The 127697-nt window shown below is 39.7% G+C and overlaps 2 protein-coding genes across 2 annotated transcripts; one reads left to right on the forward strand and one right to left on the reverse strand.

Moving 5' to 3' along the window:
- Positions 1 to 1991: 1991 nt before the first annotated feature.
- Positions 1992 to 97487, reverse strand: EIF3H (eukaryotic translation initiation factor 3 subunit H). The gene is made up of 8 exons (XM_069854568.1): positions 97335 to 97487; positions 70503 to 70659; positions 18935 to 19102; positions 17333 to 17432; positions 15790 to 15939; positions 7385 to 7505; positions 4693 to 4825; positions 1992 to 2257 (listed from the first exon to the last, which is right to left on the reverse strand). Exons 1-8 carry the CDS (start codon positions 97452 to 97454, stop codon positions 2160 to 2162), a joined length of 1047 nt encoding a protein of 348 aa, XP_069710669.1. The 5' UTR covers positions 97455 to 97487; the 3' UTR covers positions 1992 to 2159.
- A 15461-nt stretch (positions 97488 to 112948) lies between these two features.
- On the forward strand, positions 112949 to 118585 carry UTP23 (UTP23 small subunit processome component). Its single transcript, XM_069854569.1, has 3 exons — positions 112949 to 113172; positions 116526 to 116700; positions 117582 to 118585. The coding sequence occupies exons 1-3, from the start codon at positions 112985 to 112987 to the stop codon at positions 117966 to 117968; spliced, it is 750 nt and encodes a 249-aa protein (XP_069710670.1). The 5' UTR covers positions 112949 to 112984; the 3' UTR covers positions 117969 to 118585.
- Positions 118586 to 127697: the final 9112 nt, after the last annotated feature.

Below are 127697 nucleotides of genomic sequence, written 5' to 3' on the forward strand. Positions count from 1 at the left end.
GGTCTTGCTTGCCTCTGCAATGACAATAATCTTGCTGACAGAAAAGAAGTTCTAACTACTTTAGAGGCAATTTTTATAGACACCAACGTCACTACATTTTTATTAGTGTACAGAAAAGCCTTTCACAGCCAAGGAAGGAGAAAAAAAGAGGTAGTGCTATGATAGTTAGAAATGTAAAGGACATCTCTTGTGGTGAATGAGCTGCCAACTCAATAACATTAGGAAGAGAACATGTAAAAGTGAAGTTCCAGCAATGCAGCGATAGTGGGAAAGCTCATGCCAAGCCCAGCATGGAGACACAGACCCATCCCTTTCAATTCCTCATGTCCACAGCTGTTGATTCTCATTTATGGGCCAACAGCTTTAATTGACTCCACCTCCCTTGCTCACGGAGGCTTCCTCTAATTACTTCCACCAGGACAGAAACCAAAGTGTGATTTGTATTAGAATAGTCAAATCATCTCCAAAGACTACTTATGCCTCACCTACTTCTGTATCTCATTCCCCTGTCTGACTCAGATCCAAGCCTTTAGAAGTCAGAAATCTCTACTGAAGTTTTTCACATTTCTTCATGGACGTTAACTTACATTCAGCACATCTAGCTATATAAAATTCTCCGATCCTGTTATCCTCCAGCACAGCAGAATATTACTGTTCTCTTTCTCACACTCACATCCTCAAAAAACTAGTTCAAAACACAGTTTGTTTTTAACCTATTCCAAGTACTTATTTTGCTAACACCTCCTTTGCAGATCTTCTAGCATGTATGTTACTGCTGCTTCCTTCTTCTATACACAGTCACTGTAGAGTCAGTATTCTATTCCCACTTATCCAGAAGATCTTTTTTCTCTCTCAAATATCTCATCTTAGTGTAATTATCTGTTCCTGCTTCTGTTTCCTGGTGGTTATTTTGGTCCTTCAGAAAGCTAGAAAATTAACACGGTTTCATATTATTTGCCTAGGAAATAAAACTCAAACCTTTGGCACTGTAGTGGGCTACTTAATTGATCTTTGATTTCAGAGAAGTTCACTGTACGAAAGCTAATACAAGGGTGCCTGAAGTTTCCAAGACAAAACATCAGCCTGGTAATTTGCCAGATATGCAAGGGCTGAACAAAACCTGCAACCATATTTACATCAATAGTTTACCATAGTTTACCCTGGAAAAAATAAGTTCTTGGTCTAACTCCCAGTTTCCATACACTTCCAAGTGTCCAAAACGTTCACCTTAGAGGCTGAAATATTCCACGCTAGGTCCATACTGAGAGGATGTTATTTATTTTAAAACACCAAACCACACTCCTTCAGCCATTTTAGGCTCTCAGAACTCATTGCACAACAACATGCAAGGAAACTCAAGGGAAAAAAAGAAATTAATGACAATAACATGTGAATTGCCACGTATTACACCTATAAATTAACATTCTTGTTAAAAAGATAAATTTAGCCCGAGTTCAGGAATAAAGGCACATCCAGATGGCAAAGTTAACGCAGAGTAGGTATGGGGTCCATTTACACCACACTAGCTACTCCAGGCTAGCTACTTCTACAGTTTGTCATGAAGACTTCAGCAGCATCACTGGATTTCAGTCCAGCTGGTAGCGGTAACAGAAAATGGGAACACAGCTTAGCATGACACTGTGGGCACCAGTCTCCACATAAGACTGATTTGGTATATTCCGAATGTGAAGCCTACAAAATATTTGTGATATGGAAGGCCCGTCCCAAACAGATTAAGATAAAAATGAGCAACTGCTCTAAGTGAATAGCACATTATGGTTATAAGTTCTCAAACAAAACTGGGAAATTTCAACTTTCTTCTGTGAAGTCAGCTAAACTGAACGCTTACAATAATTTGTTTTTAATAAAGTTAAATAAAATCTGTATTATTTGCTATGACTAAACATGAATAACTGCCAAACATTCAGAAAGCCTGAGTGACCACAGAAAGTTCCAGTCCAATTGGGCCAACAAATAAGGAAATACTAAAATATCATTAAAATTTGCCTTTATTTTTCTTACAGGAGAATGCTACACAAACCAAGATAACTCTGTTTTACAAGACTTTTTTCCCAATATACTAAATTTTCAAAAGGATAATGAACAGTATAAAACTGTTTTTATAAGTTTTTCCTGTGGAGAGCTACAGCAAAGTTTCTTCAATTGTTGTAATCTTGGAGAGCCTGAGCCATGAAAAGCTTGCCCAGGTTCTGTGCATTGAACTCCTTAATATTCTGGCAGTAGGTATTAATTTGACCTGTCAATAAAAAAGAAGAGTAAACCCTTGTCAGTTTTGAAACTCAGAAAGATATCCTAGAACGACATTTTTAAAAGCCAAATGTGTATGAATCATTCATGCTTTATACAGAGAAGCAACCAAAACAGATCAACTACTCTACACTCAGGAATTTTACATTTTCAGTATTCCCAAAAAGAAATTAGCATAATAGGTAAACTGGTGTGCTCAAAACCCCTTAATATTTCTACAACTCTATTATGTACAATTTCGGAAAAGACACATGACAATAAAAAGAATAAACCATTCTTGCTGCTGTATTGGAAGCTTGCTCACGTTAATTCTTCAGTTTAGTTTCTAAAAATACTACAAGACTGAATTTCAGTTCTGTTCTCATGCATTTGCTGTCCTTATTAAAATACTTGTAAGAAAAACTTTTCAGTAGCAGATTGAAAATTGCAGTACTCCTGTTTAACATCTTTTTTTCCAACTAATATTTCACTTTATTAGCTATTTCAAAAATCATCAGGGTATGAAGACTTGTCAGTGTTTTACAAATCAAATGTGCCCATTAAAACAGTTTTATACACATACTGATAGAAGTTATTTCCCTCATAGGCTAGGAACAGCAAAACATAAAGTTAGTTTAATCAAAATTAAGGCTGTTTAGAAGGCAAATAAACTCTCAATTTAATGCTCTAGTTGAAAAGTTTTTAAACACCTCAGAGACAAAAAAGCTAAGTTTTATTCTTTATCTACAAACTACTTCATCTAAGTAGAAGTGGATGCTTTCAATTCTTCCCCTGACTATGGTAAAAGAACAAAGAGTGCTTTGGCTGAAAACTGTTTTGTCCTTTAAGTACAATAGTTTTCAATTCCTCCTCTTTAGATGAACCATCCCAAGCTATCACTTCCATAAAACATACGTGTACATGCATTCGCTTCCGTTGCATTTTTAAACTATGCTAAAACTGAGTGTTTAAATAATTTATTGCTGCTAGGATTCATTAACTGGTAAAAACTATTAAAACAATAGGTTTTTTTAAAGACTCTGGAAGGAATAATAAATCAAGAACATTATTTCTTCTAAAAGCAGCACTTATTAGCAGTGTGAAACAGTACTAATATTAAAACAATAAACTCTTGGTTACTCCAAAATTTAACAGTGGGAGTTCAAATTCACTGTTTTTTTAATGTCTAAACACTCTTCTGTATACTAAATTACCGGAACTTTGGTTCAGTTTTCTCAGTACAAAACAAGGTGACAGCTAACTGATCCAAAAAAGTTGCTATAGTTAAACAATTTGCTTTCTCATGACACTTTCCAAATTCAGATCACTTAGCAGGGAGGGCATCTAGGTATTCTGCTCTCTGTTGCCATTGGGAAGGTCCCAGGCATTTTTTGCCTTCCAGGAGGCACAGGACAGGCACTGACTTTTGTCCCTAACTGTGGCTACATACTGCAGCATACCAGTAAACTAAAGAAACTTGGTGTGTGGGATCTAAACGCGTGCTTTGTTCCCATTCACAATTTCCTTCACCTTGAGGTGCAGGAAGATGGGGTCAGTTTCCCTAAAACTCTGGCTGTAGTAATCAAAGAAATTACCCCAATTCTTTGTAAAATTAAAGGTAAAATCTCCTCTGCTGTAACAGCTAGCTCAACACCCAGGGATGTTATCAGTAACTTCAGGCTGCAGAAAACTACTCTGCTCTGAATCAGTAGTTCACGCTCCAACAGCTTATTTCTGCCTCTTGTCTAGACAGCCCCTTAACTTCTGGAGTTGAGGGGGAAGCTGGGATGTAAGTGCAGGGAGCAGCTTATCAACTACAGTAGTCACTACACCCATTCGTGCAGAAAGCCTGCTCTGAGGGCATTTCTCCAGCTCTCCTTTAAAATCCCATTTCACCCTCTCAGAATGGCACCAGGAAGGGGCTCTGGTTGCTGTTCCTGCCTTTTTGCATCAACCCAAGAGGCATAGATGGTAAAATATGAATCAAAGGGAGAAAGTCTTCATCCATCAAGTTTAAAGCATTATGCAGCCATTCTGGTTAAACACAGTGGCCTGCTTTAAAAAAAAAAAAAATGCTCATATCTGCATGGGTAACATGTCTCTTACTTACCTAGATGCCTAAAAATTCTTCTATATGTGGAAGCCTGCTTTCTAACAGAAGCACGAACTGCCTACTAGCAATAGGGTTGTTTTTCTTAGCCTCCATTTTGTTGTTGTTGTTTTGGGGTTGTTTTCTTAATACTTCAGACACTGGGCCTGTAGATCACAGGTTGAAACCACTGCCTTTGACCAAATGAATCTGGAATACCATCAGCGCGAGAACATCACAGCACAATGGAAAAGGCAATGAAAAATTAAGATGCTTTCTAAGGTAACAACTGCACTGTTTCCCAAACTAACATTCAGATATGAAAAGCTGAAGTGAAGATGCTGGTAGAACCTGACCTGCAATCAGGAGTGACTCCATTCTTGGAGGTGGCTGGGGTGGTTTAAAAAGTTTATTGATGTCCTCCTCAGGAAGAGGGGGTTCTCCTCGGCTTTGACGCTGTATATTTTCTTGCTGACGTCTCTGCTGGTACTGAAAACAAAGCAACAGAAACAAAATGCAACAGTACTTCCAAAGCAGCAGAAAGATTTTCTTTTCAGATGCTCTTTACCTAAGTCATAAGTATGTTTTAAAAATTATACTTATTCAATGGAATTCAGTTTATTTCAAATAATGCAAATGCATTTCACGGTTTATTTCACTGTGTAACAAGCATTTCAGTTCACGGGTAACAAGCATTTCCCCAAACCCCTCAAGCTAGCATCTTAAATAAGTGAGGAACTGGAAAATTATGTGGTACTGGGGTGGTGGGGTTAGTTTTATTTTTTTTTTTCCACAGAGATAAATACAGTATCTGATGGAAAGAATACAGCATGGTAGAGAAAGGCCACCACTTCCCATGGAAAAAAAGGAAAACAAGGTTGGAATATGTAGGTATAAGACACTACTTCAAAGAGCTATACAAACTAGAAATACTCCATTTTATGCAAGTTAAAGGTCAAAACAATATTAATGTGAGAGTGGAAGAGAATGTGATTACACAAGGTATTTTAAGCCAAAAATTATTAACTCTAAACCGAGAACAAAGTGGCAGCTGAAGAAAAAAGCATAAAGGTGCATTTCTCAATTCCAGTTACTTAGATATTCTGCTACTTTGATGCTGTTTCTTTGTGGGTTACCAGAGGATTTACTAGAGTAGCTGTTTGCAGAAATTATTCTGCTAGGAAAAAAATTAAAAATCAGATTTGTTTTCAGTGTTTCCCTTTGCTGTGTAGATTACTCAAACTTTATAAAAATGAAGGCAGACCATTTCTTCAGCTATTGGATGAACACTTGTAGAAGCACATACAGTCAAAAACATGTATGTGATATTCCATACTATATGTCACAGCCAGGAACTAGTTCTAAGATTTGTCTATCGAAGCCTTCATATTTCACACAAAAATCTTTAAAGAAAAAACAGTCCAAAGATTACAGCCTGTTTTCTCTTACTTAGTTAACTGTATCTGTGCATAACAGTCTGAAAACAGTTCATGTTTGGTGGTATACTCAAATGAAGTAATTTTTTTTCCACTGGTAGTGACAAATACATGTTTTTGGAGAATGTTAAAAATAAAATCTTAAATGTCCATATTTGTATGTGAATTGCATCTAGCTTTTTCTTCTTTGCAGTACCCATTCACTTCTCAGCAGTCTGCCTATTATTTTCTATTGAAACGGCTTGCTCTTAATCACAATTGCTCCATTTTAAAAATGAAGTTAAGACCACTAACTATGCTGCAATGAGCCACTACTGAAGCAGCTATACTTAGTAAAGAAACAAAGTGAGACACCATGGAACCTAGTTTGCTCTGTTTTTCAAAATAAATAGATCGTCTTGTTATTAACAAAAAGCTTTGAAGTAGATGCCAACTTTCTATTCAAATTAGGCAGCAAAGAAAAATAAATTTTCTGACGATAACATGCATAAAGCTTCTATGTCCTCAAGAATTACAAAGCCAGGAAAGACCACTGATCTCGCACTGCTTCCCTCAATTTCTCCCTGCTCAAGCTACATTTAAGCCAATTTTGATTTTAAAATAGTCAGCGATGAAGCATTTCACATGAACCATGGGTGCTCTTTTTAATAATTAGCTACTTTGTGTAGCAATACCTCCAATATTTTATCTTTAAAGTGGCCTGGCCCATTTTCAGTGGGCCAATAGAGTCTTGTCATCTCTCTGTCTGCTAGATTAATGAGCTCAAATTTAGCTTTTACGCAGGTACTTCTTGAGTAAGCAAGTCACTCGTTAACTTAATTTATCATGTGAAGTGAATTGTGTTCACTAAGATCTCCTTTCCAGGCTTTTAAATCATACTCATAGTGCTTTTTCCCAATTTACCAGCATTCTTCTATAATTAGACACAGTATTGCTTTATCAAATGCGGCAACAGCATGTAAAGTAATACAGTCTCCAAATCACAGAACAGTTGAGACTGGAAGGGACTTCTGGAGGTCACCTTGTCCAACACCTCTGCCCAAGCAGGACCACCTAGAGTCAGTCTCCAAACTCAATATTCTCTAATCAGACTGGTTTGGATTTTAAAGAGGTCCTTTGGCATCAGGAATTAGAGGTCAACATCACCTGATCAGTCTCACTATCTACTCACAAAACATGACTAAAATGTCATTTCTGATCAGAGATGAGTCCACTGTCTTTTAAATGTGGACTATGTTTATTTATTTCTAGATGCATGACTATATGTTATAGTATCAAAACACTTCGTTTTGGAACAATTCACTTGTAGTCTCAGTTTTTTCATTTCATTTACTAAACCTCTTATCCCTGTGTCCACACCATATTTATCAAAACTAAAAGGTTTACCATTAACCACTAACAAATATGTAAAACAGTAAAGACAGACCAACCTACACCATATGTCAGCAGAAGTGAATCCGTTTGATAATCCCCGACTCGTACATTTTAGAAAACTACTTAATGAATCGTTATTTAAGAATCTTATCTTTCATAGATCTAAATTCATCTCTCTTATATAACACCACCTATTCTGTAGAAAAAAAACCTTATTCAAGCTTTCCATATTACCAACCTGGTGTTTCTGCTGTTGCTGTTTGCTTACATTCCTCAGATAGGTATTGTATTTAACGATGTCTTGGCTCATCTCATCCACTCTGTCCATCAGGAGCTGCAGACTCTTCCCCAGGTGATTACTGAAATACAAGAAGCATCCATGGAAGACTGAACTTATTTTTTAAAAAAAATATTTCAAATTTAAAATTAATTTCAAGTCACTTGACCAGCATCGCTGCACTAAAGGCACAGTTTGCAATTTTTTAAGTTCCCTGTTATCTTTGTTCATGTATTTATTTAATGATACTTTACATGACATGCCCAAGGAAGTTGTGGATGCCCCATCTCTGGTGGTGTTCAAGGCCAGGTTGGATGGGGCCTTGGCCAGCCTGACATAGTGGGAGGTGTCCCGGCCCATGGCAGGGGGTTGGAACTAGATTATCTTTGAGGTCCCTTCCAACCCAAACTATTCTACAATTCTACGACATCTTCTCCTCTAGCATCTTTGCCACATTACAAATACCAAATTTAAGTATTTTGTTTTTTGCGAGGAACCTCATAGTTCGGAAAAGACAATGCATAAATTTACTGATGCAGGTCAAACTTTAAAAAAAAAAAAAAAAAAATCTGATGCTTTTGTGGCACACAACCTTGAACAGGAGATGTTTCAAAGAGTTTGGTTTCAAGTTACTACTAGCTTTTTCACAAATATTTAACTATTCTAATATTTAAATATTCTTTAGGACTCCATTTCTTTAACTAGTCTATCAAACCACGCCTGGAAGTTCAGCAGACATCGCTTGATCTTAGCTGTTGAGAGGGAGTGTTGCATCCAATCCAGCCAGCTCGACATTCCATACCATAGGCAACATGGAAGCAGCTAGGCTGGGTGTGTCCAGTTCCAGTTACGCGATCCACTGCTTTGGCCAGACAAACGCAGTCTGTTAAACAACTTTTATTGTAGCCATTTTTAGCAATGGATTCAGTATTTTACAGGAATGTTCAACTTAAGGTACAGCTTCCAAGTTAAAGTTTTGGAAGTTCTTAGGTTGGTGCCCATGGATACAGTATTCATCCCAAATAATGTTTACAGGGTAGTGCAGTAAAAGAAGGATACTTGCTGCTCTCTGTTGATCTCTTTGATCAGAAGCTAAGTTGTTGGCTTCAATGTAAGCCTTACCCAGTCCTACTTGGCTGAAGAACAGCTAAACTCCATCCCTCTCCTCCTAAAATGAAATCCACTACTATTCATGAGAGTTTCTTTCAAATAAAGTTTAGTGCACTTTTATGTCAGAATCATATTCTTCAGTCACTGCTTCTCCATTTTATCCGAGATTCTGTGTTGCTTTTACAATGCATTCCTACCATCCTATAGCCTATGGACTGGGTGGAATAGACAGGCACGACATGGAATGGGAACCACATATGTAATACCATGCGCATCTCTTTAAGCACAAATTATTCCCCAAATCCACAGAACTTGCAGCTGGAGACAGAAGCTGGTAACATAGTGAGGCGCTAGAGGATACCTGCTGAGAACATAGCTAAAGAAACCCTTATCTGCAAGTACTACGACAGCTATTTCACCATTTGATCTGCCTGTTCACTGAACAGAGTATCAGTTACTTCAAATCTCAGTTGCATACAGGGGCAGATGGTGAGGAGGACTTCAGCTACACTGCAGCACGAAAGGCGCCACTATAATAATTATTTTTAAACTTCTTGGGCTTTTATTTTTTGCTTGAATATTTCAGGCACATGATATTTAGAACTGTGGAATATTGCCATGGCTAGGGGTTTGCATAATTTCAGTTTTTTATAGAGTTTACATTATACAGAGTTACTGTTAGAACTGGATATTATCAGAAATGCCTACATAGGTACAGACTAATAGCCTTGTAGGGTATGTGGACATCAGGAATACGTAACTATTTTACAGATAGCGTCCAAATGAAGTATTGCTGGTTACAAAGAATGGTTTTATGTGAATCTCTTTGGGACCAGCTTAGTGCAGCAGAATACAGAAACAGACAGTTATTGTTAGAAGCTGCAGTAATATAGTGTTTGCTCTCATTGCCAGGGAAACAAAAAGCTAAAAACAGATAACTTAAACAGATGTGAACTGAGACACAAAGTGATAAGTATACTGCAAACACAGGACCAGCTTTTTCCTCAGTTCTTGTGTGGCTGATAGCCTTTTTTGCTTCGTCTCTTAAAGAACACAGAAATACCAATAGGAAGTAATTTTTAAACTGTATATATACACAATGTTTAAATAAGTTTTATTCAGCTGAAGTTTATTCTGCTGAGACTTAGAAAGTTAAATCGCATTGCTCCAGCCCATAAGACTTCTCATATGCTTACTTAGCCCAAAGGTGTTTAGGCACCTCCTTAGTTTGTGCACTCAGCAGATTTGGAAAAAAATCAAACTGCTGGGTACCTAAATGCCCCATATGCTTGTATGCCATTAAAAATATAAATTTATTTATATCAGCATTTACATTTGTTGTTGTTCTGAAAGCACTGATAATAAAGAAACTGCATTTTTCAATGGCTGCATTTCAGTCAGCTGATTCAGTGAAAGGGTCAATTACATTGAGTTTACATTTAGAGTAGCAAGTAGCATAGACCAACAAGAACAGATCTATAAAACAAAATAGCTGGTATTGAGAAACCTATGTCTATGCTACATGTGTTTCAGGGGGACTTCCCATCACTAGTTCTGACCTGACCTAGTGATCTGCACATCCATTTCTGGTATCCTCTCAAAGCCTGTTTTCAGTTTAGTTTCATCTGAAACAAGTCAGGCCTGAGATCACCCAGTGGCGAAGATCTGAGCACACTCTTGAATTGAACTAAAAGACATTGGTCCACCTGAAGACAGCACCAGGAGACCACCACACTTCAAGTATCAGCTGCAGAATTGCTATCATACTGAGCATTAGAAAATCCACATAAATATACTGTGTTGGTTTTTTTGGAGAAACATAGATAAGAAAAGGGAAAAAATAGAAGGGAATTTCTCCTGCAGTTAGCACAGTCAAAAAACATGTGGATTCTTACATATTTAATGAATTAATAATCTAATCTGAGAGCACCTCTTCACCAAAATTGTTATTAAGATCACTCACCGGTATGAGTGACCTATGGAACTTCCAGAAATGTATCATTTGAGATTTATCTGTGTAGCTTGGATGACATAACCGAAATGTCAAAAAAGGACAAACACATACAAACTGTCAGAGGGAAACTGCCAAAGCCTATTTAAAAAAAAAAAAACCAAACTAGAAAGTATAGCCCACAAAGCAATTTCTCATGCTGTGCATGTTTGCTCTAACAGCCTTATACTTGTTGGGATACAACCCTTCACCCCAACAGGCAGAGAAGAAATCAAGTTCTTGACACATGGATTATTTCTCAAATAATTCTGAGGGCAAGAAGTAGAAATGTACAAACAGAATAGCCCATTCCACAGATTACAGTCATGGTCCTTCTGTCTTGCTCTTCCTGCTGGTGTACCTCGCATTTGGCAGCATTATGGTTTAGTATCCACAGGATAAAGCAACAACTATACATTAACTAAACCCATGGATCACTCGCTACACAAGGTCATCCTGTTAGAATACAGATCTGGCCAAGAGACCCAAATGCAAGTCTCTCTCTTTGTGAGGGAATGCTTGTACCACCAGAGCCTCCCTTTGCAGATATATATTTTAAGGAGAGCAATAGTGCAGTTTGCTGTTGCCAGTAAAGCCACTCTAAGAGGCTCCAACATGAGCATCTTGCTGCCTCTCACCCAGCCTTCGCCCAAGGATTACAGCACTCTCAGCTGTATGGATTCAGCTGTTTGCGTGGGCACACTTCAAACTCTTCCAGTGAAATAGTCTAGTATAAATGCAAAAACACCCTCTGCTGGGGTTTCCTTTTTTTTTTGGAGGGGGGGAAGGCTGAGGAAAGGCTGGAAAGGAAGAGTGGCAGCCTGACTTTTTCCATCAGACTATCCCACAAAGCTATTTGTACAGCCATATTCTGAAACAGATGAGGGAATAAAAACCTTTGAGGGTGGGAGGGATGTAGAGATGAAATAGGGGTAGTGGGGAGGAATGATGCAAGCAGCTGGGGCTGGAACCTCAAACTGGCTCCGCTTCTGTAGCATTCATAATGGAGAACTACACATGAAGCCCACATTTACTTCAGCATATTTAATCAGGACAGGGCTCCAGACACACACTCTCTACAGGTCTGAAACCCAAAATGCAGTCTCAAGTCAGATGCCAAAGCTTTAAAGAGAGGCAGCAATTCACATCATTTTCAGCTTCTTGTACCATGCTCACTAGTTTTAACCGTCTCTACAGACAGCTCATGGGCCTCAGCTTGCAGTTTTGGAGAAGACCACCTACCTACACTGGCCCAGGAGGAAGCAGAGGTGCCCAGCCTCCAAGATCTGAATCACCGTGCTGCACCCAATTTGGGGGTACAACAACTCTGAAACAGGAGGTGTCCAAAAAAGATGGTCCCCTAAACTTGCCTCCATCACCTCTCCCTGACTTAATTTAATTCTGCCTGCATCCTGGCTAAGGAAGATGAGAAAAGGAAGCAGCAAAAGGAAACACAAGAAAATTCTGTGTCTGCTGCTCCATTTTTTCACTTTCCATCAGCACTGCTGCAGCCCCTCTGAGTCACTGTCTTTTGGGGAAGTGTCACCATGTACAGCATTTCTTCTCCTGGTGGGAACAGCTTTGGGTGGATTATAGCGGCACTGCTGGGCAAGGCAATCTTTTTGATTAAACATTTCTAAGGAACGTTCCCACCAATTCGCAGAACTTGTTTGCATCTCAGCATTTCAGCTTGAGTTCAGCCTGTGCTCATTTTAAGAGGATTTTGTTTGAATGAGATATATAAGTCAGGAGTCTTGAGCCCCATTCCTTTTCCTACTCTAACTTTGATGCATGCCTTTGGGCAACACATTTACCCTCTCTGTCTCGGCTTCCCCCATCTGCAAATTAGAGATTTTCATAATTATCTTAATAATCTGTTAAGCACGTTGAGATTTCTGAATAAGCATCACAACGTATAAAGGTTAATATTGTTTTCGAAAGCCAAAGTAACCCTCCTTATGTCACTTTTTGCAAAAATATTGCATCTGATGTTTAAAAAATGTATCTGCCAAGTAGATGTTACTGCCATAAATGTTCAGCACATGTTTGCTTCTATTGACGCACACTATTAGAAAAATTGCTTGAGACAAATTGAGATATTATAGAACAACCCTATTATGAAGCTAGGCCACAAAAAAAGCTTTTTTTAATTTAAATTAGATCATCAATAGAATAGGGAAGAGATGGATGAGAATGGGAATGTTGGTTGTAATTATTTCTCTGAAGATCTGGAACATTATCTGACAGGATTTTAATTCTTGAGTCTCTATCAAAAGCCTGGCAGTACTCCAGGGTCTTCAAGACATTTTGGTCCTTAAGGGTAGCAGAAGGAAAACAGTTCCAGCAAAAGGCCTCTACTTGCTATTACTTGCTAGCCTTGTGCTATTCTGCCTTCAACTTCTTCCCCCAGAATATTCCAGTCAATTCAGACTTCACAAGAAAAAGACAAATTTATACCCAAAAAGGTAAACTACTCTATACAATTATCACAAATGTACTTCAAAAGGCAAAATATATTAAGGTGCAGACAAAGTACCTCAAATAGGTACGGCCTCAAACTCAGACAAGGTGGGTGGTTGAACATGTGAGAATCTTGATGAAACAAACTCTCCAGCAGAGACAAAATACAGGTAAATAATTTCATTGCCAAACCATTGCTTCAGAAGATTAAAAAGGATTCAGAGATATTCACAAAGGACAAAAAAAAACCCTAACCCAACCCAAAACACCTCCCCTCAAAAAAGCAGACATAAAGTTATCGCCAACTAATTCTATGATAGTAAAGTGAGGACGGTGCATCAAAATTAAAAGTTAATATTTGAGACGTTTTAGCCACAACTTTCAAGGACAAAAGTAAGGAAATGAAACATGAAAATATAATTCCAAAACAGTGGGGGTTTGAACTCCCCTACTTCAGGCAATATGCTCTTCGACAGAGAAATCTTAGTTGCTGAATTCACGTAAAAACTAGTTTGAAATTTCAGCAGGCAGAAGTAGTCACTCTACCCTTGAATAAATGAACATTAAAATGTTTTAATTTGCCAGCTGAGTTATATCAATGTAAGATATCACTGAATGTGACCTGCCTCATAACTAAAAGCAGCTACCAAGTATTAAAAAAAGACGCATACAAAAATCTGCAAATAAACTCATTGGGGTAATTTCGGGAACTTTACTCTGATTCAAACAAAATTAAACACCCCAAGTTCCTCAAATAGGCTAGGTGAGCTAGAAGAATACTGCCCAGAAAATTCAGTTCAGGAGATATAATTCAGTAATACCTTTGAAAACTGTCGCATCTGTTCAATTAATTCCCCATTATTGGGGAAATTTTGGACTTCAAAAAGCTCAAGAAAACACTGCCTGTATATAGGATACTAATTCTTCAATAAGTTCAAAAAACCACATTTGATTGAAAAGGCACTTCTGATCACAATTATCAAGAGCCCAGTTCTACCTGCGTCACCATCGAGAATAGCACTGCACTGCTGCAAAAAAACACCCATTGAAAAGAACTTTTGATTCACTAAAACAAATGGCCTTTTTTCCTGTTGTGAAGTATCCCTAAATATAAATGATGGAGTTCCTTTTTCTTTGGGGCTCATGTTTTTTCTTGTTCACTTCTCATCTCATTTACTGATGTGAGGACCCACACAGCCTACCTTCCACCAGGCTATTAAGGAAATTAATTTGTAAAGTTCTTATCTTCTATCATGAGTGAGGACAAAGGTACAGAATAGTTACTACGTAGGATGTAAAGCTGATGAAAAACCTCACCTGTGGTTCGTGATCTTTTAAAAAAATATTTCAATTTCCAGCATTGCATTGCGTGACTAGCAACAGCCCATGCTAGGAAACAGGGTGCTGGGTAGTCCCAACCCTTATTAAAGGAGCAAATGCAAAGAAACAATTGAAGGCAACGCTGTCAGGTCACATGGAAGCATGCCATATACTCAGCAAAGTCCTCCTTTACAAAGTAAAGTGGTAGATCTCATGAGGAATCGCTGTTATCTCCAACATCCAGTGCCCACTCTCTTCTCACATAGTAAGAGCTTTATGATCTTTAACCAAGGAAAGAGCCTGACAGAAAGCCTGCAATATCAGGTGGACTGAGCACCTCGGCAAAAATTCTTCACTTTGTTAATTCCAAGGTGCAAAGTCCCAACATTACTGGACAAAATATCTCTTTCAGCATTAGTAAATTCCCTGTCAGAGTTCAATCCTATACTGTTCTCGTCTTGACCAATTTCTCTAAAAGCTATCAGATCCCTCAATACATCCATATAAGCTTGGAAACAGAAAATAAGAGTGGAAAATTTCTGCTAACTCAAGCAACATATGGACCACTAGCAATATCGATCCATTAACCATCTGCCTTTAAAAAAGGAAAAAGTTGACAGGCCACCAGTATTGGACTAACTTGGCTGTCAGAGTCAAAGAGGATCAGAATCTTGGCAGACAATATCTTGATGCAAAAAGAAAGTGTTACATCCCCAAAAGTTTTAGTCAATACATGCCAGTTTCTACATGCAACAGGTAGACAAAATGATGGAGTATCCGGTCATTTGGGTCAGTCCAATAATAATAATCTGTAATAAATTGTACTGTGTTGTGTAAGATTTAAGCACCATCAGATTTCCCATCATACTGCTGGAGGCCATGTCTACTTTGTTATCATAAATGTATTTTCAGGGAAAAGTGCTACAAGAACAAAAAGTTATCCTTAGATAAAGTTATGAGAAGATCACTCTAGAAACTCTTCAAACAATTTCTGACACCATGAATGCCAGCTGCTGCCATGACAATCAGTGAAAAGTTTTGCCAGCTTCTCAGAGGTTTTGTTATTTTATTTTTTTTATTTTATTTTCAAATGCATCCTGCTACCAAAGTAGAACAAATTAAATTTACTTATTAAAATAATTTATAGAGTTACTTAAGGAATATTTAACAAAATCAATTTTTATTTCCAGTTCTATTTGCTTGAATTTTCTGAATGCCAGTATTTTTTACTGAAAATATTATGCAGTTCAAGCAGTACAGGTACATGCTGCTACAGACTGAATTTAGTCCTTGAATCTAATGCTACAGAGTTTTACCGTGTCAGTTTTCCTTCAGCAAAAGAACATGAAGGTTAAAGTCTTAACCCCATTAAATGTCAAGGCAAAGCTTCCACAGACTGTAATGAGACTGGGATTTCACCCAAGGTGTTAAACTGTGGTTTGGGAAAGCGAATAAAAATACATCCATTATTGTAACAAGTACTTACCTGCTAGCCAGACTGAGCAATTCATGTCTATCGGCTACTGCGGATTTCTTTTCCAGTTCCCACAACATCACATTGATCAGGTATGAATTCTTAATTACAATGGGCACTTCTTCAAACATGTTTTCATAAGCAATATTTGCTTTCTTCAAGCTGTGAATAAAGTTTAAAAATTATTTATTAATATAACCAGTAACTCTCTTGTTATTTTTGTTGAATAGTTGCTCCAACAACAATTTGCACTTTCGTAAAAACTCATTACTTTCATAGTTCTACAATCAAGCATGAGTCAAGTTTTGGTAAGAGCGCATTTGCATGGCAAAATCTCCCGCTTACAAAGATTAGGAAAAGCTGCTGCAGAAAAAACTCTCAGAAGTCGAGCAGCTGCTTTTCTTGCTCATACATTGCTTACATGAAAAAGCCTCAAGCAAAAGACTGTACTGACAGGATTAACTCTGCCCCTTCCAAAATATTTTACTGATTTCCTTGCCATAAGGGTTTCTTAAATAGAAGTGAACAGTTAGCTGCCACATGACACTGAAATACCTTTAAAATAGTAACTACCACAATGAAAAACAATTTCCTCAATGGCTGAATAATTAAAATTCTCACTGACCAAAAAATTGACAAAATACTGCATGTGTTGAAATAATTAAATTCCATGGTGGATATTAAAATACAAATTTTCAGTGTATATTTTCTTTACAATCTACATACAAAAACTATCGTTTTGTTTTATAATACAGTAGATAGTAGTAGCTTTGAGAATATCTGGAAATAAAGAAATGATCTGTAAGTTTCTAAGGAAATATATCTTTAACCTCTTTGAATGCATATTGGATTTTAGAATAAAAGCTTCTGCTTTTTGCCTTCCCCTCCCACCCCCCCCCCCCCTCCCTTTCTTTTTTTTTGACTAAGCACAGATTTGTTTGTGGAAATGTTATGTTTAGGCACCAAGCAATGAAATTATTCCGTTTTCCCTCAATGAAGGAGTTTAACAAGTGTTTGTGCTTTGCCATTGAACACCAAGCTGTCTGAGGAACAAGACGACAGCTAAGGCCTACATCAATTACAAACAGCTAATCTTTTGAAAGAGTAATTATTCATTTTACTCCAGAAGACTGTGCCCACATGGGGGAGTTAATTTGGACTAAATACAGCAAAACAGCTATTCCAGAATACCTGTACAATTTTCCTTCTGGAAAAAAAGGGCTTTAAGAGCAGCTATTTCCCCTTCTCCATTTCTTTTTTCATATTTTTGTCTCTGTTCCCAGATACAGCTATCTTCACCATCGCTCTTGCAGCCAGCCCGCCAACCATCTCAAAAATCAGTTCACATTCCACTTCAGCCCTTATTTAGATGCCCAAAGACAAACTTTCATGCCTTCTCAGCCCCCTGTATCAGCGTGTCTATCGCTATGTATCTAGTTTCCCTAGCACATGCTGTTACATGAGATTTTAAATTGCAGTATTTCTTCATCCATGTGTACCCTTTTGCCTCTCAAACAATCCAGCAAAACCTATGAGAAAACATTAAGTTACTTACGCTTCTGGAGAGAAGTCTTTTTCTTTGCAAACTTCCATCAGTTTGGGAGTCAGTCTATACGCCTTTAGTGACAAAGACCCTTGGGCAGTCTTAATGGGATCTATAATTAAAAATGGAGGATGTGTATTATTATTATTATTATCATTAACCCCACATTGCCCGGGTTTCTTTTTTTAATATCTGAATGACATAAAGAGGAAGAAAATAACTAAGTAGTGCTACTAAAAAAATTGAGACAACCAACACAGAAAAGACTACAGCAGAACTACACCTATTGTACTGAAATGTAAAATATATCCAATTACACACAGTGAAGCTAATTAATAAACTTAACCTGGAGAACATGGGGGGACCTAGAGCTATTCTACTCACAACATTATTTCCCTATTAAAGGTCTAATTCTCATTTTCTTTTCTTTCATGTGAACTATCTATTGAACTTATGTAAGAGCTACCTCATTTAAATAAAAATTTTTCCTCCTGTCATTATGCAGTAAATTAAAGTATTCATTAAACTACATTTCTCCAAAAAAAAATTGTAGCAATAAGTTAATTCAGATCAAGTTGCCCTGCTGCTTCATGCATAACAATGTAACTGGTATATAAAAAGATCAGTTTTGCCTTGACACACTCTACTGAATTTAGAGGGAAATATTCTAAACAAACTGTTACATTCCTAGCACAAAGAAGCTTAACACTTGCAGCATGATAATGGCTGAAGCATGCCAACATGAGAATAAAAGTTGTGTTAACATTCATGTTGTCTGAAACTTAACACAGTAAAACTTTTAGCAATCGGTGATAAAATGAAAACCAAAATAGACTGAAACAAGTGGAAAATTCATCAAGGTCTGATGATGCAATGTTTCCAGCCAATATAAGTATACTTTAACAACTTGTTCTTTACTGTAATCCAATTGTTAACATACTGAAACAATTTTGGGGCAGCTCATAAGATTGATCGTATTCATTAGTATTTTTTCTGACAGATACTCAGGACGTTACATTTACTTCTCAGCTGGAAACTATACGCAAGTCTGCCAGATATGGCAAACTGTGAGTGTTTGGGGAGGGGGAGGCTATAAAGCTGTTAAATTGCCTACGGTTCTGATACAGCACAGAACATCTGGTCTGGAGAGCTTGAGGAAACACCATTAAATAGGCAGAAAAGAAAAAAATCTTTGTGCTAAGAAACAGTCCAGGTTTTGTATGCTTCTGTCAGAGGTATAAAAAAACTTGGCAATTTGTGCGATGATTGGTCAGTCACGTACAGAGCCAGACACGCTAGCAAGTGGGGTTTGTTAGACATCTGGTCGGGTTCCACCAGCCCCTTCGACTAGGGAGGGGAGATGAAGGAATAAAAATGAAGCAGCTACTCCAGCATTCCAAAACGTACACATCAGGGCTCTGATAGCAAGAAAAATAAACAGAAAGAAGGAAACCCTGTCTAGACTTAGCTGCTGCTGAGGCTGCCGTAGACACAGGGTTGGTATTTACTCGAAAAGGCCTGCCAGGCTACTCTTACAGGCAAAACGCAGAATACAAAAATAGTAGTAATAATATTAAGAGGGGAAAAGAATAATAAAGGAAACCTCATACTAACCGTAAATGAGAACTACAGACTCCTCAATTGCATGCTGGTAACTGAACTGGGAGTCCAGGAGGGCACGAGTGACAAAAGAGCCATAGTATGTGGACTGGTACCAGCCAACGTGAAGATGATCAATGTTTACGTGGCGAAGGCTTCGCATCATTTCCATCTGGTATTGAACTAGATTAAATAAAAAGTGTGTTTAAAAAGGAAATTTACACAATCTGTACTATTGAGAGAGAGCAGTTGATATTAAATGAGTAACTTGTATTTTATTTTATTTTCATTTTTGGAGCTGTGTAGAAATTTGTTTATTCACTGCTGGACTATCCTTCATTGAAATCCAGAGCTTCCTCGGAGAATGAGAGTAAAACTAGCCTGAATAAGCAGACTTTTTTCAGCTGCAGTTAATTGCTAAAGTGATCAACAAACTGTTACACGTCATTTACAGGGTGTATTACCTTGCTCATTCATAAAAAAAAATTCCCATACTGGGTTTCATTAAGCAGTAACATTTTACCATTTGGTAACAAAGAAATATTGTGATATAAGTTGTAATACTGTCAGAAATTAGATAAGTTTTGGTATCAAAAGGAGAATTATTTAATGAGTATATGAAATAGCAGATAAACTACTATGTCTTTTTCACAACATAAATCTATATTTTCAGTATTAGCTTAGTGGACCAGCTGAGGCTGTCAAATAATTTGGATTTCATTTATTTTCAATTTTTTAACAAAGTTTCTTTTTAGATACATATAAATGCATAAGTATGCACTGTATGTATATATAACACGTAATACACACAGATATTTAAATACAGTAAGTTACCTCAGACAGTAAAGAGCATTTTTTTGTCAGGCTTTTTACACCAACAGCTGTAATGTTTCATTGTACCAAGTCATAAATTCTGTTTCTACTAAATGCTTCATTCAAACAGATTGCCTTGATGGAACATAATTCTATTCAGGAATGTTTAACATAATCCTATCGAGCAGATCAACACACCTTTTCACTTATCAGACCTTTTAATCAGACAGACACTGTGCCCATTGGTTAAATTTAAGGAAACAGATTTCAGAGTGATTATCAGATGAACCAACTCTCAAAGCCAACAGACAGAAAATCAAATGCAACAATACTACACATTGGAAAGTTTTATCTGCAGCTGCAAAATACACAAAGAAATAAAATCAGTCTCCTCTTATTTTTTGTTAATATTTTTCAAAGCTCCTCCTTGCATAGATGAAAATATGACAATGAAAATATAGTTAGGGGACAAAATGTGTTACCTTTTCAGACTCCACTTCAATATCCTTTCAAAAGGAAGGAAAAAAACCCCAACTATACTCTTTTAAGATAAAAGGAAACATTTTTTAAGACTGGATAAGTATTTTTCCAACTTATCATCGGCCCAAACTACATTCCGCAGGCTGCTGGCCCCTTGCATCAAATTGCCACATCCTACCAACTGTATTTTAAAGTAATCTCTGTACACTTAAGTAAGCCCTTCCAGACCTTCTCCATCAGCATGTGTTGGTGCTTGCACTCTATTTCGGAATATCTGAATATAAATTACTTGCAATATGTACTTCAGCGAGCACATCATGTTAATATAGCACCTCAAAACTAATACCGCAGAAACAGCTAGACTAGAGCCTGAAATGCCGTAACACACTGCAAGCAAAGAAAAGGCCTTCACCATTTGGCTGTCTCTAAACCAAGACAAATCTAAAGAAGCCACTATGCGCTCAAGAAAAGACAACTGAGTAGAACTGATCAAACAACTATTTCAAAGTCAGTCTGAGAATCCTTCCACCTGCCAGATCAAAATTTGAATTCCACTCTCCCTACACAACTTCCAGGAATACTGGCCAGTTTCAAGCATACTCCTGACACAGTAGCCCTGACAATTTAGCAGGTAGCATCACAACAAAAGCAAAGCCAGGATCTAGCTTGTCAAAGGTGGTCAAGTCCTTAAATTTAAAAGGTTTTGTAGTTTCCTTCTGGGAGAGAAGACATTAAGTTTCCAAATTTTACAATTAAAGCATAAAGAACACAGACCTCCCTCGGAACGAACTAAAAGACTCCTGTTGTGACCAGGATCTTTAATTGATAAAGCTTATTATTCATTTATTAAATGTAGATTGAATGAGGTTTTTTTGGTTAAAACAAGCTTTTCAAAGATATATCTGTGTGGAAAGCAAATAAGACTTGCTTTTGACATGACATGCTACAACATGCTAAAATGTTAAAGTACAGTTAAATCCTTTCTAGCCAAATGAAGTCAGGAAAAGGAAAAACCTAGAAAAGGATTTTCAAAAGCAGCTGAAAGAGAAAACCTTTTTTGAGAATGAAGTTAAATGTGGACATCTAGATAGCTGAGCTAGATTGTTCCTTGCAGTGGCAATTCTCACTGCCAAAACAGAGGTGGTCATGCAATGGGAGAAAGATACTTATACATAGATTCCTATAGAATCATGTAATTGATCCATCTAGATAATTTCTCCCTTAAGAGGTGTAATGTTACAGAAAGCGAGTATCCTAAGAAAACACCCAGATCTTTTACAAACCTGAATAAAAGGTATATAACACTCTCAAAAGCATTTATCTGAGAGGTAAGTGGTAACCAGGTTCCAGGACAACTTTTCTTAAACACAGTTTAAGGAGTAATATGTAGCTGATCGTCTAGAAGCAAAAGGACTCACTGAAAGCCATCCAGATTTCAAGTCAGCAGTTCCATCTCTGTTAGCAGTTAGATGATAATGAAGGCAATAGCGGAAAAATCTCAAAGAACCAATAAAGCATCAATAGCTAACATCTCTGCCTTGGGAAAACAACTGCAGAAATTAAAACATGATGCAGTCCCCCACCAGGGAGAAATGGAAACTCTTTTAACAAAACATATATATTTTATAACATGTATTAGCAGCTAGATAGCCCCAACAAGCTGCCAACTTGCACAAATGTATAACAGCCCTCCAAGTTGCTTTTGTTGATATTGTTACCACTGTTTCTTTGCATCTTTTGCCTAATCTACAAAACATCATCTTTTTACCTAGAAATTTAGCTCAGGCTAGACAAGAGCTCTCTCCTTCAACCCAGTCTTCAGTCTCCTAGGACTTGGGATGGTCAGGCACTTCTTCTAACAAGCAACTCACTGTTTCAAGTCACAGTCCTACCCCAAGACACGCCGCAAAGGTTCCACAAAAAGTGCTGCTAAGTCTGAGAGTGCCCAGAATCGAGGGGAGCAAGGAAAAGAGCAGGGGAACGGCTAGACCAGGATGCTTCCCCCTCTCCCCCACATTTAAGCAGTGTGCCTATATTTTTAAGCCAATTATTTGTTCAGGAGTGTCCTCATGACGAGGAAAGCCAACAGTCAGGCTTGCACTTCTCAGCATGCTTCTTACATTGAGAATGCACAGCCTCTGTCTCCTGAGCCACGACACATCTCCTGATCACCTCACTGGGGTGGATTTTATCTTTTTTTAAACAGAAGATTCTCTCCTTTGCTATTATTAAAAAAAAAAAAACCTCCCTCCTCTAAAAGGGCAAATTTTTTAATTAGCTTACAAACAAATGGGGGCAGAATTAGCACAGTTAGAAAGTGTTACCATAATTTGTCTAAAACAGAAAAAGCACAAAACTATACTGCATGGTTGATTGAGTATGACTGACTTGTGTGAATTCATACTAACAAAATTTCTTGACTGGAAACAGTCAACCATATTACTGTAGCTCAATGGACACCTTTTCCCTTCCCCCGAATTCAACTACATTTTAACCAACTCATTGTAAAAGATTAAATAAAATGTTAAAAAAACATAAACATCCTTTCCTTGTCCTTACTGACAACATTAGAAACTTTATCTGGGCATTAACATACAGAAGTACTGATACCTTACCAATAAGGAAATAACATACCCAAAATTACATAAAAAATCAGAGACAAGGCCAAGAGCTGAACTTTAACGTGATGACTCGTTCAACACTGGGACAACTCAGCCACATTCTCTAAATACCTTGAAATACCCTCAGTCAATAACTTGACTATTTGAAAACCTAATTTAAGACTAGGTAAAATCAACTGAGGCACTAAAAAAAGGAAAAAAAGGTCCACATGATAATTTTAAAATGCAAACAAATCTAAGACACCAGGGCTTACAAATAATTTGTAAATTCACGTCCTTCTTGAAATAACAGCTTATTTCTAAAATGCTTCCAAAACAAGTGTTCTTGTAGCAACCTGATACATGATGCAAGTTTATTTCTCACTAAAACTGTATTATTTTTATTTCTCTATAAACAATTCATTAAAATCCAGCTCTCAGGATGTTGTATATCACGCTACATGTTGCCAAAATTTAGTCTTTAAGCAGTTATCGTTACCATCAGCTGAGATGCTTTTCAGCCTGACCACATTCAGACTGCTGGTAAATACTATGACATGCAAACCCCTGATCAAAGCTGGCCTGGAGGCAATACATTTGATGGCACCTCAGATGCTCAAGGCCTTGATTTCCAAAACATACATTAAGTTGATATAACTTAAGGAATCTGGTTTTAAGAGCAGCAACCAACACATGCCCTTAAAAAGCCAAGCCCCACCAAAGTGGAAGAACTTCGTACCCAGTACCTCTCATGCTGTAACTGGTTTTCTGTTGCTGCTCACCCAGATTGCCACAGCGTGCACTGGACACAGGCAGCACGATCAAAGGTGCTAACAACCAACTCCATGCTATGAACCTCTAACAACTGCATAGCCTTCAGTCTGGATTTCACAATGAAATGTTTGTCTTGACTCATGTTTCACAAATTGGTCCTTAAAACCATGAACTCACCCAGCAGAAGTTACACACGCCGAGATGAGGGCAGGCCACTGATTCAAGAACAAGACTTTTTTTTTTTTTTTTAGACCTTTACTGCTCCCTCACTCGCAATGCCCTTCTCAAAAGGACTCTCTGGAGTATCTGAGGATGGATACTGTTTCCTCATAGAATCTTGGGTATCCAGAAAACAGATGAACTAAAACTCAGAGTTGTCACTAACTAAAACTTACTCAAGACTCTGTATACTTTCCAAGGGGCACAAGAGTCCATCAGCAGCATCCAGCCTCAGTGCTAACATTTCTCTGAATTTAACTAGCAACATGAACATGGCAAATTTCGGTTCTTCTGGTCAAATTATATTGAAAAACAGCTGCAATATCCCTTTTATTGTACCACTACTAATGTGGATAGTATTTTTAAGGCAATAGTTTGTCTCTTTTGAAGTGTTACCATGTGGTACCATGCATACTGTACAACTGCTGTACACTACATGGTACTTTTTAGCAGCACAAAAAATTCTGTTTTTTTCTATACATATCAAGCTTTGCCAAACCACATGTATGCTTCAGACAGTATCTTCAATGACTAAAACAAGTCAGCAGATGCTAGTTCAAGGAACTAGCATATGCATTTGAAAAGAAGGAAAATTGATTTATTTAATTTAATTAAGCACAGAGAATTAAGACAACAATTAATTTGTTTCCCTCCACAAACACAATATCAATTAATTGTCTAAAAAACTGTGAATCACAATGACTCCATCTATTGATAATGACTCCAACTGTGAAGATACACATATAACTAGTAACACAACCAGCTTATTCTGATTAAAATAATACAAATAAAACGTAAGGGCAAAGAGAAACAAAAACATGCAGTTAATTCTGGCAATGTTTTACCTGCAAAACCTTTTAGATAGTGCTGAAATTTATTTCTTAAGTGTGCAACTAATATGCACACATGTATTTGCAGATTTTTATCAGTATCCAACCCACACACATTTCTCCAAGACAAATGCACAAGCTCAGTAACTGAACAATTCTCCTATTCAGTGAGAAAAAAATTAAAAGTAAATACTGCCTTCCTCAATAATATTCATTTCCTCCTCTGAAATATCAAGTCAGGGTTACAAAACAGTACCCTATTTTATGCACTTTTGCTACACGGGGCTGAAAGCACCTGGTCTCTTCGAAACTTGGAAGCTAAGCAGACCAGGACCTGTGAGTAGCTGGATGAGAAAAAAATCACCTGAAAACAGGCAAAAGCTCAAGAGTCAGAGTCAATCATAAGGCCGCAAAACCAAAAGTGAGTTAAAAAAATTAATTCAACTTCATTTTAATTGCTAAATTCAAGGATGAGAAAAGAAAGGGAGAACGTAGTTTTCCAAAGTTGATTAGTTTTTTCTTAAGAAATCTTTATGTTTTAATAAGTTACAAACTGTGGTGGAAAAATTGCTAGCCATTTGAAAAGTAGACTTCACAAATCTGCATTTTCTTTATAGACTATGGGATAAATTGAAATCAAACCTGTAGTAATCATCTCCATCTATGCCACTGACACTGCTCTAGTAGAAGTACACGCTCATTACAGCAACTGAGGCTTCTCAGGTGTCTCAATGCTTTCTAAAGCAAAAAACCCTTCACTTTATAAAAGGAGAAACAGAAGGGGGCAACTCAAAATTAACTCTTCACTGTATATGCTTAGTGAACTCAATAATTTTTAACCTTGATCACAATTCAGTGTTAGCTTTACTACAGCACTGTATGATATTGAGAGCTTGTTCAACACAAAAATATGGGACACCCAGAGGAGGCATCACAATCAGTAGGTGAACAGTGAAAAGGAACGTAATAAAACAGTGAAAAGGAATGTAATAAAAGCAAAACAACATGTTTGGAGTGCTTCTGGCTGGAGATACCCAAGATGTAAGCATGCATCTCCAGACTGTTATTTATTACCAGTTTAGACAGCAGTTGCCCAGGCATAGTCTCCACCTGAACCGATGACCAGAGGCTTGGCAGTAACTACACAGGCAGGGGAAACTGTCCTGGAGCTTGGGATACCACATTGATACAAGCGGTAACTGCCTGTCACTACCTTGTTGCTTTACAGAGGTGGCATCAACACATGGGATAGCACAAGGACATACCTGTCCAAAGCAGGGCAACGTAGGAAAGGGTAGCTCGGTCACTGGTGGGAATAAAGGAGGATGAGGACAAGTTTTTTACTCCTTTAGAGAAAAGGAGTAAGACAAAGGGATGGGAGCATGGAGATGTGCGTGACGGGGCAACGGGAAAGCAGCAAATGGAAGCACACCACTTCCTGCACATGTGCTGGCACTCGCCCAGCGTTCTCTGACAGCCAGCTCTGGTCTAAGCACATAACCACTGAATTAGGAGACAGTCAAACCAATCAAGCTATCAAGCAATTTTATTAACACATGAGCAAACACTCAGATAAACCTTTGGGGAAAAAAAACCTAATAAATCTCTCTAACCGCACAATTCCCAGCACAACTCTAGACAGTGGAAACTTCTACCATTTTTAAATAAACACACCCAAACCTCAAGAACAGTCTAAAGAAGATGGGCAGGACAGTCAAGATGACTTACAAAACTGTCTTCTAAGGCATGCAACATTATTCCGAGGGATAAAAGCATTATAATACTATCTTCCAGAAATATTAAAACACTTCAGCCTTCTCAAAGCATTTTTAAAATTCAGAAATCCGTTTTAAACTAGCATCTTGAAACTGAAGCTGAAATCAAGTAATATAATGTCACTACTGCCTTTATGATGATCTTAAAGAAGCAAGTGCCAGAAGACATTTTGAAGGTCTTCTGCCAAATATTTTGAGAAGTTTTCTTGGCATTTATAGAGAAAGCTCCATCTTCCCAGTATCTTACAACCACTCATCACTTAATCCCCAATCTCATCCTCTATGGCAGGTAAACATTATCCACATCTAAGCACCCATTTGGCTTACCACACTACGATTTTTAAATTGATTGAAGATGGATTTGATAGGAGATTAAAATCATTACCAAGAAGAAAAGTTTCTATCAGCCTACATTGTCATAACAGCAGTAAATTCTGCCACTAAAAATGCCATCTGGGCAATTTAATTCTTGCTTTTCTTGTAAAAGAGCAAGAAGATGCTATCGCATTTCCTAATAAACATCAAATGCCAAATGAAAGCATCAAATGTTTTCCATTAGGAATGGATTCCCATGACCTTCAGTATTTGAAGCCTTTATTTACACAATCGTTGTCCACTGATTATCATTCTAGCTGCTAAAATGCAAAGTAGGATTAAAGGCATGAATAGTAACTCACATGGTCAAAAATAAACTGTTTGTTAGAGTAAACTCATACTTGATTCAGCATCCCAATTAAAATAATTTAAAAAGCTTACAAAGAAGACAAATTCCGAAAGAAGTTACATTTCTTTACTGGCCACGGATTTTTGCTTATTTGCTCTAATGAGCCTACATTCACAGGTGAAAGCTCTTTACAAAATATTAGTAATATATGTACCTTAGTGCTACAAGTTACAAAGGAATTAAGCACACGATAAAACAAAACTGTGTGGTGAAAATCTAATTCCTTTCCTGCATAAGTCAGATCAATCAGTATTTTTATAAAATTTTATTACATGAGAGCTCAGAGAAGTTATCTGAAAAAAATCAGAAATGTTTGAAGACTGACAAATTACAGAATCATTTTTACTTTTAACACGGATTTTCATATTCAACAATTTGAAGGAAGAATGGAGACAGTCAATGAAATGGAAACAACCTAGCAATCGGTGCACTTTGAAAATCAGGAATGTCATACAGCACCCATCAAGAGAAAGTCTCATTTTGTTAATAACTTTTCAATAGGTGAAGAAAACCAATAATGACTTCACATACAGGATTTTGGGGCTTTTAAATCCCCTATCTTCCCTTGAAAAGAAGAAAAATATTTGTCTTTTCAGGAAATCTTCATAGTTTGGGTGACTTGTACAGCACAGTTTTTGCGCTGCTAAAATTTGAAGGGCAGAGCAAAGAGGAGGGACATCTTCAACAGCTTACTTAACACCAAAACACACATTTCCATCTTGTCTTACAAATACAATGAAGCAAGTGGTCTTCTGATGCCTTGGTATAAAATATCTACAATCTGTTTTGAAGCATCTATCCCGTTTCAAGTTCAGAAACGTAGTCCAAACACTGAAGCAGATACAATTTTCCTGGATTATCCTTATAACAAATCAGGACTCGTTAAAAGAAAAATCATTTCTACACACTGTTTCTTCAGTTGAAAGTCACACAAGCTGTTTGGTTTCTGTGACTTCCACCAGCCCATCATGTAGGGATGCCACTATTGAAAATTTGGCAGGGAGAATCAGTCAAGAAAAGTTCTAATTTTTGGCAAAACAGAAAAACATGGTAGCTACCTCTGTAAAAACATCTTCTGAAATAAAATTACACAAGTATCCAGCTTTCAAATGTGTTACGTGCACTTGGGGAAGAAAGGGTCTTCAGCCTCAGCCTTACAGCTTCTTCCACTGAGGACATTTTGGTGCAGAGCAAAATCTCCCACCACGCCAAGGAGGCTCAAAGCAGTTAACATCTACTGCAACTTTAAGGAAGTAAGGAGGACCCACACAACTCCTGAAAGTCACATTAGTTTAGAAAGTCCACTAGTTCTATCTAGCCCAGGCATCGTTGCTCACTGACTAAACAGGAGTAAAATGCTGTATCAACTTTTTTCTTTTCAGTAAGAATAGCACTTAACTCTCACCCCTCATATAAAGCAATAACTAGGAGCTTTGTGTAACACCAAGGCAAACAGCGTCACAGGGACATTTCAGTCTACCTCCTGCAACACTATCTGACACCCCTCTGAAACACATCCCACACAACACGTACTCATTTAAGTGTCCCTGACACAAAGCAAGACTGACATGAACCACCCAGCTATTGTAGAGAGTAATGATCAAACCACATGAAAGCGCCAGGCCAAGGTAGCTTCATTTGGCTCTCCACTATACGACCATCTGTGTGCACCCCTCACCACTGTCAGCCAAGTCCTCAAGTCATGAGCCATGTAACTTTCATTCACAGGAGGTACGGGTAAATGAGAATCCAGGCAAAGTCCTGTCTAGTAGATACATGAGAAAACATCGCTCCACTGTGAGATCCAGGGTCAGTCACTCGCTTTGCCAAGCACTGATGTCAGATAAAATCAATCAATCCCTCTTGCTTGCAATCCGTACTACAATAAAAAACTTCACCCTTCTGTAACTTGCACATAGAAATATCTGAAGGGTTCCCTGTTGGCTTAGTACTTGAGCTACAGATTCAACCACTACACAGGATACAGAGACATTCAGCATCACTTATCACCAGGCAACTCTAAAACAGAGGGAAAAATCTCAACTTTTACTATCCTAGCGCTAACACAATACATCAGTCCTTGTTTTAACAGACAAGAACCTACTGAAGTACCTAAATAAGCATTGTTTAGCCTTCAGAATCTTTCCACATGGATGTGAACAAAGTAAAACCTGGTGGAACTAAATGACACTTCAACTGGCCAAGACAAATCCATTACAACTGCGTTGATGCATTAATATTCTCCAAAATCCCTGAACTATCTCTGTTTCAGACTTCCAACCTTGTCTTGGACAACCCGACTACTTAGCTATGGATACCAAAAATCCCAGCAAATAAAACTCTCTAAGATTGTTCTGTAGTTTTATAAAGCAAGCACCTTTTATCAGGCCTGGGCAACATCAGGGAGTGATCTCCATCAATTGTGAGCCACAAGGCAAGAACTGGTTACGGCATACATTTCCCACTTACATGCATATGTATAAATTTTCCCAGAAATCTTATGCATATTCTGTTACTTTCCAAGGACTAATTTTAATGTTATTATGAACTTTACAACAGTCAAAAATCTTGCTAATTTGGAGCTGCCTCCAGCTCTCTGCTTGACCTTGCATTTGAGATAAGGAAACATTGCAAAGAGAGGTGATTACAGAAGAGACATCTGTTCAGCACAGATCATACTGAACACAAGACATTGTCATCTTCCAAGAATGAACCGTATCTGGAAAAACACTGCTTGAAAGAAAACTGAGGGCCTTAGATGAAACTTAATTCTACTTTAGCTTTATCAAAAATATACCACTTTTTGTAAAAGTAACTACTTCAGGGAAATCTCATCACCACTTATTACTTCTATTTTCACTTGTGTGTAGGTGTTTGTACAAATACTCACATATATATAAAACAATGGGTGAAGGGGAGAGAGAGAGGGGCTGGAGAACAAGCCTTATGAGGAGCAGCTGAGAGAGCTGGGGTTGTTTAGCTTTGAGAAGAGGAGGCTGAGGGGTGACCTTATTGCTCTCTACAACTACCTGAAAGGAGGTTGCGGAGAGGAGGGAGCTGGCCTCTTTTCCTGAGTGACAGGGGACAGGACAAGAGGGAATGGCCTCAAGCTCCACCAGAGGAGGTTCAGGCTGGACATCAGAAAAAAATTGTTATGGAAAGGGTCACTGGACACTGGAAGAGGCTACCCAGGGAGGTGGTTGAATCACCTTCCCTGGAGGCATTTAAAGGACTAGTGGATGAGGTGCTGAGGGGCATGGTTTAGTAGTTGATAGGAAAGGTTGGACTCGATGACCCTGTGGGTCTTTTCCAACCAAGTGATTCTGTGATATACACAGCCTCCCCTATATTTAAATATGCATTTAACCAAGAATCCAAACTGGATACCATGGTGAATGTTAACACATATGACCTTACTTTTACTTACCTGGAATAAGGGTGTTGTGAAGTAAGTTCAATTGCGTGATGGAAAGGCAACTTCTCAGCAACAAACAAGACACAGAAGCCTGACAGCATGTGTTTGTTTGCAGTTTTACAAGGTTCATCTCTATTCCCCAACAGAAACAACAAAATATCCAGCTTACAGTTTCACACCAGTGCCCAGATAATAACAAATCACAACAGTTAGGGAATTCAGACCAAGGTAACTCAAAACAGAAATCCCCATTTCATCACATGTTAGTGCTGCAGTTAGGAGCTATAACACTGCAAGGTATCCACTGAATGGCATTAGCACTGGTATTACTTAGTTATGAGTTTCTAAAGCCCAGGCTAACACTACCAATGCCTGTCATTAGGACAACTTCTTCAGTGTCCTCAAAGAAACAATGACTTCAGGCCAGCTTCAAAAACTCTTTTCCATAGCACAGCAAGAGAAATAATAAAAACAGGAATGGTTAGATATTTGAGGTGAAGGACAGTCATTGCCTTCTTACAAACAGCCTCTGCCATCTAACAACCTGAGATCATGCACTACGTTCAAATGCAAACTCTATCAAATAGTTTAAACAAAACTAAAACCTTCAACTATTTAAGAATATTAAGTTTAGAAAATAAAGCTTATGGCTTTTAGATCACAGAGTTAAGGTGAATTTCTCTCCTTTCTAGGGCTCGTAACATCATATAGCCTGATTCAGCAAGCCAAAACTAATATTTCAGCAACATAGCACTTCCAACCTTTTATATCTAGTGTGGCTTGGTTCTCCTAAAGTAGCCAAGAACTAAACTCACACTCTGTTTAAACAGGCAGAAAAAGTGCTCTGTGCCAAGGAGGAAGTTATAAACTTAAAGCAGGTTTTGTACATGGGATATAAGTTGGGAAGCAGAGGAACAGATCTACTGCAATCAATTCTCTAATGAGTAAGAGAAAAAGCCCATAGTGTAATGTGCAGCACATCAGAGCTGGAGGCAAGAGGCTGCGGTTCCACTGCTCACTCAGCTGAAGGACCCCCCGATGGGGGCTGGACGAGTCAATTTTTTCCATCCCTGCTTTTTCTCTGAAGATTATAAACCCTTGGGACAGCATTCACCATTTATTCTGAGCACAGCCCCAAAGCATCTTTCCCTTTGAGGAAAAGATGAATCATTGAATCTCTTGGTGGTACCTATATTTCACTGACTGCCAAAATGCCTTCACAACTAAATTACATTTACAAACCTACACTTTAGCTGGAGAAAAAAAAAGGTTCTTCAAGATTAATACTTATCAGATAGATTCAAGATAAAAGACACAGTGATAATGAGGCATGCAGGGTTGTGATCAGCAGCATAAAGACCATCCAGAGGCCAGTCACTACTGGAGTGCCCCGGGTATCAGTACTGGGTCCAATACTCTTCTGTACTGGACTGATCTTGGATCAATGACCTGGATGACTGGGACAGAATGGTACTGGGTCCAATACTCAGCGACCTGGATGACTGGGACAGAATGCCCACTCAGCAAGCTGGCAATGATACAAAGCAGGGCAGAGTGGCTGATACATCAAAAGTTTGTGCTGATATCCAAAGGGGACCTCAACAGCTGGAGAATCTTAAAGTTCAGCTAAGGGAAATGTTAAGTCCTGCCCCTGGGGAGGAATAACCCCAGACTCCAGCACATGCTAGGCCTGACCTACTAGAAAGAAACTGCAGAAAAGACTCTGGTTGTCCATGTGGACACCAAGATGACCATAAGACAGCAACGTGCCCTTGCAGCAAATGTGGCCAACACAACCTCCTGGGCTGCATTAGGCTGTGTTGCCAGCAATCCAGGGGAGGTCTCCCTTCCCTCTGCTGAGACACATCTGAAATGTTTCACCCAGTGCTGGGCTCCCCAGTACAAGAGATGACTCGGACCGACTGGTAAGAGTTCAGGGTCAGGCCATGAAGAAGAACAGGGGATATCTGTAATACAAGGAGAGGACGAGAGAGCTAGGGCTCTTCAGCCTAGAAGCAAAAAGGCTGAGGGAAATCTTATCCATATGCATACATACTTAGGAAATTCAACTTAAACATAAGACAAAATACCTTTTGTTTGGTTGGTTTGTTTCCCACTGTGAAGATGGGTAAACTCCGTAACAGGCCACTCAGAGAACCATCCTTAGAGATCATCAAAACCCAAATATATCACCTGTTCTAGGTGACCTTGCTTTAAGCAAGGAGATGGAACCAGAGCCCTCCTAGACATCTCTTCCAACTTCAGCTACTCAATGATTCTGTGACTGGAAAAAATGGCTTAATAAGTTAGAACACAATAAAGAAAAAAATAACAAAACCACCAAAACCTTAATTCATGTCACATAAAACATTACTGTTGATTTCTTTTTTTTTTTTTTTTTTTTTTTAATTTTTGGAGGGAGGCCAAGATCACAAAAGTTCTGCTACACACTAAAGAAAAAGCATGAGGATCCAAGTAATCCAAGTTTGGTTTCAGTAAAAAAAAAAAGGCTTTTAGAAACAAACCACCATAGTGTGAAATTTCATCAAAGGAGACTATTCGTGTTTCAAAAGCGGTTATCTTCATGCTGCATTCATCTTTTTTTTAGTTATTGAAAACATTAAAAGCTATTATGCAAAGCACTATATAATTCTCAAAGGACTCAGCCTAAATACTTTTTCAAATGCAAACAAGACACTAGTCACAATAGGTACAAAATCTCTGGTTAACAGCCACAGACTATATTTATTTTAGCCACTCTCACTGAATGTCAAAAAAGCAACAGAAATGGTTTCAAAAAATTAACATGGGTAAGCCAGTCCAAAAATATTTTGCTTCACAAATTGTGCTTAGATTTGCGACTGCAGTTCAATATGGTAAGCAAACATGAAAATACAGAACTGTCAAAGGACAGAAAGGAAACAAAGCCAAGGACTGAATAGCACTGAACTGCAATGTCAAGAGGACTTCAAAAGAGAGGCCTAGAGAATTCATTTTGCTCAACAGATGCAGAAGCACAGCAGAAAGAAATACAAATTAAAAAGCATCTTAGCACGCCGACCATGATCTACTCTGTTTAAAATTGCATTTAAATAAAGAAAATTGAGAAATACTGTGGCAGCCATCAACAGCAAAGTCAGTAAAGTCTCTTGAATAATAATTATATAACTGGAATAAAATCTAGATGAATTGCTGGAAATCCTTGCTCTGCATGATATTACAAAGAACACTGTTTTCTGAAGTATTTCATTGAAAAACAAAAATTTACACATGCTACAGATATACATACACATCAGAAAACAGTTCAGAGTAATGAAAGTTTTACAAACGTAACAGTGGGAACATTGAGTAATCTGGAATGGCGATAATTTGGTAAGAATAAGCTCGATTTCTGTTTACTTCAAATAATTATTTTATATTTCCCAGTTTATTTCACTTTTATGTATCACAATCATAGTATCAGGCGTCTGCAGGAAATACTGCAAACTTTGTCAAAAAGTTTTCTCTGCTTCAGAAGAAAGATGTTTATACCATTCCCAGAGTCTCCAAACACCTACTTAAAACCTGCATTTTGAGTTTCCAACACCTCATCCATATTTTTTCATAAGAATATACTCAAAGAGACTGGAAAAAACCTCCTTTCTGTAGGAAGAGTGTGAACAACAGCACTGCTTATTAGAAAGTATTAATCCACATAGACACAGAGGACTTAGCTATGAAACACCAACTAGATCACACTGATTGATAGAATGATAAAAATAGACCTTTTTCTGCATAGTAAATCATTTCAGTTACTATTTAGCTTAAGAGTCTAAGATACTTTTCCTGCAAATAATCTTTCTTGAGTTTTTACACTTAGAACTGAGGAGTCTTGGAAACAGTGTCCCACTCCTTTGGCAGGTGGCAGAGAAGATTCCACGTGAAAAATGGCCTTGACCAAGTCCTGTCAGTTAGAAATGCTCAACCAACTCACAACTGCACTACCAAAATTTCAGCGTGGGAGAGCTAAATTCACCACAATTTCACGAATCCAGACTTCCATTACAGACTCAGCATAACTCAGTCCATGGTAAATGATACCATTTCTGCAACAAACAGCTCTTCAGTCAGATTTTTAGGTGCCTGGCTAAAGTAGCTACATGATCACGCTGACAAGACTGAAACTTTGCCCACTCTGCTGTCATCTTTTAAAGGAGAAGTGGAGCTCAGGCTGTTCTCTTTTCTCTACTATTCTTATCCCCACAAGGCCATGTAGCGATGCAAGTCCTATCCACAAGGCCTCCTTTCTTTGGCATTATTTTGGACGCATGAGGAGGAGCAGGAATACCACCCTGAACTGAAAGATATTCCAATTAGCTTTTAAAATAGACTTCCAAATTCTGTTTTGGAGAGCAAGTACTGATGGCATCGTGCTGGCTCTGGTAGCCAGCTGTTGTTTTAAAAGACAGCTATAAATGCATGAAATACTCTCTCGATATATTAATTTTCAATGTAGGCAATTGTAGCTGTTACAAGGAGGCTATGTCTAAATCCCAAAGAGAACAGACGTTTGCACAGCCACAAAGGAGATTTGGAATGGAAGACTGTGTACGCAGAAGAGTCTTTGTTAAGACCTGCTTCATGTTACACAAGAGTTCACAAACTCTTGATCTGAAGTGTTTTTTAAAATTACTCTCTGTTACTTCTCCTTTCAAGGACAAGAGCAATAAAGAACTTGTTTGCCGATGCTGTATTTCAAGTGCAAGAATTGTACTCCATCTTTACCGAACTTTGCAGTCTGAAAATTTTTCTCACGAACTCAAGTGTAATATTCAGATCTACAGAAGAGAGCCAGATTTAAGTGTTTGCCTGGTTCCTAGTTACCTTCTAGCTCAAGGTGACTAATGATTGACTCTAGTGGTTTTTTTGGTAAGTTTGCAAAGAGGGCATTTCTTTATCATGGAACCAATACAGTAATGAAAGAAAACACAGAAGACGGAGATGGTGCCTGATGAGCAACACATTACACATGCTTGATGAATAGAATCACTTAATAGATTCATAAACATTTTGCTTATTGTCCTCTAGAATTTCCACTGGTAAAACTTCCCCCAACCGTGGCTTTGTTATACTTCTGAACCACAAGTACTAAAATTTTCATTAACAGATACCAAATACACACCAGCTATACTGTGGCAAGGACAGCATGTTGTTCTAAGCATGCGAGGAGTTGCAGGAACACAGCAGCTGAAATCTCCTCTCTTGCACTGAGGCAACGGCTGTTGTGCAAAGACAGAAAGCCATACAAGTGCCCCAAAGATCAACTTCCTTCCGCAACTACCAACTTAATCACCCTAAGGGATCTTTTTTTTAGATTCACAATTTTTACTGAAAATGCTGAGGCTTCTTCAACTAAAAGATTAATTTCAACTGTAAACAAATTTTAACAGCAAATATGTAAGATATTGACAGACATGTGAACTATGAATAAAGAAATATAAATGCAAACAGTAAGTTTATATAAACAAAAAAAATCCTCAGTTTAATTATCTTTACAAGCAAGCTTAGTATAAATCAAAGTGGATCAAAACATGAAATTATAAAGTATCTTGCTTAAATACAGTTTAAAAATATATATATTTAACATGAGACATTACAATGCTTCTTCAGATTACAAAAGGGTTCCTTTATCTCCAAAATACATATAATGTGCTTAAAATACATTCTGAATTTTGATTTCTCACAGTATTTGATACAAAAAGCAAACAAGAAGGTTGCCCTAAAGATAAATGAAACATCTGGTGAAACATGTAATAAGCTCTAGGCTCACATCTGCTACTGAAGTTAGTATTCCCGCACCATAGCTACAAGCTCTATGCAAAGCTCTACAAGAATAACTGAGAACAGGGAGGATTATAGGGAACACATTCCTCAATCTAAATTGATATTTCCTCTTCCATCTGAATCAACAGTGTGCTTCCATATGTATGCATTAATGTCCAGCTAAACCTCGGTGGAAAATAATTTCTAAAAGTAAACTTATCTTATTTAAAATCTATCCTATTCTTTTATGTCACGGGAGAGGGATATGTCAGTAGTTTTATGCATACGCAACCATTTATCTAGGCATTTTTATATAAACACATACATATATATAGAGGTAAAACTAGATATACATACATACACATAGTTTTCCCTAGCCTTAGACCACAAACAGATTTGCAGCAATTAATTCATCCATATATCATTACATTTGACAAAACTTATTTGTAAAAAACAAGAGTAGGCAGTAAAAGGCATACACTGTAACTATATAAAAGTGAAGCCCAAGGTATTTTTAAGTAGTACCTAATAGAACTGAATGCAAGATATTTCCTAAAGAATGAATTATGTGTAACTTGCATTCCTGTTTCTATAAGGTTGCTCAATATTTATCTTTTTTTACCCATTCACTCCTGAACTTTCAATTTCTTCCACAAGTAATGACAGAAAAATGTTTACATTTAATGCCAACAAATTGGTTTGATATTTTAAAAAGACCCTTTTGTGTCAGAGTTTAGAGAAAGGCAGATATCTGCACAGCAGGGAAAAAAAAACTTATATTTTGCAACAGCTGTGAAAGATCAGTCCTCCAGACTAACCAAAATCAACAGCAAACTGAGAAGTGTTTAGGAAATAAAATGTTTCCATCACCTCATACTATCATTCACTTCCATTAGTACTGATGAAAGAGAGACTGGATTTTATACAGTGTTATAAATGGTAGGAACATTACTGACAGTGGAAACAGAGCTTGGTCACTAAACAATTCTAACATCAAACCTGGGACAAAAATCAGAAGGCTAAATACCCTAGTGGGCATTTAGTTAGTCAAACTTAGAAGAGGAAGAAGTGATATCCAGAACCAAACTTCTTTTTCCTGGATAGAGATTTCATAGTAGAACTGAAAGTGATTAAAATGTTTAATGCCATCACAGGAACACTGAAACTTTTCCACCGAATAGACCACACGTTAACACAAGCCATTGCAGAGAACTCTCTCAGCACGGGGCCCTTTTATTCCATTTACCTGTGCATAATAGCCTTTATTATAATGATCAAGAAAGTTTTACATGTACCTTACGCAAGACATGAGACAAAAGCAGCAAACAGACAAATGTAATATAGTCAACAAGGGAAAACAGAGATTAAATATTGGCCATGGAAAACGTGGTTAAGCAAGTAGCATTATGATATAAATCATGCACAATACCAAGAATCTATCACGCAGAAACAGAACTGCGATACCAAGCATACCAAATTATTAGGTGATGATATTAAGCTTGTGTCTCGCTCCATGACACCCTGCAGAAAAGTGATGAAAGGTTCCAGAAGAAGAATGGATAAAGTAAGGGACCACCTCTGACACAATGAAAACCAAGAAGCAGAGGGGGCACTTAGGTTTGTTCAGTTTTAAGGAAAAGCAAGCAAGCTTCAACTTCCGTTTCAAATAACTCTGGCAAACTGTCTACCTTACAATGTAACTTTGTAATACTTAGAAGATAAATGGGATGCAAAAGTTTTTCATAACTCAAATCAGCTGGGGGAGGGGACACCAACAATACAAAAACACCGCCACAAAAATGAAACAAGTACAAATGACCAAAATGTTATTCTGACATGGGCAGCCTTATTAAATTTGTATGCTAGGGTCTATAAATCATTCTGTTTACACTACCTTCACCATATACAGCAGTTTGGAGGCCTCTCAAGCAAAACATCATTTAAAGACAAATGCTCAGCTAACCTGTTTTTGTGAGCTCAATTTTTTTTTTCCTTAAACACAACAGTTGCTCAGCTTTTCTACACAATTTGACAATAAGTCCACAGCCATGATAGACAATATTTTGCTCAGCTTTATTTCAGAATTACTGTAGCTGACGTTACCTAGATATTTAGCCAAGAGTAAAATGAGTTACTCCAATAATGTTTACAGCTCTTGATCATTTTATGATAAAACAAGCTCTCCGTTGTGTTAACAGACAACAAAGTAAATAAGACGGTGGAAAAAAATATATTGTTTCATGCTACACTCAATCCTGTTTACCACAAATTGCTGCTGAAATGGGGTGGTCCCTACTCAATCCTCTTCCTCCAGCTATGTAAGCTGCATCAACTTGCTGGATTCACTTTCCAGCAGATCAACAACCTAATCTGACTCACTTTGTGGTCATTCAGTTGCTAGATCCTATGCAAGAGAGGAGGCAGGAATACGCAACCGAGTGCACAGAGGAACAGTTGGGACCCCTCCCATCCCTCAGCTGTTAGATTAGATTACATGTATTATGAAAGTTCACCTGCAGACAACAAATCACTCCTCCTAGAATGAACAGTATTGTAACTAGAAACACCCAATCAATTTCCTTTTTGTTATACAGCATTCAAAAAACCCTGTCCTACTAAAGAACGGGTAAATTACATGTTATGGTTAATTTACCATTTTTTAAAACATCCAACTTAATCAATACACTGCTGCTTCCGTGCCACACTATAAATGCCTCTGTTGCCTAAGATTTGCTTTGCCAGGAAGTGAGCTCTGACTGACAGATGCTTGAATTACAAAATTTAACAGTCAGGAGACTGCTGTAAGAACATATTTAAATTAAACACTACCTACAAAGGTCTCCCTGTAAGAACAATCATTTGCTTCAGAAATCGCAGTGCAATGAAATGGTCTGCTCCGAGTAATGCACACCCTAGCAAGAGCTATAACGAATCAGGAAAATCACAAGAAAGAAACTTAGATAATATTAAAACGATTTAAAGTCATTCAGAACTTAGAGCATTTATCAAATAATACGTATGTACAGCCTTACTTTGTTTTTCACATGAGAAACTGAAAAAAAAAAGACTGTAAAACTCAAAGAAAGAGCCCTGTGACATTAACTGGAAACTTTAATTCACTAAACTTTAGAATGTGAAGGAAGACAAACCCATACCCAGTGTCCTATGTATGGATGCAGGATTTACACAGCGAATAATTAAAAAGGACTGTCAGAATTCCAAAAGTGTAAGTTTTTACTTGGAAAAGAAGTCTTCTGTGTAAAAAGCTCTGTAAAAGGTAAGCATTTGCTTTGTCAACTAAAACAGATATTTTGAGGGTAGTCTGTATCAACACAGAAAGTACTCTAACAATAAAAGAAAGGTTCAAAACAGTTCAAGAGAGAAAAACACGCAATGGAAGACTGCGTCAATACTCAAGGTTTCCTGGCTGCTTGGAGTTAGAATTACTGATTTGAGTAGTTTTACATAAAATTAAACTATTAGGAAATAGTTCCTCAGAAAAGTTATACAGCCAAGCAGAATTTCAGGGCTTGGAAATGTCAACATATCTTGCTTTAAGTCCTTCTGCATTCTTCTCTGCATCCCACAGTGCCTGCAAACCACTCCCCCCATACATATAACTTTATGGTGCTGTCGGCAGGTCGAGTAGGATCAAATTATGCAGAAGAAATAATGGTACACATTGTATTTCACTCTATGACCAATTAACAACTACATTTCATAAGTCAAGATGGGAACCATCAAAGAAAATGTCTTCCTCTCTGCAGAACTCTATATGGGCAAGATGACTCACAAAGAATATTATTCAAACTCCAACTGTGAATTGCTTTTCTTGTGAGAAAGAGAATAGAGATTTCTATTCTTGGGAGACTGGTAAAATTGCAGAACAATGAAAAGGATTGAAGCATATGTTTACTTTTGCAGCAAACACAGGGACCAAGTCCCCAAATTCAGTTTTTTCCCTTCAGATTATATCACAACAGCCTAAACTTTCCTATAGCACCACCTAACATCTTTCTTTTCTACAGAAGTGACATCTTTGAGCCTCCTCCTACTGAATGAACATTACTTTTCATCAGCTCAGGCTTTATACTAGCAGTCTGAATCACCTTTACCCATTTCTTAAAACCTCCCAATTCCCTCTCTATATAAGACAGCTGATAAAATCACAGCCAGTACATCATCTTCTAAGCTGGCCTTCCTCCTGAGGCTGACACTCCCTAGTGCTCATTTTCTTGTCAACACAAGGAAGCACTACTTTACTTGAAAAATCCCATCTTAGAATACATCTGCTTTTATTGATACATAAAGCTCACCAAACATACTGCCTACAGTCAGCACATGAGGATCCTCGGGTTCTGTCCTAGACACATCCTTAAGAGAAGCCAATCACAATTTCAAACATGGACATTCCTATGTATAGGAACAACAAATGGACAATTAAATGATCCAGTTTCTTGATATTTCCTTGATTATAAATCTGAAATTTGCTTTCCTTTGGCTTTGACCAGTACACTAATAATATTTTCATATCAATTCACAAAGCTGATACAAATTGTTCTCCTATATGAGTGCTTTAATACACTCTAATACAGTATTAGGAAGATGGCAGCGGAAAAGCAGAGGTGTTATTGTTACAAGGGTAAGCTGATATCTACAGCTTCAAGGATTTTGTCTGCCTTTCCATTTTTTGCATGTGAATTCTCATGTATTCCTGGAAGGAAGGCTGATTTCCTTTTTGTTGTTCCAACTCCCTCTATACTCATCCACATTACCTTTTAAAAATATTTCAATTGCATTTATGAAGAAAAGCACAAACACTGCCCTTTTCGCTTATGAAGAGTTGTACAAACTCAGCTGTAAATGTTTCTCATTATTGTTTGAGAAACCATTCCTCTGTTAGGATGCTTAATAAAGCATGATAAAAGCCTATTAATATATCAGATCTATTTTAATACCAATGCTCAAGATGCTAACACTTCCAAGCAGGGAAACATGGCACTCCATGCATTGCAAAAATGCAACATAACCATATTTTGTTTTGACAATTATCTTAACAAAAACAAGTAAGCATATAGCAACCCTTTTGGGCCCACCTTTTTGAATAGAGATTTTAACTCCTACACCACCAAATGGATGCTGCAAGGAGGAAGACACTTTGCTATAGACCTATGTATCAAAGGACCCATTTACAACTTCTGAGCCACATAAATGTAATGTATGGGAAAAAGATTGAATTTTGTGAAAAACTAGTAAGCGGTTTCTGACTGACTCTAAAAAAAACCCAGCTTTCAGGCATGTAACAAGCAGTAGAGAAAATGTACTTGTGTTTGAACAGAGATGGTTCACTGAACTAGATACTAGGAAGGACACAAATAGCAGAATATTTTTTAAAAACCATTTCAATACATAACTGAAAAAACATTCACAGATACAGTCCTCTCCATTTCCCCATAACATTAAGTGCCATTACGGCTTAAAATGTGCTTAAACAAAGAAAAGGGGGTTTGAAAAAAAATCAGAACATATCAGCTAAAGCACAGAAAAAACTTGACTAAAAGCTAGTACCTTCTTTTAAAATAAATGCTGTTACACTGAAAGTTTGTTATACCTTGAAAAACAATGCCTGTCTCTAGTAAAATACAAGACCTTTTATCCTCTCTTCATTTGCGTGTTTCTGTGAGGGCGTAACATAGTACTGCCTTATAAACTTTGAATGAAAAATTATCCTCTCCTTCAGTAAATACTTTCAACATTTAACAGGTTATGCACTGCTGTAAATGTTTATTTCTACCATTTGTAGCCTAATTCCATTCAGTGATGTGCCTTGATTATGGCCAGATCAGACACTCACTTTCTCATTCTGGGGTGAGATGTCAGTTGAGACCTTCCCTGCCACCAAACAAACTACTCTCTTTGAGCTTCTCCCTCTCATAAATGAAAAGCGAGCCTAAGGACATCTGTCTCAAAAGAATAAATCTGACCTCTGCAATATTGTCAAGGGACATGCACAAGCTACTACTTTATCCTTCCTCCCCCTTTGTTAGTGCAATGTAAACTGCTCCCTTTGCCAGCAACTGCCCATCACTTCCACGGCAGGTATAGCTACCAAGACACCCAAAAGACTAGAAGTACCAGAAAAACCTACGTATTACTTCAATGTAATTTAAGAAAGTTGAAAGGGGAGTCAGAAAAATAGTAGGATTCCTTTTGTCCACAGCATTAAGTGTTGAGTGTGTCTAGATTAGGGACAATTCAACTTGTCAGTGTCTTTTCCCAAAATTATCTGAGAGTAGGAAAATTCACAGAACTGGGTAGGTAGCTGTCAAAGACCTGCATAAAAATCCTGCTTTAATCTGTCCACCGCAAGGAACAGTTCATCAGCTTTTGTGGAATTTTATACAAAATAACTGAAAATGTGTTGGGTTTTTTTCCCTATTAATCATAATTGACATATACAAATAACATGGGAAAAAACCTTAGGCATCATTAATTAATTACGCTTAGAAAAACAACATGTTAAAAATTTCTAAAGATTTTATTTTCCCCAACCCCATTCACTATCACGGTAAGAACCACAAACTTTATTTATTTTGGAATTACTTACAAGCCATTTTCCTCTAGCCAGTTACAATATTGTACTGTCTTCTAAGAGCTGCGAAGTATCCTTTTTTTCAGTATTAAATGACACAATCTTTTAGCAGGGCAGCTATTTTTCTTTCTTTTTCACTTCCATGAAGGCCATGTAACTATATATATAATTTACTACAAATTATTTTCTTCTTACTGGTAAAGGAAAACTTCCAATACTGTGACTCTCATATCTGTTCAGGTCTTGTTCTACAGTTGAGTTTTACAACAACAGAGTTAAACATATCAGACAAAATCTTTTAAAAGCGTGTTTCTTTGAGGGGGCGAGCACTATTTACATGCCCAGTTTTCAGATAAATTATGATAAAATCTGGCCTGAAACATTAGAATACTAGTAAGTATGGTGTGCCAAAAACGCATACCACCATCTGATGGCACCTCAAACAGATTCATCTAGTCATTAACTTCATATGTATCCTGAAATGACAATATTTTGTATAAACAGTTCTCTCACTTAAGAAAATAATCTGGTTTTGTTGAGTAGAAGCAAACATCTTTTCTAGTAGGTAAACAGAACACCTTCCATAACATCTATTCAGTACACTCAGTATTCGTAATCTGAACTTTTTATGTATTTATCACAAAATAATGTTTACCACAATGGAGCACACAATGAGAAAGTATTTTTAGTCATTTTTAAAAAGCATACAAAGCGTGTTCCTGTGAAAAAAAAAAACAACCAAAAAAAACCAAAAAAAGGAGGGGGCTGGTATGCTTTAGCTCTTTACATGAAGAACTACTTAATGCTCAAGAAATTAGACATTTCACAGGTATTTCTTTCATTTTTTAAAAAAGTAAGCTGTGATTTACTATGAAGGGAGAATATCAGTCCATAAAAGCCCAGGAAAGAAAATTAAAAAAAGATACTTTTTAAACAGAAGACACAAATTGAAAATAGAAATTACTATTTAAAAAATAAATCACCAAATGTTCTAGAACAGATGCCCACATTTTGACTTTGTAGTGTTTATGTAACTGAAAAATTGGAAATCAGAATAAGTGATAAAAGCTAAAAGACTACTATTCTCATCCAAAGCACTGATTATTACCGATTTCTGGTGAAATATATTCACTGCCGTCAGACATTCAGCAATTCTGTTGCTGGGACCCACAGAAAAGCCTACATGAAACACCATATCTGCATGTCTAGTATGACTAAGGGAACACATATATTAGGTTTTCAGATGAAAGTTCTCTCTTTACTTAAGCTAGCAGCAGGAGTTACTTAAAAGTATTACACATTTCCCGAAGTGTCAAAACCTTGCAGGTCCTCAGGGTCTCTCACGGAGGTAAAATAATCACTTAGCACACAGTTCATCAAACTTCTCAAATGCTGGTTTTATGCACTAAATCAAATCCTCCAATTTTTACAATGTAGGAAATAAACTTACTCATCTTAGCCTTATTCTGAGACTATGCTCAGAAAGACAGACCAAGACTTCACCTTATAAACTTCCACTTCCTATCACCATTTCAGTCCCAGCAACACCAAATCCCAACTCGCACCACAGTAAATACATTATTTCTCCATGTACAAATTCTCCTCTCTCCACTTCTATTGCTGTGATCTCTCTCTTAGCCAATTTAATGCTCATATTTCTTTCCATTGTCCCTGCTGCTTAAGCTTTGCCTGTTTACTTATGCAGCTCTCACTGAGTAAATACAAAAGTAAATGATTGCTTTCCAAACAAAAAAAGTAGTAAGCTATCATCTTCATTTCTCTTTAGAATTACTCTTTGATATGTTTTGCCAATCCTTCTTTGCCTTTCTGTTTACCTCTGGGGACCAAAGCTAATCCATCTAAAATTTTCTCCAGAAGCTTATTAAAGACATTCTTTCTCCCAGGATAAATTGTAGGTAAACACTACCTAGTATCCCATTTACTACTTAAAATCAATAACCTACTTGGCCTGCTCCAGTCCCAGTTTGTAACTGCTCGGCACATCTCTATTCCTAAGCAGAATGGACTTGTAATACTATTTGATTGCTACGATATCAATCAATTACCACATAAAGACTTCATGATATAGAATCATATAATTTCCATTATGTTATATAAAAATTACTTATTAGCAATAAATTTAAGAACAACTACCACTAACAGCAATGTTTCTTAAATAATGAAAATGTATTTGTTTTTAAAGAATAAATTAATAAAATGCAATTTTCAAATCAATACCAAGTTGCAGTGAGATTACTACTGTCTTACTGTTCCTGGGAGTAAAATCTAATTACCTTGCACTAAAAGTAGCCCATTCAGTTTAAAAAAATAATCTCCTCCAGGGCTGAATCATTAAATACTAAAAACTTCATTTCCAGCCCACTGTGAAGGGAAACAGCAAATATGTTTCAAAAAGGTCAGCTGGATTATTTTCTGTATAAACAATAAAACTACCTGCTAAGAGGTACTTTTTCTTGGGCATTATTATTTTGTGGACTCTTTTGTAGGAGAGGCAATGCAAATAAATCTGTCCTTCACATGAGCCATCCAAGCTTTTAAAATAAGTTTTTTCATATTTCTGGTGGTTTCTGCATCTCTTAAAAATAATTGTGTAAAGCATTTGGGAGGCCCTTCAACTTAGCATGGTACCAATTTCTGAAAAGAAGGAAGCAACGTGTTCTTTCGCCAGATTCCAAATCGAGCTGATGTCCAGGCCAGGAACAAAAAACCACCACGCTCTCAGATAACAATTTAATAAAATTTGTGGCATCTGAAGTAGCAATCTTTACCTCAGCATGATACTCACAGGCATCAAATTTAATAAAATGACCCCAATAAAAGTTAATCAGAAGTGTTTAAATGGATTGGCAATAAAACAAATTTTATGGCCAGCAGAGTCAGTTATCTTCTGTGTGACAAATTAACTGAGCACTGAAAATGGGTGATGCATCAGTACCATTCTGACAATGAAAAACGCATGCAAGTCAGTTGGGAGAGAAACCCCATGCAGAGGGAGCACATAAATGACAAAAAAAAAAGCCCCACAACCCCATATATTTTGAACTACACAGAAGAGAAAAACAACTAAAGGCGTTTATTTTTCCTCAAGATGACCATAACTTTACTGAGGCTACAGCAACAGATATTCCAATAAAGCCTGCTCTTTAATTACATCCCAAACGTAGAACAAGTACCATTAAACAGTCAAACAAAACAGCCATGGTCAGAAGTTTTGCAGGTATACTCACAAGACAAAGGATTAATTCTGCTCAACTATCTATCATGCAAGTTTGAAAGCTTACCATCCTGAACCTCTGAAATCTGTAAGATGCCTAACGTGAACTTCATTAACATTCTTGGAGTTAGGATGATAAGCTAGAGTGAGCTGGTTAATATTACATGTACACAACACTTTACAGCAGTAAAAGCATCATTTCTAAAAACAGCATCAGCAGATGCATCTAGCTCAAAACCACTCAACTTTTTTGAACTTAGACATAGTAAGTCTTCTCCTTGGAAAAAAATCCATCACAACAGTCATCTCTGTGCCATCTAAAAGATTCCCAAAATTGTCTCCGATAACAAAGACAAGTTTTGTACATCTGTTTCAAGAGATCTCTTTTTAAGAAACTAGTTAGATTATGTTCAGTTATACTTGCTTTTATTTTAAGGAAGAAGTACTGTATAGCTTTGCTAAATGAGATGCAGATCAGTAAAACAAAAAAATGAAATAGTAGGTCTGGAGTAAAAACCATGTAAATAGACAAAATTTTCTCTATCTTGAATAACTGACCTTATGATTTTGCCCTGTAGCACAAGATGCATTATTGCCTATTAAGAAATAGAAGTATTTTATCTTGTGAGGCAACAGCAGCTGAAGGAAGATTAAAACAACTATTGACCTTGTCAAGTATCTTTCAGTATCTTAAGAGAAAGTTGTGTTTACTTTTTTCTTCTCCAAAGCTAAGGTCAAGGAATGCATTTTGTTTATTGAGCATATGGCTAATAACACTTTTCTTGCACTACCCCTCACTGTCTAGAGCCTTAAAACCAGAAAGCCACTACTAACACGACTGATAAATATAATAAGGAAATCATGGTTTATGAAGTTGGGGGTGGTGTAGTGTATGCATGCAGTGTCCATTTTTATCCATGCATACTTCAAAACAGAATATAAATAGTCATAGTTCCCAAAAAAACTTGAAGTACTTTTTTGTCTTAAGAATTACTACTCTCAGTCGCCCTTCTAAAGATAGCTTTTTATATATACTTCTACGAAGGATGGAGCCTGTTGCACTGTTTCCCTAAAAGATAAATTTAATTTTCACATTCCAACATCTCTTCAACCAAATACCCAATGTATACTTTCCTGGTACGTATTAAATTCTACTTACTCCTGTCTTTAAAACCAGTATACACAAGCAGGAATTTTATACAGACACGGTTAAAACAATTAAAAAGATAACTTGGATGATTTTATTCCTAATGTGAAAAAAAGGCCAGTTAGGAATAAACTATCTGAGAATGTTTTCTTTGGGCCACAGAAAGGTGCATTCACACACTGAAAGAGAAATGTAATTTTATTTAACACTTGTAAGTTCCAACAAAGCCCTTAACATGAGCATTACTAATTAGTAATGTCTAGCTCATCTAGCACTGCTACACAGTCACCAGCTATACACACATTTAGTGAAAGAGCACGGTAACTTCAGTGCTATAGGATTACTGGTTTCTCATTTAAGTGACAAGAACAATAGGGAAGATAGGGAGAAGCTTTCAGATAGCTGTATGTTGAGAATGAGAGGAAAGTCAAAAGACTTGAATTCTTTTCATCTAAAAAAGGCAGACAAGTTGCAGTGCTTATAACTCACAGTTAAAGAGCACTTTGTTTCCCTTTCCAACAGTTCCCTACAGCTGCCACCTGTAAGACCACAGTTCAAAGGATCACAGGGAAAAAAACCAGGAAACAAACCCACAAAACTGAGGAGGTGGAAGAACAAGAAAGAGCGAGAATCAGTGATTCTCTTTTGTTTAGGCAAATCAGGTGTTGTGATGTTAGACATTCCAAAATGAGCAAAAGACAGACTTCACACATTTCTCCCACAACTACGCAAGCGTCCCCAAAAAGTTACTTAAATTCTTCTCTGCATCACCTTCTTTAACTGTAAACTAGTGACAGTTTACCTCACAGAGAGGTTATGAGGCAATTAACTGATCATAAAGCCTGCCAAGATCCTCAAATGAAAGGTGCTATGCAAGTGCAGGGTATTAATCTCACACTTCAGGTACAAATCATTCTCTTATCCCACCTTCTACCTAGTGTTGGCAGCTTTACAACCATTTTAACTCGCTACTACACACGTTGGCCAGGTTCCCCGTAGCAGACATCTCAGACACAGTGCACTTTTGTGGTTCAGCTACCTACACTTTCCTGCATGAAACAGGGCGTTTGGTTCAAGGCATCTGCAGCTTCAGGTAGGCTGCCCAAATCCACAGCCTGCAAGCTGCATCCAGACATCGCGTTTTTGGCTGCTGTACTATGAGGTCCATGAAACTTCCGTCAGTTGCGTGTAACAGATACCATCTAGCTCCCATAAAAGCTGTAGCATAGGAGGAGCAAAAGGATCACTGGCCATCTTTCCAAGTTTAACTTTTCATTGCATACTTTTCAAAACATTCATTGGGTCTGTAACCAGTTTTAACGCTTAGGTTTCACTCATCATAATGATAGTCAAATAATTATTAGATGAAGATTATCCTCTAAATTAATAAAACAATCTTAAATTTAGAGCAAGCAGTAACACAAAATGCTTGAAAACTTGCAGTGATGATTCACCGGTGAGATGGATCCTGCAGAAGCAGGAAAAAGGACACTGCAGCAAAGGGATGGCACTTTTATCAGCCGGGTCTGCAGGTCAGAGGATCAAGTAGAGAAAAGGTTTCAAAGGAGGAAGTGCAGGAGAAAAAGAGCAGTGGTGCTAGCAAGGGCAGATCTGCTCTACATTAACAGGACAAAGTGGGGGAAGGAAAGGGAAAGATCAAGGAGACAGACAGAAATAGCTGTAAATCAACTGTTACCCTAACACCGTAATCTGGAATCGAGATTGGAGAGACTTTAGAAAAAAGGAGACAGTAAAAATTAATTTACCATAAAGTGTTATTCCATACAAAAGAGGGAAGAAAAAGCAAAATACTTTAGAGAATTAAAGAAAATACAGCATTGCAAGGTTCCACATAGGATGGAAGAACAGCAGTTTCAGAATCTGCACGTGTGGATGACATGATGACAACAAAGCTGATTCAAAGACAGCCTGGTGGGACACTATGAAGGAAATGCAAAACAAACCATAATGGTGATCAAAGTTACACAGCACTGGCTAAAGCCACTTCAGTTCTTCATTCACTATAGCTGCTAGTTATGATTTACCACTATAAACAAAGCCGCCTTTTTTTTTCTTTTCCCATCTAGCAGCTCAGAAGTGCTTTGCAGTTACCCAGGCCTGAAACCAAGGTCCTTTTCCATTCTTTTCTTCCAAGCCTCTCACGAATATTTTTCCCTTTTCACAGAGCCAACAGCAATAGTGTTTTATAGATTTTCAGTGCGCTATACACCTTTCTGCTATACAGAGACAGAAAGAAGCACGCATATAAATTTACATAAGCCCTGACTGGAGAAAAATATTCTGGGAAGAAAAATACCAACTGCACTTCTAAATATTTAATATTTTTTAAATTATGAAACTGCTGAAGTGTTTAAATACAACTGATCAATTATGTTGTTTATGTTGTGATATATTAATTCTAGTTTTTTTGTTAAATTTTTTGAGGTTTTTTGTTAAATACTGGAGACTGAATGTATCTATAGACAAAATATATTTAATATTAGTACATACATTTAGTCGAGGTTTTAGTTATGCAACCACATCTACAATTCTCTTAACACTTTTTAGCCATTTCTTGATAAAATCAGAATGGTGATCTCATTTTTGAGACATGTTAGCAATCTTCCATAAGAATAGAGGTTGTATTTCTTTATTCCTGTAATAATTTCCTGTAATTTTTTAAAAAATGGGGATGAGCCTTTAGCTAAGCCAAAGATCTGCAAGACCTTACTTGGAAACGAAAACAAAAAAGTCTACCTAAGCTGAATGCCCAGAATTTAACAGCACATTTCCTAGTATCAGCTTATACTAAAGTGTGCTGTTAAAAGGAACTACCACTACTTTTATCCAAGTTTACAATTAAAAAAAAAATCATTTGATCAACTAGTTTCCATTCTTAAACATACACATTTGGTAGAAAGACTTAGAGTACTGTATAAGTTTCATCACTATTTCAGCTTAATTAAAAAAAATAAGAGTTAATGGGGATTGGGAGCGGACTTTAATAATGTTAATATCATGCTTTGACACTAGAAAACAAAAATTGAGCACTGCTGTTTGCTTTATTTGGCCATCACCTTTTTAGTGTTAAACATAGTAGCATGTTTAAGAACTGATCCAGACAGGAATAGACTCATGTAAGATATTTGGAAGTGTCTTAAATACATGGGTAGGTCCAGATAACCACAGGCAGCCACAGATCTATCCCTGCTTATATAGCACTTTCTAGTTCACGGCTGTACAAGCAGGGACTCAGCTATAGATCTCACTGAAATAACTGCAAGACCTCTGGCCACTAAGGACGATGCAGCAGCATTAGCTACAAACCAGGCAGGGTCCTTGCTAGTAACTGAAGCATAACTGGCAGGAGTTACAGGACTTGCAAGTCAGACCAGCATCTTCTGTTTTGATAGGGTTTGCTTACGCTTTGAAGTGAGCTGAAGGACAGTAACAGAAAGATGAGAACTTCTGAAAAAGGAGATGAAATAAAGCAAGAAAGGAATTTATACATCACATGTAAATGACCTGAAAATACAGACCTGGAGCTATCATTGCATTTATTTGAATGCAAAAAATATCAATATTAAAACTAATAAAATATTTAGCTTAATAATTAAGTTTTGTTTGTTCCCAAAGAGAAAGCATGGATTAATGAAATGCATATTTGCATTTGTTTAATGAGCTTTTACACTCAAATTTCTAAAAAATATCAAGAACATTAGATTTCACAGTAAAAAATACAAAAGGCAGGTTTAACTTTTATATGTTATTTGGAAATAGAAAAAAGACAATTCTAAACCCCAAACATTTAAAAGGGAGGAGGATTTGCCTTATTTCCTCTCCCTCACTCCCAACAACCCTCCCCAAATGACCTGTTCTCATTTTATAATGTAGCGGATCTCAAAGGCATTTCAACAGTACATTGTTTTCACCACATTCACACCAACTACCTTCCTCTTGTCAGACAAGATAAAACTACAACACATACAATTAAGTAGAAAATTATTTTTTCTTTATACTGAGATACTTGAACTACAACATTTGAGATGCTTTCACGCAAAGTTCATTTATCCATTTCATAACTCTAAATATTTTCAGTGAAATCAAACCACCTTCACATCAACCTCTGCAAAACCAAAAATCTTCCACATATGGCAGATGGGAGGTGTGCATATGGAAAATACAGCCACACAAGTTGATCACATTAGAGATATTGAAATGCACAGATTTTGGTGATTTAAAATTCTCTTTCAAATTCAGGATAAATAGGATATCAAAATCATAGGGACAGAGCTAAGTCATTTGATAGCTGTTTCCTTCCATTACGTTTGTTTGTAGTGAGTGTTTGGCTCACTTTGAGACCTCCACAGACTTCCCCCTCAGCCTGCCATAGCATACCACTACCCTTACAGCGTTTTTCTCCTTGTGACTCACCTAACTCTCCCTTCAAGCCACTGCTACTTCTTACTGCCATCTTGGACACAGAAATAAAAATGTTACTGTTCTTTCGTAGAGACCTTTCTCTTAAAGGAGACTTAATCATGTGTCCCTTTGCCCTTCACTATGAAGAACCCCAAAACACACAAGAGAAAAAGAAAATTCCAACTGAGAAATACTGTTATCCTTACTACTAAACATTAGCTGTTATCCTGCTATATACTAAAAAATACGGGAAATTAAAGTGGTTTTTTAGCAGCAGTGCTGAATACCTGATATACTCAGCAAGAAAAGTCGTATTTTTAGAGGCTGAATAAGTTGCTTAAGTATCCATGACCAAACCAAATACACAGATGCTATCAAACAAGCAGTTCTCACAGCTCTGCCAATCAGCAAAGTCTCAAAAAGTACAACCTAGGCATTTTGTATGTAGCGATGGGTTTGTTTCATCTCTGTAAAACTGCATCAAATTTTTATAAAGAGAAAGAATAAAGACAGACACTTCCCATATTCTAGTTACTAAGATGGATTAGATTTTATTAATTTATTAGCAAGAATGAGCAGGATCAGAGGACAGACCTAAGTGTTCCTTCTTTCATGTTAAAGTAATGCTTAAATATGTGAAGAGAAAGCAAAGGAAAATAATGAGGAACACGTCTGCATTGTAGAGAGCACAGCACCAGGAACCCAAAGCTGGACCAGAACCCAGCTGTTTCCCAGGGTGATGCAGAGCTGCACACATAGCGCGGGAGCCACGCTTACTCCTGACATCAGCTCCTAATGGACACATTCTTATTGATGCCCATCCCGCCACTTGAAAGAGCAGCAGACTTATGTGCGTGAACTCCTCTGTCTGCTCCCAGCAAGCCCAAGTTGTCACTGCTGCTCTCTGTGGCATGATGCAGATGTGTCCCACACCCGATGAAAATCAGCTTCTGCTCTGCTTTCAGACTACAGATCTTGTCAGCCTTGGAACAAAAGCACCTGTTCAACAAGTTGAACTACCATTGCTCCCATACTAACTTCCAATTCAAGTGCTGTCTTGGTTTTTGAAATCCCTCTTTAGATTTTGCCAAATAAAAATCTAAATCACAGTGATGACAAGGAACATTAACACTAGAAACAGATAATTCTTTAAATAAAGTTGAGATCAAAACATCAAGCAACCTAACAAAACCCAGGCGGCTCTAGCTTATCGTATGCTGTTATTCATTATTTCAAGTGGCCCATTTAACAGATTTTCAGGTGTCAACAAAAGAAAGTTTGTTGCCAGTTCTTTCAATTCTAGCTCTGCTTATGTATCTGGTGCCTTTTGATAAAGTCTAATATAAAAGTTAAAAAATACTTATTTTAAGAGCCAAGATTTTTGCCGTAGTTGGCAAAACCACAGAAACCAACGTAGCTTTGTATTATTCACTATCTACATAAAGCTTAGCTAATTACAAAGGATATAGCTAATGACTCATGTTTGCCGTAGTTTTGTGTGTGCCAATGTGTTTGTCCTGTAGAGTCCAAAAAATTTAATAACAACTTCAAGAGACTTAATCTGCAAGCTTCAATTAAAACCATAGTCAATATTTTTAAGTATTTTTTTTAAGTCTTTATCTTTAAAAGGAGTATAAGCTCTGATAGCAAGCAGACAAAAAAAACCAAACACACAGCTGATTTGACATTTATTCTTCATTTTAACTCTGTGCTTTATGCATCCAAATACATCAATTAATTTTTCACTTGAAACATCCTTATTAGAAAAGAGGCTTGGAAGATTGAGTCAAATGTCACAGAATGCAGCACTGTGAATAACAGGAACCCATTTTCAAATGTCATTTTAAAAAGTAAAACTGAGAACTCTAATTTCTACATTTGAGGATCGAGGGCCTTTTTGTTTTTAATTCTACACCACTGCATCCAAGCAGAATTTTACAAGTAACTCTGCCGTCCATCACCCTGTCATTCATTATTTCAAGCAGTGTCTTGCTTGCCCCCGTTTCAAGAGCATTTTAATTTGTGACCCACTGTTTCAATTCCTTTTCAAACAAAAGAGTGGGTAAAATTTTTCCATGGAAATTAGGTTTAGAAGTCTAACATTTTCTAAATCCTGTGGCTTTTAGCCTTCCAAACCCCCACTTGCCTTTCAGTTATAATTGAAATTTCAGTTTCCAAATTAGCCAGGTACAGATGCCAATATTCCACTGAAAGCCATTAAGACCTGGACACCTAAACTCCTGTGCTGTTTCTAAAATGCTTCAGTAAGTATGTGTTTGTACAATATTTAGGACACCCAGAGCCATCTGACGCCTCTGGGCACAAGCACAGTAAAACATAAATCATGTTGTGCTTCCTAGTTTGAGAGCTACACAGCTTTCAGGATGGGACTGCTAACCTTGTTCCAATTTACAGCTAAACACTTTCTACCCCAACTCCTCACTCCATCCCCTTGGCATTCTTCTTATCTTCAGCGTCTGGTGGCCCATAGAAACCATCACCATATGCCACCACCAGTTCTAGTTTCTGTAACTTGATCAATCCCAAACTGATCCTCAACTGTTTTTTTATCTAGTCTTCTACCAGTAACACACTACTCAACAATTTTTGACACTGTACTATTCTAACAGCACACAACCAAAAGATCCCCCCAAAATAATACTTCCAAAGAGATATTTTGCTACTATTTTTTTGTTGTTGTTCTTTGGAAATTAGTCTTCCTGTTCCTGAGAATTGCCATGTTTGGTCTAGTTCCTGAACATATGGTGTTGTGACCTTGCCTTTCTTGTACACGATGAGAGCTACATAACTAGAGAGCAACATACTATAAGTCTAGAAAACCATCTCCAGTAGAATTAGTATAATAAAAAGAAATTCTGCCCTTGTAGCTTTACACACTCCTTTTAAGAGACTCAGCAATATGTTTTTTGACTAGAAGAATCACTTGGCTCAGGGGACGAAGACCTTCAAAATTTCCTGAATAACAAGGACCTCCATTTTTAATAGTGCTTGTTGTTCCATTGCGTGTGAAAGGCTTTCGAGCCTCAGTGTGTACCAGGAGTGGCACCCAGTGTCCAAACTGCATCCTTACAACAGCATCTTCAATTCCCTTCTCAATCAGTCTTCCCTCATTCCTTTCTCCCAGGCTGCAAGCACAGAAAATCATCAGCTTTATGCTTAAACTGTACATTACATAAAGTATACTTTAAATAAAGCAGTTTACATAAAGCTTTGGGGTTTTTGTTGTTTTAATCAACAGTGCATAGATCAATTAAATTTTCAACTATTTAATGTGGAGAATAACTATCAAGTCCGATAAGTTCTTCAAGTAAGCCATACAGCTACAGATTTAAACTCTGAATGAAATCAACATTTGCATAAACCATGGTCTTTCAACTGTACTCAACAACTGACCTAACAGCCAGAAGCTGATGTATTCCAAATCATTGGTATTGCTTTAATAGCCCAAATCAATTTTCATAAGCACGCTTTGTAAGAGCGGAACTAAAAATCACTTAAAGAATTACAAGAAAAACCCCTACTCTGTTTTCATGTTTTGCAGCTATGCAGGAGTCCAAAGACCATCTATTCTGCTTGGCTGAAACAATTGAGTAAAAACTAAGAGTAACAAATGTAGCAAATAAAGTCCTTTTGTTTTCTCCCAAAATTGATCAAAGGGATAAGGCTTCAGTTTCAACACGGTTCAACACTTGGAGTAAGCTATGAAGAAAGCTTCTCCCAGACAGCTGCAAAAGCTACAGTTTCTGCTGCTTTTTTTTTTCCTTTCACTATCACAAACAGTTCAGAGTTAAAGAAACTGCATTAAGATAAAAAAATTAATGACTAGAACAACTATCCACAAGCATTAAACAGCTATTACTCTAGAGGCAGGTAAGAACACAGTATGGAGCAATACAAACTACTAAAAAAACCTTCAAAAAAACCCATCAAAAATACCCCCCAAAAGCCAAACATGCAGGGGTGTGGTGTGTCTATTTCCATCTACATGTGGAAGTCAAGTTGCAAATATCCCTTTCAGTAATTTTGCCAGACTTCAGCTTGTCAGTTTTTCTGTGTCACCAATACCGGACCCTAAAACCCACCCAGCCTCTCTCCCCTCAAACAAGGAAACCTGCCGTTGCTCCTCTTGCTGCTGCCTCACACTCGCTAGTTCAAGGAGCTTTACGTGCATCTCTTCAGGAGTCAAACGCCTTACGGCTAAGGGAATTTCTGAGTTCAAGAGAACACAAAGATCAGATCTCAGTTACACTGCAAATACATCTCAACCAGCTTTTCTTGCTAAACCAAAGGCACAAAACTGGCACAACATAACAGTTTATCGAGAAGTCAAATCCAGACGTACAGTGTCTGCAGTGCCTCCCTCACTTACCCCTCTCCTTTCTCTGCTGCAGAAATGCACGCTATAAAAGCTCCAAGATATACTGCATGGATTAGATGTTTTATATATAAACATATATACATGTATAAATATAAATATGTATTTTTATATATATATTCACACACACATAGTAGCATATTCAAATCCCGTTGAATTATTTTCCCATTAAGATATATTTTGTTTGAGCGAGACTTCCACTTGCAAAAACATACACACACTGCACAGCAAATATATCTCTGTTAGGTGCCTAATATGGCCAGGGAAACCATTTTGATTATTCTGTGCCCGCTTATGCATTGTCCTACAAAACAATAAGATAGAACAGCAAGAAACTAGCAATTACGAGAGTCTGAATGCACATCGGGAATCACTAAAATCCACACTAGCCAAGTCAGGAACAATATGACTGATGAATAGGCCATATTATATCAGAACTGTTAGCAAGTGTTAAAAAATTATCCTTAGCAGATGTCCCTTATGACCTAAATATATTGTACAAAGAACACGCCTGTCTTGTTTTCTAAAAAAAGTTTTAAGAAATCTTTCCATTTCTATTACTGACTAAAACTCTGCAATGCTGCATGCTGGCTATAAATGTGTGCATCAAGGATTTATCACACTAAACCTACAAAAACATATGAGTATTTTACTGAAGAGTAAACAATCTATCTTAATGTGTATTTTTCTACTGCATGAATTTACGCTGAACTGAAGCATGTAATCCCATAAAAGAAATCAAACTGTGTATTCATCAAACAGTGAAACAAAAGACAAGCTGCGTACTACAGCAACTTCAACGAACACACCATAACCTAAACCAGAGTAAATGTCTTGAAGTTCAATGAATGAGAACATCCTTATCTGCAATAAATACATTTTGTAGATACAGTTGAGGAGGAATTATATAAATTTAAGCTTCTAAAGACTATTACATGTGCAGCTATGCACACCCAGCTCATTTTCAGTAGAGCTTTAAAGACCTTTTTATTTCCTTAAATGTTGCTGTTATTAAGACTCTATACCCTGGCTCACCCCACTACAGCAAAATGTAAGATTTGCTCAGTTTGAGGGGTTTTTTTTCAGTTTTTCCATGTATTTTTGACTGCATCACTGGATTTAACAACATATATTAACTATAAATAAAAAATTATAAAACATAGATCTAAACTTAAACTCTACTACTATCTACTAAGGATTTTTCTTTCTTCTACCAAAGACTAGCATTTCTCTAGAAAATCTGTAGAGTTTAGCAGTCTTTTTGAATCAATTTCTCATCCCTTCAACTCCATTATTGCACTAGGTTTCCTGTTAGCAAAATGGATTTCAAGTCTGTTCCTCACATATTCAATTCAATATTCAGTATTGAACCTTGGGCCAGTAATATGTATCTGTCTTTCTATCAATAAAATAAATGCTATAAACAGAAAAGGCATGTCTTGGTTTTAATGTGTTCTATGCCTTGAGTACCCATAGTTTTCTTACAGAAGCAAATAATGCTACATAATTTTTACAGCTTACGCAGCTGAGAAATCCATAAAACATTATGAAGCGAGAAACAAGAACAAAAACAAAAAAGATTTTTCTTAATTTAATACTACTGCTTATTTCAACCAGTTTATTAGTTTTTTTACCCATATGTACTGATTTGAGTTGTTGTTCAATAGAACTATAGGCATTTCCTTCATTTTGGCTCTCAGAATAAAATATTAGCATGTGGGATTTGTTCATTTTTCTGTGCTTTTCTTCAGCTCCCTCAAGTTTATTGCAGCACTCTTCAGGGAAGGAAATGGCCAAATACTTGCATTAGAAAAAAGGAAAGGAGGGGGAATTGAAAGAGGTAATAAGATAGTGTTAAATGAACACTCTTCCTCTTGGTCCAGACATACTGGGAGAAGCGTTACCAAAAGAACAAATAAGTGTAGAGTCAAAATATTTGGCCAAAGCTAAGGGGGAACACAGGGACAACAAGAACTTCGTCTTTTAAGAAAAGACATACTACAGACCAAATACGCAAAGAGCACAGAGACCGATCCAGACAGTCCAATGGAAATGCCCACTCCTGTAGTCATAATCAAGGATAAGGACGCAGAAAGTTTTTATTATCGGAATTGACATGATCTGTGCACAGTCTGGATTTCCTTCTGGCTGAATCTTTACTTCCTTCAAACACAGAGGTAGCCTAAAGCTACTACTTTTCTAACTTATAGGCACCCAAGAACTACCTCTGTTGGGCAGGATGAATACAGGATCCATCAAGATGTCAACCACATGTTCCAGCAATTGCCTGAAAAAGACTCCATTTCCTTCAAATACAAATGGTTATACCTAGATTATTTTTTTTCCTGAATCACACTGCCGCAACATTCCAATGCTCAGTAAATGACAGTAAATGGAGGGGGAAGCCAGCAAGTTTCACCTCTGCCATATGTTCACAGCAATATCGTTTCATAAACTAACCTGTAGGAGAGCAGTTTAACACAAAGTAGCACGTTAGATACTGGTTACTATAATATCGCCACAAGTTAATCATGTCAAATATAAACATGAGTTCATTTGCATCTGGGGAGGAATATAAAATAACTCCATATTTCAGAGTTCTTGTGTATACCCAAAACTGAACAAACAATACATAAAATTATTTTGTAAAAATGAAACAACCTTTTGATTCTTTGTAACTCAAAAATTACTTTAAAAACTTTCGAGTACTCAAGGTAAATAACCTGTATATTTTCTCTCCCCTAATAAACAGAAAGTGTTAGACTTAATATTTTCAAATCACTATCACAAGCTATAACACAGCCGTAAAATTCAGAGATTAATACCTGAAGTCAAAGAACATATATCAGACATACGAATATACTTTAATTATTTAGTTATCATCTTCTGTGCACTGTAATATGTTAAATGAGAGTTGAGCTAATTATATTAGCTAGAAAATCAAATTTAGAATAGCTAATTTGAAATATTTTATCTGAATTGCAGAAAGTAAAAAAAGAAATTGGAGTTTCATATTGCTGATTACATAAAAATTAGTGAGTTTCTGCAAGTGTTACAAAACTATATGAACTATCCATATAGCGAACTAAATAATCATACATAGTGATTTTAAATGAAGAATACATTTAAGATGGAACACAAACTATCACGTAAAAACCTCCTAGCTTCACGTTCAAAACCTCCATAAAGTGAAATGGTTAAATGCAAAACGGAGAGGGATACAGTCTTCCAGCATGTTCTAATGCTGCTGAAAGACAGTTACATACAGCAAACAACCTATCACAATAGATGCTTCTCTAACTTCATCAATAGGATTAGTAAATGATCATTCTTATACATAATTTTCAGTAAAATTCAGCATGAAAGTTGATTAGATAAGTTAATATCTATTGCAACTGTGAATTATTAAAAAAAGTCAAAAATGTGACAATTTTCAGAATTTAAGGAACTACAAGGTTTTTATGTTTAAAATTAGTCAGGGAAAAACACAATGAATATTTTTTCTTAAAAACATGGTACAGCATTTCTGTGTTTCAAAGCAAATTACAATAACTTCTTTCGTAGCAAGACCTTAATGAACTGAAGCCAAAAAATAGAAAACAACAAAACCCTTAATATGCCTGGTGCTTAAAAGAGCAAAATTATTTCTCTTTTGATTCAAAATTAGACTTTGAACAAAAGAATTTACCTACCACTCTAAAGCATTGCCTCTACCATAAAAATCAACCTGAAAATCCAGAAACACAATAAACAAAGAATTTCAGGTAATACTATCAGAAAAGGGCTAGGTTTATATGCAGGTTTTAGGTCTAGCAGTATAAAGCTACTGAAAACAAGCTCAGGAGATGCACCCCAAACGCCATCTCCCCTTTCCCAGTCGCACGTGTTAGAACCGGGAAGCGGAGAATCAGCAAAACACAAACGCTCCTGCACTGCTTTTAGGACACAAGCACAGGCAGAGAGGTTTGTGAATTAAACTCCGCCGATCCGTACGATTCCTTCGGACACAGCTTGGCTGAGCGGGGAAGGGAAGCGCTCGGAGCCCAGCGAGCCCCAGGCTCGAGCCGGAGCTGGAGCGGGGCGAGCGGCGTGCGGGCGCCCCCTGCCGGCCCCGCTCCTCGGCCTTGAATCACAGACTCGTAGAATCACCAGGTTGGAAGAGACCCACTGGATCATCGAGTCCAACATTCCCATCAAACACTAAACCATGTCCACCCGTGCCTTAAACACCTCCAGGGAAGATGACTCTACCTCCTCCCTGGGCAGCCTGTTCCACTGCCCAATGACCCTTTCTGTGAAAAATTTTTTCCTAATGTCCAGCCTGAACCTCCCCTGGCGGAGCTTGAGGCCATTCCCTCTTGTCCTGTCCCCTGTCACTTGGGAGAAGAGGCCAGCTCCCTCTTCTCCACAACCTCCTTTCAGGTAGTTGTAGAAAGCAATGAGGTCTCCCATCAGCCTCGATATGTCACTCCTATTGAGCGACGATAAACACCCCTCGGGCACGGGGCTGAGTCGGACACACCAGCCCATGCGTCCACACGCTTCAAATACCCTGAAAAGCAGCCTTGCATCAGCACGGCTGCTTCTTTGCCCAATAATGATAAAAATATCGCAAAGGGATCAGTCTGCACAGTGTGAAAACTCACACGAAGCTCCCAGGGCTGCTGCTCCACCGAACCATCACAGGCATGCGAACAGCACCCATACTAGTTTCCTTTTAGGAAACAAATTAACAACTTGCACTGGTGAGGAGTAAAGTATAAAATGACTCAAGTGTGATTACCAGCTTTATTAAAAAAGCTTGATTACGTGATACATCCTATTACATGACAATTAATCACCTCTAACAACCAACATCTCCATCAATCAGTACATTCCAATAGCAGTTCTGGCAAGCCACCAAACAAAATAGAACAAACAACGAAACATGGAAGGACAGATAAGACATTTCACACATTTAACACAACTGATCGTGCACCCTCTGTCATAATCATCCGAATTCCTTATATAAATTAATCCTCATCAAGCCTACAGCCTATTTCATTAATTATTTACACCCAAATGATAAAGAAAAAGATTGAACTTAAAAGTCGATAAACTTTTTACATAGACCAGAAGTTAAATTTCCTAAACGCACACAGAAACCTGATGGGCTTTTGCCAGAGCTTAGTAATTGAAAAGTCAACATTTACACAATATAGCTTACTTTATAAATTACTATAGGAACTTAAAAAAAACCCCAGAATTCAGATATATGAACTATAACCGCAACCGTGATTTAGAAGCTTTTGGGTCATCTGTTCCTATCCTCAGTGAAATAAAATTTCATATAACTGGATTTCCCTGCATTTCATAAACATTCTATTTTCTTACAATAAAAGACAATATACACAATCTTCTCTATTTTTGCCTACTGTTACACCTAAAGAGAATAAATCCAAAGGAAAAAAAAAACTGTTAGCCAAAAAAATAATTATCAGCCAAAATTGCCTCTGCCTATTCAGAGCACAGTTCCAGCATGCTCAAGTTCCATCCTGCAACAATACATGAGAAATAAGAGATATTCCTACAATGATAAAACTTTGAGTTATAATACTAGCAGATTTTAAATGGGAATAAGTAGAAGGTGTTTTCAGAAGAAAAACCTGACAAAATTTAGCCTTGACAGAAGGCTTCACATTAAGGAGATGAATCAGCACAGCTAGGGGGCTGAGGTTTAACAACATCAGCACTCCTACAGCAATACTGGTAAAAGAAATCAACCTACACATAATCCATTTGGTCCCAATAGGTACACACGTACTGCCTGGGAGATTCTGAGTTGACCACACAGGGGTTTCAAGCACCTCGAGGGTCCATACCACCTCTCCAGTTGGACTCACAAGGCTGTGAAGCTACACGAGGAATTTAATAAAAGAAAAAAAAACATAACTCTACAAAGCATCTGCTTTTTTTATTAAGATGCTTTTAGCCAAAACAATTCGCCAAACAACACCACACTTAGGCACTGAGACAGTCTGTGACTTGGACATAATAGGGGCTTCAGGACCAAATTGGCGTTTTCAAGAAATGCAACCTCAAGAACAAGTCCTCCGATAAAACAGCAAGGGCCTTAATACAGCCAACACTCACTCCACTCTCACTGCAGCAGGCAACAGTTCAAAAGCACACATGCAGTTCATTGTTTTACCTTGAATTAACTTTTCTAAACACCTTCCTTTCAGCTACCTGAAGCTTCTGCTTCTGCAAGGATCCCATATTGTAGGTCACCGTACCAGCAACACTGTAGGTAAAGGTACGCAGTACGAACCGTTGTTCACCATAACCAATTAAAACCCTGAAAAAGTACTATACAGAGGCTACACCATTTTTCTCCATATGCAACTGCATTCACTTGAACCTTAACGGAAGTTTGTGGAAATATAGCAACGTGTTAGTTCTAGTAGGCACGCACAACAACCCTGTGCAGTGCTACAGACTAGGAGAGGTCTGGCTAGAAAGCTTCCCAGAGGAGGAGAACTTGAGGGTGTTGGTTGAGAGTGACTGAACAAGAGCCAGCAGTGTGCCCAGGTGGCCAAGAAGGCCAATGGCATCTTGGCTTGTATCACAAAGAGCATGACCAGCAGGTCCAGAGAGGTTATTCTCCCTCTGTACTCGGCACTGGTGAGACCAAACCACGAATACCGTGTTCAGCCCTGGGCCCCTCACCACAAGAAGGATGTTGAGGCTCTGGAGCGAGTCCAGAGAAGAGCAACGAAGCCAGTGAAGGGGCTGGAGAACAAGTCTTATGAGGAGTGGCTGAGGGAACTAGGGTTGTTTAGCCTGGAGAAGAGAAGGCTGAGGGGAGACCTTATTGCTCTGTATAACTACCTGAAAGGAGGTTGTAGAGAGCGGGGAGCTGGCCTCTTCTCCCAAGTGACAGGGGACAGGATGAGAGGGAATGGCCTCAAACTCTGCCATGGGAGGTTCAGGCTGGACATCAGAAAAAAAAATCTTCACAGAAAGGGTCATTGGGCACTGGAACAGGCTGCCCAGGGAAAGTCCATCCCTGGAGGTATTTAAAAGATGGGTGGATGAGGTGCTGAGCGGTATGGTTTAGTAGTTGATAGGAATGGCTGGATTCAATGATCATGTGGGTCTTTTCCAACCTAGTGATTCTGTGATTCTGTGTGATTATGCAACTAAACAACAACCTACAGCCTAGACAAATACAGGCATAAAGATTTTTAATCATCTAGATACTTCCAACCTTAAAACTGAAAAAGCAACAAACCTTCACAGCTAAGATAGTAAAAATCATGTTAAGGGTGGCAGGGGAGGAAGGAGAAGGCAGCATCACCTTCGCAGCTGAAGCAGTTCAGAGGGATTCTAATGAGATCTCTGCATAGTTACAAAAGAAGAAAAAGTTACAACCTTCTAGAACTTATTTTGATGTATAATTATATAACTGCCTCAAAGTTTCTATTGGCATAATTATCACAGCACTTAATTTATTATCTCAGCTTTGTCAGTTAGGTACTAAAATATATCAGGCTGAAATAAAATCTGTCTCAAAATATCTTTTCAAAATAATGTCTCACGAGATCTCACGAATTACAAGATGTATACTACATTTTTAACTATTGCTTTCCATGCAAGGAATGTAATTTTCCTTTAGAAGAGGAAAGCCAGTCAATGATAAAATTGGTGATAAAAACAATGATGTGCAAAGGACTGCACATAAAATGTCTCTTAGAGACACAATTTATAGTCAAGAATAATACATTCATTTCCCAGGAAGAAGATACACCTCAGGCATTATGCTTAGCAAAAGACTGGAAGTGCCCTAAAATGAAAGTTATTCTCAGAAAACTACCCTCACAAAGACAAGGTGGGGTACTGTACCATTTCACAAAAGTTCCTAAGCCGAAATTCCTCACAACAGAAATCTGACTTTCCCTAAACAGGAGTTGAATTCATGGGTGGAAGATGGGAGAGGGCAGGCATATAAGTAGAGGTTACACTTGTTGATAATTTATCTTTTTAAAATTAAAGATCTGTATTTTGAGAAATAAATTCAGTACCTATGGGGTTTTGAGTGCACTAGCAGCAAGGAAACACACTTATCTGAAAGGTAAATGCCAGCCCCAAAACATCAAACATCCATGCTGAAGCATCTTTTCTCGAAGACTCAACAGCACACCCCTGTTCCACAATTTTCCTCCATTAGCTCACATATCATCAACTAAACATCACCTACAGATTTCTAACAAAGAGCTGGGCTGAACCCTCCCACCCCCTCCAAAAATCTTGTGCTGTAGCAGGCCAGTCTAGGTGTTTAAGACTTCCCTGACAGGAAAATCTTACCAAAAAATTACACTTTGTAAAGAGAACCATAGGAAGATGACACTGCAGGAGAAACTTTAAGATGGAAGACACCTGTGGATTCATAAATGGTAGACAATACTCCCAGATTTATAATAGAGTTGCTTGAAGCTAAAAAAAACCCTCTCATGTTTTTTTTCTGCAGTTCCTAGAAACAGTCCATTTCAAACTGCACTAAAAAATGTTCTTGCACTAAAAGAACTAGTCTGAGCACATCTTCTTTAAATCAAAAATTTTATTTTTTAAGGAATTCTGTTAAGGCAAATGGCCAAAATTACTTATCTCAGGCATTAGCAGCAAGAGACAAAATGGCACCATAACAACGGCACATCTATGCATATTTGAAGAAATAATTGTTGCTAACAAGTAAGAAATAGATCTTTATCAAACTGATTCTTAAATGTCATGCATACCTATTTCAGGTTCAAATTAAGGATATTTTCTTAGCACCCTCAAAAATGTGGTTTATATTAGATTTGCTCAATTTAAAAAAGGAAAACATTAGCTTAAATGCCTCTTGCCAATTATCCAACAGTTTGTTTGCTTGAACATCACTCTCCTGTAAGTAAACTCAATTCTCTTAATAGCTATCACTTCAAGACCACAAGGCTCCAGCAAAATGATACAGAACAAATTATTTCTTGAGTGAATTTATTCAATTCTCAGGATGGCAGGTTAAGAGTTTGCCAACACATAACCTTATCGCAGTTGCTCCCCGCTTCCTCCCCTCCGGTGAAGGGCAGACGGGGTAGCTCTTCAGCCAGTGCAACAGTCCCTGCATTAACACAAGACCACCGAAGTGCAATAAGAAATGCTTTCTGCAAGCCCAGAAACTTGGGAGTCTCAATAGGATTCTTCCTATTCCAGAATCTTAGACAAGGGAATAAAGGAGGAAAAACAAAAAAGAATATATACACTAAGTGAGAAGATTAGAAAATACAACATTATTCTGACCAAAGAGAACAACATTAAGTATAATTTTGAGTGATGAAGGCACTGAAGTGCCCTTATTCTTTTCTTCCATATAGAACCATAGAATAGTCAGGGCTGGAAGGGACCTAGTTCCAACCCCCCTGCCATGGGCAGGGACATCCCACTAGATCAGGTTACCCAAGGCCCCATCCAAACTGGCCTTAAAAACCTCCAGGGATGGGGCAGCTACAACTTCCCTTAGCAGCCTGTTCCAGAGTCTCACCACTCTCACAGTGAAGAAATTCTTCCTAATGTCTAGTCTAAATCTGCCCTTCTCCAGTTTATACCCATTCCCCCTTGTCCTATCACCACAAGCCTTTATGAATAGTCCCTCTCCAGCTTTCTTGTAGGCTCCTTTCAGGTACTGGAAGGTGGCTCTAAGATCTCCTTGGAGCCTTCTCTTGTCCAGGATGAACAAGCCCAACTCTCTCAGCCTGTCCTCATATGGAAAGTACTCCAGCCCTCTGATCATCTTTGTAGCCCTCCTCTGGACCAGTTCCAACAGCTCCATATCCTTCTTATGTTGAGGATTCCAGAACTGGACACAGTACTCCAGATGAGGTCTCACAAGAGAGAAATAAAGGGGCAGAATCACTTCCCTCAACCTGCTGGCCACGCTTCTTTTGATGCAGCCCAGGATACAGTTGGCCTTCTGGGCTGCAAGTGCACACTGCCAGCTCATGTTGAGCTTCTCATTGACCAGCACCCCCAAGTCCTCCTCCACAGGGCTGCTCTCAATCACAACATCCCCCATCCTGTACTGAAATCAGGGATTGCTCAGACCCAGGTGTAGGAACTTGCACTTGGCCTTGTTGAACCTCATAAGGCTCTCACAGGCTCACTTCTCCAGCTTGTCTAGGTCCCTCTGGATGACATCCCATCCTTCTGGTGTGGCAACTACATAACTCAGCATGGCATTATCTGCAAACTCGCTGAAGGTGCACTCAGCATCACTGACGAAGATATTAAACAGCACTGGTCCCAGTATAGATCCCTGAGGATCACCACCAAGCATGGATCTCCATTTGGACTTTGAGCCATTGACCACTACTCTCTGAATATGATCACCCAACCAGTTTCTTGTCCACCGTACCGTCAACCCATATCCCTCCAATTTAGAGAGAAGGATAGTGTGGGGGGCCATGTCAAAGGCTTTACAGAAGCCCAGATAGGTCACATCCATCAGTTTACCCGTGTCCGCTGATGTGGTCACCCCATCACAGAAAGCCACTAAGTTGGTCATACAGGACTTGCCCCTGGTGAAGCCATACTGACTGACATTAACCACCTCCATGTCCTCCATGTGCTTTAGCACAGCTTCTAGGAGGATCTGTTCCATGATCTTCCCAGACATGGAGATGACATTGACAGGTCAGTAGTTTTCAGGGTCATCTTTTCTGCCATTTTTAAAAACGGGCACAATGTTATCCTTCTTCCAGTCACCAGGGACTTCTCCTGATTGCCATGACTTTTCAAACATCATGGAGAGTTGGCTTGGCAACCATATCAGCCAATTCCCTCAGGACTCTGGAATGCATCTCATCAGGTCCCACAGACTTATAAATGTTCAGGTTCCTCAGGTGGTCACAAATCTGATCCTCCTCTATAGTGGGAGGGGGTTTACCCCCTGGTCACCATCTTGCTGTCCCATGACCCAGGAGGGGTGAGGAGAGCAGTTATTGGTGAAGACTGAGGCAAAAAAGTTGGTAAGGACCTCAGCCTTCTCCTTGTCTGTTGATACGTGATCACCATTTCCAACCCTCAGTGGGGGTATGTTCTCTTTGACCTTCCTCTTTTGATTGACATACCTGTAGAAGCCCTTCTTGTTAGTCTTCACTTCCCTTGCCAAGTTTAGCTCCAGCTCTGCCTTGGCCTTCCTGACTTCCTCCCTGCACAACTGGGCAGCATCCCTATACACGTCCCAGGCCACCTGTCCTTGCTTGCACTGCCTGTGCTGTTCCCTCTTCTTCTTTAGTTTAACCAGTAGGTCTCAACTCAACCACACTGATCTCTTCCCTTTCCTGCCTGATTTTCTACATACAGGGACTGAGCGCTCTTGTGCTTTATGGAAAGAATCCTTGAATATTTTCCAGTTCTGTTCTGCTCCCTTGTTCTGGAGGACCACATTCCAGGGGATCCTACCGAGTAGTGCCTTGAAGAACTGGAAGTCTGCTTTCCTGAAATTTATTGTCCTGACTATACTCCTCACCTGCCCCATATCCCTCAGGACCTTGAACTCTACCAGTGCATGACCACTGCAGCCCAGGCTGCCTCCGATCCTGGTATCACTGGTGAGTTCGCTTGTATTAGTGACCATCAGGTCCAGTATTGTATCTCCTCAGCTGGGGGTCTCTATCAGCTGGACTAAGAAGCTATCCTCAGTGCACTCTTGGAGCCTCCCAGATTGTCTACAGCTCACCATGCTACTTTTCCAACATATGTCAGGGCGGTTGAAGTCCCCTAGTAGGATGAGAACTTGTGAGCATGAAGCCTCCTGTGGTTGGAGGAAAACGACTTCGTTGGTTGGCTCTCCTTGGTCGGGTGGCCTGTAGTATACACCAACGACAAGGTTGCGTTGGTTCCTCTGTCTTCAATTCTGAGCCACTTCAATTACTGATACTGATGTAACACAAAAGTCTTAGGGGGAAGAGAGGTGTCTTGTCTGGTTTGGGTTTTAGCACCCTGAATTTTAAGTTTCTGGCATATAACGAGATTTCTCTGCTGCAATATCTGTATCTAGAAGGAAAAAAAAAATCTTCTGAAAATCTGGCAGGATGCTTGCATAGGGAAACATAGCTCCAGGGAAAACAAACAAGGAGGCTTTATAAAACTTTATTATTTTTTACATTGGCAAGACAGAAGATAACTCTATGTAAAGCCTAAAAAAGGTTTCTAACACACTGCTAACAACTCAAGAGCCATCTTGTTTGGGGTTTCATCTTCACTAGCCTCTACTGCATAGGCCAAAAGGCCGAATGGGCCCTAAGTAAACGGACTGCAGAATGAACACGAGCACTGTGTTTCCTGAATGGTCTGTTTAACTGTATTTCAGTGAGAATGATACAGAGAGAACACCTCTATGACCCACACAGTAGCAGCTAGGGAAGACAAAAACCAATACAAAATGGCTCTCAAGGTTGACTTATCGGGTTTCAACTGCTTGAAAGGAGGCTGTAGCAAGGTGGGTGTCGGTCTCTTCTCCCAAGTAACAAGCGACAGCACCAAGGGAGGTTTTGGCTGGATACCAGGAAAAATTCTTCACTGAAAAGGTTGTCAAGTGTTGGAGCAGGCTGCCCAGGGAAGTGGTTGAGTCACCATTCCTGGAGGTATTTAAAAGACGTATAGATGTGGTGTTCAGGGTCATCACTTAGTGATGGACTTGGCAGTGACAGGTTTACAGTTGGACCTGATGATCTCAAAGGTCTTTTCCAACCTAAATGATTCTGTGATTCAGCAAGGCCAGTTTTCCTGACATGGCTGCAAAATCCCTATCACTGCTGGAGGCACACATCAGCGCCACCGTCATAGGTTCACTTTCCACTCTGCCTAGAGTTTGCTCTTCATTCTGCACCTGCAGCATGGGAACAGAAGGTTGAGAAGCTAAGGCTTCCAGGTGAGGGAAGCTCCACAAGCATTGTGTTCTGCACTTAATGCCAGGATTATTGCCTACTTGCTAAAAACAAGCAAAGAAAGACTGGTAACAAGAGTCACTTTCCTGTAACAAAGTTTCTCCCAAGTAGGAACAATTGAAACTTGCATACAAGAACACAGGCTTACAGCTTCAGCATGGTAGACTTCATATGGCGAGATTAAGACATTTATTTCACTCCTTGCTTGTCTATCAGCTACATGGAAACAATTCAGTTATTTTCTGCAGGAAAAACTGAAGCATGTGCTCCAATTAAAAATTTAGATTATTCCAGTCTTTTGAAGAGCTCCAGGAGAGAAGGAATCTTTAAAACATCTTCTAGACTTAAATAAAATATAGCTTTGACTCAAGGATCACATTAATTAAGATTCCCTTGTGGGTTTTTTTCTCATAGCAAATTGTATAATCACACAACAGAAGCAATAAATAGCTAAGTAGCCTTACCAAGTTGCAGAGAACTCTTAAAATTATCTCTGTGTTAAAGGCAGACTAAGATTCTTATTGTAAGAAGATAATACACTAGTTTAATAATAACTAACCTCATTATAAGGAAGAAAAAGCAGTTTAAGTAATCTTGCTTACACTGAATTATCAAAATTAGATAAAAGCAGGTTTCCCAAACAAAACTACTTTGACTATATTGCCTCTTTAGTTACTCTTGAAGGTCTTTATAAGCCCTAACAAAGTGTTTCTACCAGTATCTTTAAATAAACACACACACACTACCAAGACCAGAATTCTAAGCCTTTCATCTTTACTTTATAAATCATATACCATTCTGTGTCAAGCTGGTTATACTAACTTCCAGTTGCAATAACAAAACGTTATAAGGACCGGAAAGGAAACACCAAGACAGACAGAAAACACTGATGCTACTTCTAGATCACCTGAACAAGCAAAAATATCACCCAGATTTCAAGTAACCAGTGCCTCTTACACTTAAAAAAGTTCTTCTCTCCAGGCTTTCAATGAGTACTTCACACATACAAATCAAACTACAGAGAGGCAATCTATACGACTGACTGCATACATACATATATGTTTATATACATACATATAGAAATACACAGTCATTTTCATAAACAGCTTGAAAGTCTGTATGAATTACAGACTGAAAACCCGGGTAACTTCCAGTGTGGACAGTCTCACTCCAAAATGTAATACAGCTTTTATACTTATAACTTTGCTTACATAGACAAGATTTCAGTTGGATATGCAGGATGTCATTGCAAATAACCCATTGATACCTCAAGTCAAACAAAAACACACTCTGATCGCGTACAAGCTTCTCGTCAGTGGGGGAGAAAAAAAAATCCCTTTTTGCACACATGGATACTTTTTTAACCTAAAGCTTTGTGAAACTGTAACCATTACCTTCATCGAAGTCTGCATCATCCTCTGTATGCTGAGGGAAAGGGAAGCAGTTTGTAATTTCAAGTCTGTCATCCACCACAAGACCGAGCAGCACTCCCTGGACGACTTCATTTCCCTGCCCTTCTTCTTGGTAATGTTTAATTATCTTTAACACAACCTAGAACATAAAGACAAGAAAACTGTATTATACAATGGGGTTTTTTGTCCTTGAACTATATATTCAGAATTTTTACATTGTTGAAGTGTTGCATACAAACCGAGCAAGCTATGAGCTTAAACACTAGCAATTTTAACACAGGTTGAACAACAGGTGGCCATTCTAATGTTCCAGGAGAATAAAAAAGACCATTAAATGAATGGTCAAAATGCAGTTCTAAACCAATTCTCTGAAACACCCTTCTGAAATGAAATATTGATCCTTTTTACTTTACCTTGTTGCTCTGTTAAAAGCTATGTTGTAGGGGCAATAAACTCTCTCCTGCAGGAAACACTACACAAGAAACTATCAAAATGCCTTGAATGTAACTATGCAGAAACTGGTAGGAAATTTTAACAAGCACAAAACACATACATACATTTCAGTTGCATTAATCTTCAAAATTAAATATCATTGGAGTTTTACTTCAGATGATAATGTAATTTATATTTTGTAAGCTATGTGTGTCAAACGATATTTAAGAATAATCAATGATGAAAGAAAAAGCACAAATTACTCATCATATTTTTAACATAATTCTCACTTCCTTCCCTGTATCTGAACTCCACAATGAATAATTCTCAGGAGACGATACTGTAAATTGGAACAGTATGAACGAAGACACTCAGAAGCAGTCAATCATTTGATAGAAACACTTTACGCTTAAGTAAAATTTTATGCCTAACAAGAGCCAGAGCAAGATAAGACACTAATCACGAACACAGACTTGAAAGAACTATTGTTTTGTCCAGCATAAGTAGGTTTTATTTCACTAAACCCTAATCCATCCAAGCAAAATGCACCAGAAGTTGCCTGATGACTATGCTGTCATTAAAGCAATACTGCCTCAATGTCTGTTGGCAGACTATTCTAATGGATTTCAGCTCAACCAGGTCAAGAACAGGTTTTATACAAATACTGGTATGTAGCGAACACAGGGGCAGAGTTAAGCTCATATATGTTCTCAACAGGAACACTTTTCTCTAGCTTTATCCTTGGTTGTTCAGCAGAACTTTATGTCACAAATTTAAAAACACTATTAATGAAGTGCCACAAATTGGTTAAAAGGAAGAAAAAGACAACTAGAAAAGAAATTCTTGACGAATACCTTGCCTTCTTGGGGCAGAATGGGAAAACAAGACCTTTACATACAGCCTGCTTCTGGGGCTGGAGGGAAAATAGAAAATAAAATACCTTTTTCCAACTGAGTTTGATACAAGTACTGAACAGGACTAACACACACTGATTCTTTGTTTATTCACACCACCGCTTCACTTCTGCTTTGTCTTGCATCTAGACAGACTAGCACTGAAGCCTCTCTGTTTCACTTCAACACACATTCACACCAGTCCCTCAGGTCCCTTGAAGCCATACCTTTTAATTCAATCTGTTAAGAGAGATCTACACAGCAGAGAGACAAAGAGATACTTTGGTCACATAAATCACATTTCATGGAAAAACAGTAATGAAAATAAAATCAGCTGGCAGTGAAGTAGAGTTTAGCAATACAGCAGTTTCAGGACACCCAGATGTAGGAGAGAGATGCCATCTACCAAAGAGCCAGCATATAAATACTACTCAATTTGCATTTAGCTTGAAGTTAGGGTTTATCATATATTTGCCAGTCTTCTACAGTCAAGTAACTGGACAGATTACAGCACAGTATGCTCTCTGCCTACTGCACAACTATTCTCCACAGCTTTATAGTCTTGTAAGCTTCCCTTTTTCCAGTTTTCTCCACATTGGCTCTTTCTATGCACACCAACTATCCCTGTTACAGTGAATCCTGTTTGCTTGTTGATTCCATTCCAGAAGCACTTGTGATACAATGCCAACTTTATCATGGCATTTCTGATGATAATTGCTCACAGAAAGCAGCCACAAACGAAAATAACATGGGCTGTCATCAAGTATCAATGATTTTTCAGGAAGATAAAACTAGGAAACCTTCAAAACCCTTACATGCTACCCAAATACCCCAATACACAATGATGTAATAGCATATTACATGCCTGTCAGTCTGTCAGTCTGACCTCAGTGCCAGGGAAAGTCATGGAACAGGTGATCTTGAGTGCTATCATGAAGCACATGCAAGAGAACCGGGTGATCAGGCCCAGTCAACATGGGTTCACAAAAGGCAGGTCTTGCCAAACTAACCTGATCGCCTTCTATGACAAAGTGACTCGGCTGCTGGATGAGGGAAAGGCGGTGGATGTATCTTCCTGGACTTCAGTAAAGCATTTGACACAGTTTCTCACAGCGTTCTGCTTGAGAAACTGTCAGCCTCTGGCCTGGACAGGCGCACACTCTCCTGGGTGGAAAACTGGTTGGCTGGCCGGGCCCAGAGAGTGGTGGGAAATGGTGTGAAATCCAGCTGGAGGCCAGGGACAAGTGGGGTTCCCCAGGGCTCAGTGCTGGGTCCAGCCCTGTTCAATGTCTTCATCAATGATCTGGATGAAGGCATCGAGTGCACCCTTAGCTAGTTTGCGGACGACACTAAGCTGGGTGGAAGTGTTGATCTGCTGGAGGGTCGGGAGGCTCTGCAAAGGGATCTGAACAGGCTGGACTGCTGGCAGAGACCAATGGCATGAGGTTTAACAAGGCCAAATGCCGAGTCCTGCACTTGGGGCACAACAACCCTGTGCAGTGCTACAGACTAGGAGAAGTCTGTCTAGAAAGCTGCCTGGAGGAGAGGGACCTGGGTGTGCTGGTTGACAACCGACTGAATATGAGCCAGCAGTGTGCCCAGGTGGCCAAGAAGGCCAATGGCATCTTGGCTTGTATCAGAAATGGCGTGACCAGCAGGTCCAGGGAGGTTATCCTCCCTCTGTACTCGGCACTGGTGAGACCGCTCCTCGAATCCTGTGTTCAGTTCTGGGCCCCTCACCACAAGAAGGATGTTGAGGCTCTGGAGCGAGTCCAGAGAAGAGCAACAAAGCTGGTGAAAGGGCTGGAGAACAGGCCTTATGAGGAGCGGCTGAGAGAGCTGGGTTTGTTTAGCCTGGAGAAGAGGAGGCTGAGGGGAGACCCCATTGCTCTCTACAACTACCTGAAAGGACGTTGTAGAGAGGAGGGTGCTGGCCTCTTCTCCCAAGTGACAGGGGACAGGACAAGAGGGAATGGCCTCAAGCTCTGCCAGGGGAGGTTTAGGCTAGACGTTAGGAAAAAATTCTTTACAGAAAGGGTCATTGGGCACTGGAACAGGCTGCCCAGGGAGGTGGTTGAGTCACCTTCCCTGGAGGTGTTTAAGGCACGGGTAGACGAGGTGCTGAGGGATATGGTTTAGTGTTTGATAGGAACGGTTGGACTCGATGATCCGGTGGGTCTCTTCCAACCTGGTTATTCTGTGATTCTGTGATATACAAGTCCACAGTTTTCAAGCTCCGGCCTTAAGACTACAGCAGATATTATCCAGGGAGATGCAGGCCCAAATTTAGGCCTAACCTGCAGCTTTGTTTTCTAACGGAGTCTGAGAAAGGTAGCAGAGAAGGTCATGAACGCACTACTCTAAATTTCACACCCCTTTGCAAGCTGCAAAAGTTCAGGTTTATGAACGTACTGGAAAATATATTAGCTACTGAAATCTCTTTATAAAGAGATAAACGAACAAGTCTGAGAAACACATCCAATGACATATGATTCTTGTTTTCATTTTTTCTTTGTTCCCGAGGGTTTTATTTAGTCGATAAGACACAAGCCTTATAGCAGGCTCTTGCACTTGGATTGAAAAGCCTACCATCAAAATAACACCATATGACCTAGAGGGAAAGATGCACTGGAAGTTTCACTTCAGTACTTAAACCAGACCTTCCAGTGTAAAGTAGAATTACTTCTCTAGTGATAACAAGACCAGCTGCAAACATTAAAAACGTCATTTCCATTTATTCGTTAGTCTTGGTATGGCAGGAAGAGCTGACTACTACACAAAATTTAACTGCACAAAACAATACTTTGTATTGAGTGAACCATACCACCTCCGAAAAAATTAACACTAGCTTGTATCTAGAAATTTCCCAAAAAAGTTATGTTTATGAACCATCACAGCAGAATCAGAATAGCTTTGTTAGTCTGAAAACAAATAAGAAGTGATGATGTAAATACTGCAATTAACAGAACGCACCAAGAATTACAACCACACACAACCAAATTTCGAAACTCTGATTCCTCTGAACACACAAGTCAATAATCATACACAGCTTGATTTAGTAAATACTATTAGTATGTAAGAAATATTTTGATATACAAAGATTCTTTAGAAGAGGACACTAAATCAAACTTAAAAGTCACCCAGCCTTGTAAGTATAGTGTTCAAAATACCAAAGCAATTTAATCATTTGGAGTAGCCCCTTGTCAGATTTTAATGACCATTAATCCTCAATTAACAACAACAAAATAGAAAGCTTGCAGCTCAGCAGTGCTTCTAATCTTCAAAGCACTGCTCAAACATTAAGAATGAAGTCATACTAAAAAAAAAAAGAACCATTCTGAAACTATTAAAAACTTCAAAGATACATATTTTAACTGTAGGAGGATAATGCCAAATTTTAACTGGCTACATCCTAACATCACAGTTGTTAATTTCAAAAGTTTGCAACCCATTACAGAAATACCTTTAACATGAACCATTAGCCTTTGGGGGTCCTGGAAGATTCCACTGTAAGGATATGAATATGCCAAGATGCACATTTTTGTATTTCTCTAGAGAGAGGCAACAGCAAATCAAAGCACTGAAGAATCATGTATGACTGTGTTCCAGAGAGCTGACTGTCACCACATTGAAACCAGATTTCCAGTACCTGTGCTGTCTTACAGATGTGATATCAAACAGGAGATTGTTTCTGTTAAACCACTGGATACATGATGTAACAAGCTGATTTACAGTCTTAAATCAAGCATTTAAATCTTGGAATTGTTAACATTTTTTCCCACTCAAGAAAGTGTTGTCGGCACAATTATTAACACCAACTGTCAGCATCTAGGAGACGATGGTGAGAGAATGTAAATAGCACTGTCATTATGTAGCTGTTTTCAAACCAACCATAACCAACATGGGCATCAAATGTGGAAGGTTCCAATGCCACCACATCCTCTTCAATATTTAACACTAGTGAAACTGTGATCAATATTTACCTTAGCAAAAGAGTTTTGAAAGCGACTATCACTAATGGAGTCCAATATATTTTGAATACATGTGTATCACATATGGAACCTTCCCCATACAACCTCTTAAAACTCAAACCATGAACTTCTACATTTAAACATTACAGTATAAGCAACTTCACTTAAAACTCCTAACAGACAAAGTTCAAGAGACAACAATATAGTTTTGTAAATTGATAGATCTCAACCATTGTGGCTAACAACTCATGCAACCAACTTTGAATTGTGCTAAATTCAAGGAAGCCTAGAATCATGACACCTACCTGATACAAATAAAATGCATATATGGCACCTCTTGTAAAATGGAGTTAATTAAATCTGTACAATAATATCCAAAAGGACATACTAAATTTCACACATCAAATTTGATACTGATTTAGTGGCCCTGACTGCTTCCCCAGCTCAACTACACCAAAAGCAAACCTACAGCTGTCTTCTGCTGAAACTCAAGCAGTTACCTATGTAAAAATGAAATTTAATCAAACAATTCTGAAATCCTCAGGTAGGCATGGCATGGCTTGTTTTTAAAGAAAGACTGAAAGTCTAAAAAAAAAAAAAAAGATTCCAAAAGAGAAAACTCGCAGCAAGATATAGTGAAAGATGGGCCATGTTAACATTTTGTTGGGTTTTTGGCTTGGGGGTTGTGTGTGTGTTATTTTTTTTTTGTGGGGGGATGTTTAATTGATTTGGTGTTGTTTTTATATATATACACTACAGATAAACAGTAATCCTACACTTACAAAAGACAAGTTCTGGAAGCTGACCAAATAAAATCTTGCCTTGAGCTGATCTGTCTCCTGGCTATATCACCACTTGATAAGACAGTAACAAAGTCTCTCAACTTTCCTGCCAGGGGAAAAGGAACGCTGAAGTAAATTAAAGTTACCACTGCAACAGTTAAGAGCAAGAAAACATATGTCTAACACACATAACCCTCTCCTCCAGATGATTAAGGAGACAGATGTTTACAGATACACATAGAAATACACATAGAAAATTCCAACTTAATCGGTGCAGTCCACAGAAACATGTACTAGAAAGTACTGCCTGACAGATACTGCACTGAAAGAGCAAAAGCAACAGGTTGATACTCCAGTCTGCTCGGTGTTGGATGTGAACACCACAAAGCCATGCCACAAGGTGAACTGTACATTAGAGCTGAAACTGAATTTTCCAGGTTATACTAACCTTGAGCAATATGACAATTTCTATGGACAACCAAACCCTGAATCCATTTAAATGCATATTCTAAATCATCTGCAGAGCTTTTCTAGATTGTCCTACTCAGCAGTGCTGATATTTGACCGTTCCTGACATGATCAGTGTCTAAACATGCATACTTTCCTTTCTCACACTTCACTCTGGAATAAAAGCTCTTAGAACTGTTAAAACCATTTTATCTCAGTAAAAAAAAGTATTGTTTTCCTTTAAGACCTTCAACATCTTTAAGTAATTGTTTTGACAGATATCTTCAATCCTGACTATGACTGGTGGCCAAAAAAAGGTATTTTAATTCCCTGACAAATAATTAGAAAGATACTTAATCTGAACATACTATACAAAAACTGAGGCCAAAAGGACAACACTGACTAGACCTGAAAACCAAGGTAACATTCAAAAATGTTGTTTCTAAATAGCAAGTTCAGAAACAAGTCTTAGCCCTCACTGTTCTGCCTAGCAAGTACAGTAGACATCCTTTGGACAGGCAGCCTCTAACACCCCACAATGTATTACCTTTATCTTGACTTGCTAAAGCCACAATATCAACATTTACAAAGCCCTTGAAAATACAGTTCTTGGAATAGTAAGCTTACATTTTATGTCACTCAACAGCTAATAAACACCAGATGTTCAAATCTTATTTCTGAACTTGACAGAAATTTGGAGCTTAAAAACATTATATAGGAGGCATAACAGACTAACGCATGCCATTTCATACCATCTCAATCAGGTGCCAATATCAAAATCTCTTTTTGACTTGAGAGTGGAAGTTTTCTGGAGCTGAGCCTAAACTCAGCTATTATGAACAACGCACGTTGATCTGAGGTGGTCCTCAAGCAGGGGATACTATATATATATATATTTTCAGACAGAAGCTATAGAATCATAGAATCATAGAATAACCAGGTTGGAAGAGACTCACCGGATCATCGAGGCCAACCACTCCTATCAAACACTAAACCATGCCCCTTAGCACCTCGTCCACGCGTGCCTTAAACACCTCCAGGGAAGGTGAATCAACCACCTCCCTGGGCAGCCTCTGCCAGTGCCCAATGACCCTTTCTGTGAAAAATTTTTTCCTAATGTCCAGCCTAAACCTCCCCTGGCGGAGCTTGAGGCCATTCCCTCTTGTCCTGTCCCCTGTCACTTGGGAGAAGAGGCCAGCACCCTCCTCTCTACAACCTCCTTTCAGGAAGTTATAGAGAGCAATGAGGTCTCCCCTCAGCCTCCTCTTCTCCAGGCTAAACAACCCCAGCTCTCTCAGCTGTTCCTCATAAGACCTGCTCTCCAGCCCCCTCACCACCTTTGTTGCCCTTCTCTGGACTCGCTCCAGAGCCTCAACATCCTTCTTGTGGTGAGGGGCCAAGAACTGAACACAGGATTCGAGGAGCGGTCTCACCAGTGCCGAGTACAGAGGGAGAATAACCTCCCTGGACCTGCTGGTCACACCGTTTCTGATACAAGCCAAGATGCCATTGGCCTTCTTGGCCACCTGGGCACACTGCTGGCCCATGTTCAGTCGGCTGTCAACCAACACCCCCAGGTCCCTCTCCTCCAGGCAGCTTTCTAGACAGACTTCTCCTAGTCTGTAGCACTGCACAGGGTTGTTGTGCCCCAAGTGCGGGACCCGGCATTTGGCCTTGTTAAACCTCATGCCATTGGACTCAGCCCAGCGGTCCAGCCTGTTCAGATCCCTTTGCAGAGTCTCCCTACCCTCCAGCAGATCAACACTTCCACCCAGCTTAGTGTCGTCCGCAAACTTGCTAAGGGTGCACTCAGTGCCTTCATCCAGGTCATTGATGAAGACATTGAACAGGGCTGGACCCAGCACTGAGCCCTGGGGAACCCCACTTGTCACTGGCCTCCAGCTGGATTTCACACCATTTCCCACCACTCTCTGGGCCCGGCCAGCCAACCAGTTTTCCACCCAGGAGAGTGTGCGCCTGTCCAGGCCAGAGGCTGACAGTTTCTCAAGCAGAACGCTGTGAGAAACTGTGTCAAAGGCTTTACTGAAGTCCAGGAAGATACATCCACAGCCTTTCCCTCATCCAGCAGCCGAGTCACTTTGTCATAGAAGGCGATCAGGTTAGTTTGGCAAGACCTGCCTTTCATGAACCCATGTTGACTTGGCCTGATCACCCAGTTCTCTTGCATGTGCTTCATGATAGCACTCAAGATCACCTGTTTCAATCATAAGATTCTGTTGGTTTTGTCTCATGTAGGTCTTCCATACCAAACCATTTTGGAAATCCCTGTTAAATTGAATGGAGAATATTCCATCTTGAATTGCAGGGCTTTTTTGGAGGGAGGCAGGTAAGGGGGAGAACATTACATGCTCCTGTACTATTTGAATACTTCTAAGTAATAGGAAGCATATGAAAAACATTCGAAGGGTTTTGTTCCCTGGGTGACTTACTACACCAGTTGGTGCCATATCACCTGTTTAGTTTGCAAACATCACATTTTCAAAAGACTGAAGTCCAAAGGGAACATCAGTAACCTTCAAAAAGGAGTGCAGCTCCACAATATGTATGTTAGTCTGAAGAAAACTACACAAATCACAACAGATTATTGATTTAACATCAATATTTTCAGTCACTTCTACTTGGGTTAGGAACCCTATCACCCTGTAATGACAGAAATCCCTGTGGATTTTTAGTAGTACCTCCTGCCTCATAAAGTGCTTAGAGCCAACTAACTCACTGTCCTGTGGAGGTTTTTCTCCCCAGCAGTACAAAGAAGGCGATATCCATACATAGCATTATCCTAGACAGAATATACCTTGCCACTTTATCTCAGAAAGTGGCTGACTCTAAACAAAACTTAAATTCAGTGACAGGCCGAGTAGCATTTTATCACTCCTTCCTGAACATTAACTGGCTATAGGCACTCTTCGCGGCATGGCTGCAAAACCTCCACCTTGCTCATCCTGAATCTCAAAGTAGACATCCAGTTCCTTTTTCACTTTCTGTAACTGCTACACAGATGATGTGGATCTCAGCAATACCTTCGATGTTAACAGAATGCAAAGCTTAAACACCAAAGTGTTAACAAACAAAGTGTTAAACGCAAACAATGCCCCATACAAAATACTTCACAAGTATCCACTCTTTCAGTTGTTCTGTTATTTCTCTTCTTAAGAGGAACTACTTCCAACGTGCTGTGACTTGAAAGCTCTAGAGGGAAACTCAGTCTAATAAGAACAGGGCCAGCCTCTACAGGGGCGATACAGCCTGCCTGCACCTTCCACTAGCCACAGTCTCCCACCAAAGGTGGTTGTTCACACAGTGCAAGTCCATGCTCAGTACAGACACTGCCAAGTGATGGACACATACATTGCCTTTACTGGAAACACATCCACCTGCTGTCATATGGGTGAGCTCCTCACTCATTCTATTACTGGGACACTTCAAAAGCTGTAGGGGATTTAAAAAGCTATAAAACCCATTAAAAAAGCTACTCTGTTTTTGAAAAAAATCCCTGATTTTATATAAAATCAGACACAGAACATGAAACAAACCATCCGTTAACACATAGAACTATAACTGGTAAACAGCTGAAATATAAAATGATAAATAATATGCCACTGACATAAACAGGTTGAATTCAGCCTAAAGAACTGGAATAGTACAAACGCTAAGTCCGTTTCTGTACAAATACAACATGAGAATAGGACATTACTGTGTTGGAGGCTGTGGTTCTCCTGGACTCTACTAGGAACTTATGTTAATCAGCTAATGTCTTGTGGGTACCATGAAACATCTGTTTAAGTCGTTCAGTTACTAACATCCAAGTGAGCTGCTTGTTCTTGCAAACGGAAGAAGTTAAACACAAAATGCAGTGCACCAAAGGAAAAAGTCATTAAATAGTGGAGAAAAACAAAGTTTATTAAAGCACAGAATCATGGAAAAATATCAAATGTTAATCAAGGAGTGCTTTTATCAAACAGACCCATCTGTTCCAGATTTTTGTCCCACTACACTTTCATTTGTTTGAAGATTGCACAACAGTTCAGGTTGATAGCCATCTCCATGGCTGTTCACAACCCATTAGTAAACTTAAATACTGCCTCAATGTAAGTAAAAATGCACCATCACATTTGTGTATTTAAATTCTCTATTGCCCCGTTCACATACTGGTGTAACATATCGCTCTGCAATACAAAGTTTCATAACATATTTCACAGTACAAGGATTCACAGTCATTCCCATGGAAACCATCAGGGCCACAGGCACTGCAGAGTTACTTCCCTGTAGAAACATTTCTGTAAGACAGCCCTAGGATTTCAATTGTGCAAGCAGCAGGGCATTAGATGTTATTAACACACTGTTAAGAGGCAGAGATAGGGCTGTACTAAGATTAATGTCCAAAATTCTGCTAGTTACAACTAGCATTTCCCCGGGACCACTTCGTATATTGTTTCTCCTATTTCACAAGTCTCACTTAACTGAATTCTTTTGAAAACATTCAGTACGTTAGGAAATTTTTTTAAATTATACAATTTATTTAATGTCTAATGAATTCAATGCCCAACCATCATTTCAAGAATGAAAGCTGATTATTATACTCCTTTAGAGCACAACATATGGAAATTACATAGCAGCAGTAAAGGCAGGCACAGTTTCAACATTTTCCACTTGATACACCAGGGCTTTACATTCATACCTCAACATGCAGCCAACACGTATGTTCTATGTATTAGTGAATCACTGTCGTTTGAATATTCAGTGGTCACTGAGCTAGTAGTGTATTTGCAAGTAAAAGGTTTTATCTTTAGCATTAACTTCTAGCAGCTTCCTATAAAAAGATTTAAAGATGACAGCCAAAAGCAGCAGTAGCAAATTTTTTCTAACAGCCTATTTTTTAATCAGATTGTGCCAAACTGTTATCATTTTGAAGCCGCAGGAAAACTGCAAGACAGTTGCCCTTATCTATTTGACCTTCAAAAATTAGTAAAACAGCACAGAGCTAGATAGGGAGGAGGGAGCGGGTCCTGATCTGAGGCTACTAATCTTTTTCAAAGACCATACTCTGCACAACAGAAGTGGAATACATATCCTATTTAAGGGCGTCTTAAAATCATGACTTCCATATGCTTCAACAGATGCTTCCAAATAACCACTAAAACACCTAGTGGAGAGGACTTCCATGTAATTTTAATAATTTATAACATTTCATGCAACAATTTTTTCCATATTCAAACACTTATCCTTTCTGGCAAAAGCCTCATTATGTGCAGAGGGGCTGCAACAGAAACAGATCCTCCTAGTAACAGGTACTGCAATCCAGAGAATAGAGCTTGGACCAAGTCTTAGTTTTCCTGCTGACTTAAAGCATAAAATTGAGGAAAAAAAATCCATGAAAGTCAGTTATTGCTGGCAAGCTTCAGTTTCCTCATCTTTCAAACAGAGATAAGACTCACTTTTGTATCACCATCTATCTGAATATGCCCATGTGAAAAACACTTCCAGAGAGTTCCACTTCTAATAATAAATACTGTGATAGTAAGAATAAAACCAAACATTCTAATTTTATCACTAAGAGCACCAATAGACAAGGTAGCATGGCTTTCAGACTGTTCCCAAAAAGTGATGACAGCTGCAGTAAATACCCTATGTGTCAGCTAAAGTTTTAAAAGCTTTAAAACAGTTGCCTTTTTGCATTGATAAAAATGTAAATAATAATTGAGTCTTAAGTGCTCAATACTCAGTCCTATGTTAACAAAGAATTTTGTCAGAGTTTGCCCATTTTCCTCAGACACACATAAAAAAACAAATATTGACAAGAAGTGACTCGTATCTCCAACTAAGATCCCAAACACCAAATTCTTAGCGTGAATAGGTATGTATATTGCATGCTGTGCAGCTATGGGGCTCCATGGAATAAGAAGGATACATAGCAAATGGACTGCAAAGCATTCAAACTCTAATAAGTAAATAAGCCTCTCTATTAACTTTAAAATTAGATTAAATCAACCAAAAAGAAAAAGAAAATAAGGGGGGAAGTGCTGATCCTAAATAAGCATCCACAAACTGCACCATCATTGGGAACGTATTTTGAGCATGTATGCAAATGTGGAACAACAACACACAAAGTAATCCTACCCAAAAGAGGTCTCTGGTAAAGAAAGATTAATAAAGAAAGACTATAGCAACACTAATTTGAAAATACATCATCTTGTTTCAAAGACTAGAAAGAGCAATAGACTTCTTCCTCTTCTTACAAGGTCTCTCCTAAAGTCTATACAATTTATTTGAAAAGTAGAAGAAAAAGTCCTAAGACCTAAGAGGGCATAAAAGATGCTCATTTTACACATTCCACATAGGGTCTTTCAGTATCTGTACCTGCTGTTTTTCTGCCCACGTCCTGCTGTATCTTACAGCTTCCCTCAACTGTACCAGGCATGGTGTCAGTGTTTCAATATGCAAGAGGACAAAATGCATCTTTTCAGCAGTAAAGTCAGCAGTTGTCACCTCCCCATTCATAGATACCCGAGTCAAATTTAGCGTCCAAATAAGACATAAAGGTAATGTTTATTACCTCATGTATTTCTGAGGTAATATTTTATTCACTAAAATGTAATAAGTTATTTAAAACTTATTTGGTGAAAATACTTTTTCCTTAGTATTAGCACAGCCAAGCAGGTATCACCAGAGCACCATATACTATTTTCAACGGGTATGCATAATATTTAGAAGGCAAGAGACTAGTCTGATGCACACATAATGAGAAGTTTAACTGTTAATGACAGTAGTGTAGATGGCAACACATTATTTCTTTGCACACAGAAAAAACGGCCCCTTCAAGTCCTGAAGCGTAATACTGCTCAACACATTTAAACCACCTCCACATTCAGATTAACTCCTTTTGCCAGAACACTAGTGATACCAGATGGTCTAGTTTTAAATGCCTCACTAGAGTATGCTTACCATGACACTTAGTAGATGCTGAGTGCACTACTGCACTCTTACAAGTCATTTAAAGTTTGTGCTCTGTTAGCAAGTATACTTGCTATCTACTGATGAGACACACCGCAATTTTAACCCTCATACCACCAAGACGTGGGTACTTAACCTGTTTCAGGTTAAAAATCTCAAAGGACAGTGTCTCTACCTAAGAATGAAATCAATAGCAAGAACAAGAATTTACAATTTTAAAAAAAAAAAAAAGAAGAAACCACTCTCAGATACAACACAACACAAAAGGAAAACCAGCAAATGTATCTTTTTTATTTTACTTTAAATAGAAATGTGTCAATGTAGAAAGCGGCATAAAGAACACAGAAAGCGCAGTGTTCTTGGCACACTTCATCCAACTCTTTACCACTCTGATTTGTACCACTGTTACTCTGGTAACAGACAAAGCCAACTCAAAATCCAGCAGGTCAGACACTGTGGGACATTTTCCATAGAGTGATATAAAGTGTCCTGCTAAAGTGTTACAAACAGAGGCAGCCAGACAGGGGAAGAAAGGGTGAGAAAGCCAACACAGTGTGATGCCGCAGAACTTCACTAAGCTTGAAAAATGGGAAGTGTTATATTTCAAGTAGCTTCCCCTTTCAACTTGCTAATACACACCAATGCTTTCTCTTCTGAATGTAAGCACAGATTATATATCAGAAATTCCCCTCTGGGTTATATTCATGTGACTCATTGCACCTGAAGATTAATAGAAAGTATATACTTATCACCCAACTAATACAAAACACTTCTGGTTTCCCCGTGGTTCAAGGTATCCATGAACACATTAAACTAGTATTTAATTCACATATTAACTCTCCGTGTCAGCTAAATCTGATCTAATTTTTTAGAGAAACAGGTCAAGGAGAAGTCAAAGAGATTAAACTTCAATCTAAAATTCCTTTAAAACTCCTCTGGAGAACAGATAAAACGCAGCACAGCCCGAATGATGTTAGATCCTAAAAACCCATTCTACAGTCCTGAAACGTCAAGAAACTGTATTGAGAACAGCAGGCAGGACACACGGTCTGGGCATATTTGCCAACTCTTCAAAAAAGGTTAAGAATCATAGAATCATAGAATAAACAGGTTGGAAGAGACCCACCGGATCATCGAGGCCAACCACTCCTATCAAACACTAAACCATGCCCCTAAGCACCTCGTCCACCCGTGCCTTAAACACCTCCAGGGAAGGGGACTCAACCACCTCCCTGGGCAGCCTCTGCCAGTGCCCAATGACCCTTTCTGTGAAAAATTTTTTCCTAATGTCCAGCCTAAACCTCCCCTGGCGGAGCTTGAGGCCATTCCCTCTTGTCCTGTCCCCTGTCACTTGGGAGAAGAGGCCAGCACCCTCCTCTCTACAACCTCCTTTCAGGAAGTTATAGAGAGCAATGAGGTCTCCCCTCAGCCTCCTCTTCTCCAGGCTAAACAACCCCAGCTCTCTCAGCCGTTCCTCATAAGACCTGCTCTCCAGCCCCCTCACCACCTTTGTTGCTCTTCTCTGGACTCGCTCCAGAGCCTCAACATCCTTCTTGTGGTGAGGGGCCCAGAACTGAACACAGGGTTCAAGGAGCGGTCTCACCAGTGCCAAGTACAGAGGGAGAATAACCTCCCTGGACCTGCTGGTCACACCGTTTCTGATACAAGCCAAGATGCCATTGGCCTTCTTGGCCACCTGGGCACACTGCTGGCTCATGTTCAGTCGCTGTCAACCAACACCCGCAGGTCCCTCTCCTCCAGGCAGCTTTCTAGACAGACTTCTCCTAGTCTGTAGCACTGCACAGGGTTGTTGTGCCCCAAGTGCAGGACTCGGCATTTGGCCTTGTTAAACCTCATGCCATTGGACTCTGCCCAGCAGACCAGCCTGTTCAGATCCCTTTGCAGAGTCTCCCTACCCTCCAGCAGATCAACACTTCCACCCAGCTTAGTGTCGTCCGCAAACTTGCTAAGGGTGCACTCGATGCCTTCATCCAGATCATTGATGAAGACATTGAACAGGGCTGGACCCAGCACTGAGCCCTGGGGAACCCCACTTGTCACTGGCCTCCAGCTGGATTTCACACCATTTCCCACCACTCTCTGGGCCCGGCCATCCAACCAGTTTTCCACCCAGGAGAGTGTGCGCCTGTCCAGGCCAGAGGCTGACAGTTTCTCAAGCAGAACGCTGTGAGAAACTGTGTCAAAGGCTTTACTGAAGTCCAGGAAGATACATCCACAGCCTTTCCCTCATCCAGCAGCCGAGTCACTTTGTCATAGAAGGCGATCAGGTTAGTTTGGCAAGACCTGCCTTTTGTGAACCCATGTTGACTGGGCCTGATCACCCGGTTCTCTTGCATGTGCTTCATGATAGCACTCAAGATCACCTGTTCCATGACTTTCCCTGGCACTGATGTCAGACTGACAGGCCTGTAGTTTCCTGGGTCCTCTCTGCGACCCTTCTTGTAGATGGGTTATTATTGGGGTTTATTAGAAACCCCAATAAAAGCTAGGAAAAGCACAATTTTTACAACTTGAGAAAAATCTCAAAGATCTTCAGCTAGTTCTGTAGAAGCTTCACTGTCATTACCAACTTTCAGTAACAAGGACTGGCCATACTACAGAAATTGACTGTTTTCCTCCCAAGAGGGTCAAAATTTATTATTTAAAAAAAAAAACTGCTTAAAGAACCTTTACAAGATGAGCCTCAAAACCTGATTTTCAGTAAACATTGTATGGTTTTGTTTTATTTACTGTGAGCAGACAAATCATCCTAAAGAGCTTCTCACCCAAGAAGCTGACTAGAACTTCCCTATCAACACCTGGGAATGTTTCATCATACACCTTTAGGATAAAAATGCCTGGTAATAAGAAAACAAGGCACAAGCAACTTAAATACCACACAGATGAGTTACTATTGAGAAACGGTTCAATAATGATGGGGGGGGGGGGGGCTGTACCTGTATTGGAGTGGGGGGAGGAGGGGGAAGGGTTTGGTGTTTTGGTTTTTTTTTTAAAGTAGACTCAAAAACTTCTATCTATGTAAAAAAATAATAAAAAACCCACAAACCTACATACCAAAGATAAGCATACAAACCATTAGGCACACTACATCATCACCAAATCAGGGATGAAACAATGAAGCTCACAGTAACAACCTTTGAGTGAATCAGTCATATCCAACAGAAGAGAAACATCTACACTATAGTCACGCTGCTGCAAACACAAATGGAAACAGGGCCTTCCAATTCTTATCATTTTATGACATATTTATGTTTTGGCCAATGTATGTTTATACTTAAGATAAACCTTAAGATATCTTTGTCAACTTACTTAAAGTTCTAGACAAACTTTAAAAAATGCGCTTAAATATATATTTAAAAAAACATAGAATTAAGTAGCTGGAACAAATAATACCTGACGTTAGAAGATCATCTTGAGTATTAACATGACCTCTAATGTTCATCTCAGAGACTGATGGCCTGAAGATTCAGGTATGCCTCACCCACTCTTACCCATACAGGCTTCTGTTGAAAGCTCTAGCAATATTTATTAACTACAGAATGGCAATTTGTTATTAGTATTAAGGCTTTCTATGTCAACAGCTATGAAAACAAAGGAATAGTAACCTACAGTTGTTTTCAGAAGCCACCTTCACTTTTGCTATTTTTTATAATATGTAAAATCCATGTGCAATGAGTGTAAGTGTAAAAAGTGGCTTAATAAAACAGGAAACACTACTCCCATTAATGAATACTAGTATTCATATATTCATAATACTAGTATAATATTCCCATTAATACATACTAGTGCTTTAGCATGTTGTTAAGGCTCAATTTACATTGTTATGCAATAGTAATCCATAAGAAAACCTTATTCAGTCTGCCAATATGGTGTTCTCCAAAAGCATTACTGGATATAATTTTCTCAATGCATCCATCAATTCAAGCTGTTAGGATTTTAAAAAGAAAATAATAAAGCCATACATTGGCACTTAAGAATTTAGTTAGATGAGGAAGGTTGGGTGGGGCCTTGGGCAATTTGATCTAGTGGGACGTGCCCCTGCCCATAGCAGGGGGTTTGGAACTAGATGATCTTCAAGGTCCCTTCCAACCCAAACTATTCTATGATCCTATGAATTATTTCCCTTTATTTTTACTCTCCTTCCTAAAACATCCTCATACAGAGGATCTGCAAAGAATGATCCAGCTTTCCCATAACAACATACTTTGCAATTACTCAAGGTGTTGCTAAAAGTTTCCCATCTTCCCACCCACAGCTATAATTTTCCCAGAAAAAAGTTTCCATATACCCATTACCTACACACTAGTGGTGAGACATGACCCACAATTCACCACATGGAGTAACTCCAGTTTTGAATATCAGTTCTACTTCTATACTACATCAGTTTGCATGCTCATCTCGTAAAAATGTTACTCATCCAACCTGATCTTCAGTCTGAGTGATACACCAGTTCACCTCTGTTTTTACAGTTTTATATCTCACCTGGTATCATGACTAAAATTGTGTGAACTATAGAAATGTGCAGAGGCAGCCTTTGGCAACTGCAGGTCTAGACAGCTGAGTACGGCTAGGCATTTCACTACAAAAGCATTCTAGAAAAGTCTCCAAGCATTAATAGAAGTTGAAAATCTTGTTTCCCAGTATTCCAACTATTTAAAAACGGGAGAACCTGCATGCTGCTTCCTTATACAAAACTCATGCTACATATCCCAGTAATAAGCTTACAAGTTTGCAATATAAGGCTACATAGTAAAGGGAAACAAGCCCATAAGTGAAGGAAACCAACCAAAGTCTCACAATGATCTAGAGCCATCAACCAGCTACTTCCAGTCAAGCAATGTTACATTGAGCCTAAACAATGTTAGGATACATTTGGTTGTTGAACACCAATATTGTGTACCTCTTGGAGAAGAGAAGGCTCCAAGGAGACCTTCCAGTACCTGAAGGGGGCTACAAGAAAGCTGGGGAGAGACTGTTTATAAAGGTTAGTAGTGATAGGACTAGGAGCAATGGCTATAAACTGGAGAGGGACAGATTTAGACTAGACATAAGGAAGAATTTATTCACTTTGAGAGTGGGGAGGCACTGGCACAGGTTGCCCAGGGAACCTGTGGCTGTCCCATCCCTCGAGGTGTTCAAGGCCAGGTTGGACACCTTGGGCAGCCTGAGCTAGCGCAATGTTCCTGTCCATGGCAGAGGGGTTGGAACTAGATAATCTTTAAGGTCCATTCCAACCCAAACTATTCTATGATTCCATAAGCAAATGCTGAAGGGTTACTACAAACACAAAACAAGGTTACCCTGCAAACCTCCATTGCAATAATGCAGCAAACCAGAAGACAAGACATTTTAATGGCAACTAACTTGCTCCAGCTGCTTTCATGGACACAGCACACTTGCTTCAGTAACATTTTCTCCTCTTTGCCTGATTTACTTGCTTTACTGTGTGAGATAAAGAATGTAAGATGATGTGAGATACAGAAAGCAAACAGTTGGCACACACACAGTTAAAGGCTACAGCTCAGAGCATATGTAAGGCCAAAAAAAAAAATACAAGAGCAGAATAGTAATTTTGAAAAAAAAAAAACCTTACAATTTAAAAGATAAATATCAGGAAGTGCAACTAATCAAGTTTGTTCATTACACTCTCTCCTACTGTTAAAATGGCTCTTATTTAAAATTGCAGATGCAAGAAATCCAAGTATCCATCACTAAACCAATAAGCACAAAACTAACACAGTACTTTTTTCATTCCCCCTCATTTCAATTTTTTCACTAGAAGATAATGAGTACTCTGAAGAGAACAGCAATATTGCACAAACGGGTGTATATCCAAAACCCTGCACAGAGAAATGCATCACTACACAGCCATAACACCAAACAAAACCAGGGAGCTTTTTATTGTTGCATTACCTCCATGGAGTGATACAGATCCCAAATGAATACAGAACCACAAAAGAAAAAAAAAAAAGAAAAAATTGTTTGCTAGCTTTAAGGAAAAAAAATCAAGAATTGAAAAAACCTGAACCAGTTATTAATATGATTCCATGAAAAGGTTATCTGCAACATAGCTATCTGTATATATCAACAATACAGCACCACTAACGACACTCCCAGAACACAGGCAATTTTTAGAGATAGATACAAAAGTTTTAGATATGCAACTGAAGTTTGAACTTCAGACTTAAGATCAGGTTTGTAGAAACAAGAAGAATGAACAATTATATACAACCTCACAAATTCAGACCACTCAGACTAATAAGTATAGGTACAAGAGCCTTGTAAACACTACAGCAAATTTATTACTTTTATTCTGCATTTTGACATTACTAAATGCAATCCTTTTGTAATCCAACCTTATTCCTTGCTTTCTTGTGAAAATCAGCAAGGTACAAGTACCTTTTCACAGATTAACTCAGAAGGTCGCTTGACTGCACAGGTAGGTACTCATAAAAGAAAACTGCCATGCCTATTCAACTAACCTCAAAATTTCTTTCCAGTCAAACGAATAACTACTGCTAATGTTCTAAAACCTATTAGTTTTCAGTTTCAAATTTGTTTTACCTTATCTTGCTGAAGGGAAAGAATAAAGGGTTAGTGGGCCAACTCTGATTAATTTCAGCAGCTAACTTAAAAAAAAAAAAAAAAATCAGCCCCCACTAATAAAACTCTACAAATACAACAAAAATCTACCAATACCTCTTGCAAAAAAAAAAAAAAAAGACAAAGGTAAGAAAATTATTTCACTGCTTTACATTTATTTCAGATGGTGTGTAATAATTAGTAGGCACAGTGGTGCTGGGCTGACGGTTGGACTGGATGATCTCAGAGGCCTTTTCCAACCTTAATGATTCTAAGACTCTATGATAATTATCAGCCCTTTGAGGGAAGATCCTGAGAGTGGATTTTGAGTTCTCTGCTATGAAGGGTCATACAACCATGAAACTGAAAATCCAGCAAGTTTACAAACTCCGAGGAAACCGCTCAGAGTCACACACAACCTAGTCTAAAATTGACGCATAATTTTTGTCAGAAACATAGAATCATGGAATGCTTTGAGTTGGAAGGGACCTTTACAGGTCATTCAGTCCAACTCCCTGCAGAAGTAGGGACACCTTTAACTCAACCAGGCTGCTTAGAGCCCCATCCAGCCTGACACTGAATATTTCCAGAAACAGGTCCTCCACCACTTGCCTGGGCAACCTGTTCAAGTGTTTCACTGCCCTCATTGTAAAAAATTTCTTCCTTATATCCAGTCTAGATCTACCCTCCCTTAGTTTGAAACAATTTCTCCTTGTCCTGTCACAACAGGCCATGCTAAACATATCTCCCCATCTTTCCTATACCCCCCCTTTAATATGCAAGTGTAGTAAAACTTACACATTACAACACTTGTTGTATCTGTTGCTACTTCTCCCTTCAGCAAGATAAAGGGATCAGACAATGTTGCATATGAGCAACTTGGAAGAAAGCCTGTAGTCTTTCCTTCCATTCAACCCTCATGCACATCCCAGAGCTGCGCTAGCCCCTCTCCTCCACATCTGAAGCTTAGAAAAAGTTAATTATACCATCCTTGTCTTCAATGAAGAGGTGAACAGAGGCAAAATTTTATTATCTACAAGGGACAAGACACCCTAAATGATTGGTCACAACCACATGCCTGCAACCAAATACAGCTGCAATCAACCATGAATGCTGCTGGTATGGTACGTCTGGAATCAGCTACCCTGATCTACCACCAGGTAAGTGAGAGCAAGCACAATTCCCAGAACTAATAACAAACCAAAGGATTTCAGTGAGTTCTGTCACATTCTCAAATGGCAAAAGATGATAAGGCGATCCTAATCCTCTATTTCTTTTGAAACAAAACTACAAAACAGTTTGAGATGATCACACCAGATATCATAGAATCATAGAATAACCAGGTTGGAAGAGATCCACCGGATCATCGAGGCCAACCACTCCTATCAAACACTAAACCATGCCCCTAAGCACCTCATCCACCCATCCCTTAAACACCTCCAGGGAAGGGGACTCAACCACCTCCCTGGGCAGACCGTTCCAGGGCCCAATGACCCTTTCTGTGAAGAATTTTTTCCTAATGTCCAGCCTAAACCTCCCCTGGCGGAGCTTGAGGCCATTCCCTCTTGTCCTGTCCCCTGTCACTTGGGAGAAGAGGCCAGCACCCTCCTCTCTACAACCTCCTTTCAGGTAGTTGTAGAGAGCAATGAGGTCTCCCCTCAGCCTCCTCTTCTCCAGGCTAAGCAACCCCAGCTCTCTCAGCCGCTCCTCATAAGGCCTGTTCTCCAGCCCCTTCACCAGCTTTGTTGCTCTTCTCTGGACTCGCTCCAGAGCCTCAACATCCTTCTTGTGGTGAGGGGCCCAGAACTGAACACAATATTCGAGGAGTGGTCTCACCAGTGCCGAGTACAGAGGGAGAATAACCTCCCTGGACCTGCTGGTCACGCCGTTTCTGATACAAGCCAAGATGCCATTGGCCTTCTTGGCCACCTGGGCACACTGCTGGCTCATGGTCAGTCGGCTGTCAACCAGCACACCCAGGTCCCTCTCCTCCAGGCAGCTTTCTAGACAGACTTCTCCTAGTCTGTAGCACTGCACAGGGTTGTTGTGCCCCAAGTGCAGGACCCGGCACTTGGCCTTGTTAAACCTCATGCCATTGGACTCTGCCCAGCAGACCAGCCTGTTCAGATCCCTTTGCAGAGCCTCCCTACCCTCCAGCAGATCGACACTTCCACCCAGCTTAGTGTCGTCCGCAAACTAGCTAAGGGTGCACTCAATGCCTTCATCCAGGTCATTGATAAAGACATTGAACAGGGCTGGACCCAGCACTGAGCCCTGGGGAACCCCACTTGTCACTGGCCTCCAGCTGGAGTTAACTCCATTTCCCACCACTCTCTGGGCCCGGCCATCCAACCAGTTTTCCACCCAGGAGAGCGTGCGCCTGTCCAGGCCAGAGGCTGACAGTTTCTGAAGTTCCAATCATACAGGACTCTGAGGCAGTGCATTTACTAGTCTAATTCCCTATACAATTAGAACTTATATGATGTGTAATGCTCATACACTAGTTCTTCCATCCATACTGCCAAAACTGCCGGAAACTTTACTAAACTTAAGAAAGACAGCTCTCTTTTCTTAAGGAATCAATGCAAGTAGATAGCTGAGCATAGAAGAGAGATTTGTTTAAGAATAAATTCACTCACCTTCAAAAAATGTCTTTATAAAGTATTCCACACAAGGTAAAAACACAGTACTCCAAATAGAGAAACAGTTTTAAGAAGACAGGAGATCTAATTATATCCAAAAACCTACTCCAAACCAAGCTGCAGAAACCCAGTCACGGAGGGTTTTTTCTCCTCCCCAGTTCTTACATTAAAAGCATCATTTGTCCTTCTGTAATTATTGTAAATGGACAGAAGATATTTAAGATTCTTCATAAAGCTCCTTGTAACAGTAACCATCACAAGTTCAAGCGATCAGGCAAATGCTAATCTCTCAAGAAAACTGGGAGTATTAAATAGTTGCTTAACTACAGCTTTAGAGAAGGCTGAACACTTCCCACTCCCATTCTCCATAAAAAAATTAAAAAAATAAAAGAACAGAAATATCTTATGCACATGACCACTGCTACTACTGAGTAGCTCAGAGTTTTCTTTGGGCTACTTGAGTAGAGAACACGATGAACTATCTATCCGAATTACACTGTTGAAATTTCAAAAAAAGGAAGTGAAGACAACAGAATGTCAAGTAGTATAGTCATCTTCCCATCTTTTCCACAGGATGGTTGAAAACTTAATAAACTTAATACATAAAATCTTACAGAAGTCTGCATCTCATCTGAAAGAAAAAGCACACTGCGTTACATTACGAGGGGTTTTTTAATCTATGATTTCTAACATTTCTTGCAAAGAACAAACACTGGACCTGCTTTGGAAACTGTTTTCACTATAGGTTTATTAATAAAATTTTTCTGACACACTGCTATAGCAACAAGAGCTTAATGTAAAACCTTAAAAGTATAGGCTACTTTGCTCGCTGAACCAGAATAAGCACTTTATGATAGCACAAATCAGTGACATATTAGGACCTTCCATAATATGTAACTAAACTTTTGTTACCCCTTACAATTGTACAAATTCTTATACAAACTACACACCTCAACTCACTAGGGAATAAACACAGTGACCTGTAGAACAAGCATAGGCTGCCACTACTAATCTTTATATACTAAATAAACCCAAGCAAATCACAATAGTGTCATATAAGAGTAACAGAAATATTGTATTCACCACACAGCCTAAACTGCAATACCCATTCAATTCAGAAGATGACCGGTTCAAAAAAGAAAGCTCCTCAAAGGTGATTTATTTAACAAACCTCCTCAACATCAATCACTCGGAACCAGTATGTAATAAGCTTCTATTTCTCTAATGTAAAAGCAACTGGATAGTCAATTTTCTTTGACATTGCTTTAGTTCCTTCTGTTCCCGAGTTCAATAAATACCATTCGCTTTTGCTTATCACATCGTACATTAGATGTTCCTAGTTCAAAACTGCCAATATATCTGTATGCATAGATAATTTCTGTCTGCTACAGATCTCTCAAAAAATGAACTGGAAAACAAAACCACATTCAATCTATCAAAAATAAAATAAAACACTCAGAATTTCATTTTCATGTTGATACAGAAGCAAGCATCATTAGCTTTTATTACTACACAGCAGTGATTATTAATCTACTACTGTGTCACTTGCAACAAAACTGTGCTTGATCTAAATACAATTTACACCACCACATAATAAAACAATGAATCAGGTTTAAATAAGAAAGAAGCTAACTATAGGATGTTCTACTTGTACAAAATTTAAAAGGGCACAAAGCGGGTATTGTGGCATCATTATGTGTTATGTTTAAAGGCAACATACTGACATTTATAACTTCTCTCCATTACTAATACTATTTCCTTTTACTTTACTGTTCCTCTGACATAAGTTTTCTAAAAGTACTTTCCCATTCTCACATATACAGAAGACTGACACATGTTGTATTTTGCATACACAGATCCAAAAGAAAACTAGAACACGTCATCACTTTCAGAGCAGTCCCATTTGAAACGATTATTTATTCCACTGCCAAGAGATAAGGCACCTGTGTGGAGAGAAAGAGATTCCTAACCATCTTCAATGATGTCCACCAAAATCTGTCCCAGTTTCAGCGTGTAATCACTCTGGTCATCATCAAGATGTCTGATTAGGTCTCATTACTTTGTGAGAGCAGAGATAAGACATTTCAATCAGATATTAGAGAAGTATTAGCAGAATTTCATTAAGACATTCTAAGGACTTGCAGTGGGAGCCACTTTGTTTACAAAGCAAGCAAATTTATGCCAATACTTCTCTTTGCCACAGAAGGCATGGAACTTTGTGAACCACAGCATTAAGGTCCTGAGAATGCTCTATTAAGATTCACCAAGAGACATCTTCTACAAGTGGAAGCTTTTCACTGCTTTCAGTAAGCCACCTTCCTCTGTACAGACTCCATGCAAGACACACCTCCACGCTGTATCTGAATGCTATATAGAGACAAACTAAAAACAAAAGCATAAAGCAAAAAGTAAGCACAAGCATCTGTTGGGCTGTGAGAAGTAGGGCCCCTCACAGCTGACTTGAATGAACAGTAGTTCACAGAGAAGATTACACATCTGGTAGAGAACAGTTTTGAAACATCTGTTTTCTTTATTTCATTGAAGCTGAAACAAAAGAATAAAAGTTAACCATTGTCATTCAGTCCAAAACTGATAGAACAGCTTTTGGCACCCACAGAAATGGAATTAAAGGCACCAACCTGCATCCTGCTCTTAACTATTCCCTTTTTCATTGTTCCCTCAAACTTGCTAATAAAAAGCCAGAGACACACAGCAGTGTCCCTCAGGCTGTAGCCTGCTTTCAGCAGCAGCAGTCTGAGGTCAGCTGTCTCACAACTGGTCAGTTTTCACTACTCCTTGAAAACGTTATGCATGCCAAAGCCACAGGTACACAGAGAGTTGAACAGAAAACTGCAAAAATACTCTTATTTCAGATTTATCTAAAATCATAAGTTTTTTATCTATCATAAGAACCACTTACAATAGATAAAGATCACTCTATTGTAAGAATCAGTATACACAAATAAGTTATTCTCCTTCTTCCCAAACATTTCATATACTCTGTAAGGCCAAGATAATGGCTGGGGGCTAACAAATGCCAAGTAGGCTTCGAAGCTTGCCCCAATATTACGATCTTCCTTCTCATTACCAGTGTACCAATTCTCCTTCACATTCCAGCTGTACTGTGTCCCAGTGACAAGTGGGAACCATAATGGAGAAGCAAAAAGCAATGCTTCTATCCTTAAGAAGCTTAAATATCTATTCTTTCCCAACTCTGTGTCACTATGACTAATTTCAATTGTATGAGATGTGAACTAACGCTAAAACACCCAGCAGCAAAGCCAGTAACCAACTTTGGCAAATATTCCTCTGTTTAGTGTCAGCATGGGTCACTTCTATTAGGATAAATTAATCTTCTGCTAAACTCCTTCAATCCATCATTTCATTTTATTTCTTATTAACAAAATGCAGTAGGTGTTAGCAGCCCTGATGGAGAAGGCAAAAAGCACAACAGAGTCGAGAAAACCCAACCACGCTCACCATCTTTTACATCTGGGTAGTTTTCAACAGCCTTAGTTATGAAAGTGGAAACAGAAACTCGGTACATCAGAGAAGAAGGAAGGAAATATTTAAAGGTGGCTAATTTCTATCCTGTCCTGTCCCAAACTTTGCTTCCAAAATGGAGCTGCTCTCATCCCCAAGGATGACAGGCAATAGGATGAAAGGAAATAGCCTCAAGTTGCACCAGGGTAGGTTTAGATTAGACATTAGGAAAGGATTCACAGAAGGGATTCTCAGGCACTGGCAGAGGCCGCTCAGGGCACTGGTGGAGTTCCCATCCCTGGAGCGACTTTAAAAGACGGGCAGACAAGTTGCTCAGAGATCTGGCTTAGGAGGGAACAGGTACGGTTAGACTTGATAAGCTCATAGGTCTTTTCCAACCGAGCGATGCCATTGCTCTAGGAGCACGCGGGGAGCCTGGCCGCGGGTCAGGAAGGTCGGGAGGAGGCTGACGCCGCACCCCTGACCCCGGGGGCGGACACCGGAGCGCACACACCGGCCCCGCTCCCAACCCCCGGGGGCCAGCACCGGCCCCGCCCCGCCCCCCGGCGGCCCCGGCGCCTCCGCTCACCAGCCCGTCGATCTGCACTTGCTTGACGGCCGAGTCGCCTGTAGCAGCGGCTTTGCCTTTGCCTTTGGAGGCGCCGAAACCGCTGCCGGCAGCGCCGGAGCCCTCCTTGCGCGACGCCATCTTTGCCCTCGCGCCGGCCGGAAAGAGAGAAGCGAAACACCGGAAGCGGAGGCGGTGGCGCGCGGGCGGGCGGGAAGGAAGGCGGTGTGAGGGGCTGCGCGTGCGCGCCCGGAGCGGGAGGGGCAGGGGCAGGGGATGCGCTACGGGGGTTGGACTCTTGTTTGAGCTAAAGTAGAATTAAGTTGCATCTCAGTCCTCTTTGGTGAGACCCCACCTGGAGTGCTGTGTCCGGTTCTGGAATTGTCAACATAAGAAGGATATGGAGCTGTTGCAGCGGGTCCAGAGGAGGCTACAAGGATGATCCGAGGGCTGGAGCACCTCCCGTATGAGGACAGGCTGAGAGAGCTGGGGTTGTTCAGCCTGGGGAAGAGAAGGCTCCAAGGAGATCTTATAGAGACCTTCCAGTACCTGAAGGGGCTACGAGAAAGCTGGGGAGGGACTGTTCGCAAAGGCTTGTGGAGCTAGGACTAGGGGGAATGGGTATAAACTGGAGGCGGCAGATTTAGACTAGGCAGAAGGAAGAATTTCTTCACCATGAGGGTGGTGAGGCACTGGCACAGGTTGTCCAGGGAAGTTGTGGATGCCCCATCCTTGTAGGTGTTCAAGGCCAGGCTGGATGGGGCCTTGAGCAGCCTGGTCTGGTTGGAGGTGTCCCTGCCCATTGCACAGGGCATTGGAACTAGGTGATTTTTAAGGTTCCTTCCAACCCAAACTATTCCATGAGTCTGTAATTTTTTTGAAGGTTAGACTGTCCCTCTGATAGCATGTTTTCTTTCAAGCAGTGTTTTCCCAGATGCTGTTCGTTCTTGAAGACAATAACGTCTTGTGTTCGGTATTGTACTCCTGAGCAAACCAATGAGTTGCTATGTAGAATGCAGCGTCCATACTAATGCCTAATCTCATCCTAGAAATCAATGAACAGAAAAGTCCTTGTTTTGTGATAAAACAATGAAGGCTGCAGAAGAACATCACCTGACCTTCAGGAGCTGAAAAAGATGGGAGGTCAAGATAACCCTTCAAACCTTATATGGAAACTTCAAAGGGGGCCAGATGCCAACAAAACAGAGTAAGGGGCTGCTTTGCAGACCTCAGACTCAATAAAGGACTGTAGGGAGTAGGGGCGAGGGCGAGCACACCTATTATAATTAGTATTAGAAATATGATTAATATTTTTCAAGAAATATAGCACATACGTATAAATTCAGTTTATACTTCTATATAGGTCTAATTTGAGTTTATACTTGCTTCTTGTAGTCAATGGCATATACAGCAGGAGGATCTCCCCATATATCTGATGCTGTATTAAAGGAATGCCTGCTTCTTAAGAACCCAAATCGGTGTTAGGAAGTTTCTTTTCCTGATTTTGATGACAGTATGATCTGTGCTGAGCAGATGTCTCTTCTGTAATCACCTCTGTTTGCAATGTTTTCCTATGCAAGGTCAGACAGAGAGCTGGCTCCAAAGCTCCAAATTAGCAAGAGTTTTGACTGTTATGAAGTTCATAATAACATTAAAATTAGACCCGGGAAAGTAATAGAACATGCAAAAGATTACTAGGAAAATTTATACATATGCATGTAAGTGGGAAATATATTCTGTACCCAGCTCTTGTGTTGCACAGGATTGCTGGAGATCACTCCCTCGCATTGCGCAGGTCTGATTAAAGGATGCTTGCTTTCTCAAGCTCCAAAATGAGTCTTAGAGAGTTTATTTTGATATCACTTGTGCAAGGCATCCCAACTCACCCAACCTGTGATGGGAGAGGGGCCGAGGGACTCCCCTGGGCTGCATCAAAAGAAGTGTGGCCAGCAGGGCAAGGGAGGTAAGTCCACCTCTCTACTATGCTCTGGTGAGGCCTTACCTGGAGTACTGTGTCCAGCTCTGGGGTCCTCAGCACAGGGAAGTCATGGACCTGTTGGAGCGGGACCAGAGGAGGGCCACAAAAAGGATCAGAGGCCTGGAACACACCTCCTATGAAGAGAGGCTGAGAGAGTGGTGGTTGTTCACCTTGGAGAAGAGAAGACTGAGGAGACATTGTGGCCTTTCAGTACTTTTGGCTTATAAGAAAGAGGGGGGAAATCTTAGCAGGGCCTGTAGTGATAGGACAAGGGGTAATAGTTTTAAACTAAAAGAGGAGAGGTTTAATATAGATGTAAGTAAGAATTCATTTACACCGAGGATGGTGGAACACTGGAACAGGTTGCCCAGAGAAGTGGTAGGTGCCCCTTCCTGGAAACATTCAAGGCCAGGCTGGATGGGGCTCTGAGCAACCTGAGTTAGTTGAAGATGTCCCTGCTCGCTGCAGAGGGGTTGGACTGAATTACCTTTGTGGGTCCCTTCCAATTGAAACCATGTTCTGATTCCTCTCCACCTTCCTCCTCACACGCTGGCTGGCACCTGGCAAAGCACTTCTGACAACCTAGAGCCACAGCTGCCTTGAGTGGCTGCAATGCTGGCGGTCATGTAAGAGCACATCCATGCCACTGAGCCAGGTCCGGTGTGCGGAGGGCTTGGGAGGCTCCAATCCTGGGAGCACTTGCTCCCAGTATATGTGCTTGATACAAGGGGAGAGGCATTTCCAAGAGAACAGACTTGAAAGCTTTGGATTTTAGCTGTAAAAAAAAGCAGACTGCTATGGAGTTATGTGAATGAACATGAATAAGGAACCATGAGCTCACAGAGCAGGGATACAAAATCTTAACATTACATACAAACAAAACCCTGAACTATCAACTACTGGTGCTGTTCTCAGGAAAGGGGTTTACTGTTGCATTAAAAGTTAACTGTTGGGTTTGCTCTGCTGCTATTTCTTGTATAATTTTTTTGAAGTATTTCAAGTCCTACACATTCCTTTGAAGCATGAAATGGGCTATGAAAGGCACACGTAACCACACACCTCAAAGCTGTCCAGACGCTATGCCAAAGATATGACCTCATAAAACTTCACCATGAACCTTTTCAACAAGGTACCTGACACTAATTCTAACTGTGGGAGGGGAACACATTTAACAACACCAATACAAAGAGGTATCTGCATTCTCTAGCATAGATCCAGCATTTGCCTGTTCCTGTAAAATGGCCTTAACATCACAATATTCCCCACCAGCTGCCTGCATCAGGCTGGAACAAATTCAGGTAAAGAATCTAGGATGATAATCACCCTCACCAGGCAAACCTGCACACCACTGGTATTGCAGACCAGATCTGCACTGAGTCAGCCAAGAAACCTGGACATCCAGCTCAGCTAAGAACACTTCGCAGTAGATGTTAGAAGCAGGGTGTGATGAATCCCACTTTAGATTTCCCTTTGGGGAAAACCTGTTAAATGGAGATTAAGGGTGAAGTTTAGAATTGTAGCATCACTGAGAGCGGTGTGCCTTGTGCCCCAAAGAGACTGAAGTGTGCATGTACAGCGGCACAAGGGTGTTGTTCTAAAAACAGGTTTGTAGAGAGTCTGATGCAATAACAACTCAGAGTTTCAACGCAGCTAGCTGTGGCCAGCAAGCTCAACCCCTACGTAGGTGTTGCAAATTTGAGTTCTATCCTTAGCAAGTTTCCACAACTGAATGTTGCACTGCCACTGGCATTGCTTTTTGAAGTTTTTCTAGAGAACAAACCTGCTTGGTTCAATGTTAATATTTCACTTTGCTGTTATATACACATGCATATCCAGTTGTAATTTACAGATATGATCAAATAGCTTTAATTAAAGAAAACTAAGATTAAGAAACAGTATTATGTTAATGTAGTGGTTTTCAACTCCAGTCCATGGACTGCTGGAGATCTGTGGCTACTTCAAAGATGTTGGTGAAAGGTATTTAGATAATAAAAAAAAAAGCCTTCTTTTAGCAAATGCACAGTGCTTTACCACTGGCAAATTCACTGGGATCTGAAAAGGAAGAAAAACCCTGGGATAAGACAGATGTGATACATTATTCCTGCCTATCAGTTTTTGAACAGAAACTCAATGTAATTTAAAAAAAAACAAAACATTCCAACAAGTACCTACAGTACAGAACATCAGCATGTTCAAAGAGGTTGCTGTGGGCATCCAAAATAGCCTTATTTGAGAGACTGGCATAGGGCTCATGTTACTTCATGCATTGCCAGAATAATTCAGTCAATTTGGTTAATTATGATTAACATGAAAAATGAAACACAAATATGAGCTTTCTACTTTACAGAACTCACTAGATCACTGGAAGCAAGAGGATATATGAAATTTCATCATTGAAAATGGTGAATTCTTGTAAAGGAGGACATAAAAAAGGATGTCAGAGTGAAAAATTTTAGTATTATTGCTCAAGCTACTCAGAAAACCACAAAACATATGACTTCCATCACAAAATAGTTTAGAAAATTCAAGTGGTGCACAAACTCCATTAGTCATTTTTAAGTGGTTCTCCAAGTCAAAAGATAGCTGGAACCAACCAAACCACTTTTATTCCCAGTCCTGCGTAACTAAAAAGCTTGGTGTAATTCAGATGTGTCATTTATCTCTACAGCACTGCTGTACCATATCAGTGCTGTGAGCAGAATTAGTGCTGCTAGAAATTATCTGATTAAAGGTTCAAAGACGTGATTCTTTCCAAATTGTCAGACTGACTTTACCTGAGGGGCTAAACCAACTTGAATTACATTTGTATATGCTGCAGGCTAAGACCATGCACGTGAATACTTACCAGAGATGGGCTAACCTGCAATGACTTGTTACCAGTTGGTAAATGGGTCATGTCTGAATTCTGTGTTTATACTTCCTAACCTCTGAGCAATTCCAAATATTTCTAAGCATGATAAATACCTTAATTTCATTATCACAAAGTACAGAGGAATAGGGAAGAATCACTTAAAAAAACACATACAGCAGTCTGTACTTGCACTGAGACAAAACACCACCCCAAATACAAAGCTGCACTAATAGCTACAATTGCCTAAACCAACATTAATTATCTACAGAAAGAAATTGTTTCCAGGAAAATAATCTCCAAAACTCAGTGGCAACAAATTCTCCTAATACAGGCTTTAAATTCCCTTGTAATATCTTGCACCCTTACAGAAGAATGAATTTCAGAAAAGCTTAGTTTTCTTGAATTGATGAGGTATTCAGGCTTGAACTTTCAAACATCAAGAAACACAGACACATGACACATCTCCATATCAATATATCATTGACCTTTTTCAATGTGCCATTCTACATAATGTACATACTCTGCCTTAGCAGAGCACATCTCCTTGTGACGAGAAGGTCCCTCTGTGTCAGTGGTGTGTGTGGTGGGTTGACCCCAGCCAACAATCAAACACACACTCAGCTTCTTGCTCACTCCCTTCTCCCACAGGGTGGGAAAAGAACAGGAGGAAGGCAAGAAGGCTTGTGAATCAAGTTACAGAAGCCATGGGACAGACAAAATCTGTTAAATGTTCATTCTTTTCTTGCCTTTGTTTAAAAAAAAAATGTTTGGGAGAAGATGTATCAAGGACCCTCAGGTCTCCCTCCAGTAGACACAGTGTTGCCAAGTGCATTTGTCACTTTTCCATTAACTAGTTATATCCAGTGGCGCTGCAGGCATTTCCAAATACCAACTACAGTCTCAGTAAGCAGCACTGTGTATAAATCCTGTGTAATTCAGACCTTTCAGCCATTTGTGTTCTGCTGACTGCAGCATTTTAAGGCCAAAATAAATGAAATATTCCCTAGCGTATCAACCTCTGTTAACAAAGGTTCTCCCTGATAAATAAGGGAGCACTCTATGCCCACTTTGTTCAGATATCGCTGATCACTTCACCAGATGCAAGCCACTGATGACAGGCCCTTTGTTTTCTTACATCTACAGCATCTACAGGATTCTGTTTCACCAAAAAACAATCTTCAGTGTCAGATATTCCAGTGTTTACTACCTTACAGAAAGTGAAAATTTAAGATCAGTCTACATAACTGCATATGCACATTGTGCCAAAGAATTTTTAAATGCTAGTATTTGTCATGAACTGAATTGTGATTTTAGAAGTTATTTGTGCTGATACTGAAGACCATTCCAAAATTTTTTTCTAATTTTCTTCAAGAGAATAAAAGTGAAGAAATAGGGTTTATTGGATTTTTTTTATTTGAAATAGGAAATGGAAAGTAATAAGGTGCAGGAGTGATAGAAAAAGGGTAAAGGTGGGAGCTGCAACAGCACAGAAGCCCCCAGGGACAAACATCAAATGCAATAAAAGAACTACAGGACCAGAATGTGAACTTTGAAAATTCAATTTCTTTTCTGTAAGGAAGGAGGTTTCAGAGGCCATGCATGGTTTCAGCCATGCTCTTAGACTGGCGACCTTTTAGCATTTGCTTGACTAAATGTAAAAGCATTATATTAAAAAAATGGAGCAGCTGTCCTGGAGCATAGCATAATAAGGTATTTCTGCACATGAAGGAAATATTTAAAAATACAAGTACTGCTCTTGGGAAAGTGTTTTGTTTTGTTTTATTTTTCATTGCTCAAGTTCTTCTCTGATTTTTTCAATAACGTTTCCAATAAGTGTTTTTTGTTACTTTCTATTTTTATCCACTCTTTTTATATTCCAGGTGTTTGTAGCTATTTTTTCTTATTAATGGAACATTTAGTATAGCACCTCAAAATCTTGGCATAGGAATTAACAATGAAACTACCTAATTGAAAACGTAGTTAATGAAAAATAATGACACATTCTAAGTGTTAATTTTGGCCTGTAAAACAAAGAAAAGTTATTTGCACAAAGTCATTATATGTTTCTAAGCAGAGCCAGCTTGCTATAGTATCAAGTTAGAAAATTATGTAAGCAGAGAGAGTGAATAAATTTATCACCACAATGTAAAGATTCCAATCCTCCATTCCCAGTTAACTGATTTCTCCCTGAGATCAACAAAAGAATGAAAAGATGCATATAGTATCTCAGGCAAGTGAACTGAATTCTCCTGCACAAAGCAGAATTTTGGCTGTGAAGTTAATTTCTTGTCTGAGATAGGCTTCCCATGTAATTTCTCTTTTGATGTCAATTTGTTCTGCCTTATCTTCATAATCAACTAATGCACCTTTTGATTCCTGATGACACGCAAGCTATCATATGCCGAAGATAACCTTCTCTAAGGAGAACAAGAAATGAGAAAACGAATAGAAGCAAGCATACCAAAAATCCAAAATGTTTTATGAGTTCCAGCTTACCACAATCTCCAAAGAAAACCATGTAGTTGTTTAAAAGAACTGAAATAGACTTGATATATTTACTTTCTATCAGAAATACTGAAAGGGGAAGATGTTCTGCTCAACAGGAAGCAATGGATACTTTCATAGGCACAACAGAGGCCAAGATGTAAAGCATCACTCCATTCTTCCCTTCCATCTACCTACCACATCAGCTGTCACATAACCAGTGTTTGGTGTGATAACTTCCTGTGTTCTGCATTCTTCCTGCTCCCTAGATTGAAGTTACAATTCCAGTCATGAGTACACCACGAATACTTCTGATTTTTCTAGATTACAGCCCTTTTACAACTCTTTTAAGTGCGTCCATAAGCTCTGCGAGTATAGAGGGAGCAGTATTGCAGCATGTCACGCGGAGCAGAATGGCAACTAACTAGTGCAGTTAGTTACAACATACAGTGCAAGAAAGAAAGGCTGCTCCGAAAGGATGCCTTTGTGTGTCCTTAAAGCAGCATGAAACCAATTGTTTAACATGTACATCCTCGAGAGTAGCATCAACCAAAAATGCTGCATAAACTATATGATGTGTATCAGTTAAGTGTATCTATTCAGAAAGACAAAAGGCTTACTTAAATTAGATAAGATCTTATTTTGTTCAACTTTCATGTGAATTTAGCTCAAGGTCAAATAAGAAAAGCTGATACAGCATTTTGAGAAGCTGTCAAGGATCCCACTGATTATTTTCTACTCTATAATTTCCTTCAGATCTAGGAAAAAAGTTAAAGTTGCCTGCAAAAACTTTGTTTTCCAGAGCATTCCCAAAGTATTTACCACTATAAGCAGTCACTTAAAAGTATGTATAGACATCCATTGACATTTCTTATTCATGGAAGCGACAAGTTGTAATGAAACTAAATATCCTAACCTCTACAATAAATCTGTGTTTATTCTGATATACAATTTAAAATAAATGTAATGTGGGACATACTGTGATATGGTATTTAAACCAAAGTAATTTTCTGACTAAGGAGGCTGGTAACAGCAGAGCCAGAAAGGTGCAGAAAGCTTCAGCATATACAAAATTCTCATCTGCTGGGTTCATACAAATCCATGAAGAAAACCCAGGGCTTGTCACAGCCATGCTTATTATAAATTCAGATGCTGCATCTTCATGAGATAACAGAAAAATAGGAACTGTAAAAGGTGAATGTATATGATGAAGTCTAAAATTCAAAAGCTCAAAACCAGCCCCAAAGTGATGAAAGGAGAAGCAAGGAATGAATAGTAAACATCCTGACAAATATAAATTAGCTCATTAAATACTGCTGAATCTTATTCTCTGGCTTACACATACCTCAGAAAAATTCTAAAATACACCTAGGAAAATACTTTCAGAGACACTCCAATAATATTTTATTGTCCTGTGTTTATTTACTACAGTTTTGTTCTTAAATCTTGTAATTGAAAACCCTATCTTTTTTTCTTTGTTGTTAATCAGTTTATTATTCATATTTAAGCATGTCTGGTGCTAAGACTTATTGCAGCTAAGCACAGAATACAACATTTGTCCAAAAGCAACACATTGAGATTAAAAAGGTCTGAGACGTGGCAAGTTTGGAAGAAACAGAAGCTGAGATCTTTTTCTCACCAAGCTACAAGCATATGCCAAAAGTAGACAGCTGCTCGATATTCTCAGTCTCTAAAGCTGCTGTACCAAAGGCCCATGTATACCCTTTTGGGTCTCTACAGTATCGTCTTTTGAGATCTTTTTAAGTCTATGCCAAGGTTGCGTGGTGCATTAGGTCCAGTTACAATGCAGTGCTTTTCCCATTAATTCCTGGTTAGGCTTATTTTGGCCTCTACTACAGTCAGTTCTTGAGACACCCCTGTCAATCCAGAAATAGTGATGGATTCTGTCTCTTTATGATTCAATGGCAATAGGGTGCACTGTGCACCAGTATCTACAAGTGGCTCAGTAGAATACAAGGAAGTGTAGTTCCCCCAGTTTATCTCCTCAGGCTGACAGCTAAACGGAGTGTTGATCTTATCCCAGAGAAGGCCAAAAGTGTAATTAAATACAAGGTTCTCTAGATAATGCCCAAAATTCTCAGGTAAGGCCACAGCTATACATATTGCAAGGTATATTACAATGACACCATAAATAACAAGTATCTCTATTACCCAGCGCTTAAAATTGGTAACTGCCAGAATGATGCGTCAAGCAAGTAAGCAGTAACATCTCACCTGTCTCACATGCCACGTTGAGAGAACCAGCTGGAAACAAAATTTCACAGGGAAACATCACCAGGGAAACGGACTGCCATAAATATTACCAAATAAATCAGGTTTAGAACATTCATGATGTTAGTTGCCTTTTCCAGTACCTCCAGTCGATAACACACAAAAAAACCCTAGGGCTCATATGCAGGTGACCACTACAAGTCCCATGATCCATTTATTGGCCATTAGTATCTGCATCATTACTGAATACGTTATCATTTTAATCAACGGTTGGAAAAAATTTACAAGAACAAAATGTAATCATTTTCTCAAAAGCAGCATAAAGTAGCTGTCTGTTTTAATTTTCCAAACCTTCAGCGCTCGGAAAAAAAAAAAAAAAAAAAAAAAAACAAACCAAAAGAACCCCCAATAAACCGTAACACTTTCTAATTGTACTTTTCAAATCTGCCCTGATAAGCTTCAGGGCCAGCAGCTTAAGGCTTGCAGTGCCTTATCACTCTGCCCAAACCCTTATCAGCAGAGCTGGCCAAGGCTGCCAGGCTGAGCCACTTAAAGGCACAGATTTTTTTTTTTCCCTACAGTTCTGGCTGAGCTATTTGGGCAAGTTAGGTTAGCAAATTTTCCAAAGCAGTTCAAAAGGGCCCAGTTTGGGTCAGTTTGGTTCAATTTGACCCAGCTAGCTCAGTCAGTAGAACATGAGTCTCTTAATCTCAGGGTCATGGGTTTAAGCCCCGTGTTGAGCACCAAATGCCACAGTTTAGCCCTGGCCTGGCTAAATTTTGGCAGCTAAAACCGTGCAGTTGGAACTCCCACATCCCTTCCCTCCCACCCCCAGGGAAGAGGGAGAGGAAAATGAGAGAAAAAAGACTTCCGGGTTGGAAACTAAAATAATAATAATAATGATGAAAATAATTAGAAAGTAATAAACTATATACAAATGCATGAGATCATGCCCTCACCCTTCAACAACTATACATCACCACAAATACTGCAGAGCAGTCACAAGGGTATGGGTCCACAGCTAGGAGGGAGCTGAGCTCAGGAACTGGATTCAGGAACGCACAGATACAGGAGCAACCGAAGTCCTCACTGGACATCAGCCATCAGAGAAGAGGGATGAGACCTTCAAGGTCTCTCAGTTTTATACCGAGTATGACATATATGGATGGAATACTCTGTTGGATGTTTAGGGTCATCTGTCCTGCTTGCCCCTTCTCACAGGTGTGGCCCTTTTCCACGAGCTTGAGGATAGCTTTGGTTGCTATAGGAATAAATAATAAGCATTGGCCTTTTTGCATACCAATGCCTTGTGTTATTACTTCTAGGAAGAATGCTGTCTGAAAAACATGCAGTTAGCTTTCAGAGAATGAAGTTACTTAGAGTGACTGAGTTAAGAGTTACAAAACTGACTCTAATTTAGTTTAAACCACAACATCTTAATAACTGCCTCTCTGGACAGTTATTGGGGCGGGGGGGAAGAAAGAAAAATAAAAAATCATCTAATTAAGTTTTACTTTGGAGTCTTGCTGAGAGTTTTTCTCTAGTTTCTTAACTACTGAAACCATGAAGTCAGGTAGAGGACCTGGGACATGACACCAGTATCAGAATACATTGGCCACAGGACTGAAGTTTAATAAAGACCAATGAATTCAACTTAGGCTCATAGAGTACAGCATGTCTCCTTGTACATCCATGATACTCACGAGCCCACACAACTGTGTCCTGAAGACAGCTGGAAAGAAGGATTTAATGACAGAAAAATATTGTCAATAGCACAGTCGCACTCCATGGAAAATACTCTCAGTCACCTGTTCTTGACACTTGCCATCCTATAGCCACTATAAATACCTTCCCATTTAAACATCTGAATTTCTAGAATAGCAATTAAGTGCATCATTTTTCAGTTTCTCTTAACACTAACTAACCTGCTCAGAAGCAGATGTTTCCCATGTCTATTTGGTAGCAAAATAACTAATATGACAGGTGGATATTTGCTTAAATGCCCTTAATGCAGTCTGGCTGACGACTGTGAGCTAACTGGCAGGTACCTGCAATTTTCTGCTAGCAATGCAGTCATCCCTGGCAGAAAGATCTCTGTTGTTGTACCTGCACAGCGAGACAGATGCCTCTAATTATCATTTATGATGGTGTTAAGCTACCACATCCCTTTGTCTGCCTAAAATACAGGCATTAAGTTAAGTTTCCTAACTGCCAGATGTCTGGTGTCCTCAGGTTTGCTGATGAACAGGGAGGAGTTTGTACAATCTAGCTTTCTGAATGACAGTTATTTCCCCAGACTACAGGGAAATTAAATTTTCTATTTGTCATGGAAAATGAAGGAGTATTAACATGTAGAATGTGTACTTTTCAACTTGAATTAATTTTCTGCATACAGAGCTTTAGTTGATGTACCAAACACGGGCAAACAATCAAAGCAAGCGTTGCTTAAGTCTTCCTAAGGAAAGGATGCTGGTGGATGGTTACACTGCGCTGACAGTGAGGTCTCTGGGACAGTAACTGTAATTTTATCATTATACTGAGTTAGGGGGAAAAAATAACCCAATCTATCTTGTGTATTTCTGATCTTAGCAAATGCCAGGAGCAAGTTGAGAACCACAAACCTGGGGATAGGAGCAGGTTTCATAGAATGGTTTGTGTTGGAAGGGACCTTAAAGATCATTCAGTTCCAACACCCCTGCCAGGGGCACAGACACCTTACACTCAATCAGGTTGCTCAAAGTCTCATCCAACCTGGTCTTGAATACCTCCAGGGATGGGGCATCCACAACTTCTCTAGGCAACCTGTTCCAGCGCTGTACCATCCTTACAGTAAAAAAATTTCTTCCTAATATCTAATCTAAATCTCCCCTTTCAGTTTAAACCCATTACCCCTTGTCCTATCACTGCACTGTCTTACAGAAATCCCCCCACCAGCTTCCTTGTTGGCCCACTTTAAATACTAGAAGGCTGCTATAAGGTCTACCCAGAGCCTTCCATTCTCTAGTTTGAACATGCCAAATTCTTTCAGCCTGTCCTTGTATGAGAAGCGCTCAAGCTCTCTGATCATCTTTGTGGCCCTCCTCTGTTCTCACTCCAACAGATCTATGACTTCCCTGTGTTGAGGACTCCAGAACTGAATGCAGGATTCCAGGTGAGGCTTCACCAGAGCAGAGCAAAATCACCTCCCTCAACACAGCCCAGGATACGCCTTGGCTTTCTGGGCTTCTCATTCACAACCACCCCCAAGTCCTCCTCTTCAAGAATACTCTCAATCCGTTCTCTGTTCAGCCTGTATTTGTGCTGAAAAAAGTAGTTCCCCATTTCAAAGTCTGTTTCCTGTCCTTGGAAAAACAAAACACGTTAACGGAGGTAGTGCTTCAATGCCTTACACTCTCCTCCTCAGGTTCACTTACACAATTATACTGCTGGCGGGCAGCCTAGTGATACTGCAAGTGGTAACTTAGTTGATTTCATACAAGGAGTAGTTACTATTACAAGAAGTGGAATATATAAGAAGTGATCGTGAGGTGATCTTGATCTTGAGTGCTATCATGAAGCACATGCAAGAGAACCAGGTGATCAGGCCTAGTCAACACAGGTTCATGAAAGGCAGGTCTTGCCAAACTAAACTGATTGCCTTCTATGACAAAGTGACCCGCCTACTGGACGAGGGAAAGGCTGTGGATGTGGTCTTCCTGGACTTCAGTAACTCCTTTGACACAGTTTCTCACAGCATTCTGCTTCGGAAACTGTCAGCCTCTGGCCTGGACAGGCGAACGCTTTCCTGGGTGGAAAACTGGTTGGATGGCTGGGCCCAGAGAGTGGTGGTAAATGGAGTTAACTCCAGCTGGAGGCCAGTTACAAGGAGAAGTTTGGCTGGAAAGCTGCCTGGAGGAGAAAGACCTGGGAGTGTTCGTTGACAGCCGACTGAACATGAGCCAGCAGTGTGCCCAGGTAGCCAAGAAGGCCAATGGCATCTTGGCTTGTATCAGAAACAGCGTGACCAGCAGGTCCAGGGAGGTTATTCTCCCCCTGTACCCGGCACTGGTGAGACCGCTCCTTGAATCCTGTGTTCAGTTCTGGGCCCCTCACCACAAGAAGGATGTTGAGGCTCTGGAGCGAGTCCAGAGAAGAGCAACGAAGCCAGTGAAGGGGCTGGAGAACAAGGAGCAGCTGAGGGAGCTGGGGTTGTTTAGCCTTGAGAAGAGGAGCCTGAGAGATCTTATTGCTCTCTACAACTACCTGAAAGGAGGTTGTAGAGAGGAGGGTGCTGGCCTCTTCTCCCAAGTGACAGGGGACAGGACAAGAGGGAATGGCCTCAAGCTCTGCCAGGGGAGGTTCAGGCTGGACAGTAGGAAAAAAATTTTCATGGAAAGGGTCATTGGGCACTGGCACAGGCTGCCCAAGGAGGTGATCGAGTCACCATCCCTGGAGGTGTTTAAGATGGGTGGATGAGGTGCTGAAGGGCATGGTTTAATGTTTGATAGGAATGGTTAGACTCGATGATCCAGTGGGTCCTTTCCAACTTAGTGATTCTATGATTCTATGATTTTTTTATTCAAGCTAAAGTAAATTTAATCTAAGTAATTCTATTTTTTTCAAAATTAGATAGAATGTCCCTCCGATAGCATGTTTTCTTTGAGACAGCATCTTTCCAGACACTGTTCGTTCTTTGAAGATGGTAACATCTTGTGTTGAGTACGATCTGTGCTGAACAGATGCCTCTTCTGTAATCACCTCTGCAGTGTTTCCTTATCTCAAATGCAAGGTCAGGCATAAAGCTGGAACCAGCTCCAAATTAGCAAGAGTTTTGACTATCGTGAAGTTCATAACAACATTCAAATTAGACCTTGGACATAACAGAATACTGCAAAGATTTCTGGGAAAATTTATACATATGCATGTAAGTGGGAAATGCATTCTGTAACCAGCTCGCCTCGTGGCATGGGATTGATGGAGATCACTCACGCATGTTGCCCAGTCCTGATAAAGGATGCTTGCTTTCTAAAACTCCAAAACAAACTTAAGACTTTTATTTGCTGGCATTTTCAGTATCACTTTACTAAAATGAAGAACGTTTACTTTTCAAGCTGGCTCATGTGCAGCTCCTCACCCACCAGCACCCCCAAGGTTTTCCAGTGACCAGTGCAACGGACCAGAGGGGTGAGCAGGACCCTCGCAGACCTCCCTGCCCGCAGCCAGCGGGGTACCGGGCTGTGGGACACGGGCTGCATCCATCAGCAAGTTTGCAGATGACACCAACCTAAGTGGTGCAGTTGTCCCACCAGAAGGTTCAACAAGGTCAAGTGCAAGCTCCGACACCTGGGTCGGGTCAGTCTGCAGTTTCAATACAGGACGGGGGACGATGTGATTGAGAGCTGCCATGCAGAAAAAGACTCGGGTGCTGCTTGATGAGAAGCTTGATATTAGCCGGCGATATGTGCTTGCAGCCCAAAACGCCATCGTATCCTTGGCTGCATCAAAAGAAGCGTGACCAGCAGGTCAAGGGTAGTAGTTCTGCCCCTCTATTCCTCTCTTGTGAGATCTCATCTGGAGTACTGTGTCCAGTTCTGAAATCCTCAACACAAGAAGTATATGGAACAGTTGGAACTGGTCCAGAGGAAGGCTACAAAGATGATCAGAGGGCTGGAGCTCCTTCCATATGAGGACAGGCTGAGAGAAGTTGTTCAGCCTGGAGAAGTGAAGGCTCCAAGACCTTACCATGACCTGAAAGGAACCTACAAGAAAGCTGGGGAGGGACTGTTCACAAAGGCCTGTAGAGATAGGACTAGGAACAATAGGTATAAACTGGAGGGGGAGATTTAGACTAGACATAAGGAGGAATTCCTTCACCGTGAGGGTGGTGAGGCACTGGCACAGGTTGCCCAGGGAAGCTGTGAATGCCCCATCCCTGGAGGCGTTCAAAGCCAGGCTGGGCGGAGCCTTGGGCAGCCTGGTCAGGTGGGAGGTGTCCTGTCGGTACCAGGGGGGCTGGAACTGCAGGATCCTTAAGGCCTTTCCGCCCCAAGCTACCCCACCCCTCCCCGCTCTCTCCCCGCGGCCTCGGGGGGCGCCGTGCCGAAGGGCCCCGCCCCGGTGCCGCCTCCGCGGGGCGCGGCCGGCGCCATGAAGCTCACGCGGCAGAAGCACGCCAAGAAGAACATGGGCTTCTACAAGCATAACTTCCAGTTCCGCGAGCCTTTCCAGGTGCTGCTGGACGGCACCTTCTGCCAGGCCGCGCTCCGCAACAAGATCCAGATCCGGGAGCAGCTGCCCGGGTACCTGGGCGGCGCCGCGCAGCTCTGCACCACACGGTAGGGCGGGCGCTCCAGGGCGCGTGCGCGGGGGGGGGGGAGGGGGAGGGAAGCTATGCGCATGCGCGCGGGGCGGACGAGCCGTTTTGCGCATGCGGTGAGGGAGAATAACGAGGAGGGGCGCGTGTGCGCGGGTCCTGTGCGCATGCGCAGGGGGAAAGTTTAGGAGGAACGCGGAGAGTGGGAGGCGCGAGGCGGTGTGCGCATGCGCGGGGCACGTGCGGCGCGGCCTTGGAGGGGATGTGGGGCGGAGGCTCCTCTGTGGCGCCGCCTAGGTGGGAGCTGTGGGGGCTCCCGTTTCTCGTGGCCCGAGGGCGGTGGGCTGTAGTTCGCTTGGATAGAATAGTTTGGGTTGGAAGTAACCTTAAAGATCGTCTAGTTCCAACACCCCTGCCGTGGACAGGGACATCCACTAGGTCAGGCTGCCCAAGGCCCCATGCAGCCTTTCCCATAACACCTCGAGGGATGGGGCAGCCACAGGTTCCCTGGGCAACCTGTGCCAGTGTCTCACCAGTCTCAAATTTTTCCTTCTGTCTTGTCTAAATCTGCCCTTGTCCAGTTTATACCATTATCGCTTGTGCTATCACTACAAGCCTTTGTAAACACACCCTCCCCAGCTTTCTTGTAGCCCGTTCAGGTGCTCCAGTCCCTTGGAGCCTTCTCCAGGCTGAACAGCCCCAACTCTCTCAGCCTGTGCTGGTATGGGAGGTGCTCCAGTCCTCTGATCATCTTTGTAGCCTCCTCTGCACCTGCTCCAACAGCTCCATATCCTCACGTTGAGGATTCAGCTTGAAGAAGGACAAGGGGCTGCTTTCTGTGGCAGTTGCCATTCTGGAAGCGTCAGAAGCTGTTAGAGGGGTAAACCCCAGTGTGAGAATTCGTTGATATGCTTTGCTGCAGCTGGTTTGTAGGTTTAATTGTCTTGTAATATAAATCTATCTTGTGTCAAGAGGAGTTACGCAGACGGTCTCCAGACATGGATGAATAACCTGAAAGAATAAACACTCTCCTAGAGTTGCAAGAATTTATTGATATGCTTAATCGTCTTGTAAGATGTAGATGGTTTAGGTCAAGAAATAACCTGTCTTAGGGCTGCGAGAATCTATTGATGTGCTAAATTGAATTGTGAGATGTAGTTGTCCTGGGTCAAGAGATAACCTGAAGGGAGTTTCTAGACATGGTTGGGTAACCTAAAAAAAAATGTTCTTTGAGGACTTACATGATTCTTTGTCTGGTATATATACTCACTGCATTTGTAAGATGGGATGCCTTTTTTTAGAAGGACATCCAATTCTGTGCTGAATTGTAAAATAAAAATATTACTGCTTTTCTTTCAAAGACTTTATCCTTTTCAATATTTTACCAGTGAATAAGTATTTCTTACACTGGTGTGTGAGGGGCGTCTGGGTGGGGCACTTCCCACTCCCAGAGTCTCTTTGGTGAAGTGAGAACAACAGGAGCAAGCTGAGATCTCTTGGGGAGGGAGGGAATTGTGGGGTGGCTGGAGTTTCAGCTGCTGGTGAGGGATTGTTTAGAGCAAGGCTGTTCTTGAGGGAGAGCAGGGATGTGCTAGGCAAAAGCATAAAAATAAAGCATGCACACTGTGTTCACCTGGAGTTCACGATGTTTTGTTTAACTTTGTATATTGGGTATGATAAAATCTCTGTCACTTAGTAGTGACAACATAGCAAGCTGCCCATCATGGAGACAAGTGCTGAAAATCTCAGGAAGATGTATACCCTAGGCTACACAAATAAAATGCTGAGACATCTTGCAACACATGCAGAACTGTCTTGTACTTCTAAACAGGAGAAAGTATAAAGTATTTTCACACCTTTGCTCTGAAAGGTTCAGGAATCACTTTGATCCAAACTGTGTTCCAGTCATGTCTAAATGTCGCTTTTTGGTTCCTTCTTTCAGCAGTATCTATTGGATCTTTTTGACCTGTTTTCTCTTAGGGCAGCTGAATAGACTCATTTTCTTTGCTGTCAGAATGTTAAGTTGGTGAGACAGCACCTCAGTGGCGTGACCAGAGCTTCCCTGAGGAAATGAGCTGGCTCACTGCGTGTCTTTGCAAAAAGAAGAGACTATTGACTCTACAAAGACTGTCCACAAAGGCTGAACTTTCTTCTCTTAAAAGAAAAATAATTTCTACCATATCCTTGAAGCTGTATTTCAAGGGCATATATTCCTACTTCTGTTTATAATTTGTATTAGGTTGGTGCAAAAACAGTTGCCATTTTTGTTACTGTAAACAGTGATGCTTATTTTGCGTTAAAAGTTTATTTAACTTAGTTTATGCGCTACATTGTTCAATTGGGAAGCACCAGTTCTTGTCCATAACACCTGATGACATGTCTTGCCACTGACTCTGCAGAAGCTGCATGATCTAGGCTAAAAAACTCTACCTCACCCAGCTTACTCACCAAGACCTCTCTCCTGCCAATTACCATATTTTCAAGTGTCTCAGCAACTCCTGCAAGAGAAGGTTTTCCACAACAAGTGGCAGCTCAAAATGCCTCTGAGGAATTTAGCAGTTCCAGGACTCCAGAATTGTGTGCTACTGGAATAAATAGATTTGTTCCTTGTTGGTAAAAATGTGTGAACTCTAATGGTTCTTATTTTGATTAATAACTTTTATTACAAGTTGGAATACAACTCCTTTAAGTTGATGGTTAAAAATGGCAATTATTTTTGCACTAACCTAATAGTAAGACTCAGTGGCCAAGTTAAGTTAGGTTTCATCTCCTGTTTCTGAATGAACAACCTCATATAGTGGGATGCTGTCCTGTATGGGTATCTGCTCTAAGCGCTGGTAAGAGGAGCGATTTAGGTTTGCGTTCTGTTGTTTCACTGGAATGTTGTGAAACCATTCACTGTCAGATCTTCAATCATAAGGACAGTCTTTTGCATGTTTTGCTTGAGTTGGTTGTATTCTGATAGCAAATTTGAAGTAAGGTGATGGATACTAATCCAGCACTTAATTTGAATGCAGGGATTGATCAGGTTGTGCTAATTGAAGTAATTTTATTTGTTGAGTAGTAGTTCATATGCTAGGTGATCTTCAAGCATAGATGTGAAGGCTTAGCAGTGTCACTGATAGGAACTATTTTTAAATAATTTACTATAACTTAATGTTGCTACTGGTTAATCTCGTTTGGAACCAAGAAAACTTGGTGACAGTCTTCAGATGGGCTAGTGCTCTCAAATTACTGGGTGCCATTTACAGATAGTAAATGGCCTGGACAACTGGGCATTGCTCATTCCTAATTAACTCAGGTCACCCTTTTGCTGTTGTAAAAAATGTGTAGTTATTTTCTTGTTTAGAAATCACTGTTGCTCTTGGTTTTCAGATGTGTTCTAAAAGAACTGGAGTTGTTGGGGAAAGAACTGTACGGAGCAAAACTAATTGCTCAAAGATTTGAACTTCGGAACTGTTCTCACCACAAGGATCCTGTGAGTGGTTCGGCCTGTTTATTTTCCATGATTCAAGAAGGCAATCCTCATCACTTCTTTATTGCTACACAGGTAAATACTCATGGAAAATGTTACTCCATTTTATTTGAACTGCTCTCTTGATATCAAAGGATAATGAAACCTGCAGAAAACTCGATTATGAGATTTTTAAATAGCTTGTGGGAATTAATCTTGTAAAGCCTTGCTTGCTGTTAAATGTATTTGCCGATTATGAAGAAGGGAACCTTTTGTCTTATTGAACAACTAGATTCTTTTATCCTAGGAGGATGTTGCTTAGTGTAACAGAAGGTGTAGAAAACATGCCGAGTACTTATTGACACGTAAGAGAACAACTGATGAATGTTAATTTGCATATTGCTTGTGTGTGCATCTCCTGCCCTGAACAGATTTGCACAGTAGTCTGAAAAGTGAAATTTAAGTGGTAAACAACCATGTAACTTCAATTTTAAGAAACCGTGGAGGTTTTAACTAAAGAATAGAGGTTGAACTTGCGTACAAGTAAGAAAGCGAGTATTTTCTTAGATCCATTACTGGGACTGTATGTGCAAATTATATGTTATATATAAAATGACTACAGTAAAATTCTGTATACTTATGAAAGATACAAAGAGTTTAAAATTACTTTTTATAGAAGAAATTACCTTACTTTTACTTCTCTTGATGTACTACATAGTGATGAACTGGGATTTTTTACTCAAAAATGAAAAAAGGAAGTACATTAACATTTTCCATCAAAAGCACAGCTAATCAGAAGGAGAGAAATTGAAATTTAAATTGCTCTGAAAGACATTGCCATGTATATCTGCTAGATTAGGTTTCTTATCTTTTTCGTAACGTAATTTATCTTCATAGTTTTGTATTAAAATTAGGTGCATTTGAATTGCAAATATAGTTTAATCCCAAAATATTGACTAAAGTATTCAATTTTACAGGACCCGGATTTAGCAAACAAAGTGAAAAAGAAGGCTGGCGTTCCTCTCCTCTTTATTATTCAGAACACTATGGTGTTAGACAAACCTTCTCCTAAATCTTTGGCATTTGTTCAAAATATGCAGACGAATCAGCTTGTACCAGAGCATCAAAAACAAAGTATTGTGGAGCTTAAAGAAAAAGCAGGACTAGCAAACCAACAGGGTGAAAAAAGAAGAAAACGTAAAAGGGCAGGTGGCCCCAATCCTCTCAGCTGTCTGAAGAAGAAAAAGAAGAAAACACAGGAGGGTCAGGAAGCTTCTGCTGAAAAGAAGAAAAGAAGAAAAAGAAAACGAAATAGGGTTAAAGCAGAAGCTGTGCAGTCAGTGCAGAAGAATGAAGAAGAATAAAACCATCTTTGTAAACAGTGCATTGTTTGAACTTTGCAAAAAGCAAGATTAATAGGCAGTCATGTGAAATCAAGCTGTTAATATTAAAACTTATTTTTCTGGGGTGTTACTGCTTATTACTGCATCTCAAGAGTTGCAGGTTATTGTTTTAATAATTTATTCTGTTGTTTAGTAGTTGGGTTTCTGACAAAAGATTTAGGAACCCTCATGTTTCATTATTCTCTCCGGCATCTTAATTTCCTGCCAGAGAGTTCACATAATCGGTGGCGGTTTTTTAAGAAATGGTTCTTGGGTTTCATCTGGGGTTTGGTGGGATACTGGACTTCTTTCTAAATCTAGGGTCCTATTCTTACCAAAACTAGTTTTGACAGTTGTTCTTTTACAGAGTGTGGAATTGGCCTATAAGAGCTGAGTATCTTATTTATCTATATTGTTTGACTACAGAAGTTAACTCCTGCAAAGTGACTGGGTGCCCTCAGGAAGTTCCTTCCAGCCTAAATTACTCTGTAAACTCCATGTGAACTGATATGTTTGTGGTTCATGATCTGTATTTATTACGATCCGGAAGGGCGTGTGATTGTGTTGATATTCCTGACATTATAAGGGCATCTCTGTTGTGTCTGGTTTAGATCTAGTTTATTCTTCATTTTTAAATAGGAAGAATGCAACTTAAAAATACTGAATCATAGCTCTGACCAACACCTAATGCTGTCACAGTATAGCGCAACTGCAGCAGAGTTGTGAAATACAGCCAGCTGACAGTGCTGGAGCTCCGGACCCTGATGCGTGTTTCACTGTTCTGTAAGGTTATGAACGGAATAGAACTGGGCTGGAGGAGAGAGCTGCCGAAATTGCTTCAAGTACCTTATTTTCTTCAGTGCTGTTTCTTGTACCTTGTACATTGGGTGGCATTAGGAGACGGACATGAGTGACTGAGATGACATAATAGAGGGGTGTGCAGTACAGTACATGCAGTAGCACAGGGGTGCTGTAATAGTGTTCCCAGTCACATCTTGCCAGATTTTTAACTTTTCTTGGTGCATTTCTACTTAACCAAGGTGTGATTCTTAAAAGGAAAGCTTTCTCTTTCTTCACCTACATGAGTTTAAGCCATGTTTTTAAACAATCCTGCAGCCTGTGTCATACATTTTCAAAGTGGTTCTCATATGTGCATTAGATGTCTGGGTTCTTCAGTGTCACAGGTACATACAGAGCTGTATTGTGTGCTGCTTTCTTTTGGTTTTTCAAATTATAAGGACGGTTGTTTGATTGCATTTGAGAAATCTACTTGAGTGATGCCAGTTGGCCAATTGCAGCAGAAACTGCTGGGTTGTTCCCTAGAATGTGCAGAGATTTCCTCCAGCCAGCACAGGGGAGCTACATCAGTGTGCTTTGTGCTTGCAGCGCGGTACAAGGCTGCTGTGTCCCCAGGTTGCAGCCGTTCCTCACAACACAGCTGCTAGGAGTGCAATGTGCCTTTGTTGTTCCATATGAGAGACCACATGTGCCTTGGGAACTGACTGTGAGAAATGGAAGCAGCAAGGAAAGGTCCTGTACTCAAGGTGAAAGCTTTAAACGTTACAGTCACATTCATCGTGGTATTGTTCCTACATTGATGCCTAATAGTGAGTCCTGAGGAGAAATTTAATAACTCCTAGAAATTCCTTAATGCAGCATATTTGTTTAACTTATGTCACTGTTCTCAAGCTGTCCTGTTCTCTTCTTCACTTTTTTGGGCACAGTGCGGTATTAATATAGTTTTGCTTCCCATTCCCCCTGAAATATTGCTTGTATTTCTTCCCCCTCGCCAAACCCACCTGCAGAAAGCACTGCAGGTACAGCAGAAATGTTTTTTAGAAACTGAGCAGAAAACACACTAGCTATTTACAATATTCCCTTTCAGTGCTGTTGAAACACAAGCTTACATATACCTTTTTTGAAGACAACAGACAGGCAAGAACAATTACTGCAAAAAAAATATATTTTAAAAACCCTTGTATGACTCTCACCTTAAGGAATTTAAAACAATATTTATCTGTGTTTCCTTAGTATTTTGTTAACACAAACTGAGTCATGGTGTTGCCATTGGGAAGAACTGGAAAGAAAAGGGAGTGAGCTCTTCAGAGACAAGCTGTAAAATTTGTCTGCAGTGTAGCTGCAGCTCTGCTCCAGCGAGGTAAATAACTTGCCTCTCGGTTTTGGAAGAGAGCTCCTGCCCAGGCAACAAGCAGAAGCAATCAAACCATGTGTTGTTACCGTTTTGAAACTTGAAAAGAAAAAAAAAATGTCCTAGTTCCAAGTAAAACAAGTCCGCCAGGCCAAAGCTGATGGGCTGAATTTATGTCTTTAAATCTGTAACGTTAAAAACCAGCCTGTAACACTGAGCCCAGCTGAGATGGGCTGCGCTTGTGCCTGTGAGTGGCTCCGTTCCAAGCTCCCTCTGATAATTCAGCAATGTAAGTCACTAGGAGCATCCCTCAGTGTTGTATAAAAAATCCCTCAGAGTTGTATAAAACTCTGGGGACAGAGCTAACTCTGCTGTTGTAGCTGTTCATCTTCTGCCCGAAGCCAGGGTGGCCAGTCCTGCTCCCTTATTGATCAATAGATGGTTTGGAGATCTGGCCACATAGACAGGGTCCCCAGGGTGACTTCTCTAGTAAAGTTTGGGATCGTTTTGCTGCAGTGTGTCGGAGGGACTTGTTTTGGTTTTGAAACTACAGAAAGCCAGAGGTAAATTAAAGATTGAACGAAAACTTCGGGGCTATTGATTTTCTCCTTTCTCAGACAGAGTATATGTGCACCCTGAATCCTATATGGTACCTTGCTAAATCTTGTTTTTTTTAAAAGGAAAGGAATAACCAGTGTTGTACAGCACAATGTATACTACATGTATAGAGTAATAGAAGAAGAGAACAATAGTGCTTCAGCCCTAGTCTGCAGGGTGTTGATGCTGCATTCAGAACAGAGACTCATCTACCAGCAGCAGAAGGTATTTACCCAGACTGCCTGCCAATTCAATTGGCTGGATTTATATGTTGGTGTGATCTGGTATTGTACAATAAATCACTCCCTGAGCATCTGTTAACGACACTAAATAGATGAGTTAATTAGAAGCTTCTGGAACCTGGTATGTTTATGAATCATTAAAGTAAATATGAATATGGTATGACTAGAAGAATAAGTACATTCTGGTGGTGAAAGGAAAATAGGATGTCCAGAGCAGTCTTGCTCATTTGTTTTCAGCTACGCTGATGTGGTGTGAATGACTTCTCCATCAGCTTTATAGTGTTCCTGGAGTTTCTTGAACATGTTCTGTCAGATACAAGATGAAGAACATTGGAACAATACCATTATTTATACTCATTGCATCTTTCATATAGAACTTTCACAAGCAGCTACTGTATATTTCATACCTCTGTGTGGGCGTAATATCTCACACAGGGAGCAGCCGGAGATACGAGGAATGAACAAATAAGAGCCCCAGCAGGTGTTATCATTTACAATTTGAGGGAGAAAAATTGCAGTGTACCAAGAGAGAATGACAGAAAGCAAAAGTTTTCATACCCAGAGTCAGGAGTGAGAGAGAGAGAGACTGCACCTTGTGATTTAGGAATGGCCTAAATAATGCTGGGAGAGGAGGTTGTGATGTATTTCTGGTAATTATTATGTCTGTGCTCTCTGAGCCCCAAATTTGTCTCAGAGAGCTCAGCTGTCTGCCCACGGAGTCAGTCATTTTGCAAAAGTTGCTTCAACTTTTTGCAAAAGAGACAGGCTGGGCTCTCTCGGGGGAACTTTATTTTCTGATTTCTTCTGCTGCAGTTGAGGAAAGCACGCAGCTGCTCTCTGTGTACAGATACAGGGAAACAATGAAGCTGTTAACAAGGGTCCAATCAAAAAGAACCTGGAGTCGAGAGCTGGGAGGAAGGAAAGAGGCAGCAGACTAGTCACTGATGTTGAAAAGAAAGCATGAAAGGGAGAAAAATACATATGAAGTTTTTTGGGTGTTAACTGGAGGAAAGAATGGCAAAAGATGAACTACAAATGGCTTAGCAGTCAAGAGTAGGGAACAGAGTGAAAACTATAAAAAGTAGAGAACAAAATCTTTCTAATTCCCTTAAGAAAATTTCATTACCCTTTCTGACACTGTTTCTACCCGTTCAAAACAGGGAGCTGGACTGACTAACCACTCACAGCTCCTGCACTGATAGCCCGAGAGTTCTTGCAGAATGTAGGTCTTATGATGCCAAACACTCTTTGTCTTTCTGGTTTTTCAATATTACACACTTTGCGGCAGTGGCAGTTTTGCAGCCAAATCCTTCTTTTGTAGAGCTCGCCTGACACTGCCTGTGGCTCACTGCCTGGCACACAGATAGTACATCCAGGAGCAACCTTACACATGCCATTATTGATAGGGTGAATCCATGTAGTTAATTGCCCCGAGGGTACTTTCAGCAATAGCCTAGGATGGGTTGAGACTCTTCTGGCTATAGAAATCATGACCCAAGGCATGGTATGTGGTTTTTTAAGTCTGTTATCCTTCCAGGAACTCAGTAGGGGACTTAAAAAATTTCACATTGGAGTCTTGACTTCTAGTTGATCCAGAATGATATTTTTGCCATGTTCATCCCTCTGGGGCCAAAGATGCTACTGATTTGACTCTTCAGGGTGGTTAGTCTTTCAGACTGTCTTGGAGAAACACTCAGGAAATTTTTCACTTTGTGAACTGGCGCCCATTTCGACAGGCAGGTTTTCAGAAAAGATGAAGAGAACAGTTTTCTGGCTCCCTCTTTCCACCCCTGACCTTTCTTTCAGCTCCCAAGAATACAAGCAGCGCTGTTCCAAGATGATCCAAAAACCTGTCTACCCCGGCATCACGCTTCCAATAGTGGCCAAAAGCTGTTCCTCAGGAATGGGATGAAAACAGAGAAAATATTTTTTTGGTACTTCCCCAGATGACTTTCCAACTTTATGAGAATTTGTTAGGGAGTTCCTGACCAAGGAAAAATATTTTGTTTTAACAACACACAATGAATTTATGTTTCGTTAGTTTGTCCAGTGTCTCCTTGAGACCATGTAAACTTTAAGCCTTTAATTTTCTGTGGCAAGGAGTTGCACAATTTGAACACATCTTAGGAAAAATACTTTAACGTATCTGTTCTGACTTACTAGCTAGGCCTTGTAATGGATGAAACATTTAGCAGTCATTCCTTAGTCATCCTTCCCAGGCCACTCGTGACTGCATAGACCTCTGTGTTATTTCTACTCATTCATCTCTTTTCCAGGTTGAAGTGTCTTCTGCAGTACCTAACAGTAACACCTAACAGGAAAGAAGATTTCAGCTTAATCAAAACCACTTGAGAGAACCAGAGTGTCTCTACTTTCTGATGGATTTTCTTCAAGGAAGAGCCTGGACAAGAACAGTCTTGTAAGAAAAGGCACTGAAGAGGAACTCTGCATTCAACTCATGATTTGCCATTGAGGTGTCTGAGCTGAGTGGCATTGCCCTTGGATGTGACTTGTCTTCTCACCTGTGGAACGATGGTGTAAATATTTATACAGCACCCTGTACAACTGCATCTTGAAAACCTCCAGTGGCATGGAATCCACCACGTCCCTGAGAAGGTTGTTCCACTGAGTTATTGTTCTTACTGTAAAAAGTTTCTTTCTTATGTTAATACGAAAACTCTGCCAGTGCAACTTGTTCCTGCTGCCCCTTGTCTTGTCCATGTGGCTTCTTGTGAAAAGAGAGTCTCCGTCCTATTTGTAGTCACCCTTTAAATACTGGAATACAGTGATGAGGTCCCCCTGAGCCTTAACTTCTCCAAGGAGAACAGAACTAAGTCCTTCAGTCTTCCCTCACAGGGCAGGTTTTCCAGCCCCCTGATCAATCCCTGGCGGATCCCACTTGTGCCAGCCTGCCCCCCCCCGAGTGAAAATCATTGATCCCCACCCTCTGAGTGTGTCCTGTGAGCCAGTGCCCTGCACATCTCACTGACCACCCACCCAATCTGTATCTTTTCAGTGTGTCCAGGAGAGGGTCATGGGAAATGGTATTGAAGATCTTACTAAAGTCCAGGTGAACAACATCAACTGCTTTCCCATGTCAAGAGAAGATGTTATTTTGTTGTAGAAGGTGATCAGGCTAGTCTGGCATCATTTGCCATTGGTAAATCTGTGCTGGCATTCCCAATCATCTGTTTCACTTGACAAGTGATAATTTCTATGAGGACTCATTCCGTTACTTTCCCAAGGACTGAAGTAAGACTAATGGGCCTGTAGTTTCCTGGATCCTCTTTTGGGCCTTTCTTGTAGATGGGTATGATGGTTGCCCTCTTCCAGTCATCAAGGATATCCCCTAATCTCCACAACTTTTCAAGCATTGCAGCCAGTAGCCTTGTGCTGAGAAGTAACTAGTTTCTCTGCCTTGTTCAGCAGTGGTCCTATGCTTTCCCTGTGCTTCTGCTTACTGCTCACATATATGAAGGACAATTTCTTGTTGTTCTTGACAACTTTGGCGAGTTCAGTTCTAGCTGAGCTTTAGCCTTCCTGACTGCATCTCTGTTTGCCATAGCAAGATTCCAGGCATCCTCAGTGGCTACTTGGCTGCGTTTCCATAGCCGGAATCTTTTCCCATGTCCTGTGACAGTGTTTCTGTCCCACTTTTAGACCTCACTTCTCAGTATCCACGGTGAGTTTTAAGAATAGGAGTTGCTTGTTTTTGAGAGACTTTTTTAAAATTAACGTCATTATTAAATAATGGTTTAAGGCATCTGCATCAGCAGCAGAATGCTTACAGGATTGCAGTATTTCCTTTTGCATTATGTAGAAAAGAAATCAGATATATTGTTGCCTTAAACAGGAACAGTAACATTGGTGTCCAGCTTGAGTCACAGAGAAACATGCACAAAAAATCCAAGATCAGTGCTCTCAGAACCCATGCAGACCCACCAAGCTTCTGGGCTGAAGATAGAAAAACTAAAATGGGGATATGACATTAATGCAAATCACTGCTCTGTGCCAATCAGTGGACTTTTTACCCATCTATCTAGCTTTTTGTGATGTCTGGGGACTTTAATTCAAGTCTATATTTATTTCTTAGTGCTAGTGAGAACTAGAATATTATTACATATGCTTGACCATATCAAAGTGGCAGACAATTAGCTTCAGTTGTAAAGAATATCTGATGGATGTTTAATTTATCGGATCTTTAATTGGTCTGTCTATGTAATGAACTATGAAAAGGTAAGAAATAAGATTGTATAATTCATCTGAAAAAATCTCATTTCCTCCCCTCATTTCTTCCTTTTCAACTATTGAGGTTTCTTTTTTTGTTGTTGTTATTTATAACTTATTTAATTATCTGCTTTGGAATAATTTTTGGTGGGTACTTGCCAGTTTACTAAGATTCACTGCCCACTGCCTGATGGTGTCACAAACACACCATCTGTTCACTTTTGCCTTCCAAAAGTCTCTGAAGTAGCTAGCTGACTCAAGCTGCAGGTGGTAGGATTGCTCAAAATACATCATCACCAAACTTCTAAATTACTAAACTTTTCTTTCGTGTATGCTTTTTAAAAACTATGTTTGATTAAGGTTTTCTCAGCCACCCTTCTGTTATACACAAACTTACCTCTACCACAAACAAATCTGGTACCTTTATGCTGAAGAAGAGCAATGCCCTAATTTCTTTTTTTTTTTCCTGAAGGATTTCTCAGCTTTTTTTTCCCCATGATTGGGCCAAAACTGTGTGTCCTGGTCCCTGGATGCATTTCTCTTGATATCCTACCCACCTGCCTAGTGGTAAGCATCACTTGTGTGGTATATTTGAGGGCAACATGAACACCACCTGTACCTCTGCACCAGCATCTCTGTATCACAGTCAGACTTTCTATCTCCTTTCCCGTCTTCTCCTCTCTCTCCTCCACCTCTTTCCATGTCCTCTCCTCTCTGAAAGCCACAGAAATAGCTCTGGCATTTAGATACACCAGCCTTCTGCGTGGGCATATGTGGGGTATGGAGTGTGAGGTGAATACAGCTGCCACTTACCAGACAGAAAACAAGAGTTTGAGGAAGGCTCTGGGTGCATTTACACGTGTAGGTACATTGGTCCCAGAAAAGAAAATCTAACCTAAAAAAAGGAATGGATAACACTAATACTTACTAGGTTTAAGTATATGCAAATTACTAAGTTTCCTTTAAGTAAAAGCTTAAGACTGGAAATTCTGCTCTTCATTTGAAAGCAGAAGGAATGTCTGAAAAATGTATAGTGCTGTCCTGAAAACATTTACTCTTCATAATGCCCTTGGCTTTATGAGTGTCCTTACCTGACTGTCTTGCTGGTAAACTTTTCCAGGAATGCGTTTATGATCAGCACCTCCTCGTACAATCACATGAGAGTTTCCCAGTTGCCCCTGGGAAATGATCCATTATGTTACCTAGAACGAGCTCCCCAACAGTGCTGGACAACTAGCTTACACCAGAGTACTTAGGGACATTAGGTGACTTTGTAAAACTCAGTTCATCCTTCTACCAGATTATGGCTGAGAGAGCGGGTCTGAAAGCCGGGAACATTGGCTCAGCCTCCTGCTCATGCAGTACAGCGCTTGCGGCTTGGCTGTTATGTGGCTGCTGAGCCCTTTCCTTCAGTTTCTAATGAATTAAACCCCATTAAAACATTTTCAAATAAGAAATCTCAGTAGGTTACAAGAATAATATTATAATTCTTTAAAAAGGGAAAATAAAGCAATATTTTCGGTGGGATAGCAGTTATCTCTACAGGCTTTTACTTAAACTTTGTGAAAGAGCCAGTGTTATTTCTGTGACCGAAGAGTAATTTCTGTGCCATTATCAAATGTAGCCCTTGAGGAATTAATTGCACTTGTATCTCATATCGAAGTCCTATTTATATAATCAAGCAATCTGGAACAGATAAGGCCCTTCTTGGGAAACCTCTGCTGCTTGACAATATTTGACTTTGCCTCAGACAGGTTGTGGCCCACTGGGAACCGAGGAGCTCACTAAAACACCATTTGTAATGCAACACGACAAATCCTGGAGCCAGTGCGATAATCTCTGCAAACTTTGTACAAACAGTCCCTCTGCCTCTGCAGAAGTGATTAATGGGCTCTGAGGAATCAGTGTATGACCCTCTGTATTAATTATTTCAGAGGGCGCAAAGTGGAAACCCTAAAGCCCCCAAAGGCTCCAGGGGAAGGTTGGGGGATTTGCAAGGCCAGGCTGGACACGAGGCCCCAGCTCTGGCTGTGAAGTGGAAGGGCTGTGAGGCAGCCTAACCTCCTGCCAGGAGCTCCAGGGATGGCAGCAGAAGCAGTGTGAGGTCCCCAGGGTTCCACTCCCAGGGAGTCTTGACTTTGCCCGCACTAAGTGCAGCGAGTGGGACCCCACTGGCTTGTCCAGCATGGACACACGGGCACTGAGCTGCTTTGGGCAGTAACCCTGCTCCTTCAGGCATCTCTTGTACCCGGGTCAGAACCAGGGTGCTTCTGGTTGATGATAAAACCCCCACCAAGCCTTGCTTTAATGGGGAGACGGGGAGAGAAGTCAGGTGGGGACCAGGAGCTGGAGGGGATGTATTCATACAGAAGGGACCATGGTTTGCAATATTCCCTCTGTCTCTGCCATAACTGACATGATTTAAAATGCATAGACCCTTTGTAAATTATTACAGCTCTGCTGGAATGAGTGAAACCGTGCCAATTTATCTCCAGG

Source organism: Phaenicophaeus curvirostris, chromosome 3 (assembly GCF_032191515.1).
Source record: "Phaenicophaeus curvirostris isolate KB17595 chromosome 3, BPBGC_Pcur_1.0, whole genome shotgun sequence".
Classification (NCBI taxonomy): Eukaryota; Metazoa; Chordata; class Aves; order Cuculiformes; family Cuculidae; genus Phaenicophaeus; species Phaenicophaeus curvirostris.

What these genes read in the sequence shown, in the direction of transcription:
- EIF3H (XM_069854568.1), bottom strand. Translation starts at nt 97,454, where the DNA reads ATGGCGTCGCGCAAGGAGGGCTCCGGCGCTGCCGGCAGCGGTTTCGGC. An exon ending in TGATGCAGACTTCGATGAAG is followed by an intron (nt 19,103 to 70,502) that starts GTAATGGTTACA and finishes TATTTAATCTAG; the next exon opens with TTCAATACCAGATGGAAATG. An exon ending in AGCAACAGCAGAAACACCAG is followed by an intron (nt 4,826 to 7,384) that starts GTTGGTAATATG and finishes CTTTGTTTTCAG; the next exon opens with TACCAGCAGAGACGTCAGCA.
- UTP23 (XM_069854569.1), top strand. Translation starts at nt 112,985, where the DNA reads ATGAAGCTCACGCGGCAGAAGCACGCCAAGAAGAACATGGGCTTCTAC. An exon ending in GCGCAGCTCTGCACCACACG is followed by an intron (nt 113,173 to 116,525) that starts GTAGGGCGGGCG and finishes CTTGGTTTTCAG; the next exon opens with ATGTGTTCTAAAAGAACTGG. An exon ending in ACTTCTTTATTGCTACACAG is followed by an intron (nt 116,701 to 117,581) that starts GTAAATACTCAT and finishes TCAATTTTACAG; the next exon opens with GACCCGGATTTAGCAAACAA.